Genomic DNA, 144,179 nt, shown 5'->3' on the forward strand with positions numbered 1-144,179 from the left:
AAAATTGCATTTATATATTGTTTCATGTCAGGAGGACATCCCAAGGCACCCGACAGTGAAGAGTTTGCACTAAGTTGCGGGCTGGAGCCAAGAGGGTAGGTAGGGTGGCAAGTGGAGTGGAGATGGGAAGATGATCGAACATGGTTAAAGAGGATGGTCTTGAGATGGGTCTAAAGGAGGCAAGAGAAGGGGTGAGGTGCAGGGGGTTCCGGGATGAAGTTTCAGAAGGTGGGGGCAGAAAGGTTGAAAGCTCAACCTCCAATGGTGGACCAGGCAGAACAGGAGCAGGCCAATGCCTGCCGAGGGAGCAGACAAGCTGGTAAGGTTTTAGGAGGTCACAGGGTTAGGGAGGAGCAAGACCATGGAGGGCATTAAAGGCGAGGACGAGGATCTTGAATTCGAGCCTCTGGGGGATGTGGAGCCAGTGGAGCTAGCGGTGATGGGGGTGAATGCCTCGCGGAGCTTAGTGTGGGAGTGGACACGAGCTGCAGAGTTTTGAATAATCTGCATCTTGTGGAGGGAAGTTGGGAAGTCCATGCCTCGGGTGGTCTCTACTTAATAACAAATTATTGGCTTCCTACTTTGTCCACGTAAGTCAAGATAGATAATGATTTGTATTCAGCACTTTTAGTTAAAATAACAAGAGTGATCTTTAAAAGGAAAGCGTGCCAAGTCTTTCTTTGGCCACAATACATTGGCAGCGGTGTACATCATGTGGATTAGTCAAGAGCTTTAGCTGAGAATTTGGTTCAACATTCTGACTCCGTTTTATGGTTTTATGTCAGCAATTAACGACCTGAGTTACAGAGAGGCCGTGGAATGGGACGTGAATATTTCTGGGGTTGGAGACTGCTCGTGAAGCTCGAATATTCCTTGCATTTGATAGTCAGGAGGAGATCTCTAAGCACTTCAAAGGATTTTACTGTGAAGTTCAGTGACTGTGTATGTTGGAGGCAAATGAGGCAGCCAATTTGTACACAGCAACGTACCACAAACAGCCATGAAATGAATGAGAGATTTTATCTGGGGGATCATTGTCCATGACATGGGCGAGAGATACTCCCTGTTCTTTTCAAATAATGCCATGAGATTAAACAACATTACCTTTGTATAGCGCCTTTCACATTGGAAGAATGTCCCAAGGTGCTGCAACAGTTCAGGGTTTGCACCTGATCTGGGGGTTGGAATCGAGAGGGGTTGAGGGCAAGGGGAGTGGGGTGGTAGTGTGGGTGAAGGTGCGGTCAAAGAGGAAGATCTTGAGACGGGCCTTGGAGGAGGCGAGGTGGTTGGGCGTGTGTGGGGGGATTGAGGTGGAGGGATTCAGGAATGGAGTTCACCTGAACAGGCACAAATGGGGCCTCAGTTTAACGTCTCATCCGAAATTCAATCTATGTTTGGCTCAGCACAGCAAGGAGCACCTTCAGTCAGTCAATCCAGCCCAGTGACGGTGAGAGCCTCTACTCTTCGACCCCTTTGGCTTCTGCTATGTGAATGGTATTGCTGAGAAGTGCCTATCAGAACCCAATCAAGTATGAAAGTCGCAGCCGAGTGAGAGGGAGGGCGTGGAGAATAACGTAACAAAGTAAGTTACAGAAGATTAGATAGCTTTTACTGCATGACCGTGGAAACTAGATTAGCAATTGCTTCATCGGGGAAAGCATGAGATTGAGTATTTTACTGAGACACACACACACCAGCTCTCACTGGTAAGTAGCTTGGGCCCAATGCCAGGCAATATTCAAGCCTAAAGCATTTACCCACAAATGTAGCAACACTGCGCCATATCACATGCTGTTGCTGATGTCATCTTGGCCTCTGATTTTGTATAATGACTCCTTTTCCCACCGTGATTATTTACTGTTGCACAAGCAGGTTACGGACAGAGTTATCAAAGTTACCTCTTTACATATTCCCCCTCCCTCCCCCTGTAGTCTAAGTAGTTGCTGGAAGTGAAAACATGACGTATAATATTATATAAAAGTGTTAAAAATAGGTATTATATCAAAGCCTTTTTTGTACATGTAACTCTGTTATGAAGTGGATAGTATTGTATGGCTAAGACATAGAAGGACTTCTAGAACACAGTTCATTTAATATATATATATATAGATGTGCCACCTCTTAAATTATTATACCTGCCTTTAGACGGATGTTAAAGGCCCCATGGCACTATTTAATAACAGAAGTGGATTTCTCCTGGTGTCCTGTCCAACAGATCCCCCAGATAAAATCACTCATGGCTGTTTGTGGGACATAGCGGTGTGTTGTGTTGCCCACAAAATACAGTCACTGCACATAAAAGCAAATCCTGTGAAGCGCTGAGATGTTCAGTGACATGACAAGGTGCTGTATCAAATGCAAGGATTATTATGCGTAATATTGTTTACATAATGGAGACTCTTCCCTTCTTGGCCACGATCAGTAATTTTTAAAGCAACTTTCCTGCCTTAGATCAGGGCTCTGTTTGAACCGGTTGATTTGGTTCAGGGTTCAGACTCTGTTATTCTCTCTGTAAAGCCTGCCACATGGATGCAATGAATGATTCCCTTTTTTATCTGGGTCTGACTCAACAGGGCTGCTTTCAGCTGATGTGCGCACAGCTGGTTTGAGATCATTAGTGACTACCCTGGACAAAAACCAGTCCCCCTTGGGAATTCATTTAAAACTGCAGCAACAATTAAATGCCCGTAAATGGACAGCACTTGTAGAGTTGCCGGCTGATGCAGATAATTGGGCTTCCACATTAATTTATTAAGCGTTAATATGACAGTTCCTGTGTAATGTAAGCCTTTACCAGACTGTGTTTTCCCAAATTTTAGGGGAGTTGGTGACTAGAGGACATAATAATAATAATCATCTTTGCATTCCATATAGCATCTTATCATGTCTTCGAGATGTCTCAAAAAAAAAACCAAAACAATAATAAAAAAATTGGTCATTTTCAAACTACGACTGTTTGTGGGACATTGCTGTGCGCAATTGGCTGCCGCGTTCGCCCACAAATATACAGTCAATTCACTTTACAGTGTGTTCTGTGAAGCGCTTTGGGACGTCCTCCCGACGTGAAAAGCGCTATATCAAATGCAAGGATTATTATTATTATTATAAAGTCCTTCACAGAAGTGAATTGACTGTGTATTTTGTGGGTGAGGCAGAGGCAGAGTCCATTGTGAGTTTCAAGAGAGAAGTAAACTGATACAAAAAAGTCTTGAAGGGTTGTGGGGATCATTCAGTCAGAGCAGTGAGATTGAATGAACACTTTGCTCTGATCTGGTGAGGATTAGATGATAATTAATTAATAATAATAGTAACGCTTACATTTGATATAGTGCCGTGTCAGTTCATCAGATTAAAAATATATAATTATATATAAATGTAATTTTCACACAGCGAGTCGTTCGGATCTGGAATGAATTGCCTTAAATGGTGGTAGAAGCTGATTCGATAACAACATTTAAGAGAGAAGTAGATAATTATTTTGGGAGGACAGGTTTTCAGGGCCATGGGAGAGCGCGAGGGAGTGGGATTGATTTGGATAGCTCTTTTAAAAGAATCGGCACAGTCACGATGGGTCGAATGGCCTCCATCTCTTCTGTATAATTCTATGATAGATGGGCTGAGTGCCCTCCTTCTACATTGTAAATTGCTATGATTCTATGAGCTGAGTCAATCAACAATCTTGCTTTAATTGAGGTATGGCCCCATCTGGTCAGTGTTGTGAATGGAATGAGTTTGCAGATTCAATGTTGCTTTATAAGGTCAAGCATGAATGATGCACAGAGCATCAGTCAGTGCCACGCACTTAGCATCAACCAGAAATAGGGGCAGGTCATTGTCATAAATATGCTACTGAACTTCAATCACTATATCCTAGTAACTAGAATCCTAGTAACTGGCTCAGTTGCTAGCGTTCTCGTGTCTGAGTCAGCTACAAACAACCATTAACTGAGTGACTACTTTATCTGGGAGATTGTTATCCAGGACATCAGATTAAACTCTATTCGAGTAGTAACATGGGATGTTTAATGTCCACCTGAACAGTCAGACCAGACCTCAGTTTAACGTCTCATCTGAAGGGCGGCTCTTATGACAATGTAGCACTGACTTGTAGCATCAGTCTAGATAGACTGAGTTCACAGTCTCCAAAGTGGAGCTTGAACCCACAATGTTCCGTCTCAGAGGTTAGAGTGCGACTGACTACTATTTTGGACGCCAGGGACCAAGGCTTTGTGTTCATTGGAAATCATATGTTTGAGGGGAAATGAATGGAGTGAGGATGATTGAACTGAACTGAGGGAGGTGAGCAGAGGATTTACAGTACACTCGCATAATTAATAATGATTCTTCATAATAATAACATAATAACAATAATAATTAACAATCAATATTCATTGCATTTGATAATAGGCTTTATCACGTTGTCAAAACATCTCAAAACACTTCCCAAGATTTTATTGTGCAGTGACTGTATTTTTGTAAGCTAACGCGGCAGTCAATTTTCGCACAGCAGTGTCCCACAAACACCCATGCAGTAAATAGGCTCTGGCTGTGCTCCAGCCCTCGTTCCTCTCTCTATAAAGTGATCGAGCCTGATCACTGAAAGTTAGGTGAAGGAATTAACAGCGTAAACGGAAGGGAATAAAAAGCATTGCGTCTCGTCGAGGGCGTTTAACACGTCCACCCGGTACTGCGGCTCTCTGTGGGGGTGCGGTGTGGGCAGGACATAGAGCACTCGGCGAGGACTGAGCAGTGCAAAGTAAAGTTTTATCCGGTTTATCCGAATATTCTTTCCATTCCAGTTCTGTTATAATATTCTTGTACACTTAAATACACATACACGCGCACACATACACCACAGACACACATACACACACACTACAGACACACACACAAATCCACGATCAGTCCTCTTGAGTTGTTGCCCTGCTCAGATGTGAAGCTGCTAGAGACAATGCTCACATTATACTCAGCCGGCGGTGGGCTGCGGTGGAATTTGGTGCTTTCTGTGATTATTTGAACGTGCTGTGTGATCCTCCCCGCAGCTCGAGCTGGTCTGAAAGTGGGTAGCGAGCAGAGCCAGACAGAAGCTCAGAACCCCGTGGCTGTTTATATCCTGCCGTGTTTCAGGGTAAGCAAATCCTATTCATTTCGCTTCACAGCCCAGATGTATGTTGCCGGTGCTGCTTTCCAACCTTTCTCTTTATCTTTTTAACTTGTGAGCAAACAAAACAGCTGAGCCAAGTGTCTGCGCTTTTTCTTTCCTGACGATTAAATGTTCTTTCACGGTCAGTTAGAGAGCGAGCACTCACTCTGCACTGAACGCCAAGGAGATACTCTTGTGCTAGATTTCTTTTGGAAAAATAAACATTTTGCTTTTTTTTCCAAAAAAAACTCCAGGCTGCAGTTTGCGAATGAAACACTTTGGAGGGGATTAAAAACCATCAAGATAATCGATTGCTGTGGTCTGTTCCTTGGAATATATATAATAATGATAATAATAATCCTTGCATTTGATAGAGCACCTTATCACATTGTTGAGACGTCTCAAAGTGCTTCACAGGATATATTGTAAAGTGAATTGAATTGACGATGTATTTTGTGGGCAAAACTCCGAATGGAGGATTAACATAAAACCTCAGAATAAGGTAACACACGATAGTTAGTTTCTGATGAGGCTTAAAGGAAGCATTGGGGGTTGGGAGGGAGAAAGGAAGGTGAGAGGTTTTTGCATGTTGCGTGACTTATTGTTCCTTTGTCGAGCAGACCTGCGCAAAATGATGGCGACTTCTCTGAGGAGCTCTTCTGGACATCTATGAAATCATAATCCTTTCATTTGATATAGCGATTTATCATGTTGTTGATTTCCTCTCCAGTATATTGACTGCTTATCTGCAGGCAAAATTGCAGCAGCTAATTTGCACACAGCAACGTCCCACAAACAGCCATGAAGTTATCGAACAGTTTTTTCTATTGAGGTTCAAAAAGTAAAAAGTGAATCTTGGGCAATAATTTTTGGATACAGTAAGGCAGCAAAACAAGAGGACACACGTTTAGAGTCGCAAAGGGCAATTTCAGGATAGACATCAGGAAGTATTTCTTTACCCAAAGCATAATTAATGACTGGAACAGGTTGCCAGGAAGAAGGGTGGTTGAGGCCAGGACACTGGGACTCATTTAAAAAACAGCTTGACTCTGTGATGGGAGGATGGAGGGGAAGAGTGGGGGAAGGGGAAGGATGAGATCAGATGGGTTCAAGGACAATTATGTCATGTCTATATTCAATCTATATCCTTGAGCTAAAGATGCTGTATTCATTCAGAATGCAGTGCTCTGACTGGGAGAGCACTTTTAAGGAGGTCAAACCTTTCTTGAATAAAAAAAATTCTCGGCCTTTAGATAGAAAAAGGGAAATCTGCAACGCTGTCCATCGCTAGAGCAAACACACAGACGATCTGCAAGTAAAAGAGAAAATTGCATTAAAATTTATCAGACACCCGGTGGCATTAACCTGTCGTTGACTTTCACATTATTATTAATAATTAGATTACTTACATTTGATATACAGTGAACACCTGATAACTCATTACTCCGAGGGAAAAGGGCTCACTGATGAGTTGTATGGAGTGGCAAGTTGGGTAAATGTATACAGTAAAACTCGCCTTATAAAAGTCTTATATTTATAAATTGTATAATTGCCTAAATCGTACATGTACCCGAGTCCCGTTCAGTTTCCTATCAACAACACCTAGATTTCTTTGCGCTACTCGTATTTTCTAAGCAAATCATCTCCTAACTCGTAACGTGGCTCCCCTATCCTCCATTACTCCCGCACTTACCGGCTGCATTGAATCGCGAGAAACGTAATCTTGATTCGTCGCCGCATTCGCAGAAGAACTTGATCCCCGTGATTGAATGCGATGCCAATGCTTGCAGTAAGTGTACATGTGACAACGGGTCAGGATACATTGAATCATTGGAAACGTAGTCTTGACCCGTCACCGCATGCACACTTACCGCATGCTCAGTGTAGATTATTGATTCAATCAGACTTTATACGACTTGGATAAATTTGCAGTAACTGGGACTTCATGTAAATCTTATTAAGTGTCCCGACTGATATGACTTGTGGTGAGTTTTACTGTAAATGCATAAATAAATGCAGCCTAGGTATTGACAGCATGATGACTTATGTGGTAGCAACAAGTTAAGCCACGGTCGAATTATCAGGAGTTTACTGTATTGCCTTACGCTGACACTTCTCTAAGTTCTTAGAGAACTTAAGCCAATTTGCAAACAGCAATGGGGTGAACCATCAATTTTGGGGGATTGTTGGCCATTATAATGGGAGCAACGCCTTCGTTTTTCCATAGTGCTGTGGCATATTTAATGCCCACTTGATCGGGGTTTAAAGAGCTTTACCAAGGCTTTGCCTGGCATCGGTTAGGGACAGATTTGCAAATAGAAGTGATCTTTCTTCCCCACATTATCTCTCACATGACTCGAAGGGATGAATGGCCTCCTTCTGTGCTGCACATTCCAGTGATTCTATGATCCTATGACTCACCTGTTTTTAAGCTCCTGGCTCTTATCCACAGACTATTTTAAATGAATGAGGTTGGATTTGTGGATCATGTACCAAAGCACCTGATTCATTCAGGTGGACGTGTGACTCTATTCGAAAAGTTTCTCTTTCCCGGTGTCCTGGTCAACAATAGCTCAAATAAAATTAACCATTCGCTTCTTGGCTATTTGTGGGGACATTGCTGTGTGCAAACCAGCTGCTGTATTTGCCTGCAAAATACAGTCACTACACTTTATCATATGTCCTGTGAAGCGCTTTGAGATGTCCCTCAACATGAAAACTGTTGTATCGGGCGCTGTGTTGCTGTGTGTGGGTTAGGATGCTGTGTGCTTCTCGGGTGAGGTGTTGAATTCCGGTGTCCGGACGCGAGCTGGTGCGTTGTGTCAGACGTGCTGTTTGACCTTTCTCTGTCTCCTCAATCGTTCTGTGTTGTTCTGAGCTGAGCTCGAGGCACAGGACATTCCTGCCATTTACAATCGCTTTAAACACATATCTGGAAAAGTCAAACTGCTTATATAACCTGGGGGAGAGGGAGAAAGAGAGTGAGTTAGTGAGAGAGCGAAAGAGGGAGAGAGGGAAAGGGGACTGGAGTCGGGGGTGGGGGGCGGGGGGGAGAGGAGGAGGGGGAAACAGGGGAGAGAAAGAGTCAGAAAGGGCGAGAGAGTGAAAGGAGGGAGAGAGAGAGCGATAGGGAAAGGGAACCGCTGAGAGATTGAAGCGTTTGCAGACAAGGTCAGAATGTGTATTCAAGTACCGGCAAACATGCCATTTCTTGCAACTTGTTAACTCCCACAGTTTGACCCTGGCGGTTAAACACTTCGTAACGATTGTTTCAGACTGAACAAGAACTGAGAGTGAATCCAGATCCCTGCAGCCTGGGAGGAAAGACACCTCGTGTAGCAGCCTGGAGCAGAAGCCAACACCCACCGGTACGCCACTGCACTCAGCAATGAGTAAATACATTGACGCATTATTTTCATAGGATCATAAAAACCTTACAGCCCAGAAGGAGGCCATTCAGCCCATCGCGTCTGTGCCGGCTCTTTGAAAGAGCTATCCAACGCGTCCCACTTCCCCTCTCTTTTCCCTATAGCCTTGCAAATTTTTCCTTTTCATGTATGTCAATGGATCCAGACAGGCTCTGGGAGGCAGAGGGCAATATCAGGATAGACACCGGGAAGTATTTCTTTGCACAGAGGGTAATTAATGCCTGGAAGGGAGTGACCAGAAATGGTTGGTTGAGGCCAGGACACTGGGATACATTTGAGAAATGGTTTAATTCTGTGATGGATGGTCTGATGGGCATTCCGGGAGGTGTTAAAGTCCCGGCCAACAATCCCCCAAATAACCTTGGTCGCTCACTCCATGGCTCTCTGTGCGGCATTGCCTTTTGAGATGTTAACTCTTCTGATCTCGAAGGTTTGAGGATGTGACCTCACCCTGTGTGGATTGAGTAAAACAGTTCAGCACATATCAGGATTGTCCAAATCTCTGATGTTTTTATTATCCTGCAGGATATCAGCACAGAGCAAATTCTGGACATATTCCAAGGCATCACTGGCAGAGAGGGACTCATTCCTTTTTTCTATGGAAAAGTGCTTTTAACTGATTTTCAACGTCAGCCAAAATTCTCCCCTCCCACCAGCCCCCACCCCCACCCCATCCCTGTAACAATCTGTCCTGTGCCGAACAATTGAAAGCTATGTTTACTGTACGTGGCAAATTTGCCTGTAACCACCAATTCTTCAAATGGTCTTGAATAAGCCCTTCCAGATGGATTAACCATTACCAAATCCATCGGCATTTGAAGTGATCCCTGTTATTAATCCGTTTGTGGAGTATCTGAAGGAAAATAAATAATCCTTCACAGAGTATCCAGCAATGTAGTGTTGGCCACACACATGGAGCAATGTGTGTCTCACTTTAAATTTTCAATTGAATCTCAACATATCATGTGGCCACCAAATGTTATTTTGTGCGAAGCAAGTGCTACCAAGTTATTCGTAACTTCTTAGGTTACGAATAACTTTACGAATAAAGGCACGCTCCTGACTAGATATTCCAATGTAACTAAACAATAACGTATTTTTTGGAGGGGGGGAGCCGGTGTCTGGCACATGCAGCAACCCATCATCATATTTAAGAGTATCCAAATCAGATTGAGAGTGCCGCATATGTACGCCACCTACACAATTTACCTGTGTCTGAAATAGAATGTGCACTCTCTCCCGGAGGGATGAACCCCGTTTACTTAATCCCAGAGAGTATTCGGTGCAGGTTGGTGAGAGCCAAGGTTTGAGGACCCCAGAGTGTGCAATGGGATGACTGCCAGATTTTAACCAGCTGAAACAGCATAGCTTGCCATTGGCATGCCCTGGCAAGCTTACAGTTGCTTGTCCAGTGAGTTAGCAATAACCAAGGGGAAGAATCCCTGCTCCGAATGACTGGGCTGCTTCTCTAAGTCCTGCCAACAAGCCAGGCTGGCTGGTCTGTCATCAGCATTGCCCTGGAGTACTGTGGACCCACCTGGCCCAGGAACCGACTGAGACCGCCACAGAGGATTGGCTTGAATCTGACATTCTGTTGACTCGCACCGCAACTTACAGCCTTAGAGCTCAGCTCCGAGGAGACCTCGCTTACCACACCCCCAAGGGAGACCTTGCTATAGTGATAGTATTGAGCTGGGAATGCTGCTCTGGTTTAGAGATTCCATTATAAATTGTGCCACAAGTAAATCACATTCAGAATGGGCACCGCAGGGCATCTAACAGCAGCTACCTCAATGCCCTGAAATTGGACCTGGGTTAGCACGTCGACCATTTTGTGGTACAATTTCAGATCGCACAGAATTGTGAAAAATTCTTAAATCTAGTTTTAATTTGAAAGCCCGTTTTCCGTAAGACATTGAAGAGGACCCGCCTTCATTTGTGCTCTGTCACGGATATAGTCCCTCAAAGCTGCACTGTGTGATGTTGTAATCGGGAGAAATGGGACAAGAGGGAGTAGGTGTGTGGGCCTGTGGCTGTGGGTTATTTATAGGCATTGGGTGAGACTGTCTAATGCTGGTCAGAGTGATGCAACCAGGAAAGATAGAATCTGAAAGCATTATTAGGGCTGAGTGTCATTTAACACAGAGTCTATAATAATCTTTGCATTTCATACAGCGTCTTATCACATCGTCAAGACACCTCAAAGTGTTTCACAGAATATACTGTAAAGTTTTTTTTTGACTGTTTGTTTTCACTGACTTGCTCGTTCGATCTCTTTGGCCAAGTATTGATGTCTGTATTTGCACGAGAGTGAAGGGAATCGAACGGTACAGGTGAAGGGAACAGGAAGGGTGGAAGCTCATGTGGGCTATAAACATTTGCACAGACTTGTTGAGCTGAATGGTCTATTTCTGTGCAGTAATGTTCTGTTGTTGCATGATTGTTGATGTTAGCTGAAGTTATGTTTCTGACTGCCCTGAGTCGGCTGATCTTCATTTTGATTGACATTCTTGACCCTTTTGGAGTTAATGGGCTTTGTTCTGTCTGAGGTCCTGCCCTTTAAGTTTAGGTGACCAAATAAAAGCTCGAGGATACAATCTGTGTTTTGTAAATTCCTCTTGTCAATTGTCGCAATAAACAGCAATTTATTCCTGAAGCAGTTGGGTCAAGTGGCTGTACACCTGCGACCCCTGGTCACTGGGTCTGCACGGTCAAGGAAATCTGCACCTGCATTATTTCATCTGTCAACGAAAAACCCCTAGGCCTCAGGTCACCCAAACCCTTAGACCTCAGGCTCCATGGTGGAACACTTCACTTGCTCACTGTCCAGCTTGGTCAACAACAAAACCAAGGCTTTCACCACTTAACACACATTTCAGCTTCACTCAAGATTTTGTTCTGTGCTTTTGTGTAAACTACTACATTATGATTTACATTTATACAATAACTAGCTGTAACCTGTTGTAGCTTCACTTGCAACCAAAGGATCCAATGTGGAATGTAGATTGACACACAGACAGACGCACGGACAGACATTTTGTCTTTATCTATACTCAGCTGGGAGGACTCCTGTAGAGGACTCCCTTTGGAAGGCCTCTTGTGGGAGGACTCCTTGTTGGAGTCCATACATGTGTGATGAGCTTGTTTAGGTCACAATAGAAGATCCCTGAAAAAAATATGCCCATGACGCTCCCCCATACAAGATATTTCCGATGAGGTATAAACTGTGTTAGTGTAGATGTATCTCTCTAAAAGGGTATGTGACCTCTGTCACTACTTTGTTGCAGAATACCATACATAGCAGCTGTTTCAAAAAACGGCTTTTTATGAGTTCAATTCAAAGTTAATATTATCAACGGTTGCGAGGATCATTTAAAGTGTCATTGCAATGTCGATATCAGCATAACCGTTAGGGCCAGACGTGCAGCTGCCACACCCTGTGTTTTATAGGAGGAAAGGAAAAATTATTAATATGCTGTGGTGAGAGCCACTTGCTGTGTGTGCTATATATAAATGTTTGTGTTGGCCAGTCTTTTTAAAGCTTGTTTAAAGCAATGCAGTTTTAGCTGGTTAAACTCCACCAGTTATCCCAACTCACACTGTGAGGTCCCCAAGCCTCGGCTCTTGTCAGCCTGCACCGAATACTCTCCGGGATTCAGTGAGCAGGGTCTGACCCTCCAGGGGGAGAGAGAGGGTGCGTTTCATTTCCAGACTTGAGGACATTTCCATGTTTTGGTGCTATTCATATGTGGAATTCTCACTCTGGTTCAGATACTCATAAGCACGATGATGGGTTTCTGTGTGTGTCAGACATCCGGCTAACCAAAGAGAAGATGATTTCTTTTAAAAAGAAAAAGTTGATCTTTTCACCTCCAGGAATGCGAAGAACCTTTTAACCTGACCATTTTGGTGCCAATGAGGGGAGAGAGGGAAAACTGACATACCGGCTCTCAACAGCTCAAATAATGGATGTTCTGCCATCGCCCTGAAGGAGGTCATTTGCCATTCATTCCTCAGTAAACTGGAATCTCTCAAAAGATTTTCTCAAACAGGTTGGCAGGTAAGGAATGCACGTTTATAACCCGGCCAATATGATGTATTGTGCACTGTCTGTGGTTGACTGATTAGCTTTGGAACCTGTTTAACTTAAGAATGTTAACGGGGGGAGGAGGAGAGGGGTGTTGGTCATGTGAAATATACACTTGTCTTCTTCACTTTGGCTTTCGAAAATTATGTTTCTTTCTAAATTGAAAGCCCTTTTATTTTTGAAATCGAAATGTGGAGATCTTTTTCAAGCTTATTCATACATGTAGAGTTGCATAGAGGGATATGGCACGGACACAGGCCATTTGGCCCAACTAGTCCATGCTGATGTTTATAATCCACCATTCCTAATTTCCTCAACTACACCACTCTAATTCCCTCACGTATGCATCAAGTTTCCTCCTATATACGTTGATGATTTTTGCTTCCAACTACAGCTTCCAGCAGTGAGTTCCACACTGTGTGAAGAAGTTCCTCCTAAACTCACTATTAGGTGTGTTACTGGCTAGTGTATATTTATACCCTCTAGTTTTTGACTCACCAACAAGTGGAAACAGTCTGTCAGCATCTACTTTATGAAATTCTTTCATAACCTGAAACACCTCAATCAGGTCTCTTCTCATTCATTTCAAATCCAGAGAGAAAAGTTCAAACTTTTTTGGAAGGTGGACCCACCCATGACTGGTACTTTCCTCTACATTGTCCTCTCTCTAAGTACAGGTCAGGTCCAAGTTGTTGTTGGGTTGCCGTTCCTTCACCTTTTGGATCCAGGTTCCAGGGCTGATCAAACTGAGAGAATTAAATCCTCTTGCTCTCTTTCTCTCTAAAGGATTCTATGTATTTGATTAGACTCTGCTTATCCCACTACAGTCCGGAGGAAATCTGGAAGAACTTCACAATGTGAAGGAAACACTGCAAAGTGTAGTGACTGTAAACACGACAGCCAATTTGAGCACAAGCAGCCATGAAGTGATAGACTGATTTTATTTGGGGAATTATTGGCCAACACGTCGGACAAAACTCTTTTTGAAAAGAGTCATAGGATCTTTAAAATTCACCTCAACAGGCACAGATAGGTTCTCAGTTTAACATCACATCCAAAATACAGAACTTCCAACAATGTAGCATATACCATTGAAGTGTCAGCTTAGACTATATGAGTTCAAAGGCCTGATGTGAGGCTTGAACCCAAAACCTTCTGACTCGGGGGAAGGAGTGGTACCGACTGAGCCAAGCTGACACATAACTCCCCTCTACACTGTTTCTAAGCCTCTTAAGTCACAGTGACCAGAATGTGCACGGCGCTGTGATAAATGAGCAGCTGCAGTTTAAAGAAACTAGGGCTTTATATATTAGATAGTGTCGCATGTGAGGCACCTTTCTGCATGTATAAAGCGTGCAGTGTTTTGGAGTGCCTGTAGTCAGTGATCTTATTGACAACCAAACCTTTTACACTCCCTTTGACACGCTCTCATACATCGCCTCCCACTCAGTTACATCTCATCTTCCTGAGTTGCGTTGACTTTTGGGAGGGGGGGGGGGTTCAGTTGGGTATCTGACACATGCGGAAACTCATCATCATGCTAAGATGTCTCAAATCACTTCACAGAATACACTGTAAAGTGAATTGACTGTATATTTTGTGGGTGAAACTCAGCAGCCAATTACCCATAGCAGTGTCCCACAAACAGTCATGGATTGAGTGACAAAATTAAGTGCTGTAACAAAGAACTAAAATTGGCTGATCTGCTTCACTTGAGTTTTAACATGTGTTGGAGATAAGGCATCACAGAGGGTTTCAATAAAAGTTCGGGATCTGCTGTTCTCCTGTGTCGAGTCCAGTTCATTTCCATTCACTCCATCACTCTTTGTAGTCTTTCCACCAGAGTTCATAGAACGTTTACAGCACAGAAGGCAGCTGCTCATCCCGTTGTGTCTGTGCTCTTGCCTGCTGGAACCATCCACTTTAATCCCTCTCTCCAAACTTGTTTCTCTATACCCTTCACAATTACTTCTCCAAGTTCTGTGTTTTGTCACTGGAGAAAACAACTGTACCGAGCTCAGCAGCCAACCTTCTTTAGTTTTGTGGGGGTCAGGGACTGGGGGAAATGTCTAGACTCAAGTCAGTTCCTGATACAATTCAGTCAAACTGGAAATCAACAATATTGGTTTGGATAAAGAAGAGTCATTGGCCCATCTGATCTCATCCTTCCAGAACACCCACTTTACTGTCCTCCTCACAGCATCGAGATGGGTTAGAAGTGAGTCTCAGTGTTTTGGTCTCAACCACTTTTCCCGGTGCCCCTTTCCAATTGTTAATTGCCCTCTGGGTAAAGAAAAGCTTTACTCAGGTGGTGTCTGTTCTGAAATTGCCCTTTACAACTCTAAACCTGTGTCCTCTTGTTCTGCTGACTTGGTGCATCCTAAACTATTGTTCTGGGTTTATTTTTTCACTCCTATTTAGAATGTTACAAAAGGTCCCCTCTGAGACGTCTTCTCTCAAAACTGAATTGCGACACCTTGTCTAATTGTTGCTTATAGCTCATTCCTCTAATACTGGGGATCAGCTTTCTTGCTCTCCTCTGTACTACCTCTGGGGACCGGGCAGCTTCCTCCCCAAAGAGCCCCAGCTTGTCTCACCATGGCTTATAGCTCATTTTCAGGATCTGTATATGTCCAGGCAGGAATCCTTCTGTCACCATGTCGTTCAGGCTCCCAGTGAGTTGCTGAATTGCTTTGAGAGATCCTCCCGAGGTGAAAAGCTCTGTATAAATGTAGATTGTCCTAGCTGGACAAGTAGCGAGAAAACTTTGCAGATAGTGCTATCAATTGCAAGCTGTGTGGTTTTAGCTGGTTATACTCCAGCAGTTACCCCAACTCACACTCTGGGTCCCGCTCTTGCCCATCTGTTCCTAGTAACGTTTCTCCCACAATATATATTATCAATTCACTTTACAGTATATTCTGTGAAGCACTTTGAGACGTCTCAACATCACAATAAGGCGCTATATCAAATGCTATTATTGTTATTAATATTTTCCGGAATTAAGGATTTCCATGTGTAGGTGGGATGCATGGAACTCTTAGTTTTCTTTGGATACTTTTAAGCATGGTCATGGGTTTCCTCATGTGGCAGACATCCAGCGTGAGTGTCTGTGTGAGTGTGTACAAAGGAGCTGACATTGAAATGTCTGACAGATCTAGCTGGTAGCGTCCCTGGTACGCTCTGCACACAGTGTTCCTGTTGGCTGATACTAACTTGTTTTATTTGGGTCTTGAGAGCTGCTCCTTGCTTTCTCTCTGTATTTCGATTGACTTCCGTATTTTGACCGAGCGGGAATGTCAATGGGAAAATGAGAGTAACAGGGCACAGAGAAACTTGCCGACGGAGTGAAGGGGCTAGGGATTAAATTATTCCAGGATTTGACAGGCCACAAAACCTTTCGGTCCAGTTGAGATACAGCAGGAAAATAACTCGGGAACAGGAGAGCGTGCTGTGTGATTTCAATTAGAGGACCAAATATGCCCTATAACAATCAGCCTATACAGGCATGTCAGTCTGGAATCTGAGGGATTATTTCTGAGCAAAACAGTTCTGGTTCAGATCATATTATATGTGCTAGCAGCCGTTACTTTTTTCTATATATATATGATGTCAGACTGGCTCAGTCAATCTCACTCTTACCTCTGAGTCAGAAGATCGGGGGTTCGAGCCCCATGCCAGGACTTTGAGCTCATCGTCTAGTCGAGACTTTTTCTCTGAGAGCCTGTGCATACTTGATAGGCAGAATGGCCTCCTTTTGTGCCAGAGATTTCTCTGCATTGTCAGAGGCATCGTCCTTCAGATGTGATGTTAAATCATCCCTTGCAGCCTTACTATTTAAAACCATTATAACTATTACGTTTAGCACATTTTGCCCAGAAAATACATAGTCAATCCACTTTACAATATATTCTGGGAAACTCTTTGAGACATGATAAAATCTGTATCAAATGCAAGGATTATTATCTTACTATTAATAAATAATCATCTTGACATTTGCTATCTCGCCTTTCACATCGGAAGGATATCTTGAAGGACTTCACGGGATACATTGTAGTATGTACTGACTGTATTTTCGGGTGAACAAACCAGCAAGTGTCCCACAAACAACCTTGAAATGGAGGACCAGTGACCAGGAAATAAAGCATGGAAATGTCAAAACAAAATTCCTCCCAACTATTTAATTCTTAAAAGCATTCCTGGTTCTGAAGCGGGAAGGTTCAGGGTTCAGATACACAAAGCACACTTAAAGCAACAGCTTAATGGTCCTCAGTTGCTTCTTTCTACTGCTAAATGTGTGTGTGAGTGAGTGTGAATACTTTACACTCTAAGAAAACCTGGAATATGAAAAGATGAGATTGAGATGAGGGGTAAAGGAGGGCAGCAAATAGTATGAGGAGTGAGGGTGTGCGTGAGAAGGAAATAGATGAGTGCACAGAGGGATGGGAGGAGGTAAAACAATGTGCAACTACTGTCATTGCTTTACCCAGCAGGTGATTAACAACTTGGTCAGGGTTATTACAAAGGCAAAGTATAGCGTGGTTCAGGCTCATACACTGGAATCCATTCAAGAAACAGCTTGATGTTGTAATGGGAAGCTGGTAGGAGGAGATCAAATGAGTTGAAGGGCCTTCTTCATCCGAACCTCTCTAGAGTTCTAACCCATTTCCTTTCTCTCCGCCTCCCCTCCTCCCCCCCCCACCCAATCTCAAAACAATGTTAGATATTTTCCGAAAATTTTGTGGGTTGTAAAACCATGTGAACACCATTCACTGTAAAACTGTTACCATATGACATCTCTGAGGTTACACTCAAACTGTTGCCACTATAACAGGTCAGTTGCTGTAATATCCTCAGTTACAATCCAGCTCCCAATATCATAACAGTGTTTATACTCCCTCGATGATAGTGAAATTCTATAATGCATCGTTCAGCTCAATATGCTGTTTGCTCGGATCCCAAAGGCCAAGCAAAGAGGACCTTTATTTTGCTTATGAATCCATTCCCCAGTGAAATAAGAGATGTTCTGTGTAATCACAACACCCATTGAGGGAGATGAACAGCTCAGCATTATTCCTTAGACATCAAAACTGTTGCCACTGGAACCAGCCATCAAAAGGAAGGTTATAAAGGGTAAAGGGTAATGGGTCAGCGGAGTTGGTATCCTACAAGGAGGAGATCAAATGGGCCGAAGGGCTTTCTTCGTCTGAACCACTCTTGTGATCTTGTATTTCTGGTATTGGGACGTTTGGAAATTGTAATCCTTTAAGCTGCATACTGATAAGACCAAGAGATAACACTACATCTGTACAAGTCAGCGTTGATGATACAAGGGAGGCTGACCCAATAACCAAGAAGGAAATGAATACCGTTTGCTGTTTGTCCAGCAGATTGGGGAGCCCAGGTGAGAGATGGTTTGAGTGAAGATGACTAGCTTTTAATAGTAATACTAATACTTGCATTTTATACAGCACTTTCACATTCCAAAGCTCTTCACAGGATTTACTGTGAAGGGGAGTGACTTGACTATGTGTTTGTAGGATGTGATTTGGTGGCTGTGAGGAGAATCTGTGTTCATCATCAGTGCAGGAATGAGGGTAACTCCATCCCCAACATCAATCCTCTCATTTCTCTGCCTAAAGACTGATTTTCTGTATGTTTCTAATTACTTTACATCATTAAGTGTCAGCGTGGCTCAGTTGCAAGTCAGAAGGTCAGAAGATTGTGTGTTAAGCCTCATGTTGGGGACTATGAGCTCACAATCCAGGCTGACACTGTAATAAGTTGGAAGTGATGCCCTATGGACATTAAATATCCCATGATAGTATTCAAAAGTATTGAATACAAAAGTATTTAAGCGCTCTGGAACGCTACCTTGTGTGAGGGGCGCTATATAAATGCACATTGTTGTTATTGGCCAGTGTACTGGGCAATAACCTCCAGATAAAATTGATCATTCACTTCATGGCTGTTTGTGGGACACTACTGTGTGCAAATTGGCTGCCGCTTCGCCTATAACACACATTACATACAATACAATATCCCAGTGCCTTGGGATGTCCTCCCGTCATGAAAGGTGCTATACAAATGTAATTTTGTTGTTATTCACACCAAAAACTGTGAAGCTCTTTGAGATGTTTGGATGTGATGAGGTGTTGCATCAAAGGCAAGAATTATTTTTGTATCAATTAAAAATGAAATTATTGCCTTTTATATAGCACATATAATGTTGCGATGTCTCAAAGCAGAATTTTTTGTGAAGCATATTCACTGTATTTTGTAGGCAGACAATTTGCACAGCAATGTCCCACAACCAGTGAATGATCAATTTTATCTGAAGGACTGTCAACAACAACAACTTGCAACCATATAGCGCCCTTCACCCAGGGTAGCATTCCAGATATATCAGCGCTTGATATATCAGCCAGGACATGGGGAGAAACTCCTGCTGCTTTTGACTAGTATCAACCGGTCTTTAACGTTCACCTGGATAGGCAGACAGGACCTCGGTTTAAAGTATAAATCCAAAAGCTGGCATTTCCAACAATGCAAGGCTCCCAAGCTTTGCACTGGAATGTGGACCTAGACTGAGAACTCAAAGCCCTGATGTTGACTGTACAACCCTTTAACCCACAGACAAAAGTGCTGATGGCTGAGATTATGGTGACACTTATGGCGAAATAAATGGGATAAACAGTTGCATAAAATTAATAGTGGAGCAGGCGAAATGGATGGAAAGGGTACTTCTGTTTGTATGACTTGTAGATTGTAGCCAGTTTTGACCCCAATAATGGGATTGAGTTTCGCCCCTAAATGTGTTTCATTTGCAGGTTCTTATATTTGGTATCAACCTGGTATCAACGCTAGCCTGGTCACTGTACGTTTCTACTTTACCATTAGGTGTCAGCCTGACTCAGTCATAAGAACATAAGAACATAAGAATTAGGAGCAGGAGTAGGCCATTCGGCCCCTCGAGCCTGTGCCCCGCCATTTGATAAGATCATGGCTGATCTTCTGACCTAACTCTAATTACCTGCCCTATCCCCATATACCCTAATCCCTCAGTTTTTAAAAAATCTATCAGTCTCAGCCTTGAAGATGTTCAAGGACTGAGCATCTACAGCCTTCTGGGGTAGTGAATTCCATAAATTCACTGCCCTTTGAGTGAAGAACTGTTTCCTCAACTCTGTTCTAAAAGGCTGACCCTTAATTTTAAGACTGTGACCCCTGGTTATAGATTCTCCTACCAGGGGAAACAGTCCCTCTGTGTCTACTTTATCAGCCCTTTAAGAATCTTATATGTTTCAATAAGATCTCCCCTAATTCTTCTGTACTCTAGAGAATATAGCCCCAGTTTATTCAGCCTATCCTCATAGGTCAGTCCCCTCATCCCAGGAACTAACCGAGTGAATCTACGCTGCACCCCCTCTAGGGCAAGTATGTCCTTTTTTAAATAAGGAGACCAAAACTGCACACAATACTCTAGGTGCGGTCTCACCAAGGCCCTATACAGTTGCAGCAAGACTTCCCTACTCTTGTACTCTAAACCTTTTGCAATGAACGCTAACATGCCGTTCGCCTTCTTAGTTGCTGCTGCACCTGCAAACTAACTTTTTGAGACTGGTGTACAAGGACACCCAAATCCCTCTGCACACTAACACTATCTAATCTCTCCCCCTCTAGAAAATAATCTGTTTTTCTATTTTTTCTACCTAGGTGAATAACTTCACACTTCCCCACATTAAATTCCATCTGCCACCTACTCGCCCACTCCCCTGGCCTATCTATATCCCGTTGCAATCTTTTTGCATCATCCTCAGAGCTTACTCTCCCACCGAGTTTAGTGTCATCCGCGAATTTAGATACGTTACATTCAATGTCCTCGTCTAGATCATTGATGTAAATTGTAAATAGCTGAGGCCCAAGCACTGATCCTTGTGGCACTCCACTAGTCACATCCTGCCAATTCGAGAATGACCCGTTTATTCCTACTTTCTGTTTTCTACCCGTTAGCCACTCTTCAATCCATGCTAATATGTTCCCATTAATCCCGTGGGCCTTAACCTTGTGCAATAGCCTTTTGTGCAGCACTTTGTCAAATGCCTTTTTAAAATCTAAATACTACATCTACTGGTTCCCCCCTATCTAACCTGCAAGATACATCTTCAAAAAACTAAAAGATTAGTTAAGACGACTTCCCTTTTGTAAAGCCATGTTGACTCTGCCTAATCTTGTTATGGTCTTCCAGGAATCCCATAACGACATCCTTAATTAAGGACTCAAGAATTTTCCCTACCACTGATGTCAGACTAACTGGTCTATAGTTCCCCATCTTTTCTCTCCCACCCTTCTTAAATAGTGGTGTTACGTTTGCAATCTTCCAATCAATGGGAACCGTTCCAGAATCCAGAGAATTTTGGAAGATCAAAGACAAGCCATCCACTATCTCAGTAGCCACCTGTTTTGAAACCCTAGGATGTAGGCCATCAGGTCCAGGAGATTTATCAGTTTTAAGACCTCATAATTTACCTAAAACCATTTCTTTACTAATATTAATTCCTCCAAGTTGCTCACTAACATTTTCTTCTTGGTTCCCCTCTATTCTTGGTAGGTTTCAGTGTCTTCTAAGATGAAGACAGTAGCAAAGTACTTGTTTAATGACTCTATCACGTCTTTATCCTCTACTATAATTCCCCCCGTCTCTGCCTGTAGCAGACCCACATTTACCCTTGAGAGCCTCTTCCTCTTTATATATTTCTAAAAACTCTTGCAGTCTGTCATTATGTTCCTCGCTAGTTTGCCCTCATATTCCATTTTCTCCCTCTTAATCACTTTTTTGGTTCTCCTTTGTTGATCCCTAAAGTTCTCCCAATCCTCGGGTTTACTACTCATCTTAGCTGTTTTATAGGCTTCTTCCTTTAACTTTATACTTTCCCTAACTGCTCTAGTTAGCCACGGTTGGGCCACCTTTCCTGTAGCATTCTTATTCCTCAAAGGAATACGTGCTCGCTGGGAATTTTGCACTATCTCCTTAAACGTCTGCCATTGCTGGTCTACTGTCAAATCCTTAAGTCTAATTTCCCGGTTTATTTTGGCTAAATCCTCTCTCATTCCAGCAAAATTGGCTCTACTTAAATTTAAAACCTTTGCTTCAGACTTAACTACTTCTTTCTCTAACTTAATGCTAAATTCCATCATATTATGATCACTTTGCCCTCGAGGAGCCCTAAGTTCCAGTTTGCTGATCAGCCCTGCTTCATTACACAAAACAAGGTCTAATATGGTGTGTTCCCTGGTTGGCTCCTCGGCATACTGATCTGGATAATTATCCCTAATACATTCTATAAACTCTTCCTCTATTATACTTTTCCCAATTTGGTTGTCCCAATCTATGTGCAGATTAAAATCACCTACAATTAATGTTTTTCCTTTACTACATGCTCTGCTAATTTCCATTAGAGTTTTCTTGTTGTTACGTACCTCTACCCATACTGACTCTACTTCCTGCTTTTCTGATTTAAAATCTTTCTTCTCTACTGTTTTTATCCCATCCTTTATTAGCAGGGCCAACCCCCTCCTCGTTTACCACATTGCCTGTCTTTTCTATACACCACGTACCCTGGAATATTTAGCTCCCACCCTTGATCTCCCTGTAACCATGGCTCGGTGATGGCTACCAGATCATACCCGTTTGTTTCTATTTCAGTCGGTTAACGTTAATGTTAAGGTAGCTCTGCAGACAAATAAAGCAAAAGCCACCCAGCGTCATTTGACCCAACGATAACCAGAAGATCCAATGAGCTGGTGAAACGGGGACAAATAACTCTCAATTCTTCCCAACTTCTTTTTGTTTGTGAATAAAATGCAGTGGTACAGCAAGCTAGGGGTCTCCACAAGACTGCACATGCCCAAAACCATTTGGCAGAACACTGTGTTTGGGGAAAGAGCATTAACATTGCTGATTATTCAGCTCTTCAACATGTCCAGTGTCCTGGCTTCAACCATCCTTTCCTGGTAACCTGTTTCAGTCACGAATTACCTCCTAGATGAAGAAATTCTTGTTGGTGTCTGTCCTGAAATTGCCCTTTGCAACTCTAAACATGTGTCCTCTTGTTCTACTATCTTGATACATCCTAAAGCATTGATCGGGGTTTACTTTCTAAAATGTTATCTACCTCTCTAAGGTCCCATCTGAGACATCTTTTCCAAAGACAGGAGAGCCCTAGTTTGTCTAATTGCAACTCGTAACTCAATGCTCTAACATTGTTTTTCTCTGCAATGCCTGTGGAGCCTGGGCAGCCCCCTATGTCACTTTGTGCCAAGGCCAATAAGGGAAATTGAGCAAATCTCTGCTTGGCCGGGTTTTGTGATTCTGCTAGTTGTTAGTTTTCAGATTCAGCAAATCTAGAGCTATACAATAATAGAAAGCCTCAAGGTGCTTCACAGTATGTACTGTAGTACTGTAGTATTTTATAGGCAAACACGGCAGCTAATTTGCACATAGCAACATCCCACAAATAGCCATTAAGTGAATGATCAATTTTTTCTGAGAGATTTTTGGCCAAGACACCGGAAGAGAGAAACTCGCTTCTTTTTTCGAGTTGTACCACAGTATCTTTATCGTCTACCCGAACAGACACAGACGGTTTAACATCTAATCCGAAGGATTGTACCTCCCTGGAGTGTCAGCCTGGACTGTGAGCTCGAGTTGCTTGTATCAGTGTCAGTTAGCAATGCCCAGTGTGTTGTTCACAACATCTGGACAGATTGATGCAGCATGTGTGCTGAGTTGGACAGAAATGAGCCAGATTGACATTGTTCAAAGTACCTTGAGCCGTAACTGAGGAATGTTGCAATCCAAACACCAGCCGTAACTATACACCAAGTGTTTGACTGTGGTTTCGGAGCTGGTCTCTCAATACACAGCAAAGCAAAGCTTATGGGTAGAAGTGTCAGGTAATATCTTATAATAATATAATAGTCTTTGGATTTGATATACAGAATATTTCATGCAGTTGTAAGTCTCAAAAAATTTGACGGTGACTGACTGGGAACCTGAGCAGCAGGATAGGGATTTGAGCGGCAGATGACCGAAGGAATAGTCAAAGAGGAAGGTTTTCAGATGGGTTTTGAAGGTGGGAGGGAGGGTGTGAGGGGAAGGGAATTAGTAGGGAGCAGAAGGCAAAATGGCTGAAGGCTTGTCGGCCGATTGCTAAAGGGGCAGGGGACAGTGGGGTATGGTGGGATAGGAGGATGTGGTGAAGGGGAGTTGGCAGGGAGAAGGACTGCAGAGTGCAGTGTAATACACTGCAACTTACATTTGTACAAGTGCCTTTCATGTCAGGAGGATATCTTAAATCGCTTTAATAGATAATATTTGGCGAGGACAGGGTTGCAGGGCTATGGGGAAAGCGTGGGGGAGTGGGATTGATTTGAAAAAGCTTTTTTCAAAGAGCCAGCAAAAACACGATGGGCCGAATGGCCTCCTTCTGTGCTGTATAATTCTATTGTTCTATGGTTTACACAGCTGGTTCGGGACTCGAGCCTGGAGGAAGGGGGAGCATAGGATGATGGGGAGGGGGAAGATGACTGAAAGTGCGGTCAAAGTTTTAAGATCTAAGTGGGGAAAGAAGGGGTGAGACAGAGTGACTCTGGGATGGCATTCCGGAGAGCGGGGTGAAGTTTTCTCACTGGTGTTGGGGTGGGTTGAGCGGGAGGATGTGAAGCAGGTCGGTGTTCACTGAGCAGATGGAGTGGTCGGGGAGGTAGGGTTGCAGAAGGTCACAGGGTAGAGTGGGGTGAGGCCATGGGGGGGAATTGAATGTGAGGACAGCAGCGTGTGCGAATCGCAGAGTCAGGATGTTGCAAGGGAGGTGGCGGCATTCGAGAGTTAGGAGTTAAACAGCAGATATATAATAATAATAAATAATAATGATGCTTCCATTTGATATAGCACCTTATCACGTTGATGAGATGTCTCAAAGCGCTTCACAGAATATATTGTAAGATGAATTGACTGTGTATTTTATGGGCAAATATTGAAATGGGAAACTACATCATACAAAGCCCAGGGACCAGATTGGCTTGTGTTGCTTCAGATCTATTCATGCATCGAGCAGGAACTGGGTTGAGGGGAACACAATACAGTGCCCTAGAGCATGGAGATCTTTCTTCCGACAAGCGAAGTCAATCACAAGATGGGTTACCATGAAGAAGACCCTTCAGCCCATCCGATCCCATTCTCCAGAATGCTTACCATCCTCCCATCACAGTATCAAGCTGCTTCTTAAATGTATCCAGTGTCCTGGCCTCATCCCCACTTCCTGTTCCAGTTGTTAATTACAATACAATACAATATTACATTTGTAAAGTGCCTTTCACGTCGGGAGGACGTCCCAAGGTGCTGGACAGTCAGGGATTTGGATCTGAGCAGCAGGAGGTTGGGATCAGGGAGGGCGGAGGGCAAGGTGGATAGGAGAGTGACCGAAGCCGCAGTCGAAGAGGAAGGTTTTGAGACGTGCCTTGAAGAAGGCAAGAGAGGGAGCGAGGTGAAGGGAATGTGGGATGGTGTTCCAAAGGGTGGGTCAGAAAGGCTGAAGGCCCGACCCCCGATGGTGGGACGGGCTGGACAGGGGACATGGAGCAGGCCGGAGCTTGTTGAGTGGAGGGAGCGGACAGGTGGATATGGGATTAGTCTCTGGGTAAAGAAATATTTCCTGGTGTCTGTCCTGAAATTGTCCTTTGCAATTCTGATCTTGTTTCCTGTTGTCCTGCTCTCTCATTGGATCCTGAACTATTGCTCTGGATTTACTTTTTCAATTCCATGTAAAATGTTGTACATCTCTCAATCTTCGGAGACACATTTAATCTCCCCTTTTGCCGTCCCTTTTGGAGTTAACGCGAGTGGATGTGTTTTGTTTGCTTTAAAGACACTTGGTGACTGCATCACCACAGCGCCCCAAGCATATTCTCAGAAACTCCCAGAACTTTCCTCAGAACTGTCGATCACCTCACACTGTGCAGGAAGCCCGTCCAATTATAGATACTTGCTTATGTAACAATCCTGGATGACTTCCAGCTGAACATTCTGCTGCCATAAAAAACTCAAAGGGACGTCCCCTTTCCGTGTTTCAGTAATTGACATTGGTTGCATGTCAGATTTAAGGTCTCTTTAACATCTTCAATAATGCAGCGCCCCCCACCCCCCACCCAAAAACTATATTGGAGCTTCAGGCTGAACTGAGTTCCCATTGTGGGGCTTGAACCCACAACCTCGTGGCTCAGAGGCGAGAGTGTGACCGACTGAGCCAAGCTGACACACAAGTGCAGGGTGTTGCGGTCAGACCTTGGTTGTAGATGTCCTCCTTGGCTCTTATGTGCAGGAGATGGCACTGGTAAAGCAGGGCTTTCTGCTTTCAGAAGCTCTGAAATGTGCAGGGTCCCAAATGGAGCAATTTCAGGACAGGCACCAGGAAGTATTTCTTTACTTGGAGGGTAATAAGCAACTGTAACAGGAGATATGGTTCAAGTCAGGACCTTGGTGTTTGAGAACAAGATCCTTGTGTCCTCCTGAGATCTTGCCTGAGTTAGACAGGAACAATAGAAGCAATTTCGCCCACAAAAATAAAAAGTCAATTCACTTTACAGTATATACTGTGAAGCGCTTTGAGTAGTCTCGAAGACATGATAAGGCGCTAAATCAAATGCAAGGATTATTATTATTGTTATTAACTTGTGAATTTTAGCCCTGAACAGTTTAGCACAGGACTAACCATGAAGTACGGTGATTGTGTATTTGTAGTTGAACGTGGCAGCCAAATTACACACAGCAGCGTCCCACAAACAGTCATGAAGTGAGTGATCAATTTTATTTGGGGGATTGTTAGCCAGGACGCCTGGAGAAACTTTATTGGATTTTTTTAATATAGTGCTGTGGGATCTTTTGACATACACCTGGACAGACAATTGGGACCTTGGATTTGAAGGATGCCATCTGAAGGATGGCATCTATCAGGTATCATCCCTAGTCAAGGAGGGGGAAGGGAGGCCATTGGCTTGCTCGTTCGTCTAACTTTTTCCATGATGCCCTTGGGCATTGGGCAGCCACAGCACAGCCCTGGTTTGAACTTCAGCCTAACTGGAGAGGGAAATGTTTTGAAAGCTTGGAACACGCCAAGCAGAAAGAGCTCCAATAGGCCAACACTCCAGTTCCTGCACAACTTTATTTGCTAAATATTTTCGCATGTGGCGAATCTGGCAGATAAACCTCCCCCTGCGTTCTCTATGCACTAATCGCTCCATTAAGTGAGCAGCACAACAAACAAAGTGCCAATTGACACGTGGACAGCCAAATTGTGCAATGTCAATGGGCGCCATAGACTGTGGAGAACCATTCTTGTCATTAATCGCCACCAAGTTCCTATTATTTGCCTTTTTTTGCAATAATATGTTACAGAGAATTACAGTTGTGTATCAGCCTGGCTCATTTGGTAGAGTTCTCGCCTCTGAGATTGAAGGATATGAGTTCAAGGCCCACGTTAGGACTTTCAACTCGCATAGTCTATGTAGACACTGCAGTACAGTGCTTCATTGTTGAAGGAACTGTCCTTCAGATGAGATATTAAACCAAGGACATGTCTATCTGTTTAGGTGGACTTTAACGATCCCAAAAAGGGAAGTGTCCTGGCTGACAATCCCCCAGATGAAATGAGTCATATTGGCAAACGCACGGATTATTATAATTCTCTGAATCTTTATTGATTTCTGGTATTTCAGAAATTTCCTTCAAGAAACGAGCACTGATATCTTCATGGGGTGAATGACATAGGGCCTAACCCAAGCTCTATCATCCACAAAGTCCAGCTCATCCAAAACTCTGCCTCCTGCATCCTCATCCACACCATCATCCCAGGTCTTGCCACGCTCCCGTACTGTCTGTCTCCCAATAGTTAGACTTCAAGGTCCTCGCCTTCACCTGTAAATCCCTTCACACTCCAGTACCTCCTGTCTTCTATTACCCCAATCCTCTGCTCAACTAATTTGGCTTGTTGCTTGCCCCCTCCTTTGGTCAAGACTTCAACTACCTAGCCCTACCCTAACCCCTGGAATTCCTTCTCTCTGTCCCTCTGTCTTGCCCCCTTTGTATTTGTCATTAAATCCCACCTTTAAAACCTACCTCATTGACAACACTTACATTTACCTTCCCTCATTCCCCCTCTCCCTTCTCCTTGGCGTCCCCATCATTGTGAAGAGCTCTGAGAAGTTATCCTGTGAGATGGGTTGAAATGGGTGCTATATATATATATCTTATATATATATACTCTATATGCAAGTTCTTGTTTTTAAGTCCAGCAATATCTGTGAAGTTAACAGTAACAACATCGCACTACATAGCACCCTTTTTTTTAACAGCACCTGATCAAGTCAAACGTTCCAAAGCAGTTAAGTTACCACTGTGTAGGGTTGTGGATTTTTTGGTGGAAACAAACAGGCATGAGGTGAAGAACTGATTAACCTGGAGAATTACTGGCCAAGGTACTGGGGAGAAACTACATTCTCTTTCTCACAGGGTCACTGAATCCTTAACAAACAGAACTTGGGTTTAACAGCTCACCCAAAGCACAGTGCCTCTGACATTTGCAGTGTCAGGAATAGACCGAGGGAAATTTGGTTTGAAGCACAAACATCTTAGACAAAAAGAGAAACACAAAAAGGATGTTAAATTGAACCACCTCTTGATTCCTGAAAGAGACGCTGATGCCATGTCTCATGTGTATGTGTTGCTGCTCTGATGTGGATTATTAATGTTGACTGCCACTATTGACATCCTGCACCCATTGTTGACCCTGTTGCTGAACAATATGGTCACTCGAGCTGGTTACTATGGTGTGTCACAGCTGCTCTTCGGAGTTCCCAGCAGGGTCTCAACAAAAAGATCCCATTAAAAATTGATTGGCTTCGCTCTCCAGCTATACTGCTCCTGGCCCCTGTGCAAACAAGCCCTGTTTCATCGTAGAATGTTACAGCATCAGTCTGTCAAATAAACCCTTATATTTGTCTCCATCTGAGTCACTTTATCTAATCCCACTGTCATACTTGCTCTCTGTACCTAAACTTTCATCCTCTATTTTTCAAGGAATAGGTGTCAACCTGGCTCACTCGGTAGCACTCTAACCTCTGAGTCAGAAGGTTGTGGGTTCAAGTCCCATGTCAGGACTTTGAACTCAGTCCAAACTGACACTCCAGTGTAGTGGTGGGAGTGTTAATTGTCGGAGATGTGGTCCTATTGGATGAGTAGTTAAACTGAGGTCCCGTCTGCCTGTTGAGGTGGACTTTGAGGAACCCATGGTGTAATTGGAAAAGAGAAAGGATTTACTCTTGCCCCAGATAAGATTAGTCATTCAAAAGTTTGGGATTTGAACCCAGAACCTCCTGACTCCGAGGTGAGAGTGCTACCCACTGAGCTGAGCTGCCGCAGGCTTGGATTTCTCACCATGAGTTTGAAGGGGGCTGGAGATTGCAGGGAGTGTGTGCTGGTGGCCTGTTAATCATTAACTTTCCACACACCTCAGGGACTTGCAATCCCAGGCCAAGGAAAACACAGACGTGTGCCATTACAATGCAGTAAAGTGCGAGGCACTCGCCCTCATAGTCCCCGGCCCTCCCTGGGGCACAATCCAATTAAGTTGCTTTCATTTCTGCAGGATAGGGGTTTGGACATGAATTAGATGTACTGCCTGCAGTAGCACACTATAATAATATAATCCTAGCATTTCATATAGTGCCTTATCACGTCATGAAGATGTCTCTCTGGATTTTACTGTAAAGTGAAGTGACTGTGTATTTTGTAGGCAAACAAGGCACCACAATTGTGTTCAACAATGTCCCACAAAGAGCCATGAAGTGAATGACCATTTTTTTAAATCTTGGGGATTGTTTACCTGGGCGCCAGGGGAAACTCTTCTCTCTTCGAATAGCGCCATGGGATCTTTGACGTCCACCCGAACAGGCAGATGGGGCCCCTGGATTTTAATGTCTCATCTGAGAACGCAACCCTGACACAGCACTGCACGGGAGTGTCAGCCTAGACTGTGTCCAAAGTAATTATGTGTTAGATAATTATTTGAGGAGGGCAAGTTTGCAGGGCCATGGGGGAGAGCGGGGAAGTGGGATTGATTTGGATAGGACTTTTCAAAGAGCTGCCACAGATACGATGGGCCGAATGGCCTCCTTCTGTGCTGTATAATTATATGATTCTAATTCCCAACATAGGGCTTAAACTCACAACCTTCTGACTCAGAGGTGAAAGAGAATGCTACTGACTGAAGAGTTCTCTGTAATAAGTATAGGTTGCAAAACTCTGTAATGACTTGGGACTTTGAATTCACATTCTAGGCTGACACTCCAATATAGTGCTGGAGAACCATTGCATTGTTGGAGGTGCTGTGTATGGGATGAGATGTTAACCTGAGGTCACAGATAAAATGAGCCATTCCCTTTCTGGCCTTGGGGTGTGACAGCCATAACAACCAACGTTGGGCATGTTTTCTTACTCCACACGTCTCTGCACAGTGATATCTCACAAACAGCCTTGAAGTGATAACTAATTTTTTTTGAGAGATTTGTATGCAAATTGTTTGGAGTGTTTGACGAGCAAATACACAGTCACTACACTTTGCAGTAAATCCTAAGAAGCTCTTTGAGATGTCCTCCTACGTAAAAGCTGCTTCTGCCAAACTTAAGGATTATAATTATTAATAATTACAGGATGTAATAAGACAATAAGAGGGATTGTCTTATTGTAAGATGTGGAGTCCTGTAGCTCAGTGGTTAGAACACTCGCCTTGCTAGCGAGAGACGTGGGATTGATTCCCAGCAGGGCAAAACTCTGGGCACGCTTTCTTACTCCACACATCTCTGTTTACCCAGCAGTAAGTAGGAACCCGGTTGTTAGTTTCATTGGCGGATTGCTTTTCCCGGGGTTAATAATTCCTTTTAAAAAACAAATTGGTCACTCAATCCACGACTGTTTGTGGGACACGACTGTGTGTAATTGGCTGCCGCGTTTATCCACAAAATTCACTTTACAGAATATTCTGTGAAGCGCTTTGAGATGTCTTGAAGACGTGATAAGGCACTATATCAAATGCAAGGATGATTATTATTATTATACTAGGCACAGAGGCGGATGATGTAGAAAGTTTGTCACCTATCAGACTGAAACACTGGGCATCGCGTATAATACTCTGCATTTCAGCCTTGTGATAGAGCAGAGGTGTCCCCCACAGTACAGGGAGCTCAGCATTGTGAGGCTGGACTGACTGAGTATGTACATAATTCATTGTTGTGGCTGTTTGGAAATTCAATGGTGTTTCTTCCCCCCCCCCCCCCACACCCCCACAAGTTAATGAATGCTGGCCAGAGACTTCAGTTCACATTGTAAGTCTGGGACTCATATATTTAACAATGTGTCATTGTGGCTAAACAGAAACATAGAAAAAAGGAAATGACTGTTTAGCATTACAAAGCAATGGCTGGATTTTCTAATGAATTGCATCAGGGTGAAGGGCAGTTTTGCCCCTTTGTACTTTTTTTAAGACAAATTACAATGAATGGCACGCACAGTGGTGCTCTGTGTTGTGGATTCTCTGAGCCAGCGGAACACTTTGGGATCGTACACTTGGTCAGGGTTCTGATCTCACCCACGGAGCCATGAGGAGGTAGCTCATCGGTAGGCAAGAAAGTCGCTTTTCCCATATGGAAGTGAGAGTTCGAAAAATCTGATCCTGAGTCCCTCCCTACCTCTGCAATACTTCCCACGTCCTGGTCAAGCAAACAGTATTGACAAGACGCAAGGGAGGTTCTACTTGAAGGAGGCCCATCAGCCCATATGATCTCATCCATCTTCAATCCATGCCTTCCAACCTCCCCACTGCTGCATCTTGGGCTCAACGCTGCTTCCTGATAGTCGTTCGTGCCTTTGATTGCCCTCTGCATAAAGAAATCTTTCTTTTACAGCACCTTCCCTTATCGCATCAGAATACTTCAAAGCGTTTTGCAGGAATTATTGTCAATTGTAGTGACTGTTTTGCTGGTAAATGTGCCAATCATTCTGGATCTTGCACACAGCTCAATGTTGTGATATTTGTTGCCAGGAAACCAGGAGATACTGGCTTCTCTTTTCTAGTAACAGGTCTAGATGGCAAATTAGTTTTGATTTCATCTGGAGGATGGAAACTCCGACAACGTAAAGCTTCCCTCAGTACTGCACTGGAGTATCAGTCTAAACTAGGAAGATACTTCCAGGTGTCTATCTTAGACAAATCCTTCACAACCCAGAACCTGTTGTGAGCTCTTGGCCTTGGTGTCTGTGAATTTCCAGTGGTCCAAACAGAGCTGGTCACCTTTCCTCTCCCAGATCTGAGATCCAGCTATCAAGAAAGATTGAACAGGTTAGAGCTTTTTTCTCTGGAGGTGAGGTGTTTCAGAGGGGGAACTGATAGAGGTGTTTAAGATTATGAAAGTATTTGATAAGGTGGACGTTGATGAGTCCAAAACAAAAGGTTATATATATATAAGATAGCTAGAAGCAGATCCAATAGTGGTTTAGGAGGATTAGTTGGGTTGAATGGCCCAGTTTCCGTGCTGTAATGTTTTATCTAATTCTATGTAATTTTGTATGCAAATTCTGTGCCATTTACAGATTGAGTTACTGTTGCAATGATTTGATGTTGACTCACTAAGTTACTCTAGGTTGGGCACAGCCACAGGAGTTATGTGTTATGTCCTGTGATTTGGTGACTAACTGACTTTCAACACTTTGCTTAAATGTCTCATATCTCCCTGCTTCTTTTAAACACCTAAATCCTTGCTTTGCTTAGATCCACAGCCTTGTGTTTGAACAGACCATGCAGCCTTGTTATAATGCCCTTTAGGCTACTTATGACACAGATACAATGCTCTGGTCGTCTTCTTTCCGTCTGGCCAGATGGCTGGCAATAGGGATGTTTAGAAGAGAGATAGGCAGCTATTTAGGTAGGAAAGGTATAAAGAGATATTGGGAAACAGAGTGGCGTTGGGATTAAAAGATCTGCCATGATCTAATAAAAAGGTGAAACAGGCTCAGTGGGCTGAATGGTCTCCTCCTGTTCCTGTTTTCTTATGCTCCTTATGTTTGGGCAGTGCTTCATTATTGGAAGTCCTCAAATTGGTTGCCGCATTCATTTACGAAGCCACAGTCACTACACTTTATGGAAAACTTTAAGACGTTTGGCTGTTATAGACCCTGCATAGACCGCTTCTCCCTTGCTCTGTGTCCCAACGCAATCACTGAGGTGCTCTGGCATGCTATCTTGTGCGAGGTCTGCTGTACTGTATAATGCAAATTGTTGTTGTATCAATGAAAGGATCACTATTACGATGATGATTCATTTTTATGTAACAATCGTCACAATGTGATCATCCTCAATTTCTCTTTATCAATCAAGTGATTGTGCCATTTAACCAATTTACATTTATTGAGCTAAGAATAGGAACGTTCTGCCCTATTGAACTGTGTGATTCAATGTAATAAAGACACATTAGGATTTGAGCCAGTGAAGGATTGCACTTCAGTGCAGTGTTGGGGGCAACACCGCTTTGTCAGAGATGCGGTCCTTTTGATGAGACATTACGGGTTCCCGACTCCATGTTCAGGTAGTGTTAAAGATCCTGTGGCTATATGAAAAGAGAAGGCCAACAATCTCCTAGATTAAAAAAAGAGGTCATTCACTTCATGGTTGTTTGTAGGATACTGCGGTGCGCAAAGTAACTTCTGCATTTGCCTACAAATACACAGTCACTACACTTTACAGTAAATAATGTATAGATACTTTGAGATAACTTTCTGATTTAAAAGGTGCTCTACCAAGTGTAAGGATTATTTTTCTCACTACGTGGATGGACTTTGAATGGTAGCACAGACTCCCACATCATAAACGGAATGAAATAGAGTCTCTATCATCCTAGTAGTCATTGACTTGCTGGTATCTAAAGATAATATAATTTTTACTAAAGGCTCTCCCCTGGTTTAACCCTGAATTCTTGGGGCTTTCCCCAAGCAGACTAGCTATAATACTCAGTGCGAGAGGATATCCAGAGGCAACAATACAATTCACATTTATAATAATAATAATCCTTGCATTTGAAATAGCGCCTTATCACTTCGTTGAGAAGTGTCAAAGCGCTTCACAGAATATACTGTAAAGTGAATTGGCTATATGGAGTCCTGTAGCTCAGTGGTTAGAGCACTCGCCTTGCAAGCGAGACAATTCCAGGCAGGACGAAACCTTGGGCAAGTTTCCTTACTCCACACGCCTAATAATCCCTCCAAAACAAAATAATACTAAATTGGTCATTTTCAATCCAAAATGTGGGACACTGCTGTGCACAATTGGCTGCTGCATTTCGCCCACAAATATACAGTCAATTCACTTTACAGTCTATTCTGTGAAGCGCTTTGAGACGTCGAGAAGACGTGAAAAGTGCTATATCAAATGCAAGGATTATTATTATTTATTATATTATATATTTTGTGGGTGGGATTTGTCAGCCAATTGTGCACAGTCCTGTAGTTTAGTGATTAGGGTATTCGCCTCACAAGCGAGAGGATCTAAGTTTGATTCCCGGGCAGGACAAAATGTTGTGCAAGTTTCCTTACTCCATATGCGTCTGTTTACCTAGCAGTAAGTGGGAACCTGGTTGTTAGTTGATTGGCGGATCAGTTTTCCGGGGTAATAAGCCCTTCAAAAACTAAAAAAAATGATAATAGTGATCTGGTATTCAATCCCTGACTGTTTGTGGGACACTGCTGTGCACAATTGGCTGCCGTGTTTCACCCACAAAATATAAAGTCAATTCACTTTATAGTATATTCTGTGCTTTGAGACGTCTCAAAGACGTGATAAACCGTGTGAAAACAGAAGGAAATAACATCCTCTAACAGTGGATATCAAGTCTCCATTAATCTTTAATCCAGGTGAGAAGAATCAAATGGATGGATGAGCGAATTCCATGCTATTTATTACTTATCTCGATTGTCAGTGTTTATGACCTCACTTAATATAAAGCAGTTAACTCCTAATTACTTGATTTGCCCTCGACCACATCTTCCCAACTTTAACTTCAAACAAATATAATTTCCTTTTGATACATCCCCTTGTTATGTCGTTAAAACATCTCAAAGTGCTCCACAGGATTTAGTGCTGATGATGCATTTTGCGTGCAGATACCGCAGCTAATTTATGCACGTCATTATCCCACAAAACAGCCATGAAGTGAATCATCAATTTATTTGGGGGATTTTTGGCCACGGCACAGGGAGAAACTCCCTTCTCTTTTCAAACAGTGGTCTGGGATCTTTAACAACAACAACAACTTGCATTTATATTGCACCCTTCATGCCAGACGGTTTCTTGCCATGTCTAACATCCACTTGAACAGAAGGGACCTCAGATTAATGTCTTCCCCTTGCGGAAAATGCAGTCCTCCCCGCAATACAGCACTGTATCGTTGTGGCAGCCTGGGCTATGAGCTCAAAGCCTGACGTGGGGCTTGAACCCACAACTTTCTGACCCAACACAGACATGACCGAAAATGGGCAGGGGGATGGGATTAGATTAGAGGTCTCTTGAGGGGGAGTGAGCACTGTAGGGAGAGAGTAGAGGAATGGCATTACAGTAGAGAGCTCCAGTGAGGGAGCGAGCACCAGCACAGACACGATGGACCAAATAGCTTCCTTCTGGCCATTTTCCAAGATGCTGTGACCAACTGAGACGACTTGAATGACCTTTCCACATAGATTTCCTGTGTGTTGGTGTAATTGAAACTCAGGCCAGAGGGTGGACCATCAATTTATTTAGCATGCAATAGTTTGCAGCTATAAAACTTCAGCTGTAAAATAAGAACTCCTGTGACTACATAAAACCCAAGCCACATTACACAATGGCTGAAATGTCAAATTGGATTAATATTGTTCTGAGAAGGCTCCAGGACTGAATAGGAACTTGAAACACAAGTTCCTGGCAGTTACACTGCGTTGATCTTCCGGTCCAGGTTGAGTTAATAGCTGTGTTTAATGATGGGCTTGGTGCAGAAGCTATGAGACATCTTTATTTCTTAGTAATACATTAACAGGAGGTTGCTGAGTCTAAATGGATTCTTTCACTGCTTGGAATTAGGTGAACAATAAGAACTAGGCTGTTTCTGCTTCTCAGCCTTGAGGTCAAGAACATGATTATATTATTAGTGGGAAATATGAACAATAATTCTTGCAATTGATATAATGCCTTACCATAAGAACATAAGAATTTGCTAGGCAAAAGAAGACCAAGGTCCATCCAGTTTTTCTTCCACATCCTAGCCGTCGCATGAAATGTCATGTCCCATACTACATATTGTATATGTTGTGACATTGCAAAGTGCTTCATGGAGTTTTACTTTAAAATGTAGTGACTGTGTATTTTTGGCAGCCACTTTGCGAACTACAGTGTCCCACAAGCAGCCAGGAGTGAACAACCAGTTTCATCTGGGGAATTACGGCCAGCACACTGGGAGAAACTCCACTCTCTTTTCCAATAGCACCAAGGGATCTTTAATATCCACCTTAACAGGCAGACAGGAGCTCGGTTTATTGTCTAATCCGATGGACAACACCTCTGACAATGCAGCGCTCCCCCAGCACTGCACTGGAGCATTAACCTAGACTATGAGTTGAAAGGCCTGACTTGGGGCTTGAACCCACGATCCTCTGATCCAGAGGTGAGAGCTCTGCCAACTGAGGCTGAGATCTAAACCTGTCTCCTCTGATTAAATATCCTCAAGATGCGTCTGGTTAAAGATCTTTCCAAATAGGGCCTCACTGTAGAGCTATGGAGCTAAAATATAAGCTTTAAACATAGTCACCTTTTTGGTATGTCTACTTAGCAAGCAGCTAATCAAAGCTGGGATGTATCTTGAGGGCATTGAGTTGCCAATGGAAAGATTATGTGAGGGGTTATGAGGGGTTAAATGGGTTATGCAGGCACCGCCATAGGTGATCGAATACTGAATGGACCACAGCTGCCAGGAAACTGTTAATGTCATCTGTGGAATGTAATCAGTCAGGTCTGAGTGAAGTGGCTGGCAATGCGAGGCTGCCACCCTGCAGATACCTGCAGAGAGAGCATCTCTCCTGCTCCATTTTCTGAGTGGAATAAATTCCATGGGACACACTTAGGGCTGATATTCCCCTTATCTCATCTTGTGAGACAATTGGTGTCCTCAGTTATAATATGACCACCACTAATAATATAATAATAATAATCCTTGCATTTATTGTTGTGCCTTTTCACGTCATTAAAATGTCTTGAAGCGCTTCATAGATTTCACTCTGTATTTGCAGGCAAATGCGGTAGTCAATTTATAATAATAATAATATTTTGTTGAGACATCTCAAAGCGCATTACAGAATAAATTGTAAAGTGAATTAATTCTTTATTTTGTGGGCGAAACACGTCAGCCAATTGTGCATAGGAGTGTCACACAAACAGTCGTGGATTGAGTGACCAAATTATTATTCTGATTTTTTTTGAAGGATTAGTACCCACGGAATGCGATCCACCAATTGACTAACAACTGGGTTTCTGCTTACTGTTAGGAAAACAGAGGCGTGTGGAGTAAGGAAACTTGCCTAAGGTTTCACCCCGCCCGGGAATCGAACCCGGGTACTCTCTCTTGCGAGGCGAATGCTCTAACGAGTATGCTACAGGAGTCCACTAACTGAGGTATTAGCTTGTCCTCAGTTATACTACTACTAATAATAATACAATAATACTAACCCTTGCATTTAATGTAGCGTTTTAATACGTCATCGAGACGTCTCGAAGCGCTTCATAGGATTTTGCTGTGGGTTTGTAGGCGAATGCGGTAGCCAAGTTGCACACACCAGTGACTCAGTTTGCTGCATTATGATTATGTGTCAGTTGATATGGAGTTAATGAAAGACAGAGAGGAAACTGAAACTGTTTTACAGCACTCACCTCACACCAGATTTACAGAGAACTAAAGAGAGTGTTACAGCACAGAAGCAAGCTATTCGGCCGAACATATTTGGCAGTCCATGCCAGTGTTTAAACTCCACGCAAGTCTCCACACTGCGTATAGAATTATAATCCATAGAGTTATAACTCTAGTGAAGCACATTATAACTGTTATAAATGAAGCGTGTGTTTTTGTGATCAGCTGGGTGTCTGACACATGCTGAAACCCAGCATGTTGTAACTATTACAATGAAGCATGTAATAAACTTTTTTTAAAACATTTTTGGTCATTCAATTCATGACTGTTTGTGGGACACTGCTGTGTGCAATTAGCTGCCACGTTTCACCCACAAAATATACATTTGATATAGCACCTTATCACGTCTTCGAGAAATCTTAAAGCGCTTCACAGAATTTACTGTAAACTAAATTGACTGTATAGTTTGTGGATTGTCAGGCAGTTTGGGCATCAGTTTAATGTGTTATCCAAAGATCAGCACCTATGACAACGCACCGCTCCCCAGCTCTGTTTCTGGGGCCTCAGCCTAGACTGGGGGCTGAAAGTCCTGACGTGGGGCTTGAACCCACAACCCTTTGATCCAGAGGTGAGAGCTTTAGTAACTGTGCCAGGCAGAGACCTGAAGTACGGAGACCTAGAATGAAGTCTCTAGCAATGAGGGCGGGTGAGGTGAGATGCTGGGAAAATCTCTGGTGAGTACAGTACTCTTATCATAGGGGTCAGCCAGTCACCTATGATTAGGAGAATTCAGATATCCAGTATCTACTAAACTGGCAAACGTTGGTAGCAATTGCCAAATAGTCTTTTATGAACCTTTGTTTTACAGCCTAGCCTCTTTGGTTCAGAGTGGTCAGCACATTTTCCCCAGTGCTGTAAAAGTGATTGCACTCGAAAGCCTTTTCATCTTCTGATCTATGTTCTCTACAGGGTGTTCACAGAGTCCTGTTTTTTTTCCCCATGTTTTTTTTCTGCAATGCATGGATCGACAACAGAAACATGTGGCAGAATGATGATAATTGTATTTAGAAGTACTTAATTCAATTCAGTATAAGTGTTTAACTGTATTTAGATGTCCAGAGGATCGGTGTGCGAGTGCCATCATTTTCACTGGAGTGCCATCAGATAATGATCCGTCGCCATGTTGGGCGCCACATCTTCTGTAACATGACGGAGTGAGGAGGCAAAATCTATCTCTGACGCTTGTTTCAGTTACTCTTTAGTCTCATATCGCTGATTTGTACCGGGGTGGGTGGGTGCGTGGGTGGGAGGGGGGGGAAGATAGCAGGACTTTGTGGACACCCTGTGAAGTGTTGGAGTGAGATAGTATTGCTCGGTTGGATACATGAGATGAATAGCTATGAAGGGAGATTTTGACAGTGCTGAGTGCTGAATGGTATGGCTGCTTGCATGATCTTTGACCTGCACTCAGTCAGTCACTCAGTTGGAAGCGAGTACGTCCTATGTCCCAGGGATCTTCATAGAATCTTACAGCACAGAAGGAGGCCATTCAGCCCATCGTGCCTGTGCCAACTCTTTGAAAGAGCTATTCAACTAGTCCTACTCCCCCACTCTTACCCCCTGTACTGTTTTCCTTTTCAAATATCTATCCAGTTTCCTTTTGAAAACTACTAACGAATCTGCTCTCACCTCCCTTTCAGGCAGTGCTTTCCAGATGGTAACAACTCTCATGGTAAAAAAAAATCAATCTTGAAATGTGTCAGGGACTTTATACAGGTGTATAAAATTTTAATTGGGATTGAGAAAATAAACTGAGAACAGAACATTAAGATATGTTGAGAGGACACAGCTTTAGAGATGCACAGGTACAATTTCAGGACAAATCCCAAGAAGTATTTCTTTACCCAGAGGGTAATTAATGGTTGAACGGTGTTACCAGGAAGGATGTTTGAGACTTGAGACTCGTTTAAAAAAGATGCCACGATGGGAAGAGTATGTAGAGTGGGTATTCTGAAAGCATGAGATCAGATAGGCCAAAGGGCTTTCTTCAGCCAAACCTCTCCTGATCTTGTGAATATTTATAGCTTACAATGAGACGTTAGGCTGCCTTACCCTGTGACCCCGGCATTACTTTGCCTGTATTTGGTGGCAGATGTGATTTTAGCCCTGAGGACATGCAACTCCTGTTTTACATTTGAAATGGAGTCATTCCTTACAATCTCTTATTTAAAGAGATGGAATGTATCTTTGCGGGCTCCCTCCGGGGGTGATTAGTCCTCGGATTACTCCTGGATTCTCTTTAACCTGTTACACTGATGATCATCTTGCCCAGATCCTTCTTCATGACATTTTTATTGGAGTTTGGTTCCTGCTTAGAATAGCGTTCCATTCCTTTACACGGCTTGTCCAATCCCCAGTAATAGCATTTCAAAGCAGCTCAACATATCAATTGGTTTGAGAAAGCCTCTTTGCTGGTTCTAATGACGATCTAGAACAAGGTGCCTTTTGTAACTCTAGAGAGATGGAAGGACTGATCACATGGATCAAGAGCTAGTTTATTAACAGCTGACAACTATTAATAAATGAAATGCACATCCTGGGCTTTATTTGGTATTGCCTCTGGTCGACCTATATTAATAATAATTTGATAAGGTGCCTTTCATGTTGGAAGGCCGTCACAAAGCACTGTACTGTGAAGTGTGGTGACAGTGTATTTTGAAGGCAAACACGGCAGCCAATTTGCACACAGCAACATCCCACAAACAGCCACAAGGCGAATAACCGATTTAATTTGGGGGATTGTTGGGCAGGACACTGGGAGAGAGAAATTCCCTTCTCTTTTCCAATAGTGCCACGGGATGTTTAACGTCCACCTGAACGGGCAATCAGGAACCAGAATCTCAGTTTAACTTCTCGTCTGTAGAAGGGCATCTCTGACAGTGCAACGCTTCTCCCTGAGTCAGCTAAATCCTGACATGGGGCTTGAACCCATGACCTTCTGACTGGAAGGCGAGCGGGGACTGGCTGAGCCAGGCGGACACCTGAGTGTAAAGAACCTCCTAGACTGAGCAGAGCCACTGCTCTGCTGTTCACATGCCAATGAGTTACAGAATTGCTTTCCCCTCCCCCGCTTATCTCTGAGGTATGTCAAATAATTGTCTCGTAGAAGATAATTGTTCAAGATGTTTCCACAGTATCACACACCCACAACAAAAGCCCCAGGGCAGCGAAGGGTTTTGAGTGATGTTTTGTAAGTCAATGCACAATGTGGCCTATCTTTTATTGTATCTTAACTGTCTTTTATCAATGGATCAATTAATCACCAATAGCTGAGGGCCCTCTATGAGGTGAGGTGAGGGTCTTCCCCCGTATTACCCATAGCTGTCAGGAACCTACAATTCACCATATTAGAATACAATAATAATCCTTGCATTTGATAGAGTGCCTTATCACATCTTCTAGACGTCTCAAAGCGCTTCACAGAATATACTGCGGAGTGAATTGACTGAATGTTTTGTGGACGAAACGCGGCAGCCAATTGTGCACAGCAGTGTCCCCCAAGCAATCGTGGATTGAACACGATTTACATTGTACAGCGTTTTTCATGTCAAGAGGACATCTCGAAGTGCCTGAATGCGGCTGGCTGGACACCCGAGTGTAAGAATAATGTGTATGTTAAGGTACTTTGAAAGAGTATTTCTTGAATTACAGGGTTATGGAACAATGTAAGATTGGAGATAACAGCAATAAAGGTCATCGCTCACCTGCCAGAACACACGTATGTCCCTCCCTCTCTTCTTGTCCTTCTGATGAGACGTTAAATTGAGGTCCCGTCTGCCTATTCAGGTGGATGTTAAAGATCACGTGGCACTACTAGAGAAGAGAAGGGAGTTTTTCCACCAGTGTCCTGGACAACAATCTCCCAAATAATAAAATTGGTTGCTCACTACAAGGCTGTTTGTGGGACATTACTGGGTGCAATAGGCTGCCGCATTTTGCCCACAAAATACACAGTCATTCCACTCTACAGTATATCTTGTAAAGCGCTTTAAGACGTCTAAACGAGGTGATAACGCGCTACATCAATGCAATATTAACCTTGTTATTAACCCCTGTGTGTGGGCACTGAAGAGGGTGGAATGGGGAGGGGAAAGATGACAAGTCAATGAGGTAGATTCTCCTATTGAAGCCACTGAAGGAAGTAAATCGGTCTCAGCCTGGCTCAGTCTGTAACATTTCACCTCTGAGTCCGAATGTAGTGGATTTGGAGCTCACAGACCGGCTGATATTCCAGTGCAGTGCTGGGGGGGAGTGCTGCTTTGTCGATGGTGCTACCCTTTGGATGAGACGTTAAACCAAGGTCATGTCTGCCTGTTCAGATGGATGTTAATGATCCCGTGGCCCTGTTTCAAAAGAGAAGGGAGTTTTCCTCTCCCGGTGTCCTGGCCAACAGTCCTCCAGATAAAAGTGGTCACTCATTCACTTCATGGCTGTTTGTGGGACATTGGTGTTTGCAAATTGGCTGCCATATTTGCCTACAACATACAGTCACTTGACATTACTTTACTGCGAAGTGCTTTGAAGTGTTTCAACAATATAAGGCACTGTTTCAAATGCAAGGATAATTATTTGCTGTCCTAACTGGAACACAGAATAAGATGATAAGGAATTTCTTTGCTCAAACGGTTGCTAGGGTTTTTAGTTCATTAGCTTTTGATGGCAGGTCAATAGGGAGCTGGATGAGCACCTGAGCAGTAAAAACATTAAGGGACGTGAGGAGAGAGCTGGAAAGTGAGTTTTAGAGTGAAAGGTAACTTTGAAGAGCAGATAACAGTGGCTCGGTCACAATGGGCCAAATGGCCTCCTTCTCTGCTGAAAGTAATAATAATAATACTTGCACTTGATATAGCAGATTATCACATCGTTGAGACATCTCAAAGCACTACATCGAGTATATTGTAAAGTGGATTGACTGTGTATTTTGTGGGTGAAAGTAACTGTTTCTAGATATATTTACCTAGATAATAATAATTCTTACATTTATACAGTGCCTTTCATGTTAGGAGGATATCTCAAAGAGCTTCACAAGATTTTACTGTAAATTGTAGTGATACTGTTTTTATAGTGAGCGCTGCATTCAATTTTGCACCATAGCAGTGTCCTGCCATGAAGTGAATGACCATTTTTGTCTGGGAGATTGTTGGCCAGGATACTGTGAAAAAACTTCCTTCACTTTGTGAAAAGTGCCGTGGCATTTGAACCAACAACCTTCTGACTCAGTGAATGCTACTGACTGAACCAGGCTGATACCTGTTTCTGTGGGCCTGATGTGATAGAGTATATTTGGTGTTTACAGATGAATATCTACATGAAGGGGCTTGCCCACTCAACAGGTTCTTTGTAAGAATGATGTGTGTACACAGGCCACTTTGAGAGAATACTGTACTGCTTGAATTACTGGGTTGCGTAATGATATAAGATTGGAGATGACAAGGATAAAAGCATCACTCACTCGCCATAACATGCATACATACATATCCTCCTTCTCTCCAGATCAGCCAAACCAGTGTTACTGAAGGCTGATTTACTATCGTTTTGGGTGAATTCTTTGACATCATTAAAGTGAAGGATGAAGTGAAAAATATTTCCACTCTCTACATCCATTGTCATTATCAATGACTTTACCTAGTTCAGGCTGAACCACCAGCGCAGAGCTGGGAAGAGTAGTGTGTTGTCTGAAGTGCCGTCCTTCAAATGAGATGTTAATCCCATCTGTGGGATTAGATATTAGATTTTTAAAAACTAAAGGGATTAAGAGATATGGGCATAAGGCAGGTAAATGGAATTAGGTTAGTAGATCAGCCATGATTTTATTAAATGGTGGGGCAGGCTTGAGGGGCCGAATGCCCTACTCCTGCTCCTATTTCTTATGTTCTTATGTGCCGTGCCTGTTCAGATGGACGATAAAGGTCCTTAATCGAAAAGAGAAGGGAGTTTCTCCTGATGTCCTGGGCAGCAATCCTCCAGATAAAATTCGCCATTCACTTCATGGCTGTTTGTAGTATATTGTTGTGTCCCATTGCTGTGCACAAGGCCCGATCTATCTGAAAGGAGGAAGAAGGAGGGGGCGTCTGGAAAATTGACAGAAGCTGAAACTATGGTGGTTAATTGTCCTCTTGTCTCATTCAGTCCTGAGGTCAGTTGAAGTGCCCACAACTGCTGCCCTGGTGAGCTATTCAAAGCTGCGTTCTCCTGTCTGTTTAGCCTAGTAATCAGTGGGTCTTTGCTCACAAGGCAGTTGGAGAAGTTAACAGTCAGTTGAATGAACAGCTAGAGATTATCAGGTTAGTGCTGAAATCTGGACTCTAATAATCATAGAATTTGATAAATAACGTTTCAACATCTCAAAGCCCATCACACAGTTTGTTTTTCTGTAAAGTGAATTTGTAAGCGAACGCAGTAACTAATTTGTGCACAGCAAACAACCGTATGATAAACGACCCTGTGGGATTAAATGGGTCGTTTTAAAATTTAAGACGTGAGAAGCGCTATAAAATGCAAGGGATTGCTGGCCTGGAACTCTGAAAGAAACCCCCTTTTCTTCTCAAATTGTGTCATGGGTATCTTTAACGTCCACCTGAACAGGCACAGACAGGACCTCAGTGTGATGTTTCATCCAAAGGATGGCACTCTGACAATGCAGCGCTCCCTCATCACTGCATCGGAGTGTCAGCCTGGACTGTGAGCTCAAAGCCCCTGATATGGGGCTTGAACCTTCAACCTTTGGACTCTGAGGCAGGAGTGCTACCGACTGAGCCCGGCTGACATGTGTCCCGTAAACTCAGCTGGACGCAGACTGAAACTGCTCCCATTTCACCCCACTTGCTGAGAGAAGGTACTTTCGCCCCAGTATTTTGTTTCAACTTTGACCCTGGTTACAGAGGCCAAAAGGCGGCGTGCCAATAAATTGAGCGCCAGTCTCCTACAGATTACGGTCTCTTAAACCTCTCCCTGGTGCCTGTCTGGATTTATTTTATGAATAATAAAATACCCCTTGAGATGCAGGGTTTGCAATTATTTTTTCCCCTAGTTTTCTGCAGCTCAAAGGAACATTTCAGAGTGGGTCACTTATGACTCTGATTTTGTTCGCTTGTGATCTTCCAATCCAGGAATTAAGGAAAGAGAGATTTCTGCTCTTTCCCACCAAAGCAACTTAATTACTTTGTCACCGACTTTACAATATAATTACTGCTTTAGCTTAATCCTTCTTACTTCCACACGTGCATAGATTTACAGAAACATTACAGCACGGAAACAGGCCATTTGGCCCAGCTAGTCTAGGCCAGTGTTTATACGCCACACAAGCTCCCACCCCTCCATTCCCTCCTCCCTCATATATGCATCAAGTTTCCTCTTAAATATGTTGATGCTTTCTGCTTCAACCAAAGCTTCTGGCAGTGAGTTTCACATTCTTACTGTCCTCTGTGAGAAGAAGATCCTCCTAAACGTTCTATTAGAATCTGTTACTGACGAGCTTATATATATACCTTCTAGTGTTGGACGCACCAACAAGTGGAAACAGCCTGTCAACATCCACCTTATCGAATCCTTTCATAACCCTAAATCCCTCGATCGGGTCCCTCCCAATTGTCTCAATTATTTAGAGAAAACCTTCCATTCATTCTTGATAGCCTTAGCCAATCTTTCCTGGTAACACGTGAGGAAATCTGTTTGTTACGAAATTCACTTGTCCCTGAACCCACAGTGAGATAGATACAGTAACACGGATTTCTTTGTTGAGCGAATGCCTCCTGGCCTTCGAAACAAGGCACCATTTAATAAAACTGTCTGATAATCCATCTGGACTTTTCTGATGTTTGGCAGGTTTGTATGAATAATGAAAGTTCACATTTTTTTCTCTTTACACACCTTAGTTGTCAGCCTAGCTCAGTCTAGCACGCTCGTCTTGACAGAAAGTTGAGCTCACAGTCCAAGCTGATGCTCTACTGACAGTGTTGGGGGCAGTGTTGCATTGTCAGAGGTGCCGTCCTTCAGATGAAACATTAAATCAAGGCCCCGTCTGTGCCTATTCAGGTGAACGTTACTGTTGTAAAAGAGAAGGGAGTTTCTCCCAGGGTCCTGGCCAACAGAACCCGAGATAAAATTGGCCATTCATTTAATGACTGTCAAATTATTATTATTATATTATTACGGCTGTTTGTTGGACATTGCTGTGTGTAAATTGGCTGCCATGTTCGCCTTTAAAATAGCTACACTTTACAGTAAAACCTTTGAAGCACTTTGAGATGTCCTGACATAAAGCTTTCTCTCGGTGATCTGCTGAAAGTGCTCCTTATGCCATGCCTCCTGCCAACAGCCTTGTGCAAACTCATTATTGAACCTGACTCATCACTCTGAGGTTTGAGGGAAGCAAATGTTCTTTCCTGTGCTCTGTTTGCCTACATATACTTTCCGTAGTATGCTAATGATAAACACTTCAACTTCCAACCCGTTGACCTGGTGTTGTTGTCCACCTAGTCTGAAGGGCACGATATCAAAATCCTTTTCACTCCCTTGTGTCAATGCTGTGGAGGCCACCATTTTGTAGAGGATGGTGCTTGCTGCTGTTGTGTACCTATAGGCTGAGAAGTGAAGTGAAGAAAGGGGTTCTGTGCTTCTTTGAAGTTCGGCATCAAATGGAGAGACGGGAATGGACTGGTGTGGGGAGAGAGAATTAGGCGGGGTTGAGGCTTTGTGGAGTATAAACACTGGCATGGACTTGTTGGATAGAATGGTCTGTTTTTGTGCTGTAACATTTTATGTAATTGTGTCTCCCATTACTTAAAAACAAATGTAACAAGATTACATTTGTATAGCACCTTTCACATCAGGAGGATGTCCCACGATGCTGGACAATGTACAGCATTTCAAACCCGAGCTGGGGTCAGGGGGGGACAAGGGAGGGGAGGGGAAGGGAGGTGGCCGATGGCATGGTCGAAGAGAAGGATTTTGAGGTGGGACTTGAAGGAGGCTAAGGAGGGAGCGAGGCGGAGTGATTGGGGGATGGAATTCCAGAGGTTGGGGGCAGAGTGGCTGAAGGCTCTCCCGCCAATGGTGGGGCGGGTGGGTTGGGGGGTGTGGAGCAGACCGGAGCCGGCTGAGCGGAGGGAGCGGACGGATTGGTAGTTTCAGTGGCCTGAGGCGTGAGGTAGTGGTGGAGTCGGCGATGTTACGGAGGTGAGGGACGGCAGAGCGGGTCATGGCTTGGATCTAGGGAAGAAAAGACAGTTGAGGGTCAAACAAGACACCTGGGTTCCTGACTGGCTGGTGAGTTGACGTGCGCAACCATGGAGGTTGATGCTGCCAGAGCCTGAGGTGCTGAGGCGCTGGCACAAACCAATCAGGAGGGCCTCAATCTTGTTCACATTCAATTGTAGGAAATTTGCCCTCATCCAGGACGTACTGTCCATTTTTAATAGAAAGTCTTACAAAACATCTAAAAATGGCTCCTACTAGAATATTCTGTGAGCTGTAATAATGACAATAATCCTTGCATTTGATATAATGCCTTTTACAGCATGACATCTCAAAGGGCTTCAGAGGATTATACTGTAAAGTGTAGTGACTGTATATTTTGTAGGCAAATGTGGCAGCCAATTTGCACACAGTAGTGTCCCACAAATAGCCACGAAGTGAAGAACCAGATTTTATCTGGGGGATTGTTGGAGGAGAAGCCCCTTTGTCTTTTCAAGTGGCGGCGTGGGATCCTTGTCATCCACCGGAACAGACAGAAATTCAATTTAATATCTCAGCTGGTGGACAGTACCTCAAACAATGCAGCGCTTCCTCCCCAAACACTGCACTGGAGTGCTCAGAATAAATTACAACAAGAATGTCAAACTTACTATTAAGGGCTGAAACAGGCCAATCTCATGACTGATGTTAATAGCACGTTTGCACTGCACAAATATAGATCCTTTGAGAAAGAAACCATTCATGGTAGTAAAACGAGGGATCTGTGGATAAGTTCCTACGTAACAAGACAGGGATCTCCTGGTGAGTGTATAGTCTAATCTCAGTTGGTATTAAGTCACAAGGTTAATCTTTTTGTAATAAAAACATTTCTCAATTTCAGACTAAATGATAGATATCTCAGCCCCAGTGCGAATTACAGCCCAGCTTTACAGTTGACCACCATTACTGCTCACGACTAGGCTGACACTTCAGTGCAGTACTGGGGGAGCACGAATTATTGGAGGTGCATTTTTCGGGTGAGACGTTAAAAAAAAGCACCTGTATACCTGTTCCGGTGGATGTTAAAGATCTGGTGGCAGAAGGGAGTTTCTCCTGTTGGTTTGGCTAACAGTGCTCCAGGTAAATTAATGAGTCACTTCATGGATGTTTGTGGGTCATTGCTGAGTGCAAATTGGCTGTCATGTTTGCCTGCAAAATGTACAGGCGCTACACTTTACAGAAAAAACTGTGAAGTGCTTTGACATGTCTTGATGTTATCGATTGCATCAAATGCAAATGTAATTATTATTGTCAATAATATTAAAATTGCTGACATTTGTAAGGTGATACATTGAAGACTGAATCAGGCTATCATAGCATTAATGATCAGGACATTGTTCAGAAATACTGCAGTTCCTACCCTACTCCTCTGCTCATCCCCTCTGCTGGGAAAACTCTGGCTTACTGTGTGTAATCTGCCTTCTCTGTACAACCATCTGTGACTAAATGTTCAGATCATACATCTACCCCTCTGTCTCGTACCCCTCAGTTTGTGTTTAAGTCCTGCCTTATGGCCATCTACCCCTTCCCCTTCCCCCCCTCTCCTCTCTCTCTCGAATGGTGTCTGACCCCCGTCCTTGTAAAACACTCCAAGACATTACCCTACGTTGGCAAGTTGTTAATAGCAAGAGTTAATAAGTTAGTGATGTTTATTGCATTGGCTTCCATTGTGTTTCAGGGTGAGGAATGAGCAATTACTGGCTCCTTAACTTGTTATAATCTATTAGCGATTAACCAGAATTTGATGATGAGCTGCCTTACATCTTATCTTATGAACAGCAACTTTGGGACCCTCCGGCCTGTTGCCCACTGGTGGGGTAGACGTGGAACTCTCAGGAGGCCTGATGGCCTCTTTTTAGGTCCCTGGGGCTAACGCTCACACTAATTCACAACATGGTTCTTTGTCCAGACATTCCTGCTACAAAACACAAGTCGCCTTAACTGATTGTGTCGTCAAATCTGATCGTCTCGAGGCAGGCTCATAAAGTGACTGGGGGCGAAAGCATTAAGACCAGGTCAGAAATTCCAAAGGTGTTATCTGCTTAAACCTTAATAATAATAATAATGGTAATCCTTATATTTGTTACCAGCACCTTATCACATCATTGAGCTGTATCAAAGCGCTTTGCAGGATATAGTGTAAAGTGGATTGACTGTGTGTTTTGTGGGCAAAACGCGGCAACCAGTTTTTGTCCATACAATGTCCCACAAACAAACATGGAGTGAGTGACCAATTTTATTTGGGGGATTGCTGGCCAGGACATCAGGAGAAACTCCCTTCTCTTTGTGAATAGAGCCATGGGATCCTTAACATCCACCTGAACAGACAGACGGGACCTCGGTTTAACGTCTCATCTGAAGGACGGATGAGAAGTTAAACTGAGGTCCCGTCTGCTTGTAGTAGGTGCCAAATTAAATACATGAGTTACTAAGATTGTGACTGTGGGGGGAACGGATGCACAGGGGACAAGGCTATAACAGAATGCTACAGCTTAAGCTGGCACCAGGCAAAGGCCAGCCTTGGCTGCATCCCGCCACCTGCGCTTGATACTCTGCCTTATCACCTGGAAAAATCTAAAAGCACTTCACACAATTAGTTACTTTGAAGTATTGTGATTCTTGTTGTGTAAACTCTGCAGCTAATCTGTGCCAGCAGCGAACCACAGAGAGCGATGAGCTCAGGAGACTAATGGATGTTGGATTTGTTTAATTTGGATAAAGGGTGATGGTGAGTTTATTGGATATAGTAATAATAAAACTTTTGTTTGTTATTGCACCTTATCACATTTTCGAAACAGGATTTACTGTAAAATGCAGTAGGTGAACGTGGCAGCCAACTTGGACAGCAATGTCCCGGAAACATCCATTTTATCTGGGAGATTGTTGGTCAGAACACCAGGAGAAACTCCCTCTAGTTTCAAACAGTGCTGGGGGTAGTTAACGTCCACCTGGAAGACAGGACCTGAAGGACGGCACCTCTGAAATTGCAGTGCACCTCCAGCATTGTATCGGAGTGTCTGCCTGGTCGGTGAGATGAAAGTCCCCAACAGGGGCTTGAGCCCACAACCTTCTGGGGTGCGGAGTCGAGCTGTCTTGGGAGAGTGAGTGGGCGAGAAAGGAGGGTACAAGCAGGAAGCAAACAGGGGAAACAAGAGGGGGGGAGATGGGGAACAATTGCGAAAGGGATGTTCTATTGGATTTTCCCCCAAAATTCTCAGTCACTGCATTTTACATGAAACCCTGTGAAGCACTTTGAGACGTTGGCGTGACGTGAAAGGCGCTATAACAAAAGCAATCTTTTATTACAGAAGCGATGGAAATTTTAGTGAGATGTTGGGGAAAAGGGGGAGAGTACAGGAAACTTCAGTCAGAGGAGAGGCAGACAAAAGAGGCAGTTGACAAAAAGACTGGTTAAACAGCGTCCTGGGAGGTGTTGGGGGGAGAATGGGCAAAAGACAAGCTAGTTCTAAAGAGCCGTGAGGAACGAGGGGACGGGCAACAACCAAACCCATCCCACACAAAGTGCACTGTCATCATCTCTAAAAAAAATCTGATCAAACGTTTTACCATAATAATAATAATGATTCCTTTCATTTGATATAATGCCTACAATGTTGAAACATCTCAAAGCGATGAAAGGTAAATCGCTCATGAGTGTAGTGACCATATTTTGCAAATGCCTACAAACAGTCTTGAGGTGAACAGGTAATTTTATCTGGTGGGGAATTGGGGATTGTTCTTCTGAATTTCAATAGAGTCAATAATTTAATAATTTCAATAAATTAAATCTTTAATGTCCACCTGAACAGGCTGAGATGGGATCTCTGTGAAAGACGCTGTATAAAACACAAGGATCATGATTATGTGTTTATTACTACTCAGAATCTGAAGAAGTAAATCAAAGGGATTCTAATAATAATGATCCCTGCATTTGATATAGCGGCTTATCACATTGTTGAGACATATTAAAGTGCTTCATGGCAAAAAAAACAATGACAAAATGCGACAGCCAATTGCTCACATCAATGCCCCACAAACAATGGTGAATTGAATAACCAAATTATCATTTTTTATTAGGGATTATTACCCCAGGAATGCGATCCGCCAATCGACTAACAACTGGTTCCTACTTACTGCCAGGTAAATAGAGTAGCGTAAGAAAACTTGTCTAAGGTTTTGCCCCGACTGGGAATCAAACCCGAGATCTGGACCCCACTAAAGAGTTAATCTGTAGAAATCTCCTGGCCTTTATGTGCTGGTGAGATCGCAGGTGATTTCAAAATAAACCAGTCAAACAGAAGCATTGCTTCACCTCTGCTCCTTTTCCCCCCACCTTCCCCCACCCCCTCTCTCGGCACTCCCTCTCTGCTCAGTTTATGATCATTCTTCACTCACTCAGTCAGTCTAACACTCCCCAGCCTCGCTGCCACTACAACCTCTGGTATTTACAGCTTAGCGAACGCTGCCGGAATTGAACCCTGGCACCTGCTTTATTATGGATAAGAGCGGGGAGCTTGGGTGGATCCACACACACACAAACATAAAAATTCCCTGAAGCATCTTTCCTGACCTCCCACCCTCCCTCCCTCCCTCCCTGCTGTACGGACTCGAAAGGCGAGCTGACTTGAAGAAAGGACTTGTGCTTGTGTTGAGGCTCCCTTCACAGTCAAGTGAAGGGGCTCTTTTTGCTACCGGGATCAAACGTTGTCGGAGAAGTTGCTAAGAACGGGCGACAGGGTTGGAGGCTGGCGGCTGTGCTGCGCTGCGCTGCGCTGTCGGGCTGAGTGTCCTGTCTTCATCTCGGCTCAGAAGCAAGACGTTCGTTCCTGTGAAGTGAGTCTTTAAAAGTCCTGCGAAGCCGGTTTGAAATGTGCTTGTTTTTCGTTGGTTGTCTAGCATTTCAGAATGAAACGATATGGGGGTGGGGGCGGGACTGGTCTGTGTGTGAGGGACTAACTCACGTGAGTTAGTGCCGTCTGCTCTGTCCCTACCGCACTGCCCAGCGCTGACAAGCTCAGTGACTGTGCGTCCCCACAAAAGCAACGTGTGGCACAAGACTCCGTCTCTGTCTGCACCTCATTGAAGCCTTCGCTGACAGATGGCACCTGCCTTAAAATAACAAGCCTTTATTTACACAGCGGTAAAGCACTTTGTGCTTGAAACCATATCTGAATTTGCTTTGATGCGATGCTTTCAGAAGCATCATTGAGGGATATTTTGTACGTTTGTTGCAGTCTTGGTATTTAGGTGCTAGGCTGGGGTGCGGAGGGATGAACGGTGCTTTGAGAACATGAATGTTGTCTTACAACTGCACACTCTCTGCATTCCCCTGGCTTAGTTTCTTGTTTTCTCTGGAGCAAAAGGGGATCCGGGCGGTTTGATTTGATTGTTTGGTGGAGAGATCTGTGCACCTCTTAACCTCTCTCACACACACACACACACACATACACGTGCACACAGCAAAAGATGAAATGTTAGAATCTGAACATGAATTTCAGGTAGTAAATAACTAATCAAGCCCTTTTGTGTGGAATCACCACTTTTTGCTCCCTTTTCGGTATTTTCTGTCTAAGCACGAAGGCGCTTTATAAATACAAAATGTTGTTTAGGTTTTCCTGTGCTGGGAAACGCTGAGAGGGTGGACGATCCACTTTTACTTGTAATTTTACTTTGAACGGGTCGGTTTCAGGATCTTCACACGAACCTCCAAATCTCGTTGTGCCCCAGCACCTCCCTATCTCCCAGCCTTCTCACACCTCACTCTTCTACTCGGCCCCTTTGCTCAGCCAGTTCAGGCCCTCTGCACGTCCCTTGACCCCACCATCAGCAGCCGTGCTTTCAGCCACGACTCCCAGAACCTCTGGAACTCTCTGCCTCATCTTTACCCCTCTTCGTATCACATACATGAAGACCTTCCTCTTTGACCGAGCCTGCAGTCACCTCCCCTCACTCCCCGGCTCAATGTCAAACTCCGCCATTATTCACCTCTCCAAGACACTGCCTTGCCTGAAGGGCACTGTATACATACAAGTCCTTGCATTGTGTGTCTAGTCGGCTGGAAACAGCCTTTCTTTCAAAGAAAGTGCAGACCAGGCACTGGGGGCATGGAATCATCCCACTCAGCTCCTGTTAACCTTGCAAGCTAAAGCCCTAACAGGTAGGGTGGTCCTAGCTGGACAAGCAGCGGAAAAACTTTTTGGACAGCAATATCCATGGCAAGCTACGTGGTTTTAGCTGTTAGACTTCAGCATTACCCCAACGCACACTCTGCGGTCCCCAAGCCTTGGCTCTTGCCAACCTGCACAAGCAGGATGTGCCCTCCAGGGAGAGAGTGTACGTTCCATTCCAACAAGCTATCTCTGGGGTTTCCATGTTTAGGTGGATTTGGATACTCTTAAGTATGGTGATGGGTTTCTACATGTGCCAGACACTTGACAGGATCAGCAACAACAATATGCATTTACATGGTGCTCCTCATGCAGGGTAGAGTCTCAAAGCACTTATCAGTGGCGGATCCTGATGCTAAGCCAAGGGGAGGTGACGGTAGACACTGTTGTAGAGGAAGATTTTGAGGTGTGATGTGAACATGGAGAACGAGGGGGCAAGACGGAAGTATTGAGAGAGAATTCCAGAGTTTCAGGACGTAATGGCCTAAAGCTTGAGGATTAGGTTTGGCTGTGATGTTGCCTATCTCCTCCATTTCCCCCACCTCCTCCCCCACCACCTGGTGTCAAATAATCACCATTCAATGGGGAAGCTCTGGAGGGCTGGAGGATGTCTGGCTTGTGAAGCTGAACCCTGAGGGAAACGAGAAAGGAATCACAAGAGGAACACAAGGGGAATGAGAGAGTGTGAGAGCCATGGGTTACATCCCTGTGTGTTGAATGATGTGTTGCCCAGCGGAGAGCTGGCACACAACCACTTGGACCTTGGTTGGTAATGAAGAAAGCTCATTTCCCCCAGAGAGAGGATATTTTTCTGGTTTTACTAGTTCCACATTTCAGAGTTTCAGCTTCCCATCCTGCTGGATGTATTCAGGCTCTGTGAGAATATTTTTCATTTTTCTCTCTCTGGCAATTCTCTATCCCTTCTCCTTCCTCTCCACGCCTCAGCCTCTCTTCCCTCTGTTTTTTTTCCCCTTCCCGCCCTCCTTCCCTCTTTGTGTGTCAGCCTGGCTCAGTCGATAGCAGAGTCAGAAGGTTGTGCCCCATGTCAGGATGTTGAACTCGTAGTCTGGGCTGACAAGCCAGTATGGTGTTGGGGGGAACACTGCGTCGTGGAAGGTGCAGTCCTTTGGATGAGACATCAAACGGAGGTTGTTAAAGATGTTAAAGTTCCCATATCCCTCGGCAATGTTCTCTCCTGGCCGATAAGCCTGAGATAAATTGTTTATTCACACATGGCTGTGCGCAAATTGCCTGCTGTTTTTTTTTAGCCTACTTAACGATCACTGGGAAGCACTTTGTTTCTCAAGGGACAAAGAGCAGTAAAAATGCAGGTTCCTGGAGACTCCACAGGTTAAACAACCTCTCTTTATATTCTCCTTAATTTTCTTTCCTCAGCTAGAAGCCTCGCATTTTAGCACAACTCCCCGTTATTTACACAGGCCAACACCGCTGCTCCCCATTTCATTATTCCCCCACAATGTAGATGAGCTGTGCATTGGGATGAATGGACTGAATGTGACCTACACATTCATAAAAGTCCACAGCAGGACTCACTGCTACAGGTGACTGTGTGCCAGGACCCACACGCTGGCTGTCTTGATAGGCCAAGCTGTTATTACTGCAGGAATGTGTACCCTTGGGCGAAACTCTTATGTTGTCTAAAGTGAAGTATTCAGAGCTTTTGGAAGAATAGGCAACTTTAAAAGGTCCCCTTTGTCACTGTTTTGACAGCTTCAATGTAACTGTTTATCATTTTGGTACAAGTGAGAAACATGCCTTTCGGGGGAGCGGGGGTGGGCGGAAGGAGAGACAAGCACAGTTTAACTTCCAAATCTATCTGCTGAGCGGTAAATGTCGCTGTTCCTGGTTTATGATGTGCATTAATTTAAGGAATGATATATCTCAGGAGCCATTTTGCAAACAGTAAAAGACCACAAACAGCCATAAGGCAAGTGGCCGATTTTATCTGGGGGATTGTTGGCCAGGACACCAGGAGAGAGAAACTCCCTTCTCTATTCCAATCAATGCCCGAGATCTTTAACATCCAGCTGAACAGAGAGGATCTCGGATTAACGTTTCATCCGATGGACGGCACCTCCGACAATACAGCACCCACCACCCTCCCCCCAGCACTGCAGTGGAGGGTCAGCCCAGACTGTGAGCTCAAAGTCTCAATACGAGGCTTGAACATCTTGACCTTGAGGCCAGAATGCTACCAACTGAGTCAAGCTGATTGTGCGAATCCGTCCATGTCTTGATTTCTTTGCAGCTCCTATAGGAGGACATCAAGATGTGCATCGCAACCGCCCACTCGTGGGAGTTAACGGTGCCAGTAACTCCAAAATGCGAGGGGCGTGGGAGGTTCAAAATGCACCATCTTCTCTCGATCATCAGCGGATCGGGAGTTGAGTGTAACAAGCGGATTGAGAAGGGTGCCCTAACGATGGGACCTGGGTGTGGGAAGTTCGTCTCTCTAGTGTTCCCTCTGCCAACTCTTCAACCAACCAAAAAAAAAGGCAAAGGAAACACGAACATGTTAAAGGGCCGTTCAGTGCCCGATACACACAGCAGCAGCCCAGAGTGTTCAAGGCTGCTTTCAAACTTCTCCAGACCTTCTGATCTCAGAGTATTTGATCTCTGATCTAGTTCTTTAATCGAATTACAGCCTTGCAACTCCCTGCCAACCGGCTATTGTTGTCTGACAGACCGTAGCTGACAGACGCTGGACAATCATGTTATCTTTGTGATTCATGGCATTAGGATATGGAGTCATTGTCAAGACAGCTGTCATAGAGAGGTGTCTCGAGCCACTTCCAACCCGAATGTCTGATCTTCTGGTTGGACATCACAGGAACGATCAATGGTGTCGAGTTGGACAAAGCAATCAGTCTATCTTTGGTGCTTTGCCTCTAAATGTCACCAGCACGTTTTATACTCTTTTTTCATAATAATAACAATCCTTTGATTTGTGCCTAGATGTCAAAACGTTTCAAGTGCTTCACAAGTAACTGGTGTAGAGTGAAGTGCTTTATTATGTAGGCGAACACGGCAAACAATTTACGCACAGCAAATGCCCCACAAACAGCTATGAAGTGAATGACCAATTCTATTTGAGGGATTGTTGACGAGAAAACATCACAAACACCACTCTGACGTTTGCTTTGCCAAAACACTGATACTTTGGCTCACAAAGAACATAGTCACTGCACTTTACGGGAAATCCTGTGAAGCGCTTTAGGACATCCTCCCAACTGACGTGAAAGGAGCTATACCAAATGTGAGCATTATTATTATTCGCCCATGAAACACAGTCCATATATGAAACTATATATACACAGATACACTTTACAGTATATTCTTTATATATATCCATATACATATACCCTCCCTTGCGACATTCAAGACCCATCTCAAGACCCTCCTCTTCGACCATGCTTTCGATCTCCCTGCATCCCCCCCTGCCCTCCACCCTCCCCGACCCCGAGCTCAGGTCCGTAACTCTGTTTGTCCAGCGCCTTGGGACGTCCTCCCGACATGAAAGGTGCTATACAAATGTAATTTTGTTGTTATAATTCTGTGAAGCGCTTTGAGATGTCTTAACAACGTGATAAGGAGTTATATCAAATACAAGTATTATTATTATTGTCTCTTGACATTATTGCAATGCTTAAGTGTCTCGCTAGGATCGAGGCACATATGGAGAGGGTCGTGTGGTGGAAGACGGATTTACTCTTCAGCTCCCCCACCCCCACCTCTCAGTCAGGCTCCCGAGAACCACAATACAAAACAGCGTTAGTCGTGGGACCCCAGTGGCAGCTGAAGCCGTGTCCGTAACGGTGTTTAAAAGGGAATTGGATAAATCTGTGAGGAGAAATCACATTAAATAGAAGGGGAACGGGATCAGAGAAGATGTTACAGTTGGAGAAGTTGCTGCCCACACACATACAATGGACCAAAGGGTTAGCACAGTGTCCTTTAGTGATCGACAACACCAACAACTTGCATTTATGCAGTGACCTTCAACCAGAATAGGGTCTTGGAGTGCTTCATAGTGGCTAGGTTCAGATGGCGAGCAGGAGAGAGGGCAAGGGGGGAGGTGACCATAGGTGGGATGAAGAGGTAGGCCTTAAGATAGGAAAGGCTGAAGGCAGATAGAGAGGGGGTGGGGGTGAGACAGAGGGGTGGAGGGAGGGAGTTCAGGAGTTTAAGGGGCATAGAAATGTCAAGCTCGGCCTCTGATGGTAGTGTGGGGCACATGCACTAGGCACAAGTTTAGACGAGCGGCGTGGGGTGGGGGCGCGCGGAGGTTGAGCAGAGGAGTGGGGCCTGAGGAGATCAGAGAGGTAAGGAAGCTGGTGTGTGAAGGAATTCGTAGGTGAAGGAGCTTGAAATTGATCTGCTGAGAGATGGGGAGCCAGTGGAGACTGGCGAGCACTGGGGTGATGGACTTGCAATGCTGGACAGCAAGGTGCACAGCTGCAGGCCTGCTCGAGTCAGAGATGTATGAGTCGTTGGGGGGGTGGGGGTGCAGTAACGGAATACCATTGTTCTGATGTTATTGTAGAGCCGTGTGATTGTATCGCCAACACGATTGAGATTTACATGCAACCAACCCACTTCTAACAGTGCTATAAATTCTGAAACCAGGGATTGACATTGTGCACTGTGTAACTCATGTCTGTTCCAACGAATACAATGGATCTGTTGTGAAGTTATTGCGGGCTATAGTCTTGAACAGTCTCTAAACGTAATTTGTCTAATCCACTTAAATGCATGCCTAACGTGAACGGATTCTTGGCATTTTCCTCATTGTAAGATCGCCTTTGAATTACCTCCCAATTAGTTTCATGATTTACTCATTACTGGCACAGGATTTCTGGACAATGCAGAGCTGTAAAATTGCAACCTGTTACATATCACCAGTGGCCTAAGGCGTTTCATAACCAATACAGTCTGAGTTTGAGTGAGAGCATAAGTCATTTTGGGGGAGTAAAGTGCCAGGTTTGTTCAGTGGTAGCCCTCTCGCCTCTGAGTCAGAAGGCTGTAGGTTCAAACCTCACTTTGGAGACTTTGAACTCACGGTCTAGATTGATGCTCCAATATAGCACTGGGGGGAGCACCGTTGGGTTAGATCATTAAACTGAGGTCCCATCTGTGCCCTTTCTGGTGGATGCAAAAGATCCCATGGCAGTTTCTCTCGATTTCCTGGCCAACAATCTCCCAAATAAAATCGATGATTCACTTCATGACCCTTTGTGGGATATTACTATGCGCATTTTGACTGTAGGGTTTGTCTTCACAATATATATCATGATATTTTACAGTAAAATCCTATCAAAGCAAGGATTGTAATAATCAATAATAAAAGGAGGGAGGTTCAAAAAGCTTCTCCTCCCAGAGGGTTGTTGTCAGCATTTGTTGGGGAGGTGTTGATTGGGGGCTGTCAGAGAGGTGTTGATTGGGGGCTGTTGGATAAACATGTGGAGAGGCAGGGATTAGAGAGGAAGCAACAAGGAATTAGGATTAGGATGGACGGCTTTTGGAGGAGCAAAGATCAACACCTAAACATATCCTGCTCCTGTATGTTTGCATGGTTTGATGCTAGATCAATTGATATAACCAGTGGTTACTGTACTTTTCCATCACGCAATGTGCTATCTTTTATCATTGAATGTTCATTGATCAAAACCCATGCTTCTCTGTCTTTTGATTCCTGATGAGATTTTTTTCAAGTTTTTATCAATGTTAAGGAATTTAGGATTGTACCCACTGGGCAGTTTTATCTGAATTATGTATTATCTGTTTATGTCGCTCTCCCCCGCCCTTTCCACTCCACTACTGGTGGCCGAGTTTTAAAATTCTACGGGCCTAATATCCCTCCCTCTACCCCTCTGTCTAACTCCCCCTCTATTTACCTTTAAATACCACCTTAAAACCTATCTATTGACTGCTCCCATAGTCACCTCCCCCTCTGCGCTCTCCCTTGCTCGGCATCCAACATCGTCCTTGTAAAGTAATCTGAGATGTTACCCTGCATAAAGGGCGCTATATCAATGCATAATTGTTGACGTGTGTGTCTGCGTATAATACAGATGAAGGAAGAGAGAAATAATTATTCTGTTTGAATATTTACAGGAGCGTTCCAGCAAACCCTAAACCAAGGATTTGTGGAATTTCTAACAACATTCTGTCTTAAAGGATCCTGTTGAGAAATAGCAAGTATTTCACCCAATTGTGGATGGTGGATCAGCTGTTTGGCTCCATCAATTGGACACATAGACATATCCTCAACTTTGTGAAATCTATTGGGTAGGATAGAACTAGCAAGATACGTCAGCCTGGCTCAGTTGGTAGCACTCTGGCCTCCGAATCTGGAATTTCCCACTTCAGGACTTTGAGCTCATCATCTGAGCTGACCTTCTGATGCAGTGCTGGGAGTGTGCTGCATTGCCGGTTGCGATATGTTAAACCAAGGTCCCGTCTACCTGTTGAGGTGGATGTTAAATATTTCACAGCTGAATTCAGAAAGATACAGAAATTTCTCCCGGTGTCCTAACCCCCAGATAAAATCAAATCATTCACTTTGAGGCTGTTTGTGGGACACTGCCGTGTACAAATTGGTTGCCTCGTTTGACTGCAAAATACAGTCACTACAGTTTACAGTAAAAAATTGGTGAACCTGTTTTAAGACATTAAATTATGTGGTTAGATGCCAGATCAAATGCAAGGATTATATTTTATCCTCACTATTTGACCTTGGCTACTTTCCCTCCGTGGCGTTCCTCACTTCGGTTCATAACGTACGTTACAGTAGCGCTTACAATTGTGAAACCGTCCGAGGCTCTCGATGTCTCACCCTTTTTAACAACCAGTTTATTAGATATTTAACTGACGTCGAGGCCTTTATCCCTCTGTCACACATAAACTCATGTAAGTGATGCCTGGCTTTGTTCGAGGCGTGTCAAACATTGCACTAACCCTCGATGCTACAGCACTCGGTGACCCTGACCCGCTCCTCGCTGTCCATCTTCCTCCCTCATCACCGGGTCATAGACAGTAGAATCATAGACAGTAATAGCCCAGAAACATCCAGTCAGTCCATCCTCTGGTGACCATGTGACCCGGTCCCCTCTGGTGACCACGTGACCCGGTCCCCTCTGGTGACCATGTGACCCCTGTCCCCATTGGTGACCCTTGTCCCCTCTGGTGACCATGTGACCCGGTCCCCTCTGGTGACCATGTGACCCCTGTCCCCATTGGTGACCCTTGTCCCCTCTGGTGACCATGTGACCCTGTCCCCTCTGGTGACCATGTGACCCCTTCCCCTCTAGTGACCATGTGACCCCTTCCCCTCTGGTGACCATGTGATCCCATCCCCTCTGGTGACCATGTGACCCGGTCCCCTCTAGTGACCATGTGACCCGGTCCCCTCTAGTGACCATGTGATCCCATCCCCTCTAGTGACCATGTGACCCCTTCCCCTCTAGTGACCATGTGACCCAGTCCCCTCTAGTGACCATGTGACCCCTTCCCCTCTAGTGACCATGTGACCCCGTCCCCTCTAGTGAGACCATGTGACCCCGTCTCCTCTAGTGAGACCATGTGATCCCATCCCCTCTAGTGACCATGTGACCCAGTCCCCTCTAGTGACCATGTGACCCCTTCCCCTCTAGTGACCATGTGACCCCGTCCCCTCTAGTGAGACCATGTGACCCCGTCTCCTCTAGTGAGACCATGTGATCCCATCCCCTCTAGTGACCATGTGACCCCGTCCCCTCTAGTGACCATGTGACCCCTTCCCCTCTAGTGACCATGTGACCCCTTCCCCTCTAGTGACCATGTAACCCGGTCCCCTCTAGTGACCATGTGACCCGGTCCCCTCTAGTGACCATGTGACCCGGTCCCCTCTAGTGACCATGTGACCCTGTCCCCTCTAGTGACCATGTGCAAGTTTCCTTACTCCACACAGAGCCTAATAATAAACCCGGTCCCCTCTAGTGACCATGTGACCCCTTCCCCTCTAGTGACCATGTGACCCCTTCCCCTCTAGTGACCATGTGATCCAGTCCCCTGAGTGACCATGTGACCCCTTCCCCTCTGGTGACCATGTGATCCCATCCCCTCTGGTGACCTTGTGATCTCTTCCTCTCTAGTGACCATGTGACCTGGTCCCCTCTGGTGACCATGTGACCCCGTCCCCTCTAGTGACCATGTGGCCCCGTCCCCTTTAGTGACCATGTGATCCCGTCCCCTCTAGTGAGACCATGTGACCCCGTCCCCTCTAGTGAGACCATGTGATCCCATCCCCTCTAGTGACCATGTGACCCGGTCCCCTCTAGTGACCATGTGACCCGGTCCCCTCTAGTGACCATGTGACCCGGTCCCCTCTAGTGACCATGTGACCCGGTCCCCTCTAGTGACCATGTGACCCGGTCCCCTCTAGTGACCATGTAACCCGGTCCCCTCTAGTGACCATGTGACGCCTTCCCCTCTAGTGACCATGTGACCCGGTCCCCTCTAGTGACCATGTAACCCGGTCCCCTCTAGTGACCATGTGACGCCTTCCCCTCTAGTGACCATGTGGCCCCGTCCCCTCTAGTAGCCATGTGACCCCGTCCCCTCTAGCGACCATCTGACCTATCCTTAAGTCCGGTTCTATCTCCCATTTCCATGACCCTTCGCCCGCCCTCATACCCCCTGCTGACTCTCTCACCTGGCTGATCTTTGGGTGGCAGGTATCATCTGCTGACTGGTGCTGCTCATTGCGTGTGAATGATTGACAGCTGGCGGGTGATATCTGGTCTTGCAATTGGGTTATTTTATTGACCTGCTCGCTACATAATAAAGCTGCGGATTACCGGAAGATATAAAACCTTCTGTCATCCAGTAATAAAGATCTCCATCCATTCTTGTAGGGACCACACCCAAGCAGATTTGAGGTACAGATCAGCCACGATCTAATAGAATGACGGAACAGGCTCGAGGGGCTGAATGGCCTACTCCTGTTCTTATGTTCCTACGATCGCAAGTAAAGAAGCATTCTTCAGGTCCAGAGCAACCATTTGACCTCCATCCCCTCTTGCGATCATGTGACCACCGTTCCTACTAGTGACCACGTGACCCCCATCTTCGTTATTGAGTGCATAGACTGCTTGAAAAGAATTAGATGCTTGAAAAATACAGAATATGTCCTGCAGCTTAGTGGTTAGAGCACTCGCCTCGCAAGCAAGAGGTCCTGGGTTTGATTCCTGGGCAGGGCTAAACATTGGGCAAGTTTCCTCACTCCACCTGCCTGTGTTTACCTAGAAGTAAGTAGGAACCCGGTTGTTAGTCGATTGGCGGATCGCTTTTCTGGCCGTAATAATCCCTTCAAAGAAATTAAAATAATAATAATTTAGTCAATCAATCCACTCCTGTATGTGGGACACTGCTGTATACAATTGGCTGCCGTGTTTCACCCACAAAAGATAGAGTCAATTCACTTTACAGTATATTCTGTGAAGCGCTTTGGGACATCCTCCCGACGTGAAAAGCGCTATATCAAATGCAAAGATTATTATTATTATCTCAACCAACAACAACAAAATTACATTTGTATAGCGCCTTTCACGTCGGGAGGACATCCCAAGGCGCTGGACAGAGTACAGCATTTCAGACCCGAGCCGGGGTTGGGTGAGTAAGGGAGGGGCGGGGAAGTGGGATGGCCGATGGCATGGTCGAAGAGGAGGGTCTTGATGCAGGATTTGAAGGAGGCTAAGGAGGGGGCGAGGCAGAGTGACTGGGAGATGGAATTCCAGAGGTTGGGGGCAGAGTAGCTGAAGGCTCTCCCGCCAATGGTGGGGCAGGTGGGTCAGGGGACGTGGAGCAGGTCAGAGCCGGGTGAGTGGACAGAGCAGGCGGGTTGGTAGGGGGTTAGGATGTCACAGAGGTAGGGTGGGGTGAGGCCATGGAGGGCTTCGTATGTGAGGACCAGGATCTTGAACTGGATCCTCTGAAGGATAGGGAGCCAGTGGAGTCGGGCGATAACGGGGGAGATGGAGTCACGGAATTTGGTGCGGGAGAGGACACGGGCTGCAGAGTTCTGGATTATCTGCAGCCTGTGGAGGGAGGAGTTGGGAAGGCCGACAAGTTTGCATAGTGTGAGCCTGGAGGTGATGAAGGCATGAACAAGAGTCTCAGCGGCCTGAGGAATGAGATAGTGGCGGAGTCGGGCGATGTTACGGAGGTGAGGGAAGGCAGAGCGGGTCATGGCTTGAATGTGGGGGAGAAAAGACAGTTGAGGGTCGAACAAGACACCTCGGTTCCTGACTGACTGGTGAGTTGTAGTGTGCAACCATGGAGGTTGATGCTGCCAGAGCCTGAGGTGCTGAGATGCTGGTGTGAGACAATCAGGAGGGCCTCAGTCTTGTTCACATTCAACCATAGGAAATTTGCCCTCATCCAGGACTTGATGTCCGACAGCAGTCTGTCAGGACAGCAGTGGTAAAAAACACAAAGACGTGATAAAGTGTTATATCAAATGCAAGGAGTCTTATTAATTATTATTAGAATATTAAAGGTTATGGGGAGTGAGCAGGAGAACAGTATGAAAAAAATTCTAGCGCGTCAGCCTAGATGGTGAGCTGAAAGTCCCCAATGTGGAGCTCGAAACCCACAACTTTCTGACTTAGAGATGAGCTCGCTAGCGACTGAGCCAGGATGAAACCCTAATCCATCACAGTGAACACGACTGAGCTTGTTACTGTGGGAAACGGAAAACTATTCTTCTCAGGATGGGGATTGAGGCCCATTGTGGAATGTGTAGCGAGAGCTTTACTCTACACAACGTTGTGTTACACCTGACTTGGGAATGTTTGATGCTGGGCACCAAAAAGGGGGGACTTTCCGCTCGCTTGCGAAGCACAAAAAGGATCTGGCTTGGAATGTTGTTGGCAAAATTCTTTAAAGTTCCTTTGGTTTCAACGGAGACGGAAATGTAACTTTGTGGTTGAGAAACGATACGTTGGCAATATTGTGGCTCTCGGAAAGTTCAGTGTTAGTTTAACAAAATAAAACCTGTCTGAGACTTGCATAAATCTTGTCTAATTGCAAAAGGTTTTGGATCTGGATCAAGCACTGTTAATGTGAACGCTTGTCACTCTCTCTCTCTCTCCACCAGTTGTCTGCCACCAGTTGTCCCTCTCTCATTCCCCGTCATTACCAAACACACTCAGCACCTTTCATTTTTTCGAACCAGAATAACAAAACGTTTCCTCTTATTAAATTGCTTAGGAAATACAGCGATTTAGACCCCCATCATGTGGAGTTCTGTAGCGTAGTGGTTAGTGTGATCGCCTCGCAAGCAAGTGGACCCGGGATCCATTCCCGAGTGGGGGGCAAACCTAGACAAGTTTCCTTACTTCACATGCCTCTGTTTACCTAGCAGTAGGTAGGAAATCGGTTGTTAGTCAATTGGCAGATCACTTTCCGGGGGTAATAATCCCTCAAAAAAAATCACTCAATCCATGACTGTAAGACACTGCTGTGCGCAATTGGCTGCTGCGTTTCGCCCACAAAATATACACTCTACTTTACAGTAAATCCTGTGAAGCACTGTGAGACGTCAACGACGCTATATCAAATGCAAGGATTATTATTATTAATAAGGAATACGAGCTGGTTGGTGGCAGCTCCCGATGGCGGGGCTGAGACTGGGGCCTGAGAGGCTGGATTTTTCTGCACATTTTCTTGGCGTGAGCTGGCGGAAAATCGAGAACGACACTGCAGTCTGCAGCCAGCCCTAATAGAAGACATCTGAGGACAGTGAGGAAGGGAAGGAGGTGACTCATATCTGCTTCACGTCTTATTGATGCTATTTGAACAACGCAAAGATTTTCAACCAAATCAATTCGCCCGCTCGGACCTGCTGCCTGTTAAGTTCGAGGCTGCAGTAAATCCTTTGCAGGGGATCAGGCAGAGCTAGGTCACTACACTGTATGTACGAGCCTTGCTGCAGTTTTATACAATCCACCTACTCAGCTCTATTCCCACACAGGACTGACACTCACACGGGTGAGTCCAACTGTTCATAATATAATAATCCTTTTATTTGATATGGTACCTTCTCACATTGCCAAGGTGTCTTAAAGTGCTTCACAAGATACACCGTAAAGTTCAGTCACTGTGCATTTGTAGATGACGCAGCAGCCACTTACCACACAGCAAGGTCCCCAAAACCAGCCATGAGGTGAGTGACAAATTTTATCTGGGAGCTTGTTGGCCGGGCCACCCGGAGAAACTCCATTCTCTTTTCCAATAGTGCCATGGGATATTTAACGTGAACTGAACAAGCACAGACGGGACCTTGGTTTGACGTCTCAGTTCAAGGACGGTGCTTCTGACAATCCAGTGCTCTCCTCCGCCCTGCACCGGAGTGTGACCAAGGCTGTGAGTTCAAGGTCCTGGGGTTTGAATCCACAATTTTCTGACTCAGAGATGAGAGTGTTACTGAATGAGCCAAACTGGCACACTGCAATGAAGTATGTTCACATTTTCCCGGAAAAGAGAAGAGAGTTTTTTCTGGTGTCCTACTCATCAGTCCCCCAAATCCACATCAGTTGGCAGCTCATAGCTCTCTGTGGGACATTGCTGTGCGTCTATTGGTTGCTGCATTCACCTACAAATTCGCTTGACAGTAAATCCTTTGACGTACTTTAAGATGTTTATAAGATCTTTGCAATTGATAGGTTATAGTGATATTAAATGCAAGAATTATAATTACATATGCAATCATTTTGAGGGAGTAATTCATTGAATCAGGGATCTGTATTGGAGGTGTGGGTTGGTCTGGGACTGTGTGGGCAAGAAAGGATTAAAAGGCCTTTCTGTGCTGAACCCCTCTCTCCCCCACTCAACACCCCCCCCCCCAAACCACCTGGAATAATCTTGAATCTTGCCAAAGGAAAAGTCACTGTATTTGTGCAGTAATGACTTCACACTGGACTTTACCTCCCCCCTGAATGTTGTAAAGCGAATGATTTAGATTTTCTGCTGTCACCTGGTGTCTGTGGTGTGCTCGCATCCCATCCCCACTGGAACTCTCTGATCTAATCGCTCTCCACTGCTCTTTTCCCCCCCCTCGCCTCCTTCGTGCCCTTCACATCTGCATTCTCCGAATGTCTGTTTAATTCAGGGCTCGCTGCCTGCGACTGCGAAATCTTTGATTTCAAGTTCACATCTGTGCCGAGCCCTTCCAACATCTGGAGTGTAGCAAGCCATTTCTGCTGGGATTCTCTTTGGGTGAGGCATGGGTCATCTCGGTTTTGTAGCTTTTTAAGCTACAACCCCTTTTTTCTAAGCTGCCATTTAACGACCGTGTTTCATTTAAGGGTATTTCACTTGCAGTTCCCAGGATATTCCCAGTCTAATTCCAATGGAAAAATCTGAAGAATCATTGTATCTCTCACCCAAGGTGTCAGCCTGGCTCGGTCGATAGCACTCTCGCCTCTGAGTCAGAATGTTGCGGGTTCGATCCCCACGTCAGGGACTTTGAGCTAACAATCTAGACAGACACTCCAGTGCTGGGGAGTGCTGCATTGTCAGAGGCACAGTCATTCACAAAAAAAACACACAGTCACTACACCTTGCATTATATTCTGTGAAGCGCTTTGAAACGTCTCAACGACATGATAAGGCGCTATATCAAATGCAAGATTTATTATTATTAGATTCGCTGAGATGTTAAACCGAGGTCCCGACTGCCTGAGTTTCTCACGCTGTCCTAGCCCACAATCCCCCGGGGAAAAAACAATCGGTCATTCACTTCATGGCTGTTTGGGGGCTTTGCCGTGTGCTTTGTTTTTTTAATTGCAAAATACACAATCGGTGCATTTTACAGTACATCCTGTGAAGCACTTTGGGACGCTCTAAAGACTCGTAAGGTGCTGTAAAAATGATTATCTTAAAGTGAACTTTCCAGTGCAGGGGAGGGTGTGGGGGGCACTGGCTCACAATCCTGTGACCCCCTCCTGTGACACAGCTCCTATTTCTTTTCTTCTCGCACTATTGAAAGCAATTGTAGTACTCCTTACTGATAGCTGGATGTGATCAGCAGGCTCAATAATACTAATGATAATAAGAATGATAAATAATCCACACATTTGGTATAACACCTTATCACGTTGGAAGGAAGTCTCAAAGCGCTTCACAGGAATTACTGTGAAATGAAATGATTTGTAGGCAAATGCTCACAACAGTGTCCCACAAACAGCCATGAAGTTAATGACCAATTGCTTTTTCTCTGGGGGATTGTTGGCCAGGACACCAGGAGAAACTCCCTTCTCTTTTCGAATAGTGCCATGGATTCTTTAACCTCCGCCTGAACAGACAGATGGGACCTCAGTTTAACATCTCATCTGCAGGATGATACCTCTGACAGTGCAACCACCCCCCCCGCCCCCCCCCCCCCACCTCGTAAGGGACAGGAGTATGGGTGGTGGGAATGGGATGGGTGTTGCTGGGGCCAGGCACAGATCAGGTGCTCATCTGTTGAGATTTATTCAGTCATCCTTACGGAGCTGGGAGGGGAGTCCTATAGCTCAATGGTTAGAGCACTTGCCTCGCAAGCAAGAGGAACTGGGTTTGATTCCCGGCGGGGCGAAACCTTAGGCAAGTTTCCTTACTCCACACGCCTCTGCTTACTTAGCAGTGAGTAGGAATCGGATTGTTTGTCAATTGGCGGATTGCTTTCCTGGGGTAATAATCCCTCCCAAAACAAACAAAAAATTAGGTCACTCAATCCACAACTTTTGTGGATTACCGGCGTGAGCAATTGGCAGCTGCGTTTTACCCACAAAATACACAGTCAATTCACTTTACAGTATCTTCTGCGAAGTGCTTTGTGAAAGCGCTATAATCAAACACAAGGATTATTATTATTATTCCTGCCTCATGACTGCGAACGGTCACCAGATAAGATTGCGGCAAAACAGTTTCACGCCATCGTGCCAGATTGCGTGCCTTGTTTTGAGAAGCCACTTCATGGAAAAACTGTGCCTTAGTTTGAATATTTGCCGTTCGTGCTTGCGCGCAGGGGAGGAGATTAGACAGGTTGGCAGCAGAGCTTTTGAGAGTTGAAAAGCTTTTCTGTTTAATTAAGCCCATTCTTCTACTCCCTTCCCTTTCTCTTTTTCTCTCTCTTTCTCCCGCTCCCCCCTCCCCACTCCCCTCCTTTCTCTGGCTGTCAGCTCTGGCATGACCTAAGCGTCAACAGCAATGCTCAGCACTTGCACTGAGCGGAGTCTGTGTGCAGCCGAGCCAAGAAAGTGCAGAGCAGCGAAGGGAAGAGAGTGAGTTAAACAGAGACTCGCAAACAGACTGCAGCTCAGTGCGAGGTAACAGGACACCCACAGCCCAAACTGACCTCTGCCTCTCTCTCATTACCTGTCCCATTGATGGGATGAGCCCCCAAAACGTGCTGGTGAGAGGGGGAAACGGGGGACTGGAGGGAAAGGGAGCTGGAGAATTGGAAACGTTAAGTACATTCCTGGAACTCTTTCCATGTGGAAAGTGGATTAGGTTTGCGAAGCCAAGTGTTTTGTTGTGTGGTGCAGGAGGGGGAGGGGCGGAGGGGGATGGAGGGAGGAAGGGTTCAAGGAGGGGAGGAATGGGGAGAGAAAGAAGGGAGACATGGGATGGGGGCGGGGGGGGGGGTGGGGTGGGGAGAAGGAAGAAATATTTAGGTCTCTGTGAAAACGGAGCAGGTTGGATTCTTGGTTTGGTTGCACGCTCTCAAGCTCTGGCTCTGACTGTCTGATTCCGTGTTCTGTTGCCACCCCAGTACCTGCCGGCCCGCAGTCTGGGGTGTGATAGGGACAAGTGGAATGGGACATTGTGTGGCTGGGGGTTGTGGGCTGGGGTGAGGGTGGGGGAAGGAGATTATTTTCATCGTCCAAGTCGTTGACTGTCCAGCGCCTTGGGCCGACGTGAAAGGCGCTGTACAAATGTAATTTGTTATTGTCGTCTCCGCTGTCCAATGGAGAGAGTGGACCTAATGATGTCTCCCTTCCACTTTTCAGGAATCGGATCCGGCTGCCGAGAGGACGAGATTGTAACGTAAGGGAGGGTCTCGCTTGTTGCCGTGGGAACCATGGCTCTCCTGTGGAACTGGGTCCTGATCCAGCTCGTGGCTGTGAATGCCTTTCATGGGAAAACTAAAGGACTCAACCCAAGGCTAAAGATGTCTTATAACGGTGAGTAACTGTACACAAAGCGACGACCGTCAGCAGTTCCTGGGCACAGGGTGTTCAGTGATGTGCCTCGGGGAGTTTCTGAGCAACTAGGATAGATTTTGCTCAAGTGGGATAAAGAACGACACCTCCCACGATGCAGAGGTCCCCCAGCACTGCACTGGAGCGTCAGTCTGCACTGTGAGCTCAAAGTCCCCAACGAGAAACTTCTCCATCGTTTTTGTCAGCCTGGCACAGTCAGTAACACTCTCCGTCGCTGAGTAAGAAGGCCATGGGTTTGAGCTCACACTTGAAGTCATTCCTCCTACTTCATTACTGCACTGACGGTGACATAATTTGCTCTGATGTGAACAGAGCTGTGTTGTTTCACGTCTCTTGCCCAGGCTGGCTCTGTACCCTTTTGCAATAGGAACTTAAGACCGATCTCCAAACTGATACCGATGCCCTTCTCCCTACGAAATCCCTGAACTGAATGATGATTTGGAGTGAACATTTACCACAATGAACTCAATGTCATCATTCACACATTGTCCTTAGCTGGGAAGGCAACATAAGGGCAACTGGGGATGAAAGGTCAACATATGCCAGGAATGAGGTACTTCAGTTACGAGGAGAAACTAGAGAAACTAGCTTTGTTCTCCTTGGAGCAGAAAAGTTTAAGGAGAGATTTAAAAGAGGTGTACAAAATGATGAGGGGATTCGATAGGGTGAAACAGTTTTCACTGGCGGGTGGGTCGGTAACCAGAGGACACAGATTTAAGATAGTTGTTAAAAGAAACGCTAAAAGAAACAGAGCAGCGGTGAGGAGAAAGGTTTTCACACAGTGAGTTGTTTGGATCTGGAATGCATTGCCTGAAAGGGTGGTGGAGGTCAATTCAATAACAACTTTCAAGAGAGAAGTGGATAGATATTTTGGCCAGGACAAACTTGCAAGGCTATGGGGAGAGAGCGGGGGAGTGAGATTAATTTGGATAGCTCCTTCAAAGAGCCGGCTCAGGTACAATGGGCCGAATGGCCTCTTCCGGTGCTGTATAATTCTATGATTCTGTATGTATGTTTGCCTGGCTCTTGCCTTGAGCTAGTGTTGGGGGTTCAAGCCTCACATTGGGACTTTGAGCTGAAAGTCTGGGTGGACAAGGGTTATAATAATAAATAAAAATAATCTTTGAATTTGATAAAGCGCTTTTCAGGTCTAGACGTCTCAAAGCACTTCACAGAATATACTGTAAAGTGAATTGACTGCATTTTTGTGGGCGAAACGTGGCAGCCAATTGCACACAGCAGTGTCCCACAAACAGTCGTGGATTGAAGTGACCAAATTGTTATTGTTTTTTTTTCTTGAGGGATTATTATCAGGCATGTGGAGTAACGAAATTTGCCCAAGGTTTCGCCCTGCCGGGAATCGAACCCAGGTCTCTCGCTTGTGAGGCAAGTGCTCTAACCACTGAGCTACAAGACCCCACAATGCATTGTCCCAGGCGGCAGCTTTCACATGAGACACTAAACCGAGGTCCCACCTGCGCCTGTTTCGGTCTACATTAAGAATCCTACGGCAGTATTAGAAACGTATCCTGGCCAACAAACCCCAAGATAAAATTGGTTGTTCGCTTCATGCTTGTTTGTGGGATATTCCCGCGTGTGTATTGGTGCTGTGTATTGCCGACAAACTACACAGTTACTACAGTTTACAATAAAATCCGGTGAAGCACTTTGAGTCATCCTCCTGACACGTAAGGCGCGATATAAATTTGTTGCTTCTAAACTTGACATTACTCAAACTGAGAGCCCAACCTATTGAATTCTTTCAACTTGGCTCCCGCCAAGCCAAATCCCTAAAGGGATGGGTGGTCTGATCTTGACACGCAGCAGAAAATTTGCCAGATAGCATTTGCAATAGCAAGCAATGCGGTTAGACTCCCAACAGTTACGCCCAACACACATTCTGGGGTCCCCCACCCCTTATCTCCCTCCACTCCCCTCCCCCGACCCGCGCCCGATACTTTCCTGGATTAGGTGCGGCCCTCCACGCAGCGAGTTTTTTTTTAAAAAGCAGAGAGGGAAAGTGCGTGCAAGAAGTGATGTCAGTGGCACTTCCTGCGTATGGTGTACATGCGCGTACCGTACAGGACGTCGGCCAGACAGCACTATAAATGGGCAACGGCCGCAGTAAGACTTTGTTACGCCATTGCTACAGTCAGTGCAGCACATTATAGTATAACGGCCGTCCTCTTACTGCACATTAACTTCCATCAATTCTACACCTGGCACTGGAGAGCTAATGGGTGCATTGGTCTCTCACTGTGAAACGCAGTCAGTCTGGCCTGAATTAAATGCTATTTGATACCAGCTTAAACATCTCTGATCGCAGACGTGGGAGTGCGGAGAAAGGGGGGGGGGAGGGGGGGTGGGGTTGGGGGTGGTATTGAGTTACTGTCAGCACGGTGACATCAATGCTGCCTGAGGGTTTGTGCGAAATTGATGCTGTGGAGCTGCTATTGTTCTGGACGTCCCGAGAGCCGTGTTCAGAAACTTTGTTATAGACGCAGTGCCTCTTCCCTCCCCAGCATCGCGCTGAACTTTCTACTTTGAATGTGTGAGGCTTTACAAAGAAGCCCCTCTCTCAGAATAGGCCAATACACTCACTCGCCACCCCCCCCCGGCCACTGTCCCATTATAATGTGGGGGTTTGGGAGCCCATAAATGCAGACCTTATGTTAGAACATAATCTGAAAACAATGGCCACCAATAAACACTTCCCAGATGCCATACACAGGAAGCGCTGCTGATGTCACCTGCAAGAGGAGGTGAATGACCAATTGATCTACCGTCTCAGTCTATAGCGCTCTCGTTTCTGACTCAGTAGGTTGTGGGTTCAAGCCCCACATTAGGAACTTGAAACTCATATACTCTAAGCTGCCATTCCAATGTGGTGTTGGGGGAGTCCTGCATTGTTGGAGGCAACGTCCTTTGGTTGAGACCTTAGCCCATCTGCCTGTTCAGGCGGCCGTTAAATATCCCATGGCACTATTCGAAAAGCGAAGTGAGTTTCTCTCTGCTGGTGTCCTGGGCAACAAACCTCCAAATAAAATTGATCAAATAAAAGGATCTGTGAGTATTATTATTATTATTGGCCTACCTCTGCACTTTTAATGCCAGTGAGCCAAGTGGGAAGCTGGTGATTGGCAGAATGGGTTCTCAGCTTCAGCAAACAATGCGTACACAAGCCCAAGAGGAGACTCAGAGAGCCAGCTGTTGACGGCAGCTGTTGAGAAGGTTTTGATGTGTGTGTGTGTGTGACCGGAGATTCTCATTCCTATGAAATTCCAATAACCGATCCCAGCCGTCACCATCAGGACGATAGTTTAGTGTGAAAGTCTCCATCAGAAGCCTTGTCAGTAAAGCAGGAACAATAATAACAGTAATCCTTGTGCCTGATACAACTCCTTTCATGTCGGGAGGATGTCTCAAAATGCTTCATAGGATATACTGTAAAGTGTAGTGACCTTATTTTGTAGGCCAACATGGCAATTAATATGTGCACAGCAATGCCCAACTAGCAGCCATGAAGCACATGACCAATTTTATCTGGGGGCTTGTTGGCCAGGAAACTGGGAGAAGAACTGTTCTCTTGATGAATAGTATCAAGGAATCTTGAAAGTCCACTGAACAGACAGACAGGTTTTACATCACATCTGAAAGACGGCATCTCTGACTATGCAGCACTGCCCCAGCACCGCACCGGAGCGTCAGTCTAGAAAGTTAGTTAAAAGTTCTGTCTTGGGGCGTGAATCCACAACCTTCTGACTCAGAGATAAGGTGCGACCGCAAGGCAGCTCAGTTACAGATGGTTTGGGTGCTGGAGGCAAGTGGAGCGCTTCCAGCTACTCTCTCTGTCCCCTCCCTTGTCATAAACCCATTGGAGTTGTGGCGGAAACAATAAATTACTGGATCGAAATCATCACATTGTGGATTATGGTGCAGAGCAGGAACATTTTACTCCGATCTCACTATCCCAATCCTGATCGTAATAACACAGATGTCATTCAATAATAATAATAATCCTTGCATTTGACATAATCACGTCTTTGAGACATCATAAAGCGCTTCACAGAATATACTGTAAAGTAAATTTACTCTATATTTGTGGATGAAACTATTTACACACCTTTCATGTCGGGAGGACATCTCAAAGTGCTTCCCAGGATTTAGTGTAAATTGTAGTGACAATGTGTTTGTAGGCGAGTGCTGAGTGAAGAGTAAATTGCAAGCCCGTGTTATAGAATCTCTACACATTATAAGCCCTGTAACTCTCTGTGCCCTGCCAACTCACTAAGCTTGTGGTGAGCTAAGATTTAATCGTATCATAGTTGAATTGTTCTGTAAGCAAGTGAATATGAAATGTTTAAGAGGCCCTGAGGTGCCGTTTAATGCACAGTTTTGGAGCCTTTTCTGTCACAGGTTTCTTTTTCTGTGCCTCGTAACTCTGAGCACTTCAGCTTTGAACAGCTCCGAGCTCCCGTAAACTCTCGATTTGCTCTCACACAGGGTACAGGATGTTTCACAACTGTTCCCACACTTCAAGGCTTGTGTTTGTGTGTATTTCTACATATGTGTGCATATCCATGCTTGCATATCTGTATGTGTGTGGGTGTATCCATTTGTCTCACAAACCCTTGTGTGTGTGTGGCTGTGTATGTGTGTGTATACATATTTCTGGATGCATGTGCGTATCTAAATGTACATGTGTGTGTATCTGTGTGTGTGTATGTGTGTGTGTGAGACAACTAGATACGCCCACACACAGACACACATGCACACACACTCACATGCATACACACAACCCAGACACTCAGTGTGTAGTTACATGGCTACAGTAGGGCCTGCTGGTTTTGCTGTTGTGAGTGTGTGCGTGTGTGTGAGTGGATGTTCCTCCGTCTGTACTCTGCTAGATATGGAATATCATTTACGTACTGAGCTCAGGAGCGTTCAGCCTTGTATTTATTTTATTAGCTGAAACGTTAACCTTGTGACGCTGGTTAAGACTTTATTTTTATCTCGATTGGGTTCCATTAAGTGAGCTTGAGGATAATGTAAACCGTTTATTATTTTGCTCAATTCCAGTTAAGTTAGTATTTGCTCAGTGCAATCAGCACTTGGAGGGGAGACCAGTTACTGGGGTCAGGGATTCTTCCCACTCAGCTCCTGTTAACCCTTCAAGCTAATGATGTGTTGCCCACCAGAAAGTTCGCAGGGAGTTCCTTGTCATTCCTCAAGTAACTGAATGAAAGGTGGGACGAAAAGTGTGGTTATCGATAGTTATTCCACATCTTTGAATTTTCTGCCCACATGTACACAACGAAGCACCCAGAGAAAGAAAGAAAACATGGGGTAAACAGGGAATGATATGAACAGGATGGGTGATGATCAGGTTGGGGGGGAAATCAGGATGAGGGTTTGGGAGGTGGGCAGTAAGTGGTTGTACAGGAATCTGAATGCAGTGATCTCACTGTTGGAAGTTTGGAAATGTGCTGAAGTCCCACAGTCAATGAGAAGCATTTAGCATTTATTGGCCACATTCATTTCAGTGCCTTTGCCTCACGCTGCACTAATCTATTTAAATCACAGGAGGAGACACTTTGTGAACAGCTTTCATTTTCACCAGGGCCCCCAATTAGTCGAGTTCAGCTGGACCGTGTGTTAATATCAGTGGCTGTGACTGTGGTACATGATGGAGTGGTACATGTGTAGCAGAGCTTATATACATGAGTTAAAGAGATTAAATAAAAGTGTAAGTGTAGCTGTATTTGGTGTGCTTTGTGTGAATCGTTTTGTGTTGTTGAATGGAGTGTCCCTCAACTCTACTCTCACCGAATTACATCAGTCTTAATTGGCCCTTTTTGCTGCTTAATTAGATTAACAACATGCTAATGACTGGGTGCGGTGGGTGTGGTGTCTGCAGCAAGACAGCTGTGGGCTGGAAATCCTCTTGTGATGGGAGCAATATAAAACATCTCAAACATTGAGGGGCTAGCCCTCACTCGCTCGCTCTTTGTCTGTCTTGCCCACTGTGCAAATATGAAAGGTTTACAAGGTTAATGTAGCAATTAGAAGTAAAGTCTTTCACTGCAGATCTAATGAGGGGCATAGATTGATTTCCTGCCTCTGTGACCTGGAATCCACATGTGTAACAAACAGGAATAGGGTTCAAGGGTTTTGTCCTCTTGTGTTGAAGGGGCTAAATTGGCTCTGATCTTTCTAGGGTCAGGGAGGGGAAAACCAGCCAGGCTTCTTGCTCCTGGAGCGCCCTCTATTGTTTGTGTGCGTGGTAGCCGGGTGGGGAGAGGTCAGGCTTGGTTGTGATGTCCTCAACAGTAGGTCACCTGCTAGTACTCACTGCCAAGGCTCACACATGGACAACAACAATAATAATAATACATGCATTTGATATAGTGCCATATCAAGTCGTTGAGATGCCTCAAAGTGCTTAACAGGACATACTGTAAAGTGGAGTGACTGTGTTCTGTGGGCTATTTTGGATGGGAGTAGGGGCACAAAAGGCTAACCAGCATCTGATGAACCCCAAGTTAGAGGAGGCCAGAGCAGTGTGGAGAGGCGCACGGCAAAGGAAAACAAATAATGGGACACTAAATTTAAAAAACCCCGCTGACTGGGCTCCAGGTCCCGAGATTAAACAGTAAGAATCTCATAAACATTGCTTCGAAGTTAAGAGACTGATTGTGTAACTCAGGAATTCATGGGATGGATTACCTCAGTACTTATTGAGTTAGAAAAGATCTCGTCTGTTGATAAGGGCAGAGGAAACATTCTTTCTGTTAAATATTTCTGACATTTAGCACGTTCAGTGTTGTAGCAACCATGTGGTAATATGCCAAAACATAGGAACAGGAGTTGATCATTCAATTTGTCAATCTGCTGGACTATTTTGTTACACCAAAACTGATCTGCAGCTTAATCCAATTTTCCTGCCCTTTCACCATAAGCCTTCATAGGCCTGCTTGCCAAATGCAAAATAATAATAATTATTACGAAGAAACATTGATCCAAAATGTTGAATATGTCATCAGACACCAGACAAAGTAGATCACATATTGTTAACATGTCCAGCCCTAGTACAATCAGAGTATCTGATTAGACATAATAGCATAGCTAAATTATTCACTGGACAATTTGCAAACACTTTGATATTGATGTAAAGGTCAACTGGTATGAACATCAACCAACAAAAGTGATATTGAAAAATAACACCACTGAAACTCACAAGTACATACAGACAAGACAATCCCTGTAACAGATCAGGTATTATCATAAAGGACCAAATAGATTGTACATATAGTATTATTGATGTCGCTATCCCAAGTGATTACACTTAAAAAAAAAGGAACTAGAGAAGATGAGGAAATATATTGATCTACAAATTGAATGCGGACGTTTGTGGCAGTATATAGGAAACATATAATCATCGGTGCAACTGGGATTTTATTCAAAGATGACTTGACAAAATACCTGGTGAACATAATATCAACCTCCTGCAATAGTAGCTAAGAAAAGTAACATACATTAATATGTAAAGTGGCAGTGTTATTGGTCTGGCTGACCCATCACTGAAAACTATTTAGTAATTACCTCCACAGAGTGTTTTAAACTGTAACAACAAAAATAATAATAATTTTTGCATTTGGTATTGCACCTTTCATGTTGGGAGGAAATCCCAAAGCGCTTCACAGGACATACTGCCCATATAAGCCTATCCCTAGTGTATGTTTTGTAGGTGAACATGACAGCCCAATTTGTGGACAGCAATGTGCCATAAGCAACCATGAAATGAATTGCATAAAATAAAATGGGTCAGAAGGGAGTTTCTCTTGGTGTCCTGGATGGTTCCTCAATAATGCTGTGCTCCACTAGCACTGTAATGGAGTATCATCTTAGACTAAGTATTCCAAATCCCAACATGGGGCTAGAACTCACAACCTTCTGACTCCGAGGCGAGAGTGCTACCAACTGTGCTGGATTCCATAGCACTTACATAGCACCGTTCATGCCAGGAGGACATCTCAAAGCATCTGACTGGGCTCCCTACACTTTAGAGTAAGATCAAGTGATGTGGTCTGAGACATTTTAATGTGCAATGGAGTCCTGTAGCTCAGTGGTTAGAGCACTTGCTTTGAAAGTGAGAGACCTGGGTTCGATTCCCAGCAGGGCGAAACGTTGAGCAAGTTTCCTTCTTTCACACGCCTGATAATAATCTCTCAACTAAAAACAATAATAAATTGGTCATTTCAATCCACGACTGTTTGTGGGACATTGCTTTGCGCAATTGGCTGCCGCGTTCGCCCAGAAATGTACAGTCAATTCACTTTGCAGTCTATTCTGTGAAGTGCTTTGAGACGTCTAGAAGACGTGAAAAGCGCTATATCAAATGCAAGGATTATCATTATTATTTATCAGGATTTGTTTTGGTCAGCCGGGTGTCTGGCACGTGCAGAAACCCTTCACCGTGCTTAAGAGTATCCAAACCAAACAGAATTCCAGGCATCTCACCTATACATGGAAATTCCAGAGATAGATTGTTGGAATGGAATGCGCTCTCTCTCCCTGGAGAAACGCATTAATAATAATAATAATATAATAATCCTTGCATTTGATATAGCGCTTTTCACGTTGGGAGGACGTCCCAAAGCGCTTCACAGAACACACTGTAAAGTGAATTGACTGTATATTTGTGGGCGAACGCGGCAGCCAATTGCGCACAGCAATGTCCCACAAACAGTCGTAGATTGAAAATGACCAATTTTTTTTATTACTGTTTTTTTTTTGGAGGGATTATTATTAGGCTCTGTGTGGAGTAAGGAAACTTGCCCAAGGTTTCGCCCTCTGCCTGGAATTGAACTCAGGTCTCTCACTTGCAAAGCGAGTGCTCTAACCACTGCTTACGTAATTCCGGAAAGTATTAGGCACAGGTTGGCAAGACTAGGAGACCTCAAAGTATGTGTTGGGGTACTGCTGGAATCTAACCAGCTAAAACCCCATAACTTGCCACTGAGTGCAATGGCTGACAAGCTCTTTAACTCCTGATCAAAACATCTCAACTGGTGAGGGTGTATTTTGTTGGTGGCAGGCAATTTGCACACAGCAAATGCCCCACAAACAGCCATGAAGTGAGTGAGCGATCTGATTTGGGAGATTATTGGCCAGGATACCAGGATACCGCGGTGGAGATACTCGCTTCTCTTTATGAATAGTGTCGCGGAATCTCTCCGGGAATCCTGACAGTGCAGGTACATTTGGCAGCTGAGGATTTCTCTTTTGAGTGATGATGCATTGACAGAAAACTTGCTATTTGCAGATCTGACCTCCCGAGGACTTGTTACCTACCAACTAAACCATTCGTGCTGCTACAATACCCTGTTAATGGACGAGGAACGGGGACGCTTATTTGTTGGGGCAAAGGATTACCTCATCTCTCTCAGTCTGGATAACATCAACAATCAGGAGAGAAAGGTGAGCAAACAGTCACATACAACACAGAATCATATTCACATTTACTACTAATAATAATCCTTGAAATCACGCCTTATCGTGCTATCGAAGATAAAGGGGGAGGAAATGTAATAATAATAATATTAATCTTTGCATTTGATCCAATGCCTTTCCCATCAGGAGGACATCTCGAAGCGCTTCACATGTTTTACTGTAAAGTCGAGTGACTGGGTGTTTTGTAAGGGAACGCAACTCCTTTCTCTTTTTGAGTTGCGTAATGGGATCTTTAATGTTCACCTGAACAGGCAGAGAAGGACCTCACGTCTAACAATGCAACTCTCCCCAGCACTGCACTGGAGTGTCAGCCTTGACACACTGAGCTCAAAGTCCCAATGTGGGGCTTGAACCCACAATTTATACGCGCCTTTCATACCAGGAGGACAGCTGACTGGGTACCCCGATCTTGGGAGAATGGAGGTGTGGGGGAGATGATTAAAAGCATGGTCAAAGAAAAGTCTTAAGGTGGGTTTTAAAGGTGAGGAGTAGGGGGTGAGTCGGGGGACTCAAATGGAGTTCCAGAGAGTGGGGGAGAGTGGCTGATTTCTGGCCCGCTGATGGTGGGCTGGATTGGGCGGTAGACATGAAGCAGGCCGGTGTTCGATGAGCGGAGAGAGCCGGGTGTTAGAGATTAATTGCAGACTTCAATTCGTCACGGGGTCAGTGGGAGCTGAATGCATTATTGCTCTTTCAGAGACAGACACGGTGCCTGAATGACCTTCTGTGTGCTGTAAATTTCTATGGGAGTGAGGGAGACGTTGAGATTTCCAAGGAGGGGACAGGTATTTAATGGGATTTGATTGATGATGTGCGCTGTCTGGCAAGCTTCCCGCTGCTTGTCCAGCTCAGACCACCCTACCCGTTAGGGCTTAGACTAGCAGGGTTAACGGGAGCCGAGTGGGAAGAATCCCTGCCCCCAGTGTCTCAGATGTAAAGGAGGGAAGTTGTACTGAAATAACACGTGTTGACATTCTCTGTTCTGTAACACTCCTGAATGTATTGGAAACTCATTACTGGGGTACCCGTAAGGCGAGTTTCCATTACACACTCGCCTTAACATTTACACAGAGAGGCAGAGAGATCAGGGGTGAATGGGAGAAAAGAGATTGAGGTAGAGAGAGTGCAAGACAAAGAGATGGAGAGAAAAAGAAAGGGACAGAACAACAACAACCACCAAATTACATTTGTAAAGCGCCTTTCACATCGGGAGGATGTCCCAAGGCGCTGGACAGACAGAGTTACGGACCCGAGCTGGGGGTCGGGGTTGGGAAAGGTAGAGGGCAGGGGGGGATGCAGGGAGATCGAAAGCATAGTCGAAATGGAGGGTCTTGAGATGGGTATTGAAGGTGGCAAGGGAGGGGACGAGGTGGAGGGACTGTGGGCTGGAGTTCCAGAGGATGGGGGCAGAGTGGCGGAAGGCCCACTCACCAATAGAGGGGCGAGCGAAGTGGGGAACGTGAAGCAGGCCGGAGCCTCCTGAGCAGAGGGAGTGGGCAGGATGGTAGGGGGTTAGGAGGTCACAAAGGTAGGGGGAGCAAGACCATGGAGGGCTTTGAAGTGTATCCTCTGTGTGATGGGAAGCTAATGGAGGCGAGAGAGGATGGGGGTGATTGAGTCGCGGAGCTTAGTGCGGGAGAAGACACGGGCTGCAGAGTTCTGGATGATCTGCAGCCTGTGGAGGGAGGAGTTGGAGAGGCTGACAAGCAATGAGTTTACATAGTCGAGCCTCGATGTAATGAAAGCATGTATGAGGGTTTCAGCAGCCTGCGGCGTGAGAGAAAGAAGAGGAGAAAGAGAGAGAGGTAGAGAAGGGGAGAAAAAGAGGAAGACAAGGAGATGGAGAGAGGTAGAGACAAGAGCGGTAACAACAACAACTTTGGTGTTCATTTGGTGATCTTCACACAGGATAATGTCTCACACACTTTACAGTGACCTGGTTTGATAAGAGGCAAAGCAGAGGGAGAAGAGGTAAGTGATTGTAGATGCATCAAAGTGGCAAGTTTTTAGGCAGGATTTAAAGACGGATAGGCAGGGGGCGAAACAGAACAGGAGAGACAGAAATAAAGCCAGAGGGTGTGACTGACATGACCAGAACATCGTAGGTATTGAGCCAGCAAACATTTCCTTCAAGGTAACGTGTGGTATTGTCCGCAACACTAACCCACATCCATTTAAAAACGTGTGTTTGAACTTTGAGCTCATTACACTGAAGAGTTTTCAAATGACTATTCAAATGCCCTCCTCACCGGTCTCCCCTCCACTCCCATTCATAAAATCCAAGTCATCCGGAATTCTGCCGCCCGCATTCTTACTCGCACCAAACTCTGCTCCCGATTACCCCAGTCCCTGCCAGACTGCACTGGCTGCCTGTCCCAGAGAGGATCAATTTCAAGATCCTCACTCTTGTGTTCAAATCCCTCCACTCCTCTGCACCCCCCCACCTCTCTGACCTCCTCTCTCCTCACCACAGTACCCGTTGCCTTCGCTCCACCAGGTCTGGCCTCTTCCTTGTCCCCCAAATCACCCCGAGGTTCTGGAACTCCCTTCCTCACTTCCTTCGCCTTGCCCTCTCTCTTCCTATTTTCAGGTCTTGGCTAAAGATCTTTCTTTTCAACCGCGCCTTTGGTCACCTTCCTCCCCCTCCCCCGGCTCGGCCCCGGGATCCATTACTGTGAAGCGCTCTAAGATGCCATCCGGCGTGGAGGGCGTTATATAAATCCAAGTTGTTGTTGCTGTTTTTCCCTGAGATGGTAGCCAAGTCCTTCTTCCTGGGATAAGGAACCAGCTCCTGTATCAGTCAATTAACCCATAGAAAATCATTGCACGGAGGACTCCCAGTGTATATCAGCCGCCCTCCCTCAGAGACTGCGAGACTCCCCCTGCTCTTGGAGTGGAGTTGTGACACAGTCTGCTGTTGTGTGGATAAAATAAAGACACCAGCATTTTTCAAATATTTTTCTGATTAACTGTTCCCAAAACACTCTGGTGTTAATATGAATTGTGGACATGGGCACCACTTTGAATAAAACATCTGCCGGCCAGGGTGGGGAGGATATTGTTTGCGGAGTTGCTGTACAGTTGAGTGTAAACCAGACCTTGGCGTTTAGGCTACATTTCAACATGTTTACGATGCAATTTTCAACTCTCCACCCAGCCCCCCCCCCCCACCCACCACCACCTCGTCCCCTGTCTCGTCGTCACGTCGATTTTTGTGGGATTGAAGTAGAGAGTCCAGTGGGGGAGCGAGCACCAACTCGGGCCCAACACGGCCAAACCAACCGTTCAATGATTGCAATTCTCTTTCCCTTTCTTTTTCTTGTTCATTTTTCTTTATTTCTCTCTCTCCCTTTGGCCCCCCCTCTCTCTCTCTCAGTTTCTTTTTTTCTTCTCTGTCTGCTTCTCTCCTACTCCCTCTACCTCCTCTCTCCCTGCTCTTCTCTTCCTCTCCGCCTCTCTCTTTCTCCTTTCTCACTCCTCTCTTTCTCTTTCTCGTTCTCTTTTTCTGCTCCCCTCTCCCGCTTTCTTCCCCCCATCTCTCTTTCCCTTTTGCTATATCTTGCTCTCTCTGTTTTTCCCTCTCCTTCTGCCTCCCCCTCTCTCTCTTTTTCTCTCCCCTTTCTCTCTTTATGTCTCTCTCTATATTTTTCGCTCTCTGCCCTTCTTTCTCTCCACCTTTCTCTCTCTCACTCTTTTCTCACGCATATTCTGCGCTCTCTGTTTGCTGTCTGCCTGTGACTGAACCCCTCTTTTCACAAGAGAGACGGATATAACTGGGAAAATTCCAGAGGAATGATGTTAACTGCTGACGTGTTTTCCTCATTGGAATCATGGAACGGGAATGTGGGAGTCCCAATGGAATCTGGAATTTTATTAGGGACAGCCCTGTTAGAATTCTGCACGTGCTAACTTTAACATCTCAAGTCACGAGCGACTATAAAAATAATAATAATAATTATAATAATAATCCTTGCATTTGATATAGCGCTTATCACATTGTTGAGACGTCTCTAAGTGCTTCGTAGAATATACTGCAAAGTGAATTGATGATATTTTGGTGGCGAAACTCGGCAGCCAATTGCGCACAGCCGTCCACAAGCAGTCGGGGATTGAATGAACACATTTTTTTTTCTTGTTGGAAGGATTACTACCCCCAGAAACAGATCCGATAATCGGCTAACAACCAGGTTCCTACTTACGGCTGGGTAAACAGAGATGTGTGGAGTAAGGAAACATGTCTTAAGTTTTCTCCCTGCTCGGGAATTGATCCCGGGTCCTCTCGCTTGCGAGGCGAGTGCTCTTAACCACTACATTACAGGACTATTAGTACAGAGTGAGACGTACAACCAGCCGCGTTGTAAAGCTGGGATTTGGCTCCAAAGACACAAATTCATGTTATAACGGTTTGTGCTCTAAAAATGCTGCCAATGATCGTGTAGTTTGCAGGCAAATGCGGCAGCCAGTTTGCACACAGTGCTGCTGCTCAAACAGCCATGAACTGAACGACCAATTTTATCTGGAGGATTGTCGGTCTGGACATGGAGAGAGAAACTCTCCTCTCTTTTTCCAGTAGCGCCATGGGTTCTTTAACATCCACCCAAATAGGCAGAAATGGGACCTTGGTTTAACATCTCATCCAAAGGACGGCACCTCCGACACTGCAGTGCTCCCCCCAACATTGAATTGAAGGGTCAGCCTGGATTGTGATCTTAAAGTCCTGATAGGGTCTTTGAACGCAGAAGGATTTGAGGCAGAGTGCTACCAGCTGAGCCAGGCTGTCACCATTCTCTACCCTTTAATCTATTTTTCAACCACTGTTAACAATAATTAATGTAAGCACAAAAAACACTCAAACTGAGACCTGACAACTGAGGCAGATAGGACATTCTGAGGCAGGCTCTGTGTACAAAGGGTTAGTTTGTTGATTCAGTGAGTGACAGCGGTGGAATTTACACTTGACTTGCCCATTTAAGAAATTATGACTTTATGAACAAGTGCCAGCTAATCCCGAATTTGAGCCGGTTGCTGACACTCCCCAGCACCAAGGAATCTGTGGTTTGGCTGACGTTTTGGGTGTAAATATGCTAGTTGCTCTCCAAAATATCCCAAAGGGCTTCGTAGGGAGTTTATAAAGTTCTGATATGGTCCTGAAACGTGCCCTGCCTCGCCTGCACCACCATTGACGGGCTGGCCTTCTGCCACTCTGCCCCCACCCTCTGGAATTCCATCCCATAGTCCCTCCACCTTGCCCCCTCGCTTGCCTCCTTCAAGACCCATCTCAAGACCCTCCTCTTCGTCCGTGCTTTTGATCCCTTCTTCCCCCACCCCCGCCCTCCACCCTCCCCAATCCCGACCCCCGAAATACTGACTCTCAGGCGCCCGATATGAAATACGCTATACAAGTGTAATTTTGTTGTTGTTGCCGTTGCTGGTGTTGTTCTTCTTATGGAGTGAGTGTGTAGCATAGTGTGGTGTGTCCAATTATTTTTTCTGATGTTCTCCTTACTCTGCTCTATTCTGGCCTTCTCATTCTTGAGGTATGGTTCCACCAGTGCTCATTGCCCTCTGTTGCCCCCTCCCACTGCCCCAAGTGGCTGTTGTTCATGTTTGGAGCCATGGCTGTGAGTGCCGACAGGTCAGTCTATTGTAGAGGGTGTCAGAGATGAGCCTGACCTCTCCCCACCCGACTGCCACACACACACACACGCACAACCGGTAGAGGGTGCTAGAGAAGGACTAGGAGCAGGAATCCTGACTGGTTATTCCCTCCCTACGCAACTGTAACTAAGACCAGCTTAACTCAGCACGGGTTTGTAAACTGCAGCCATATCCATCCATTACACCGTGTATACCAAATGACTGTGTATTTCTAGCTGAATCTTGAAAAGCCTTTCTGCAAAGTCTGCACCAGTCCTATGGTTTTAATTTATTTGTTCAAAGTCTGTCTCTATGAAATTCTGTGTGTCAAATGGTGGAATATTGGAGGTGTCCGCCTGGCACAGTGTTAGCACTCTCGCCTCTGAGTCAAAAGGTTGTGGGTTCAAGCCCCATGTTGGGACTTGGAATCACAATGTCTAAGTTGACACTGCAATGCCATGCTGGGTGGGGGTGGGGGTGTTGTATTGTCGGAGCTGCCGTCCATCAGGTGAGACGTTAAATCGAGGTCCCATCTGCCTGAAAGATCCTACGGTGCTATTCGAACAGAGAAGGGAGCTTCTCTCTCCTGGTGTCCTGGCCAACAATCCCCAAATAAACTCCCCAAATCACTCCATGGCTGTTTGTAGGACACCACTGTGTGCAACTGGCTGCCCTGATTGCCTACAACTACATTCAATCCACTTTACAGTATATCCTGTGATGCGCATTGAGGTGTCTCGAAGACGTGATGAGGCGCTATATCAAATGCAAGGATTATTTATTTTCCTGTTGTTTGTTCGATAAACATTGATTTAATTTTTGTTGGATTCGGGGGAGAGGGGTTGTTTGTGGGATGAATCAGAAAATCAGAAGCCTTAATGGCAAAACATCACGTCTCCCAACCCCCAGCCCAGCTCTCCTGCTTGTTTTCTACCCCAGGCAGCTGCTGTGGCATCATTTGTTATGACAGAAAATATTATCATCACATCGATATCTTGACACAAGGCGTTGCTGCCAAATCTGCTTCATGCCAATAGTTGTGTGGGGAGAAACACAAGGTTGCCAATTGGCCTTGAACCAAGACAGAATATTAGCTAGGTTAATATGTGCAAGTGTAGGACGTATGGTCCACATTAACGTGGCTCTCAGTGTGAAACAGCGTCTTATTATGTAATGTGTGGGGTTCAATGGCATGTTAACCCCTTTGCTGTGTGAATGTTTTTTTACTCCGACACTTTACTGGGGATTGTGTGTGCGTGCGTGTCAGCTTGGCTCAGTGGGTAGCACGCTCGACTCTTGAGTCAGAAGGTTGCTGGTTCAAGCCCTGCGTCGGAGACTCTTGAGTTTGTGTAGGCTAAGCTAATGCTCCAATACAGTGCTGTGGGGTGGTGGTGGGGCTGAGCTTCTGCATTGTTGGAGGTGCCTTCGTTCAGGTGAGACATTGGAAACCGAGGTCCTGTTTGTGCCTGTTCAGGTGGACAATAAAGATCCTGTTGCGCCATTTGAAAAGAGAAGGGAGTTCTCATGATGTCCTCGTCAACAATCTCACAGCTAAAATCGGTCCTAACTTCATGGCTGTTTGTAGGACATTGTAATGCGCAAACTAGCTGCTTTTGCCTAGAAACACACGGCTTGGCAGCAAATCCCTTTGAAATGCTTTGAGCGTTTTATTATCATACATAATTCCGTTTTAAACGCGGTTATGAACTCAACCTCAAGAACAATTTGTGGTAAGGCATTATGGAGCATAACAACCCTCTATTTAAAAAAAATGTCAATCTCTTATTTTATTTCGCTGGTGACAAGTCTCCTGTTTCTGACTCATGATTCATGTAAATTCTCCGTCTCTCTAATCTCTTGACAGTTTTTAAAGCAACATGAAAGTTTGCACTGCAGGAAGTTTTGAACTGTTATTCGAAAACTTGTGCCTTTCAATGATTGTGTTTCATTTAAGGGTATTTTGCTTTCAGATCCCAGTGTATTCCCAATCTAATTTCAGTGGAAACATCTTAAGGACCGCATTGTCTTTCTAGATGTCAGCTTGGCTCAGTCTGTTGCACTCTCACCCCTGAGTCAGAAGGTTGTGGGTTCAAGCCCCATGTCAGAACTTTGAGCTCACAGTCCAGGCTGACACTTCAGTGCAGTGCTGGAGGGAGCATTACATTGTTGGAGGTGCTCCAGATGAGACTTTAAGCAAAGGTCCTGTGTGTGCTTGTCCAAGTGGACATTAAAGATTCCATGGCACTACTCGAAAATAGATGGGAGTTTCTCTCTGCGTCCTTTCCGACATTCCCCCAAATAAAATTGATCACTCACTTCGTAGTTGTTTGTGAGGAAATCGCTGTGTGCAAATTAGTTGCAGTGTTTGCCAACAAAATACAGTCACTACACTTTACAGAAATTTAGTGAAACGCTTTGAGATGTTTCTTAACATTGTAGGTGCTGTATCAAATGTGAGGATTAAGGTTATCATTAAAATATTATTAATAGTGTTATGATTATTCTCATAATGACTAGCATTGAAATCAAGGGTTAATCTTGAGGTATCTTGATGCTCACAATTTAACGCGTTTGTGTTTTGCAGATAAACTGGCCAGCTCCTGTTGAGTGGAGAGAAGAATGCAACTGGGCAGGAAAAGACCTTCATGTGAGTCACACTCCGTCTAATTGTCTCAAATTCTCATTTGATTGACAGCCTGAAATCATTCAGATTTCTTGGTGTCTAAGTTGAAAATGAATGGATTCCCACCCAACAGCTGTGCAGCTGAGCAAGCAAGACTCTGTGTTTAGGATTGAGAGGAGAGGTAAGGAGCAAAGGAGAGAGAAAACGAGGGAGAGAGGAAGGAAACGAGAGCTAGAGTGAGCAAGTGAGAGAGTTGGAGTGAGAGAGAGTCAGAATGAGAGCGGGCGGGGAGTCCTGTTTAATCTTGGTCACTGATCTCATCATCCATTAATCACCTTCCAACTATGTGTAAAGTGACTGTGAGAGATTGCCTGGGGGGAAACACAGAAAGATTGATGGAATTTAATAATTCAGTGAACTTCAAGCTTTGGCTCTGAATAATGCACAGCCTGGGTTGGTTTTAATAACATGCGTTCGGGGGCTGTTTTCTAGAGATTCTCTCTTAAACACACCCGTCACAGTGGTAAATGGAGGGGGAGGAGAGGTGTCAATTTTTTGATCAATTTTCTCATTTATTCAAAAAAGACATTCGTGTCAAAACAGATCATGACAAAGTTTGTACGGTTGTATTACATTGGGATATGAGGATATTACAAACTCAAACCTCTATGTCAATATAAACCGAGAAATCGTTGTAACATGTTAGACAGAGAGCGAGAAGGAGACTGAGCCAAGGAAGGAGAGAGAGTGAAGGAAAGGTATCAACGTAGCTCAACTTGGTAGCACTCTGTACTGCATTGTCAGAGGTGAAGTCCTTTCGATGAGACGTTAAACCGAGGCCCATCCGTGCCTGTTCATGTAGATGTTAAAGATCCTATTGGAATAGAGAAGGGAGTTTCTCCTGGTGTCCTGACTAAGAATCCCCCAGATAAAATCGACCATTCTCTTCATGTCTGTTTGTAGGACGCAAATTGGCTGCTGCGTTTGCCTGCAAAATAAACAGTCACTACACTTTACTATAAAATACTGTGAAGCCCTTTAAGACATCCTCCCAACATGAAAGGCACAATGTGAGGCAAGGCTTGGTATATTTTAAAATTCAGATGAAGGGAATTTATAGAAAAATCCTAAGATTGGATAAGGTTGGAATTGGGTTTCGCACGTGGTGGGGGTGGGGGGGAGAGGTTAAGTTTTGAACTTGTTGGCTAGTTTGAAAGTTTGGAATGTCGGTCATGATGGGTTTGTGTAACAGGATGGTTGGCTTGACAAGCAGTGAGAGTTCTTCGTCTAACACTGTGAGGTAATTGATGATATGGTGCTTTGGCAACCAGCTGAATAGGCAGCTTTTATCAACTTGTTTGCCTACAGACAGCTGCTATACATATTACACTGTTTGAGGGAGGAGGGAATGTGTGGGTGAGGCCAGGACACTGGGACTCATTGAAAAAACAGCTTGATGTCGTGATGGGCGAAATGCCGTTTCCATCTCAACCGATTTTGTGACATTTGGAAGGGGTGGAGTGAAGCTGCAGATCATTCCAAACTTCCGCAGTCGATATCCCACACCAAGGCTCCACACTCTTTATCAAGAGACTCGCTCAGCTTTGCCACAAATTAATGTCCTGAGTCAGCTGTGAGAGGTAAAATCAGGAGGTGAATTTCTAATTCACACAAAGCAAATTGTGACGATGGGGATTGAATCACACCTCTCCTAAGCCCCTTTCCGATACCCCTCTATTCCTCCCTCATGTAATCATCAAGTTGCCTCTCCAGACAAATGAAAACCACACATATTTGGATCTCCCAATCAGGTTTAGAGACTCTTAAACAGGGTGATGGGTTTCCATTTATGTCAGGCAACCGGCTGAGCCAAGATAATTCAGGGAAATCTCATTATAGCGCCCTTCAGTACAGGCTAACTGTATGGCACACAGGAAGTGATGTTAGCAGTGCTGTCCTTGCATGTGCCCAGGAAATGGCATCATCCTGCGTCCCGGTGACCCACAAGTCAGACATGTTTCTGCGTCTTGCTTGTAACGTGATTGGTGAGATATTGGACCTGGCGACTGTGTTAGAATGCTGTCTGCCTATGAAAACAAAGGCTGATGGCTTTCAGGCCTGTTTTTTGATGACTCAGCCTGAGGACGAAGCCAGCTCTAATAACATTCTCCAAATTCTGCAGATTTCTGAGCCATAAGCCACAAGGTAGGTGGTGTGGAGGGGGAGCAGGGACATTGGCAAGCTGTGTCTCTGGTATTTCCTTTAATAAAACAATGAATAAGTGGGAGCGCTGGCAATGTTAGTGGAATGCAATGGAGGCATTGGACTAGACTGCTCCAGAGGAGCAGCGATCAAAGTCACGCACAGGCTCGATGAGAAAAATCACAGGGGAAATGGACAGGTTTGGTGGGATGCTGGACACCTTTAATAATAATAATAGTCGTTGCATTTGACATAGCACCTTATCACATCATTGAGACATCTCAAAGCGCTTCACAGAAGATATTGTAAAGTGGATTGACTGTGTATTTTGTGGGCGAAACGCGGCAGCCAATTGCACACAGCAGTATCACACAAACAGTCGTGGGTTGAGTGACCATTTTTTTTGGAGGGATTATTACCTCTGGAAAGCGATCCACCAATCGACTAACAACCAGGTTCCAACTAACTGCTAGGTAAACATAGCCGTGCGGAGTAAGGAAACTTGCCTTAGGTTTCACCCTGTTTGGGAATCAAACTCAAAATACTCTCGCTTGCGGGGCAAGCACTTTAACACTATGCTACAGAACTTTCACCAACCCTGGGCAACACACCACCAACGTCCACACCCAGATAGTTGCTGTTAGCTGGGAAGTAGTTAGGGCTAACTGTTGACCCTCTGTGAGGCATCGCCAAGTGGATAGTCAATGGTGGGGGTGATTAACCCAGGTTTCCTGGGTTAATCAAAAAAAAAATTTCTTCCAGGAAACCTGAGTGACCTGCCAAACGACCCCTACACCAGAGACCACCCTTGGCACATTTGTTTCTTTGGCAAAACTAACACAGAGACAATTGTTCTGAGACACAAGCCCAATATTCCTGTCTCAAACCCCTGCTTTCAATCTAGTCCAGCATCTCGGAGCCACTCTGTCATTGTATTGAGAAATCCTTCCCATTCAACAACAAATTGGATTTATGTAGCGTCTTTCATTTGGGAGGATGTCCCAAGGCACTAGACAATGGAGGGCAGGAGTATTTGATACGGCGCCTGTCACGTCAGGAGGATGTCTCAAAGCGTTTGGCAGGATTTTACTGTAAAGTGTAGTGACTGTATTTTTAAAGCAAATGTTTTATTAAAAAAATGTTATGACTGTATTTTGGTTAACCCTTGGCTCCTGTTAACCCTGCAAGCTAAAGCCCTAATGGGTAGAGTGGTCTGAGCTGGTCAAGTAGCAGGAAGCTTGGTTTTGGCAGGTTAATCTCCAGCAGTTAATAACCTGCCCCCTCCACACAAACTCCCACAAACCTTGGCTCTCGCCAACCAGCGCCTCGGCTCTTCGGGAATAGGTGAGTAGAGTGCGTACCTCAGGGGAAGAGAGAGGGAGAGAGAGAGAGAGCGCGCACACTCCAAACAAAAACTTGCATTTGTAAAGCACCCTTCACATTGGATAGAGTGAAGGATAAATGGAAGTCATACCTGTGCAGAGGTGAGAGGTGCGATTTGGAGATGTGGTTGACCCTGAGAAAAGCAGCCACCACTTAGTCCAGGGGAGTGGAAATCTGGAACCCTCTCTCTTTGGATGCTTGTGAGATGATAGATTTTTGTTAGCTAAAGGTACCATGGGATATGGAGCAAATACAGGTAAACAGAGTTGAGGTACAGATCAGCCATGATCTAATAGAATGGCGGAATAGGCTCGAGGGGTTGAATGGCTTACTCCTGTTCCAATGCTCCATCAGCCGAGACAGACTGACTACGCAGCACACATTAAGAGCATCTCTTTACTGGTGAAGTTGTCTCCTGCAGAAGATGAGATTTATCCTCGTTTTCAACAAACAACTACCTGAGAGTGATCGCCAGCCTTTCAGCCTCCTGTTGACTGTTCCCCCTCCTCCGCGCCCCCCCCCCCGTTTCCCTTGCTCCACACCCCTTCCCAAAAAATTCTTTCCAAAGTCTAGAAACCTGAGCCGTGCAACGATTGCTAACAAAGTCTTGTCAGTCTGGCAATGGGCTGTCAGTCAGCAGAGTGCACAGTGAAACCTGCTGGGGAAGGCTGATTGACTAGCACCAGCCAAGCGCGGCGAGAGCAAACAAGCAGTCTGATGGGATTGTTATCTTGGCCTTTGGCAGCCTGTCAAGCTTAAACATACAGTCTGCTGTGGGCACGCTGGCCTTTTTATCCCGACTCAGGGCTGAGAGATAGATATTGAGGAGTCTTCACTGCTGGCATTGAGACATGAACTCTGATATGAAGGACTCGGAGGGGGGAAACATCTCGAGCTGTACCTGTGCTCAGCATTAATTCAGCAATAATGTTCTGATTAATAATGATAATAATAATAATAACCCTTGCAATTGTTATAGCACCTTATCGCGTCTTCGAGACATATCAAAGCGCCTCACAGAATACACTGTAAAGGAATTGACTGTAGATTTTGTGGGAGAAACTTAATCCTTACATCTCATACAGTGCCTTTCTGGCATTTTGTCCACAAATATTCAGTCAATTCACTTTACAGTCTGTTCTGTGAAGCGCTTTGAGACGTCTAGAAGACGTGAAAAGCGCTATATCAAATGCAAGGATTATTATTTCTCATTGGGAGGATGTCTCAAAGCGCTTCACAGGATTTTACGATCAGGTGTAGTGACTCGATTTTGTAGGCGAACATGGCAGATGATTTGCACACACAAACAGCCAAGAAGTGAATGATCATTTATTTTTATCTCTAAGGGAATTGTCGGCCAGGACACTGGGAGAAATTCCCTTCTCTTTTCGAATAGTGCCATGGGATCTTTAACGTCCAACGATCCGCCAATCGACTAACAACCGGGTTCCTACTTGCTGCTTGGTAAATGGAGGCCTTGCCAAAGGTTTCGCCCTGTCCTGGGTCCTCTCGCTTTGCAAGGGGAGTCCTCTAACCAATACCCGACTGGACTCCACAACTAACTTAAACTAGTTGTGTCCCAGGTTTATTTCAAGGCTGTTTGACGAGGGAAATGGGAAGCCCACGCTCTCCCCCCAGAGCTCAGTTTAAGACCAGGCCGGGCCAGTGGGGAAATGGGCAGCCTTGAGAGCAAAGGCTTCTGAGTCTCACGCTGGCAGGAAATGAAGGGTTAATGTCTCCCACAGAGAGCTCTGCTGACTGAATGACAAAGCGTTGGCAGTCGAGGCCTATCAGTTAGAAACCCTCTCAATGGACCTATTGACCAACGCAGTCCCAATGAGCTTTTTCAATGTCCTGTCTTCCGTTTGTTCCAACATTCCGATCGCTCTCCCATGCTTATTAGTTTACACTCTCAGCGACTCGCTCGCTCGCTCTCCTCTCCTCCTCACTGCCGTCAGGCCAGCCTGCAACATTCCTGTCTGGTAAATGATTCAGAGGTGTCAGTGTCAGACTGTCCACAGTGTTGCTGAGCAATGACCAGCCCACTCGTGCCCAACCCTCTTCCACTCCACCAGCCCCCTTTCATTCCTTTTCTTCATTCTCCCCTCTCCTCTTTCCCAATTCCCCTCTCTCCCCCACCCCGTCTCTTCCTCCACCCCCTCTCTTCCATGTTAGACAATGAAAGATAGCTTTGCTACCAGACAAAGTGCACTAATAGAGGTGCTATCTGTGTGCCAGCCTGGCTTAGTTGGTAGCACTCTCGCCTCTGATTCTCACCTCTGGTTGTGGGTTCAAGTCTTGAATTATCAAAGATGCCGACCTTCAACAACAACAGATTACATTTGTATGGAGCCTTTCACATCAGGAGGATGTCCCAAGGTGCTGGACATTCTGTGAAGAGTCAAGTTTCCAAATCTTTTCTTTCAACGCATTCACTTGCAAATTCTCTTCCACTCCCCCTCCCTCCCCTCAACAACCGGGGCTCAATGGCTCTCTTGTTTACGTTTTCCACTTGAAAAGGGTTACAATGAATTTCTCCCTTAATCTTCTGCATCTTAACAAAGCCGCAAGGAAATAGGCTCATTTGCACATAGCTCTGGCATGCCCACAAACCCGAATCACCAACCTCGGGTTTGTTGGATTAATTTGGAACATGGTCCTAATCTGTGCTGGCTCAGATCCTTTACATTTGAATGTGTTGTCCCTTTAAAACAAACTGCAGTGCAGTGGGAGTTTTTAATTTCCCACACAGATAGGAAGATGTCTTGTATGCTTTGAGATGTCTCAACCAAGTGATAAGGTGCCATATGAAATGTTAGGATTATTGTTATGTGTCTTGCCCCCAAAATACACAGTCACTGCACTTACAGTATATCCCGAGAAGCACTCAGAGATATCTCAGCGATGTGATAAGGCACTATATCAAATACAATGATTGTTATTATTATTATTGTGCTCAAACTGTTGTGCATCACCTCCGAGGCTCAATTATCCCAGTGCCCAGTTCCCCAGCTTCTTCCCTACACAAGCTGCAGACCATCCAGTCCCTGTCCTCTCCCACAACAGGCTCCAATGAGCACATCACGTCTATCCTTACTCAGCGCCCCTGGCTCTCCATCTCTCCATTCTTCCTCCCCACCAGGAGTTCAAGATCCTCGTTCCCCTTCGCATTCCTCCACGGTCTCACTCCCCCCCACCCCCGCCCCCCCACCCCTTACCTCTTTCACAGACCTCTGCGTCTATGTGTCACTCACATCCACCTGGACAGGCACAGAGATGACCTTGGTTTAACATCTTGTCCGAAGGATGGCACCTTCGACAATTCAAGGCTTGAACGCACAATCAGGGGTGAGAATTAGAAGCGAGAGGTGAGGGTGCTACTAACTGAGCCAGGCTGGCACAAAGATGGTACCACATTAGTGCCCTCTATAATAACACATCGACTCCCTAGCACCCCCTGTATAACAAGCTAACTCACTAATGCACCCGATGTAACAGACAGACTCACTTGCTGCGCATTTCGATGATTATAATAAAAATAATAATCCTTGCATTTGATATATAAGACACGGTGTCAGTTTTGAACAGGATTATTCCCTGGGGAAGACATTCTCTCTGGATGTGGATATTTGAGGTTGTGTTTTGATGCGTGTTGCCTGGCTGGCTGCGTATCAATATGCGTTCTTCATTAAGCTGTCACCGTGGCCAGGCCTGTGCAGTGGCCAGCTTGTGCAGACTGGTCTCTGTTGCACAATCTTGTGGTCTTTCTGATATCTTTGGCTACATCAGTCGGACTTGGCAGCAAACCTGAGCAGTAATTAGTGAAAATCAAACCAACAAAGCGGTGAAAACAAATAAAGATTCTCCTTCTCACCTCATGTTGAATTATGCAAGTTGGAGCAAAGCTCTCTCGCTGAGTCCTCTCTCACTCTACCTCTCTCTCAAAGCCCCCTCTCTACCAATCTCTCTCACTTTCTATCTCTGTATGCCTTTGCGTGTCTCTGTCTATCTCCCTCCTTCTTTTACACTCGCTATCTCACTCTCCCTACCTCTCACTCTGTGGGTGTCTGTATCTGTCACTCTCACTCTATTCGTCTTCACTCTCTCGTTCTGTGCGTGTCTGCTCTCTGTCTATCTCTGTCTTTTTCTCTCTCTTACTCTCTATCATTCCCTAACTCGCTCTCTTTCTCGCTCTCTTTAATTCCCTTCTTTCTGTGACATCAAAGAGTCAGGCTGAAAGCCCCTCCATCACCAAGTTATGCTATCAGAGCACTTAGCGAATGAGTAGTGATTGGCAGGCATCCATCCTGTGTACAAATCTTTCCCCCTTTTCTTTGATGCCTTCCACTTACCTGTCTTCAAAGAGCAAGGTTCCTGTTACCCAGTGATCATAGCAGCTGCGGTTACACCTATAGCATATAATGTAGCACAGGAAATACTGTGCATCTTTTACCAATGGAGGTGGGGCGTTGGGTAGACGGGGCTGGAGTGGGGAATGGATGAATAGATAGTGTGTTTGTGTTGTTCCTTCGTGAGAGATACGCATATACTGTAGTTGTATTTACTGTTCCCAGCATTGCCTCCGCTCTTGCTTTATGCTCCCCTTTATAATAATCCTTCCGGTTGCAACAGTGCCCTTCACGTCACAAGGACATCTCAAAGCGCTTCACGGGGTTTTACTGCGCAGTGTAGTAACAATGTTTTTTGCAGGTGAATGCGGCAGACAGTTTGCGCACAGCAATGTCCCACAAGCAGCCAAGTCGTGATCGACTGATTTTATCTGCGGAATTGTTGGCCAGCACACCAGGAGAGAGCGAAAAATTCTCTTCTCCTTTCTATTGGGGGCACAGGATCTTGGACATAAACCTGACATGCAAGGAAGGGACCTTGGTTTAATGCCTCATCCGAAGAATGGCACCTTCGACAGTGCAGCGCTCCCCCAGCACTGCACTGGAATGTCAGCCTAGACTGTCAAAGTCTCGATGAGGGGGTTGAACACACAACCTTCTGAGCTACCCACAGCCAGACTGGCACCAAATACAGCGATTATTATTATAGCACTTTATGCGGTTGAAAAGTCTCAAAAGTGCTTCAAAGGATTAACATAAAGTGTAGTCACTGTGTATTCCGTGAACTACAAAAAGATTCTGTCTCTTTTAACATGAGACAAAGAAGTCAAATTGATGGGAAATCCACTGAACTAAAGCCAATGCACAGCTAGTGTTGCAGGGGTTGGCGTGCAGTCCAGTCTCTGTGTCACGGCGCTGTGTGGGCTGCCTAGCTTTAGCTAATCTCCTGGCCACCCCTGGCGTAAAGCTTTCAACTCTTAAAAGGGTAACAGATTGCAGGGTTCGGCAACAGATAATTGCTGCTCTTTGGAGCGTATGATTTATTAATCCATGGTGACCCACTCTAGCAGATGTCAACAGTAAGGAAACATTGTAAAGTAGCTTCAAACAGGTTTGTGGCTAATGACAATTGCTCTTTACGCTCAGTTAAGTGCGTGGAGCTAGCTGATGATTGCCACATTAGGCAGGAGTTCAGCCCCAGGTATTATACTTTGCGTCCCGTGTGATTACGGGATAAGATTACATGTCTCTTTCAACTTGACCTCTCTATTGCACATCGGAACGGACAGTACCTCAAAGGGCAATAATAGCCCATCTGCCCACCTCCAAGGATTAGAGATTAACCTGCCCTTTGATCTCCATCACAACATAGAATTATTAAGAATGTTACAGCAAGGAAACAGGCTACTCGGCCCAACTAGTCCATGCTGTTTTTTATACTCCACACGAGCCTCCATCCCTCCTAATCCTTTCTATTGCCTTCCCCATTACACAGAGTCCTCTTAAATACAATGTTAGTTTCTGCTTCAATCACAAAGTGGCTAACACAGTGACTACACAGTGACACAGTGACTGACATGGTAATGGTGAGGGCTGTCAGGGTTCAGGTGGTATAAGCAGTGACCCTGCTTGTCTCTTCCCTCTGCCATTGGTTTGCTTTGTGTCACTGCTCAGAAAATGTAGGTAAAGAGATCTCATGCATCTTTAGATCACAAAATGGGTTCAGATGAAGAAAGCCCTTTGGTCCATTTGATCTCATCCTTCCTGAATCCCCACCCTATCATACTCCCATCACAGTATTGAGCTGTTTCTTAAATAAGACAGCGTCCTGTAACCTGCTTGGGTTATTAATTACCCTTTGGGTAAAAATTTTTTTTCCTGTTGTCTGTCCTGAAATTGTCCTTTGCCAGTCTAAACCTGTGACCTCTTGTTCTGCTGCTGTGGCATATGTGAACTGGTTGTTCTGGGTTTACTTTCGCAATTCCATTTACAATCTTGTATAATATATATAATGTCTGTAATGTTGCTCTCCTCTGCACTGCATGTAAAGCCTGGGAGCCCCTTATGTTGTGGTGACGAGAACTATATGCAGTATTCAAAGTGAGGGGGGGTCTGACCAGATCACCATACAGCTAGAGTTTGATGTTTGGGGATCTAAACTCAACTGATTTGACAATATAGCCCAGCATCCTGTTTGCCTTGTTTATCACTCCCTTGCTTTGTTTTAACTTGGTGGGCAATGAGTCAACTGACATCCTGAGGTCTCTGTCTCTCAGCTTTCCCCTTGCCAAGTTCATTCCCATCTGTGTGCCTCCTGTGCTTCACATTCTCTATGCAGTACTTTGCATTTATCTGCATTGAAAGTCATATGATGGTCATCAGCCCAAGTGCATACCTGAGCTCCCTTTATAAGACCTGTGCTGCCGCCTCTGATTCGGTATGTCAACAATATGCTGTGTAAGTGTGGCTGGATAACATAAAGCGTGGCATATCTGGCCAGAACCTGATCACTTCACTTCACTGCTAAACACGGACTCGATGCTCCAGCAACAGTGATGACTTGTTGTCACTCGCCGGCTCCTGGCTTCTGATCAGAGTCTGTTTAGCAAACTTGCTTTGCTTTGGTGCCATTTCCTCTCTTCCAAACGCCCTTTAATTCCCTGTCTCTTACATCAGCCTGAGAGATCAGTGAGATTCTTATGATGTGCTCCTTTGTACCATTGACTCCATTATAAGGCATTCACTCTAGCCCGCTTTCTTCTGAGCATCGCCTGCCTCTCAGGCTAAAATGGACGAATTCCAGGTCGGGTTGCTGCCGACATCACTTCTTGTGTTTTCTTTCACAGCGCACAGGAAGTGACGCAGTTTACTGTTTCGTATAGTGACTGTGCATTTTGAAAGGAAACTGAATGAGGCTCGGGTGGATTATACGATTGATAAAGATAAAAATCATACGAGTTTGACTGTCTAAATGCAAGTTGTTGTTGTCTTCCCGAACCTACACCAATTGTTTTGAGATGTTCTCTGATGTGAAAGACGCTGTATCAGAACAGGTTATTGTCATGTGTTTGACTCCAAGCAAAATAATTGCAAGAGCCGTATTCCTGTTGTCTGCATTTATGGACTGAGCTTTTCTCTCTTCTCTCTTGCAGGCCGAGTGCGCCAACTTTGTCAAAGTGCTGCATTTGTTCAACAGGACCCATCTGTACACCTGTGGCACAGGAGCCTTTCACCCCACCTGTGCCTATTTGGAAGTGGGCAACAGAATTAATGTGAGTGATGCCCTCTGCTGACTCTTAACGGCACTGGGGAAGGTGGGAGTTGGTTTAAGTTATTGATGACTTGAGCGAGTGAGTGACAGACATGTTGGTTTATTGAGACTTCAAGCATTCCTTGGCTGGTTACCCAAGTCAGGCAGGGAGGAGAAGGTGGAAAACTGAGGGAGAATCAGGAACCTTATCCAATCTTTGTTATATGAGAATTGAGGCTGCTCTGAATCCTCATGAGAATTACACAATAGATTAGGGTGTAAAGGGAACCAAACAGACAAGCAAAGCTCTTAATGGACTATCCTGTGTGTTTGAGTGTGTGAGTGTACACAGTGCATGTGTAAGAGTATACACTGTATGGGGGGGTGTTTGTGGCTGTGAATATACACTGCTTGTGTGTATGTGCGCGTGAGTACATAGCATACATGTGTGTGTATGTGTATGCGTGTGAGGACACACCTGTGTGTATTTCTGTGTATGTGAGTATGTGATTGCATGTGAGTATACATCATGTGTGAGTGAGTGTATACCATGTGTGGGCATACACGTACACCTCTGTGTGTGTTTGAGTGTACACCTGTGTGTATGTGTGAGCTCTATATCAATGCAATTTGTTGTTTTGCATATGTCTGAGTGTGTGTATGAGTGAGTATACACCTTTGGGTTTGTGTGTGTTTTAGTGGATGTGTGAGTGATCGTGTGTGTTGAGAGTGTGCGAGCGGACTCCTGTGTGTCAAGAGTATATGATGCCTTCAATTCTAACCCACACATGACAGCTCTGTGTTTAGATAAAGCCTCTGATGTATGACCCTGGCGCTGCTTCGGGTTCTCCTCTGTGTAAATAATGAGCTGCTGCTGGCTGGACCCTCTATTTACACATGCAGTTTGCAGTCACTTGACTCAGTGGAAACACTGGATTTATGGTTTTGGAGTGCTATCAGGCCCGCCTGCGTGTATAAATATGGTGTTGTGGTTTACACGAGCAGGCTGGAGATCAGAGGCCTCGGACGTTTGTTGTTGCAGATGTGAGGTGCTCGGTCGGTATGTTTGGTTTTGGGAGCTCTTCACTTTGAAGGTTTCTCCCGACTCCTCACCCAACTCCCTCTGCTCCGGGCTCCCCCTAGTGGCCCCTCAGTGGATCTACTGGAGTCCGCGCTCCTGACAGTATCATTGTGGAGAGGAAGGGGGGTACGGGGGACGTGTGGCCGTCTCTGAAGTCTGTTTACTGAGAGCCACTGTCAGCCGAGCCTGAGCTCAAAGGCCCATCGTGGGGCTTGAACCCACAATCTTTTGACTCGGAGGCGAGAGCGCTAGCGACTGAGAAGGCTGTTTGTGGAACATCGCTGTGTGCAAAGTGCACAGTCGCTACGGTTTACACAGTCTACTGTGCTCTTCGGGATATGTGGCGATACCGTGTGATAAGGAACTGTATCAAATGCACGGATTGGTATTGTTAATAGATTTATATCTGGAATTTGATAGTTACATCTCTGAGGGGAGGTCAACATCTGCAGGAAAGAATCAATCTTCACGAGGTGTGGGGCGCGGGGAAAGAAAGAAGAAAATGAGGAGTTTGGAAAAACTTTGGTTGAACTCTTTCTAACTACCAGCCACCGCCCCCTCCCCTCCAACCTTAAAAAACGTCCCAAGCAGAATTTAAAGTGCTGAGAGTTGGAGGCTTGTGATTTCTGGTATGGCCCATAGGCTTTGGCTGCTGCTCATCAACCCTGTGGTGAATGAAGCCATGGAGAGGAATGCAGAAAGTGAGGAAGGAGCCAAAGCCCAGCAGAACAACGTGCATTGTTTATGGTGCGGAATCGACCTACTTAGAGGATCAGAGCAAGTCAGAGGGCACTGGATACAACAACTCAACTCACCCTCTCCCCTCCCTCCCCACCCACACAACAGAGGTCAACAACAAAAACTTGCACTTATATAGCGCCACTCACACAGGGTAGTGCCAGAGCACTTGACAGTGACGGAGCACGACCCCGAGCTGAGGGGAGGTGACTGTAGACACGGTCAAAGAGAAAGGTCTTCAGTGGGACCTGAAGATTAGGAAAGAGGGAGCATGGTGCAGGGATAAGAGGAAAAGTGTTTCTGGAAGCAGTGGTTGAAAACGCAGCCACCGACGGTGGAACGGAGAGCACGAGGGAGAAGCAGGAGGCTGGAGCCAGTCGAGGGGAGGCAGCAGGTTGTGGGTTGGGGAGTGAGCAACTGAGAGTTGTCCTCCCGATGTGTCAGCCTGGCGCAGTCGGTAGCACTCTCGCCTCTGAGTCAGAAGGTTGTGGGTTCAAGCCCCCACGTCAGGACTTTGAGCTCACAGTCCAGGATGACACTCCTGTCCATTGCTGTATTGTCGGAGGTGCTGTCATTTGGATCAGATGATAAACTGTGATCCCGTCTTTGTTCAGGTAGATGTTAAAAGATCTTATCACACTACTCGAAAAGAGAAGGTAGTTCACTGTGTTTGACATCTCTCTGTGTCCTCATTGTAGGAACATTTGTTCAGGATTGACCAGATTGAGGACGGCAAAGGCAGAAGTCCCTACGATGCCAAACATCTGTCAACCTCTATTCTGATCGGTGGGTGTCTGAGGGTTGGGAGGATTGGGGTCAAGGGTCGAGAGGGCTGGGGTTGGAGGAGCTGGGGTCAGAAATTGGAAGATTGTGCCAGATGACCCTCTGGTGTTGTGTGTGCAGGTGAGGAGCTGTACTCGGGCGTTGCCACAGATTTAATGGGCCGAGATTTCACCATCTTCCGTAGCCTGGGCCATCGGCATTCCATCAGAACCGAGCAGCACGACTCCCGCTGGCTGAACGGTGAGTTCCCATCCCATCACCATGCTTCAGAGTCTCCAAACCACACTGAGAGTTCATGTACATACCCCACCTACACCTGGACATTTCCCTAGAACTGGAGTGGTATGCTCACTCTCTCCCTGGAGGGGCACATCCTGCCTACCCAATTCGGGAAATTTTAGGCCCAGGTTGTAAGATACAAGGCTTGGGGACCCCAGAATGTGCATTGGGGTACTACTGGAGTCTAACCAGCTAAAACTGCATAGCTTGCCATTGAGAGCACTGTCCGGCAAGCTTTCTTGCTTCTTGTCCAGCTAGGACAACCTACCCATTAGGACTTTGGCTTGCAGGCTTAACAGGAGCTGAGTGGAGGATTCCCTGTTCCCAATGACTCACTGCCCCTCTAAGTCCTGCCAATGAACCAGACTAGAGACTGCCACAGAAGTTGGACTCAATCCTGACATGTCACTTGGCTGACACTCCAATGCAGTATTAGGGGTATGCTATATTTTCGGAGGTGTCATGTATCAAATGCGAGGATTATTATTAATATAAAGAATCCATTGGGTGGATTTCTTTTCTTACAGACCCCAAGTTCATCGGAGCTTTCTGGATTCCCGAGAGCGACAATCCCGACGATGACAAGATCTATTTCTTCTTCCGAGAGACGGCGGTGGAAGGGCAGAACTTTGGGAAATCGACCTTCTCTCGTGTTGGTCAGATATGTCGGGTGGGTAGCTATCATCACCTCCCTTGGTGACTCTGTGTCTGACCTCTGATAACCCCATTGGAGTTCGAAACTTGGAGACCAATTCTATTTGGGCAATTGTTGCCCTGGTGACACTAGGAGTGTTACCAGGGCATGTCAGCCTGGCTTAGTTGGTAGCACTCTCGCCCCTGTGACAGAAGATTATGGGTCTAAGCCCCGCAGTCTAGGCTGATGCTGCAGAACAACTTACATTGTTTGATGCAGCGATCTTTACATAAGGCAATATCTTGGAACGATTCACAATGAAGGAGTTGGACATTGAGCAAGGGAGAGGGGAGGTCATCTTAGACACGATTGCAGAGGTGGATTTTCAGGAGGGATTTAAAGACAGGGTAGAGATAGCGTGGGACGGAAGGGTAGAGGGAGGGAGTTACGGAGCTTAGGACATAGCGTCTGAGGTCTCAACCATCGATGTTAGCACAGAGCGTAGAAGTGGCTTAGGAGATCACAGAGATAGAGAAGTGCTAGGGCTGAAGGGATGTATGGTGAGGATCAATCAAGATTTTGAAGTCAATCCGCTGAGCGACAGGTAGTCAGTAAAGCCTGGCGAGGACCAGGGTGATGGGCGTGTGGTGTTTAGTACCGGTAAGGATATGGGCAACAGAGTTCTGAGTGCAGTTCTTGGGGAAAGCCTATAGTTGAGACGTTAAACTGAGGTCCCGGGCCAGGCCTGTTCAGGCGAACGTTAAAAAAACCCCAAAACGTGGCATTGTTCAGCCAATAATCCCTCAGATCAAATTGGGTCATTCACTATATTGGTGTGTCAGCCTGGACCGTGAACTCAAAGTCTCAACCCTGTGTCTCAGAGGCAAGAAATAGACAGAAAAGAATGAAAGAACAAATGTACCTTTTTGTATCGTCTCATTGAGTTGAAATATCTCAAAAAATGCTTTGCAGTAATTACTGTCAGGTGTAGTGACTGTTTCTCTTTATCTTGTTCAGAATGACTATGGAGGCCAGAGGAGTCTGGTCAATAAATGGACCACCTTTCTGAAGGCCCGTTTAATCTGTTCCGTGCCGGGGAATGAAGGCATTGACACACACTTTGACGAGCTGAGTAAGTTACTTTGCTGTTGTTTCTCTCTCTTTCCCCTCGTGGTGCAACCGCACCTCGTTCGCTCCTTACCCGTGTAAGGGCAGCGGCTCTGAGCAACAACAGCCCTGGGCCCTTCAGACTTGCCCGTTCAGAGGAGACCTTATAGACTTGTGTCACATTTTACATGGGATTGAAAAAGTAAACGCAGAAGAATATTCTCAGATAAGGTCACTGCAACAGGGCTCGGTGTTAGTAAATGAAGCTTCAATTGAGTTAATCGGTCAGATATGTCTCTGTCCCCCGCCAGCCTCCCATGGCTGGCAAATCGCTGGCAAATTCACTTTCTGTGCCATTTATTCCTCCGTTAAAGCAGCGATGTCCAGTGTACAGGTGCAGTTGCACATTCCTCCTGACCATGAGAGGGAGCAGTGAGACCAAACCCGAAAGTCAGGGTGGGGGGGGCAGCGAATGTAATAATAATAATAATAAAATAACTCTTGCATTTGATACCGTGCCTTTCAGGTCAGGAGGAAATCGCAAAACGATTCACAGGATTTACTGTAATGTGTAGTTACTGCGTATTTTATAGGTGAATGTGGCAGCCAATTTGTGTATACCAATGTCCCACAAACAGCCATAAAGTAAATGACCAAATTTATCTGCGGGATTGTTGGCCAGGACACTGGGACCAACTCCCTTCTCTTTGGGAATAGCACCATAAATAGCACTTTAATATCCACCTGAAAAAACACAGACAAAACATCAGTTTAAACTCACTTCCAAAGGATGGCACCGCCAACATTGCAGTGCTCTTCCCAGCACTGAACTGGAGCATCAGCTTAGCTGTGAGAACACGGGACTCATTGAAAGGAAATTGCTTGGTGCTGTGAATGGATGAGATCAAAGGGCCACATCCTGCTCTTGGGGCAACTCAATATTGGGCAAATACAGTCTCTACACTTTACTGTAAATCCTGTCAAACACTTTGAGAAGTTTTGATGATGCGGGAAGGCACTGTATCAACGATACAAGGATTATTATTTATCATTCTAACTATCGACAAGAAATTTGAATGACCGCAGAAGCCTCTGTGCATTGACTTGTCTTGAGCTTGGTTTGTTATTTCTTTCCAGGGGATGTCTTTTTGCTCCAGACAAGAGACCCCAGGAACCCTCTTGTCTACACAGTCTTCGGCACTTCGAGGTGAGTCGCTTCCCCCCTGTGGTCAATCCACACCCCAGGGGAAGGCGGGACTGTGGGATGGGGAAAACACTTGACTTCTTCAATACTTGCACTTTGTGAGTCATCCAACCAATTGGGTAGAATCCCGATGGACTTGGAGCTAAATATGGAGATTTTCCCATTCTATAGTACACTACAAATTGATATAGTGCCTTTCACTGTGTTTTTAATCCCCTTATATTTTGGTCAGCCGGGGGAATCCCATCACCGTGCTTAAGAGCATCCAAACTAGACTGAGAGTTCCATGTACGCCACCTACACATGGAAACTCCAGTGTCTGGGATAGAATGCACACACTCTCTCTCTCTCTCTGGAGGATCACGTACCGTCTACCTAATCCCAATGAGTATTAGTCGCAGGAACTACAGATTGTGTGTGTGGGGGGGCGGGGGACATGCTGGTGCTGGAAAATTAACCAGCTCAGAATGCACAGAATTAATGGTGTAACTCCAGTGACTAAATCTTCAGTTTTCTCGAGCAGAATCATATAACAATGAAGAATAATTCCTCTGTTGGTTTCAGTAATGTGTTCAGGGGCTCGGCTGTGTGTGTGTACAGCATCAATGATATTCGCAGAGCTTTCCTGGGACCTTTCGCACACAAAGAGGGGCCAAATTACCAGTGGATTCCATACCAAGGAAAAGTTCCCTATCCTCGACCAGGAATGGTAGGTACTGACTGTTGTTGCGTTGACTAACTGGTGATTCTCCTCCATTGGGGTGTTGCGGGAGGGGAGGTCGGTGCTGAGCTGCCTACAACAGGCATGGCATTGGAATATCAGAATCAGGTCAACCCTCTATGGTGGTCTGGATAGGGCAGTACCTCGTGCCGATGCAGCAATACCCTCAGCACTGCATTGGAGACTCACCTTTGCACTAAGAGGTCACAGTCTTTTGGAAGAGCTGAAAGTTCTTAAGGTAATGGAGAGAAACAGCAATGCCAATAAAACTAGCCATTCGCTACATGGCCATTGTGGGCCATTGCTATGCGCAACTTGTCTGTGCTGCGTTGGCTTACAAAATACACACTCACTACACTTTACAGAAATTTTGTGAAGTGCCATGAGATGCTATATCAAATAACAATAATAGTAATAATCCTTACATTTGAGAGAGACGTAACACATCGCTGAGACGTCTCAAAGCACTTTACAGAATATACTGTAAAGTGGATTGACTGTATACTTAGGTAAGTGCCTTTGTTCCTTTGAAGATTGAGGCACATAAACTCTCTCTCTCTCTGTCCTTTTCCAGTGTCCGAGTAAGACCTTTGGAAACTTCCAGTCGACGAAGGAGTTTCCTGATGACGTGGTGCTGTTTGCTCGTAACCATCCTCTGATGTACAATCCCATCTACCCCATTAACACCAGGCCACTCCTGATAAAGACCAACGTCGACTACAGCTTCACTCAGATAGTAGTAGACAGAGTGGATGCCAGCGATGGACGCTACGATGTTATGTTTATCGGCACTGGTACGGCTTTATTACCGGACGGCACACTGCTTATGGCCCACTCGGGTTCCCGTAGACATCCACATGCCAGCCTGGCTCAATCAGTAGAACTCTTGCCTCTGAGTCAGAAGATTCGGGGTTCAAACCCCACATCAGGGACTTGGAACTCACAACCTAGGCTGATACTCCCAAGTGCAATGCTGGAGGAGTGCTGCATTGTTAAGAGATGCCATCCTTCGGATGAGATGTTAAACCAAATTCCCATTTGCCTCATCAGATGGACATCTAAGATCCTGTGGTACTTCTTGCAAAGAGAAGGAAGTTTCCTGACTGACAATCCCCCAAATAAAATTGCCGTTCACTTCATGGCTGTTTGTGGGACGTTGCTGTGTTCAAATTGGTTGCTGGGTTTCGCCTGCAAATACACAGTAAAATCCTGTGAAGTGCTTTGAGATGTCTCGGCGACGTGATCAGGCGCGATATCAAATGCAAGGATTATTATGCGGAGTGCTCACTCAATCTGTTTTCTCCATCGGCAGATGTTGGAACAGTTTGGAAAGTGATCTCGGTGCCCAAAGAGAGCTGGCAGAACATGGAGGAGCTTCTTTTGGAAGAGCTGCAAGTCTTTAAGGTAACAGAGAAACAGCATTTTATTGTTTTTGGTCGACCGTGTGTCTGACTCACGTGGAAACCCATAGTTGTGCTTAAGATTTTCCAAACCAGAGTTCCACATATGTATGGAAATTTCCATTTGTCTTGGATGGAACGCACACTCTTTCCCTGAAGTCAAGTCTAATCCTGGAAAATATTCGGTGCTGGTTAGCAAGAGCCAAGGCTTGAGGGTCATATAGTGCACATTGGGGCGAGAGTCTAACCAACTAAAACAGTCCCATTTCTATTACAAACACTGGCAAGCTTCCTGCTGCTTGTCCAGCTAGGACACCGTATTCATTAGGGCTTTGGCTTGCAGTGTTGAAAGAAGAGTTGATGGGTGGGAAGAATCCAAGTCCCCCAGTGACTGCTCTGCTCCATCAAGTCCTGTCTTATTAGCCAGGCAAGATGGCTGACAAGGCAGGTCTTGATGGAGCAGAGATACAAGTAAGGATTGATTCTGGGACCAACGTAACATGACTGAATTTCTACCCAATTTGCTAAGATTCTTTTTCAACAGAAAGTGGTCTAAGCAATAGAGATGATCACAGAAAGGAATCTCCATTGGAAAATAGTCAGTGACAGCCTGACTCATTTGGAAGTATTTTGAGCACACAACTTTCTGACTCACGTCAGAGTCAGAAGTTTGTGGGTTCAAGTCCCATGTCGGGGCTTGAACTCAATGGTGCCTTGAAGTACCTTTAAATGTCTTTCCAACATGAAAGGCCCTGTACCAAATGTAAGGATTATTATTAGAATAAGTGTGAGCTGGTTTTGTGGTTTCTAGTGTTATGGTAACACCCCAAAGACATTCACTGTGCCTTTACGATTTCTGATGTACACTAACTGGATTCCTCTTCTCTTCCAGGACTCAGCCCCAATCACGAACATGGAGCTCTCCTCAAAAAGAGTAAGTGCAGCATTTTATTGTGGTTCCTGCTTATGATTTGTTAGTTAAGTAACGTTAGAGACTAATGCAGGTCAACCTCTGACCTGGCGACAAGCTTGATGAACCTTGTAACTAATAACTGATCCCTTGTTACAGTGTTCATACTCTGATCTTTGAAATCCTCAATGTTATTATATATTCACTATCACAACCCATTTACCGCAATGAGGATTTTGTGCATCGAACCTTAACTGCGCTCTTAATGTTAGCATTGTTTTATAATAACGTAGCCACAGGGAAATGGTCAGAGATTGTGTCCCATAGCAAGAGGCACAGAGCTGAGATTCTGGAGATTACGGAATGCAGAGCAGCCCCGTTATAATGTGCTTCTTTCTAGCGCTGTTTTGTTTGTAATGTGAGTTGGGTGTGGATGCCATTCCCTGCACCTGTGCACAGTTGGCTCACGCGCTCGCTTCCTGCAAAGGGTTAAAAATGGCCAACGTCCAGGTCATTAGGTCGGCGCCAATGTCACTTCCTTTCGGTGGTGCAAATTACACAGGAAGTGAATTCGCCGGCGACCGAATGAGCTAGAAATCGGCCATTTTGGAACAGTACGCAGGAAGTGGTGTGGGCAGTGGTGTGAATTGACAACTCAGACGTCAGCCGTTGTCTTTCACTGCGTGAACTGCGGTTAGTGTGCGAAAGGAGCGCAGAGTGTGTGGGCTAAATCGTGTTTAATCCAGGGCCTGCGGTCAGGGATTAGAGTTGCAATGGACAGAACTGATATTGGGGGCTTGTACCCACAACCCGCTGGGTTGTGCCTCTCCCACGACTCACACCTCTCTCCTGTGTTTTACAGCAACAGTTGTACATTGGCTCGGACACAGCGATATCCCAGCTGCCTCTACAGCGTTGCAGCATCTATGGGAAGGCCTGCGCCGAGTGCTGTCTGGCCAGGGATCCGTACTGCGCCTGGGATGGCAACACGTGCACCAGATACCTGGCAAACACCAAAAGGTACTGCGGCTCTTTTCAAACCGGGACCGATTTGTACGTTCTTTCTCCCAGGAACAGGCTGATTTCTCTTAACTCTGCCCCCACTTCAGACTTGCCCGTTCAGAGGAGACCTTATAGACGTGTGTCACATTTTACATGGGATTGAAAACGTAAACGCAGAAGAATATTCTCAGATAAGGTCACTGCAACAGGGCTCGGTGTTAGTAAATGAAGCTTCAGTTGAGTTAATCGGTCAGATATGTCTCTGTCCCCCGCCAGCCTCCCATGGCTGACAAATCGCTGGCAAATTCACTTTCTGTGCCAGTTATTCCTCTCTTAAAGCAGCGATGTCCAGTGTACGGGTGCAGCTGCAGCATTCCTCCTGACCACGAGAGGGAGCAGTGAGACCAAACCCGAAAGTCAGGGTGTGGGGGGGGCAGCGAATGTAATAATAATAATAATAATAATTTGGTCAGTCAATCTACGACTGTTTGTGGGACGCTGCTGTGTGCAATTGACTGTCGCTTTTCGCCCACAAAATATGCAGTCAATTCACTTTACAGTATAATCTGCGAAGCGCTTTGAGACGTCTCAACGACCTGATAAGGCGTTTTAATCAAATGAAAGGATTATAATTATTATTATCATCCCACGCTTTTCATCCAATCCCGTTGCATTTGGTACCAAGAATCGAATGCAAGATGGACTGATGGGTGAAAGAAAATATAGAAGCAGAAGCCATTTTGCCCATCAAGCCCCTGAATCCCGTAGATTACAGAAAACCTGCTCTGTTTTAGATTCCGTACTGCTCTTTCCTCCTCCTCCTCCTCCTCCTCCTCCTCCTCCTCCTCCCCCCTGGTACCTCCCGACCTCTCTAAACTCCTTTATCCCCAGTGACTGTGTATTTTGTGGATGATTTGTGCTCCCATTATTGATGTTGAGGCCTAATCCTGAGCCCTTTTCCCCTCTTCCCAGGCGGTTCCGACGTCAAGACGTGCGCAATGGGGACCCTAACACACTATGCTCTGGAGGTACGGTGCTCAAGGATCTTATCTGAGAAGCTAATCTGCTCAGATCTCTGGTTATTTGGTTTAAGTTATCGACTGACAGCAGAATGTCCACAGACATGGACGAATTTAGTGGAGAGATTTTGAGTTGGGGTGAGATCTCCTTGGGGAGAGCACTCACCATTGCAAGGTGACACGATTGACAACAGACAGTCAGAATCCAATCAGCCCTCGGCCTGAACCAATACATTTGCTGAACAATAATTTGCATTTATATAGTTCCCATCGGATAACGTGTCTGAGCAATTCACAAAGATGGGATTGGACGCAGAGCAAGAGGGAGGACGAGGGGGAAGGGAGAGAGGGGAGGGAGAGGGTGGAAGGAGAGGGAGGAAGGGGAGGTGCCGATAGCTGGGGGATGGTGATGCCAAGCATGTTCCAAGTTTAAGACCTTACTTTTCGACTTTGCCTGAGCTCATCTTCACTCCTCCACGCACACCCCTCCACCCCCTTGCCCTCCACCCCTCTCTGATCCCAACCCACAGCTCGGGTCCAAATCCCCTCATTGTCCCAGGGTCTTGTGATGTCTTCCCGACGTGAAAGGCGCTGTATAAATGCAATGTGTTGTTGCTGTTGTTGTTGTTACCCGAACTTCACTCCAGCCTCCGTTCATTCCCAGATCGTCACCGACAGAACACGATTGAGAAGCATCAGTACGGGGTGGAGGGGAGCAGTACCTTCCTGGAGTGTGTTCCCAAGTCCCTGCAGGCCCAGGTCACCTGGACCCACCAGAGACATTCCAACGCTCGGAGAGACGAGGTACAAATCGCACGGATTGCTCCTGTTGTCCATCATCCCTCCCTGCCTGTTTGTCCGCATCCATATTACACAGAAGATTTAGTTGGTTTGCTGTCAAGTCACCCGGACTTTGAGATGCATTGTCAGAAGTGCCGTCCTTTGGATGAGACGTTAAACCAAGGTCTCTTCTGCCTTTTCGGGTGGATGTTAAAGATCCCATGGCACTATTCAAAAAGAGGGAGAGGGGATGAGGGAGAGTTTCTCCCGGCATCCTGGCGAATAATCCTAAAAATTAGTCATTCACCTCCTGATTTTTTGCGGGACATTGTTGTGCGTAAATTGACTGGCGCGATCACCTACAAATACGCTGTCACTACACTTTGTAGTGGTCTCGGTGGTCCGATTCCTGAGCTAGGCTGGTCTGCAATTCTCCAGGGCACTGCTGATGACTGACCAACCTGCCTGGCTCATCGACAGTCCTTGGAGGAGTGGATCAATCTCTGGGAGAAGGCATATTTCCCACTTGGTTTGTGTTAACCCTGCAAAGCCAAAGCCCCAGTGGGAATGGTGGTCCTAATTGGACAAGCAGCAGGAAAGCTTTCTATTCTTTTCAATGGCAACATAAGTGATTTTAGCTAATTAAACTCCAACCATTATCCTAATGTACACTCTGGGGTCCCCAAAGCCTTGGCTTTCGCCAATATGTGTCCAGTACTCGCACGGCTTAGGCGGGGGGGAGTGGGGGAAATACATCTCTTTGGTGTGGGGGTGGGGTGAGGGGGAAAGGAGGGAAGACATTGTGCATAGATACCATAGTTTGGGGTTGGGAGATCCTTAAGCACAGGGACGGGTTGTTTCCTGTGGCTGAAAGAGAACCAAATAGATGCCAACTGTCGCCAGCCCAGCTCTGATGCTTGTGCCCTTGTTGCTAGGTTCACACAGACAATCAGGTCATTAAGACGCAGCGGGGTTTGCTCCTGAGGAACGTTCAACGCAGGAACGCGGGCGTGTACCTGTGCCACACGGTGGAGCACGGCTTCAGCCAGACCCTTATGAGCTTCTCCCTGGAGGTGATCGGCCTGGAGCAGGCAGACGAGCTGGTGCGGAGGGAGGGGCCCGGGCCAGGTCCCCGAGGAAACCCCTCGTCATCCAGCCAGAAGGTCTGGTATCGTGACTTCCTCCAGCTGATTGACCACCCCAACCTCAGGAAGGTGGACGAGGTCTGCGAGCAGGTGTGGCAACGGCGCGCGGGCAAGGTCAAGCACAGGCGGGCCCCAGCCCGCAAACTCCACACCAAGTGGAAACACCCGCAGGAGGTGCGGAGAGGGAGGAACCGACGGACGCATGACGTGGCACGAGCCGATCGAGCCCCGCGCAGCGCCGTCGTGTAGTCGACGAGCCCCGGGAGACGCAAAAAAAAAAAAACAACAACCTTTTTATAAGTAACAAAACCCGCTCCTGGGAGTGACGTCACGGACTTGAGCGATGCCGGTAGGAAAAAGCATTGCGCCCTCTTTCTCCCACACACACTTTCTTAAGTTTACATCAAACCACTGGGTGACAAGACACTTCTCTCTATCGGAACCACTTTGACATTAACATCCGGCTCTTCGTGTTCTAGTGTGTAGTATTTCCTCCTCGTACTCCAACTCTGCTATGGAGTGAAATGATGACAGGTCTAGAGTGCCAGCGATGGCTGGGAGCCTTTGCCCTCATTTCCCATTCTGACTGACCACTTGACTGTGTCTGACGCTGAATGAATCTCTCCCGGCTTCCGTCCTCCCACACGGACGCAGCTCGCAAACGGAGCCTTGTTGGGGGAGGCAATGCAGGGATGGAGGTGGATTTGAGGGATTGCTGTTTTAATCCATTCTGCTCCGAGCAATCCCAAATCTTGCTCCTCGCCAAACCCCAAGACTTTGGGTCTCAGCAGCGTAAGCAAGGAGATTGGCATTGCCTCTCAGGACTGAAGCCCTTGCATTGAGAATTCCCTCCCACCCTTCCTCTTTCCCTCCCTCCCTGCCTCCCTCTCTCCAACCCTTCGTAGAGCGCAGCTCTGTTAAAACCCTCAACGCAGTTTGAGTTACACTCCAGACAGCAGATGGAGCCATCTTCAGACGGTTTGATGTTGAAGATCTACACGTGGACGAATTGAAGATCTCCTGATTCCCTCTGACCCCGATGCCTGGAGGTTTATGGAGCTGGGAGCCCGTCGCTCACTGTAACCAAGGAATTCACCGTGCAGGAGATGTTGCCACCAGACCGAGCCTCTCCAGTCCAGGAATTGGGGTATCAACAAATACAAAGGACCAAAGCCTCACAAGTTGCCTCCATTTGAACACTGACCTGAATGATAGTTGACTTAAGGTCTCCGACACGCTACCCCGTGCGAATGGTGCTACATAAATGCAAGTTGTTGTTGTTTTAAGCGAAAGGGATTGCGCCGAGAACTGCTGATCAAAGCGTATGTATGGGTGAGTACGAGTGTGAACGGTGAGAAGGTCAGAGCCTGTTCAAGCACAGTTTGGGGCCTGGGTCCATCAGCCTGAGTGAGAGGTCAGAGGTTAGCTGTGTCTTATTTATAACCTGGTGGCCTTTCCTCCCCCATAACACCCCCTCTCCCCCCCCATTCCCTACTCCTTGTTGCAAACGGTGTGGCAGTTTCTTTAGAACTCAGGATGGTTCAACCTTTTGTGCTGCTGAGGGCCGGATGCCGGATTTGAGAAAAGTCCTTGGGCCACATAAGTAATATTTTATCCTGATTGTCCAGTCCCATAGCTGGGCAGAGCCTGAGCCCCCGGTGACCGTCTCCTGATCGGGGGCCTGCGTGTCGCCTATATTTGCTCGTTGGACACCAAGTTGGAAATGGTTCCCGGCCAGATGAAATCATCCCTGGGGCCAGATGCGGCCCGTGTGCCGCCAGTTAGACCACCCCCGCATTAGGTCATGCGCTGTATAAATCAATCCCATGGTGAGCAAGCGAGTAAGGTGCCGCCCGGTGAGACACTGAAACTGTCGCCAGCTTTAGTAATACATTTCCAATGAACGGATTGAACAAGTTTTCCAGCCCTGACCGCAAAGCTTTGACAGGAACATTCCACTCCGTACATGAATTCAGCACCAGTTTGGTGTGCGGCTGAGAGACAGACGCGTGGAAAGTCAGGTTGAGCTGTTGGCATTTGTGCCCCTGAACTGACCATAGTCCGGGGGGGGGAGAAAGGCTGGGTTTACCCCGGGAGATGGGACTGGCTAGGATCCTCTGTCTAAATGTGACCCCAAGAGTGAGGTGGGGTGGGCTTGGGGTGGGGGGAGTTAGTATTGAGGGGAGTGGGTGGGTGGGGGAGTTTAAGCGAGAGGGTGTGTGAAGGGAAGACGAGACTGGATTGGGAAGGCTAGAGTGGGGGAGAGGGAGGTGCGACACTATCAGAGAGTCGGTCAGGGCTGCTGTGTCGTCTGTGGGGCCAGTGGTTTATGGGGGTGAGCGGCTGGAGAGAGGAGTCACAGGTCTGCCGGTGAGCGAGCAAGGGGGCGGAATCACTGGCAAATGACAATAAGATGGGAGTTTTTTTTTTCACTCACTAACTCATTCACTCACTCATTAATTCGTTCACTCACTCGTTCGTTCATTCACTCACTCGCTCATTCACTCGTTCAATCACTCACCTATTCATTGATTCATTGAAACACACTAATAATAATCCCTCCAAAACAAAACAGTAATAAATTGGTTATTTTCAATCCACGACTGTTTGTGGGACGCTGCTGTGCGCAATTGGCTGCCGCGTTTCGCCCACAAATATACAGTCAATTCACTTTACAGTCTATTCTGTGAAGCACTTTGAAACATTGAGAAGACGTGAAAAGCGCTATATTAAATGCAAGGATTATTATTATTATTAATAACAGACAATCAGATGTCGATGTGTGATATACATTGACCTGACACTGTAACTCCTCCCCTACACCGGGTGTGGCTAGGAGGCAGGTGATAGCGGGCTTGGTAAGATTTATAAGAAAAAATCTATGGCTAAATTGTATTTAATGATGATTTTGGGGATGAGGTTTGTACGTTAGGATGGAATAGGGAGAGGAAGGGCTTGATTGATCCGTGTCCATTGGGGCTGTGATGATTGGAGGTAAATGGCTTTGGTTGGAGGTGATTGTATTTGCTGATAGAGTGAAGGGTGGGGGTATCTCCAGGAACAGGAGATTCAGAAACAGTGTCTGCGACTGGACTACATTCCTAAGTTGTTTATTTGGAGTTAGTTAAGCGGTGTCTCCTCTGATCTGAACTGGCTCCAAGGTGACATGCTTGGCAACAGAAAGTTGGAATCGAGCCAGCCGTCTGTGGTGGTCTTGCTAGTCCGGTTCCTGAGCCAGTCGGGTCTGCAGTATTCCAGGGTACAGCTGACGACAGCCCAGCCCAGCCCAGCCTGGCAGATCGGCAGGACCTGGAAGGACAGAACCAGTCACTGAGGGCAGAGAATCTTCCAACTCAACTCTTGGCAACCCTTAAGCCATAACCCTAATGAGGAGGGTAGTCCCAGCTGAACAAGCAGCGGGAAAGCTTGCCAGACAGCGCTCGCATTGGCAAGCAATGCAAGGCTTATTTGGAGTTTGCTTTGAATGAAATTGATGATGGAAAGTGGGGTTCAGGATCAGTTCTCCTGAAAGTGTGACAGGTTTGTGTGGCTTGAAACCATCATTACTGAAAGACGTTTCAAAATGTGCTGAGGGCAAAGAGGTTAGAGTTCAGTCGCCCCCACCTCTGCCCCCTGTTAGCGGGTAGTAAGAACTGCAGCAATCTCACCAGCTCCGTATTAACATTTATACAGAGTTAATAGAAACGGGCCATTCGGCCCAACTAGTCTGTATTTCTGTTTATACTCTACACGAGGCCCCCAACCTCCTGTTCCGCTCACCTACACCTACACCCCTCGATTCCTTTCTTCCTCATGTGCCCATGAAGCCTTCTCTGAAATGCATTGTTGCTGTTTGCTTCAACCAAATTAAGAAGCGTGTCTGAAATTAATGAACAGATAAATTAATTAATAACAGACAATCTAGTTGCCCACTGCTATGCTCAATCCACAATCTGGAGCCCCCGTACCCTCTCCGATTCCCCCCCACCCACCCTCCACCCCGTCTCCTCTGCCTGGGCTAGTGTTAGCAGCGGATTAACCCAAACATTCCCGCTTCCCCGACGGGTCACAACTCTGAGCAATCCCGGCTCCTTCAGTCCCTCCATTTAGTGTTAACCACAGACGCTCTGAGGCCGACATTGCAGGATGCTGACGTTTCAACGGTAGGTTTCTCGGACAGAGAAACATTTAGTCGACAACCAAAGAATATCCTGTGTAAACTGACAGCCTGAAACCATAAGTCCTGGAGTTTCATTATCCGCGTCTTATGTTGTCTCTCGGAACGCACAAGCCTTTAAACACTGTGCGGACGTGCTGCGCTCTCACAGGGACGGCACCCGCTTTTATTGGTTACATATAAATGTCTAAAGTTTCTGTTAATAAAGTTTTTAGATGTATTACTGAGCATAATGGCTTTGACTGTTCTCCGCTTGTTTATGATCTTCACCGCGACGTTGAGAATGTGAGTCTCTGGCCTGTAGGGAGGCTGTGCACATACACACACACACACACACCAGACACCCACAAACACACCACACATGCACAACACACACCACACACACATACGCCACACACACCACACACACCACACACACACACCACATACGCACACACACCACACACCATACACACACACCATACACACACCACTCACACATACATCACATACCACACCATGTACACACCACACACTACGTTTAAGCTCTGTACGATGCAAGTTGTTGTACATACACACACACATTACGCTACACACATATATACACACCCACTATATAATCACACACACTACACATACTATAGATACACTCACACACTATATATACACACAATATATATATATACAGACTCTATACACACACATTACACCAACACACTACACTATATTCACACACGATACCCATACGCTAAACAGTCACCCTACACAACCATTATACCTATTATATATATAGACACACATCTATACACACGCACCCACTATATGCACAAAACAAACTATATATGTATATACACACACATTGTATATATGCACGAACATTGTCCGTACACCCTGGTATCTGAGTTTCCAGCACAGGTTTTCCCATCATTGAAAGCTCCCAATAAACAAAACCCTTTCCCACAGTAACGAGCAGCTCCAATCAGAAACTTGTTCAGTTTCATATCCAGAACAGACTGAAGTCCATTCTGTACTGTACGGTCGTACTATGGTTCCCAGTCTCTGTCCTGAATGTTGTGCGTTTCAATGTACCTTTGGACACGGAACAATTAACATCCACCCCCTCCTGACCACCAGCTCCCCTCAGGCCCTGGCTGTGTGTCTGGCTGGGACATCACTGTGTCTAACTTGGACGCCTATAAAACACGCAGTCACTCCACTTTACACTGTGAAGAGCTTTGAGACGTCTTGATGTGATAAGGCTCGATACAATACAAACTTAGATTCCTATAGCGCCTTTCACATCGGGGGGGGGGGAGGGCGGTGGGGAAGGGAATGACTGGAGGTGGGAATCGAGGACGTGGGGAGGGGGACCATGACAGAAGGCGATATCAACTTCAAGGATTATTATATGGTGAGGAATAAGAAATAGTGTATGTGGTGTAATTCCCACCTGTTGGTTGTTGTGTGACAACATGACCACAAGAGGACACCAAAACCATGTGTCTAAAGTTCCACTGACATTAAAGATCCCATTGTAAAAGAAAAGGGAGTTTCTCCCGGTGTTCCTCAATGTCCCACAAACAGCCACCAAGTAAATGAGTGACCAATATGATCTGTGGGGATTCTTGTCCAGGACATCGCAAAAAAACTCCTTTCTCTTTTCCAAGAGCGTCACATCCAAAGGACGGCACCTCCGACAATGAATCACTCCCCCCAGCGCTGTACTGGACCATCAACCGAGACCGTGAGCCTCCCAGTAAGTAATCTCTCATCGAAGGAAAGTATTTCCCAGGTCTGGCTTGGGCACACACACGTCATCCACGAAAGCATTATTGGAGTGTGAAAAAGACCGTCACAGTTTTACACTGTGAAAAGGTCCCGGAGAGAGGAATAAAATAAGGCTTTGACTTTAATGCTTTTCTCCCTCTCCCCCTGTCCACACACCCCCCCCTCCACCCCACCTGCCCCCTCACACCCCTCAAATAAGCCACCATTGAGTAGTTGCCATCTGGAAGTGATTTAATTCACACTTGATGCCTGGGGACTGAGCAGAGACTGAACCCCTGAAATCTCTGTGATATAGGCCAGCCACAGCAAAGGCTTTAAATCCCTATGCTGCGCTCAGCAAAGCAAATGTTTTCTTTACACCTTTTTGTGGCCTTTCATGAGGTATTCCTACAGGGTGTTCACAAAGTACTGTTAACCTCATGTGTTTTTTCGACAGTGCACTGACCAACAACTGAAACATGTGGAAGAATGATGATAATTGTATTTAGAAGTACTTAATTGTATTCAGTACAAGTATTTAACTGTATTGGGTCATCAAGAGGATCGGGGTGTGTGTGTGAGAGCCATCATTTTCATGGCAGATAATGATCTGTCGCCATGTTCGGTGCTATATCGCCTGTAACATGGATGGAGTGAGGAGCAAGTCACTGGGATCAGACACTGTTACACTCAACTCATCTGCAACAGAAAATAAAAATTCACTGTAAGAAAAAAAGGGGTAACAGGACTTTGTGAACACCCTGTACAATTACAGGGGAAAACACAATCTTGTCAGACCCACTGCTGGTTAGATCCAGATAGATTTGAGGTGAGGTGGGGATTCCTATGTTTTATATTTCCTCTTTTAACTAACGTTGCTGAATTGGAGAGTGTGGGGAGAGCCGCACCCTCCAATTCAGCAACGTTAGGTGAAGTGTGAGGAATAGTGAGAAAATTGTTCATTCACTTTGTGGCTGTTTGTGGGATATTAATTCAAAACGCTTCACGGGATTTACTGTAAAGCGTAGTGACTGAGTACTTTGTGCGGCCAATTTGCGCAGAGCAACTTCTCACAAACAGCCACAAAGTGAGTGACCAATTTTATCTGGGGGTTTATTGTCCAGTACGCGGAAGAGACAGAAACTCCCTTCTCACTTTGGAACAGAGAGATGGGTTATTTAATGTCCACCCACAAAGACAGACGGGGCCTCGGTTTAACGTCTCCTCTGAGGGACGGCACCTCTGACACTGCAGCTCCCCAGCTCTGCACTGGAGAGTCAGCCTGGAATGCTCAAAGCCTCCAGCGTAGGGTTTGAACCTATAACCTTCTGACTCAGAGGCAAGAGTGCTACCCACTGAGCCAGGCTAACACACTAAATAGCTGTATGTGTTGCAGCTGTTAACGCTTGTCGTGTCCAATACTTTCCCAACTCTCCACGGTGTGAGTGATGTGGGTGCTTTGCTCTATGCTCAGATCAAAGATCGGAACCAGTGGTTAAAATGCCTGTGGCACGATTTGCAAATCGTCTCCTTTCATCTTGTGGAGGCTTGTAGCGAGGTGGTTAGCTCACTCGTTCGCAAGCGAGAGGACCTGGGTTCAATTCCCGGGTGGGGCAAAACCTGAGACAAGTTTCCTTACTCTACACACCTCTGTTTACCAGGCAGTAAATTATTAGATTATTAATTAGATTGGTGCTAATAATCCCTCAAATTTTTTTAATTCGGTCTCTCAATCCACGACTGTATGTGGGAAACTGCTATGCACAATTGGCTGTTGTTCTGCCCACAAAATCCACAGTCAATCCACTTTGCAGTATCTCTGTCTCAAAGTGGTTCTGTGAACCACTTGAGAAAACTCAACAATGTGATAAGACGCTATATCAAATGCAAGGATTATTATGATTAGTATTATTATTATTATCTCAGATCTGTGGAAATCTCAGAATCCAGTCCATCCTGGCTAAGCCATTGCCTGTATCAGAGCAGATCACTGTATTACCTTACTAATTAACTAATGGGATTTGCTGCACTTGATGAATGGACCCTCAGATCAGGAAGGCAAGTAGCAGAGCGATGCTATTAAATCTAATTGCTGGGCGTTTAAGCACTTCCTGCTTGTCAGCCTGTGGTTAAATCCTCAGAGTTTCTGGATACAGATTATTTCCTACCGTGTTTACATCTCCTCCCGGGAGGCTGTGCTTTTGACAACCCAAAGCAGGTCGTGATGGATGTGAGAGCGACGAGCTGAGAAAAGTATTGCTTTTGATGTATTTTTTTGCCCCTTTTCTCTTCTCCGCTGCTTAAATTGTAATCCTTGGGATTTGATACAGCGCCTCATCAAGACATCTCACAGGATACACTGGAACGTGAGTGGTGTGATTGTGTGCAATGCTCCACAAACAGCCATGAAGTAAATAACTAATTTTATCAGGGGGATTGTTGGCCAGGACATCACGAGAGAGAAACTCCCTTTGCTTTTCTGACAGTACGACGGGATCTTTAATGTCCACCTGGACGGACAGATGTGACCTCAGTTTAATGTGTTATGTGAAGCACACCACCTCTGACAATGCCTCGCTCCCCCAGCACTGCACTGGGAGTGTCAGCCTGGACTTTATGGATTCCACATTCTCTGCCGACCTGGTGTTCGAACCCATATAAGCTTCTGACTCCCGAGACAAGAGTGTTACCGATTGAGCCAGGCTGACACACTGCTTTCAAGTGTCAGCGTAGTTGCACACAGCAATGTCCTATAAATGTTCGTGGATTGAGTCACCACTTTTTTTTCTTGAAGGATTATTACTCCTAGAAAGCGATCTGCCAGTCGATCAATAACCAGGTTCCTGCTTACTGCTAGGTAAGCAGAGGTGTGTGGAGTAACAAAACTTGCCTAAGGTTTTGCTCTGATGGGGAATGGAACCCGGGACCTCTCGCTTGCGAAGTGAGTGCACTAACTAATACGCTACAGGACTCCACGGTGTAAAGGATTTCCGAGTGTGCTGAGGAGACCAGATCTTCACTTCTCTCAATGAACACCTCGGTTAACCTCCTGACCCCTGTAACACTGTGATTGATGCTCAGTTGATGCAAGGATGGGATCAATGCCGCTAATTGAGCTGACAGACACAATTACAGCAGCACGGCCTAGATTCAGACATCGATGGGAGTGCCCACAGCTTCCTAACCTCTGCACCGGACAAATTAGACTCTGGGTCTTTTCCGGATATGGATTTTCGGACAATGATTGGAATGTCTGTCACTTAAATGGGGAACAGCCCTTGTCTGTGCTGTGTACAAGCTTCTAAAACCATCGAAGAGACGACAGACTGATATTGATTGGCTTTCCTGGGGCTGTAAAACGTGCATTAAGAGGCCACACACAACGTGCGTACTGAACCTCGCTCTGTCTTCCCTGGGCTTGTTCATGACTATTTTCTCCCCACCCCCCACCACACACTGGGCAGAAATCATAATTTAATAAATAATAATAATAATCTTTGCATTTGATCATGTCACCTCATCGAGACGTCTCAAAGCACTTCACAAGAAACACTGTAGATTAGCTTTGACTATGTGTTTTGTGGTTGAAACACGGCAGTCAATTTGCATACAGCAATGTCCCACAAACAGCCATGGAGTGAGTGAACCTTTTTGAACAGCGCCATGGGATCTATAAGGTCCACCTGAACAGGCAGACGGGACCTCGATTTAATGCATCATCCAAAGGATGGCACCTCCGACAAAGCAACAGACTCCCAGCGCTGCATTGGAGTGTCAGCTTAGACTATGTGATTCCAAATCCCGACGTGGGGCTTGAACCCACAACCTTCTGACTCAAGAGAATTATGGGTTGAAGCCCTCCATCGGGGACTTTGAGCTCACTGTCTAGGCTGATACTTTGACAGAATGCTAGGGAGAGCTCTGCATTGTTGGAGGCACTATCCTTCGGGTGAGACTTTAAACCGAGGTCGGGTCTGCCTGCTCAGGTGGACTTTATGGATCCCACGGCACGATTTGAAAAGAGAAGGAAGTTTCTCTCAGTGTCCGGGCCGACAATCCAGCAGATAAAATTAGTCATTCGCTTCACAGCTGTTGCTCTGTGCAACTTGGCTGCTGTGTTTAGCGACAAATACCAAATCACTCCATTTTATAGTAAATCATGCAAACACTTTGAGACGTACTCTCAGTGTGTAAGGAGCTGTATGAAATATACAACACAGAAGGAGGCCATTCGGCCCACCATGTCTAGTACTGGCTCTTTGAAAAGAGCTACCCAGATCAGTCCCACTCACCAGCTCTCTCACCATAGCCCTGCAAACTTGTCCTCCCCAAATAATTACCTACTCTCTTAAAAGTTGTTATCGAATCGGCTTCCACCAGCCTTTCAGGCAATGCATTCCATTATTTTATTGCAATAATGCAAGGATTATTTTATTGATTTCAATTCCAAAAATAGTGATGCTCAAGTTTGGTTTACAATCTTATTGTTGGGATATGTTAAAGTGCTTCACAAATTCCAGTAAGTTGCTTGTCAGTCTGCACAGAGAACGAGGGAGCGAGCGAGTGAGGGAGGGAGGGAATAAGGACCAAATGAGTGAAGAGCGAGTGAACAAAGAGCGAGGGAGCGAAGAGTGAGGGAGCAAGGGAATGAAGAGCAAAGAATGAGGTTTGGTGGGAGTAGAGTGTGATGCCGGCATTGGCAGGATGGGGGTGGGCGGTGGGGGTGAGAGAGTGCCCCAGGAGGTGATCTCTGAGCCCGAGGTGACGTTGGTGCTGGGTTTATGTGGAGCCTGGCGTTCACTGCCTATTACATCACCACAGCTGCTGAGAGCTGATGGGGAATCCTGGCTGAACCACACTCTTTTACAGGTTCCGGTCTGACCGGCTGTAAATCACTGTGGGAGATGGAGAGAATGGGTCAGTTCCTCTGGAAACGCCAACACATTGGCTGCAGGTCTAATGGCTGTGTTCAGTGAGATCTCAAACCGTTCGGTGACAGAAGTAACAGGAGTAAATATTAGTAAGATTTGGGCAGAGACTGGCATTGTGTGTCAGCCTGGCTCAGTCTGTCACGCTCTCAGCTCTGAGTCAGAAGGTTGTGGATTCAAGCCCCACATTGGGACTTGGAATCACATCGTCTAAGCCGACACTCCAATGCAGTGCTGGGGGGTGTTGCATTGTCGAAGTGCCAAGCTTCGGATGAGATGTTAAACCGAGGTCCCGTCTGCCTTTCGGGTGGGTGTTAAAGACCCCATGTTGCTATTCAAATAGAGAAGAGAGTTTCTCTCTCTCCAGGGATCCTGGCCGACAATTCCCCAGATAAAACTGGTCTTTGCAGGATGTCGATATGTGCAAATTATGTTGCACACAGACCCCCCCTCTCTTCTCCCCCTCCCCTTTCTCTGTTCACTGCCCTCCACCCCCCACAGTTTAATAAACCCAATCCGACATAGGGCAGTGAGCAGGCAGATCACAATAACTATGACCCACCCTGAAGTTTTGAAAAGGGACACCTCCTGAGTGAAGCAAACACTTTATTTGACTCTCAATCATTCGGTACATTCACACCCAGTCCCCAGATGCAGCAAGGATCAGTGATAAAGTAAATTGGAAGCAGATGGAGGCTGCTTCACCAGATTTGTTCCTCATTTCATTCATCAAATTATTTTCTATTTATTTTTCGTTAGCTATTCTAACGGTTTTTGGGTTACCTCCTGGGCAATGCTCATTCTTCCCATCTGTACCTGTGCTGATGTTTGCTCCTATTTCTCCGCCAGTCGTGGATTTATTCACCTGGAGACCTGCTTATTTTGTAAATTATTACGAATAATAATTGTGTTTGGGTGAGGTGTTAAACCGAGCTGCTCAGGTAGTTCTTAAAGATCCCATAGCGCTATTCAAAAAGAGAAGGGAGTTTCTCTCTCTCAGTGTCCTGGCCAACAACCACACAAATAAAATTGATGATTCACTTTATCATTATCATCATAATAACAATCCTTGCATTTGATATAGCACCTTATCACGTTGAGACGTCTCAAAGTGCTTCACAGTATATATTGTAAAGTGTAGTGACTTTTGTGGGCGAGGTACTGCATTTGCTTACAAATTGCACACTCACTGCACTTTACAGTGAATCCTGTGAAGCGCTTTGAGACATTTCGACGACGTGATGAGGCACGATATCAAATGCAAAAGTTGTTATTATGGATGTTTGAATTATCTCAACTGCTCTCCTACTTGTTTCAACCTTGATTTACTCCTAGATTTTGTCTATCTACCTTTGTTCCTGATTTAAATAAATGGCCATTCTGGCCGTGCAGTGGAGAGCAGCAAGGCTACTAGAGGAATGAGCTATGAGCATCAGTTGGACAAGCTGGGGCTCTTCAGACTTGAAATGAGGCGTCTCAGAGTGGATCTTATAGACGTGTTAATATTCTAAATGGGATTGGAAAAGTAAATACCGAACAATACTTTAGGATGTACTGAGATAAGAGAACAAGAGGACACAGGTTTAGAGGTGCAAAGAGCAATTGAAGACAGATACCCGGAAATATTGCTATACCCCGAGAGTTATTAACAATTGGAATGGGGTTGCCAGGAAGGGTGGTTGAGAGGACACTGGATTTATTTAAGAAACAGCTCGATGTTGCAATGGGAAGATGATAGGGTGGGGATTCTGGAAGATGGGATCAGATGGACTGAAGGGTCTTCTTCGTCCAAACCTGTTGTGTTGATTTATGGCCATGTGTTACCAAATCATAGGCAGGTTTAACCCTGGAACCTGGGATCCCTGGGCTGAGCTTCTCAAACACATTCTCAATTCCCATTGCGTTCGGAGACAGGAGACCTTTGTCCCATCAATCTGGTCTGGATTCAAACCTCAGTCTCTGAGGTACAGGAGCGATATATAACCCAGGTTACTTATTGTCTGTAATTTCAAACTTATATTTACAGCCCCTCCAGAGACACTGGCTTTGGTACCTCTCCCCCACCACCCCCCTCCCCCTATTCCACAGATGTGGGTGAGGATCTCTCAGTCAATATTGCTAGGTTTTATTTTGTCCGTGTGCAATGATGAGAAATGTTGGCTATATTTCTGTTACACAACATTGATGTGAAAGGTGCTATATTAATGCCATTTGTTGTTCTTCTTACTATTTATTAGGAGACAAATCTCACACTAGAAATGACAAGACTGAGTCATCAATCCCATCATTATAGAAAAAAAAATCCTCGCATTTGATACAGATTTGTGCACAGCAACGTCCCACAAGCATCCATAGTGTGAATGACCATTTTTTATCTGGGGGATTGTTGGACAGGTCACCAGGAGAGAGAAACGTTCGGCATGTGCCAGACACCCGGCTGACCGGAAAACAAATAAATACCATGTTGATAGCAGCGTGATTTGAACATGATCATTACATCAAGAGGGATGACACTGCGGGAGATTAGAAGATGAAAGATTCTATTACTAATAACATCCATCCTGTGATTTTCTCTCCCGATCCCCTACCCCTCCTCCAAACATAAGGCATTGACCTTGTGTCACCCCCTCTGCGCTACAGCATGTTGCTATCACTTTCAGACGCACTGGGAAGAAATGAGACTGAACAGCAATACTATAATTACAGGGAAACTAATAATCCTCGGATTTGTGGAATCCTGTAGCACAGTGGTTAGATCAGTCGCTTCGCAAGTGAGAGGACCCGGGTTCAATTTCCTGGCAGGGCAAAACCTTGCATTTCGCTCACAAAACTTAGTCAGTTCACTTAATAGTATATTCTGTGAAGCGCTTTGAGACATCGAGAAGATGTGATAAGGCGCCATATCAAATCGAAGGCTTATTATTAGGCAAGTTTCTTTACTGCACACGCCTCTGTTTACCTAGCAATAAGTAGGAACCCAGTTGTTAGTTAATTGACGGATCGCTTTCTGGGGGTTAATAATCCCTCCAAAAAAATTGTAATCACTCAATCCACAACTGTTTGTAGGATGCTGCTGTGTGCAATTGGCTGCACGTCTTGTCCACACAATGCACAGTCAATCCACTTTACAATATATTCTCTGAAATGCTTTGAGACGGCTCCACAAAATGTTAAAGCGCTATATCAGATGCAAGGATTAATATTATTATGTATCATTATGTTGTTGAGACGTCTCAAAGCTCTTCGCAGAACATATTGTAAAGTGTGGTGACTGTATATTTTGTATGAGAACGCGACAGCCAATTTGCGCACAGAAGTGAGACCGAACCAGCGATCCTACAAACAGCCGTGAAGTGACCATTTTTTATCTGGGGGATTGTTGGCCAGGACACCGGGAGAAACTCCCTTCTCTTTTTGAATAGTGCAGTGGGTTGTGAAGTGGTGCAGTGGGCAACTGTTCCCCCTGAAAATACGCTTAAGCTTAGTTTGAGAAAGCAGCTTATAATTATAATTCTTGCATTTGATATACAGTTATAATTCTTGCATTTGATATACAGCGCCTTTCAAGTCAGGAGGACATCTCAAAGCACTTGACAGAATATATTGCAAAGTGAATTGACGGTATATTTTGTGGGCGAAACGGAATATCGGGATCGTGGAAATAAGTTGCAGCGAGTCACGCAATATTTATAGCCGCAGCGTTCCAGGTTGCAACAGCGCATTTTCAACCCTGATAGGGAGGTTCAAACACGCTTTGGAAAATATACCCACTTGAGAAAGGTTTTGCTATGAAAGGGACCTGTTTGTAACGAACAGACCTATTGTGGTCTTATGCTTTTGGGACTTGCCCCTGTTGTCTGTAGCATATCGGTGATGGCTCCTTGTGTGGTCAGGCCTTCGGCACTCTGCAGCCATCTCTCCTGGAGCAGACCCGCAGAGAGCAATGTCACGATAGAAATATTTCAGCTGGTAATAATCCTGGCCCCAAGCTTCCATCTCCTCACTCCCCCTCCCCGATGATTGTTGACATACAGCTAATAGCGGATCTGACCAAGACAGTCAGTTCCATCTGTCCACTTCCCAGACAGTCAGTTCCATCTGTGCGTTCTGCCTGTTCACTTCCGTGGGATTAAATCTCTCCCCTCAACACAAACTTAGTCACTCAATCCACGACTGTTTGTTGGCATTGCTGTGCACAATTGACTGCCATGTTTCGCCACAAAATACGCAGTCAATTCAATTTACAATATATGCCGTGAAGACGTCTTTGAGACGTGATAAGGTGCAATATCAAATACAAGCATTATTATTATATGAAAGGTAAAGAGAGGGAGCAGAGGACAGGAAGGCCCATGCTGGATGGGCCAAATGGTCCATTATCTGGGGAGGAATTTGAGTATATAATGTGATAATTATCACTGGGAATAGTATCTGTACTCCTCTCTGCCACACTCTACCTTCGATGGCTGTGCATAAGATATGTGACTTCCTTTGCAATGTGTCAGCAGTGCCGCTTCCTGCAGTTAGCCCAAGTGTGATGTGTGCAGGAAGTGACATCAGTATGCCTCCTCTACACAGCATGACTGCGATGCATGCAGGAAGTGACATCAACGATGCTTCCTGCACATAGCGTGTATAAAGGGAGTCCTGTTGTGGAGTCCTGCGGCTCAGTGGTTAGAGCACTCGCTTTGCAAGTGAGAGACCTGAGTTCAATTCCAGGCAGAGGGCGAAACCTTTGGCAAGTTTCCTTACTCCACACAGAGCCTAATAATAATCCCTCCAAAACCCAAAACAATAATAAATTGGTCATTTTCAATCTACAACTGTTTGTGGGACATTGCTGTGCGCAATTGAACGCCGCGTTCGCCCACAAATATACAGTCAATTCACTTTACAGTGTGTTCTGTGAAGCGCTTTGGGACGTCCTCCCGACGTGAAAATGCAAGGATTATTATTATTATTATAAATGCCACATACAGGAAATGGTGTCAGTGATGATCTGGAAGTCGGCTATTTTGTGGCACGGGAAGCCAGTTGGGCCAGTGTCAGAAACGAGGTCCATAGGAGGCCAACGTTGTGAACGAGGAAGTGCTATACTGGGGTGGGGGGTGGATGGTTATATATTCCTGAGGTCTTTGATCATGATGATTTCCTTCCGCTGTTGATAAGGACTTCAGGTCAATTGAGCCGAGGAATCAGGCGTTTAATTATCCGTCAACTCTGAACTGTTCAATCATAAATAGAGAACGTCAATAATTTCACCACATGAGGATTTTACAGTTAATTCTGCTGAGATTCCTTTTTCTAACACATGTATTGAATTGGTGGATGAGATACGGTCAATAAAACTGGTGGGGAGAGAAGGGTTATGCTCAGGGGTTAGTGGGTATGGTATGGTTTACACAAGAAGATAATTCTGTTGACAGTGCAATTTCCTAGATGGTAGAAGAGTATCGAAGAAACTGTCAAAACTTCTCAAGGGAGAACAAGTTTCTAGTCAGGAAAGGACTGACTGTGCTGAGTATTCATCTACGCTATACTACACTCCCTGATTAACTGCGAGAGTGGGGCCCAGCTCCATGGTGAGTTTGGAGTTAAATTGACTTGTGTTGAGATACTTATTCCCTCATCTCTGCAGCTGTATCCTGCTCGCTCTTCTTCTCACGTGGGACCTCATTAAATGCCTCATTTATACTGCTGGGGCAGCCCGTCATCACTTCACGCAGGAGAGAGATTAGGAGCAGGAAATAGGATTTATATTTGCCGCTCAGAGTGACTCCTGCCAGGGGTGGAGAGGGGAGGCGGTGCTGCACACATGAGAAATCAATGCCTCCACCGTGGAGCAGAGCAAAGCTAAACAGCGAATGCCACATTGTTGTCTAGACTATTTGTCAGCCTGGCTCCAGCCTGCTCCATGTCCCCCTCCCTGCCTGGCCACCGTCTGTGGTCGGGCCTTTAGCCGTACTGCCCCCACACTTTCTGAACTCCATCCCATAGTCCCTTTGCCTCGCTCCCTCCCTTGCCTCCTCCAAGGCCCGTCTCAAGACCCTCTGCTTCTGTTTGTGGAAAATTGGGGAAATCCGTCGCCATACTTAAAAGTATCCAAACCAGACTGAGAATTCCACATAGTTATTGTCACCTATGCATAGAAATTCCCTGTATCTGGAATGGAATACGTACTCTCCCTGGCAGGAAACACCCGGCTTTCTAATATCAGTTGGCAAAAGTACCACAGAGTGTGGGTTGGGGTGACTGCTGCAGTCTAACCAGCTAAACCTGCATAGCTTGCCATTGATAGCACTGCCTGGCAAATTTTCGAGAAGTCCTGTAGCTCAGTGGTTAGAGCACTCACCTCTCAAGCGAGAGACCTCTCAAGTTCGATTCCCGGCAGGGCGAAACCTTAGGCAAGTTTCCTTATTCCACACGCCTGATAATAATCCCTCAAGAAAAAAAAATAATAAATTGGTCACTTCAATCCACGACTGTTTGTGGGACACTGCTGTGTGCAATTTGGCTGCCGCATTTCGCCCACAAATATACAGTCAATTCACTTTACAGTATATTCTGTGAAGTGCTTTGAAATGTCTAGAAGACGTGAAAAGCGCTATATCAAATGCAAGGATTATTATTATTATTGTTTTCGGCTGCTTGTACAGCTAGAACCACTCTACCCGTTAGGGCAGGGTTAATAGGAGCTGAGCAGAAAGGATCTCTACTCCCAGGGCACAGCCTGCCCTCGTTAATTCTGCGATCAGCCAGGATGACTGGTCTGTGGATTACTGCCCTCCCATCTGGTTCAGGAACCGGATTACCAAGATGGGCACAGACTCGATTCCGACATTCGGTTGCCAAGTATGTCACCTTCAAGTCAGCTCAGCTCCGAGGAGACCCAGCTTACCTCCCTGCCACCCACCCCGGAGGAGTCGTAGAGTCGGGAACAAGAATAACACTCCCACATTAAACGCTGTGCCCTTTTAACCTCAACTTTCCCAAAGGAAAAACATAGCTTAAAAATAAGACAGAATTGAATCCTCAGAAGCCAACCTTAAAACACAATTAGAAAACAGACGTTTTTCCTTTATTTACTTCCAAACTGCGATTAAGATGTTGTTCTTGAGTTGGGATCTGATTGATACTAGTCCAGGTCTCCACATTGTTCAAACTATAACAGTCCAGCCCTGTCTTCTCAACTCAAACTTTGACCCATAACTTCCTGTCACCCCAATTCTCGGGCATCCTCTCAACCAACTTTTTTGTTTGGATGAATGGAAATATCCTGTCTCTTCTACAATAATAATCCTTGCATTTGGTATCATTCCAGGCCGCTCCCATTTAGTCTTTTCTTTCTCTCTCTTTGCCAGATCAGCATTTGTTTTTATGACCTGTTTTTGTGTGGTCAGAAGTGCTGTCCTTCAGCTGAGGCGTTAACAACAACAACAACAAGAAAATTACATTTGTATAGCGCCTTTCACATCGGGTTCTAGACAGACAGAGTTACGGACCCGAGCTGGAGTGTGGGGGGCAGGGGTGGAAGCAGGGAGATCGAAAGCACGGTCGAAGAGGAAGGTCTTGAGATGGGTCTTGAAGGAGGCAAGGGAGGGGGCGAGGTGGAGGGACTGCGGCATGGAGTTCAATAGAGTGGGGGCAGAGTGGCAGAAGGCCCACTTGCCAAAAGTAGGGCGAGCGAGGTGGGGGGTCTAGAGAACGTTGAGTGGAGGGAGTGGGCAGGATGATAGGGGATTAGGAGGTCGCAGAGGTAGGGAGGAGCAAGGCCATGGAGGGCTTTGAAGATGAGGACCAGGATCTTGAACTGTATCCTCTGTGTGATGGGAAGCCAGTGAAGTCGGGCGAGGATGGGGGTGATAGGGTCACGGAGTCTGGTGTGGGAGAGGACACGAGCTGCAGAGTTCTGGATGATCTGCAACCTATGGAGGGAGGAGTTTGGGAGGCCGACAAGCAATTAGTTTGCAGAGTCGAGCCTCGATGTAATGAAAACATGTATGAGGGTTTCGGCCTGTGATGTGAGACAGTGGCGGAGCCGGGCGATGTTGCGGAGGTGGGGGAAGGCAGAGCAGGTCATGGCACAGATATGGGGGAGAAAGGATAGTTGAGAGTCAAACACGAGCCAAGGTTGCAGACTGGCTTAGTGAGGTGGAGTGTGCACCCATGGATGGTGATGCTGTCAGTGCCTGAGGTGTGAAGACGCTGACGGGGGCCAATCAGGAGAGCCTCGGTCTTGTTGACGTTCAACTGAAGAAAATTTGCTCTCATCCAAGACTTGAGGTCTGACAGACATTCTATCAGGACAGCAGTGGTCCTCGAGTCAAAGGTGGAGGCAGAGAGATAGAGTTGGGTGTCATCCGTATACATGTGGAAGTTGACCCCATATCTGCGGATGATGTCACCAAGAGGGAGCATATAGATATTGAAAAGGAGGGAACCAAGGACGGAGCCTTGAGGAACGCCACACGAGACGGTGCGGGGGATAGAGGAGAAACTGTTTGTGGAGATGAAGTGGAGGCAGTGTGAGAGGTACAATCTGAACCAGTCGAGGACAGAGCCGTGAAGGTTGAGGTGAGAGGGGAGGCGGTGGATGAGGAGGGATCAAGTACAAAGATTATTAAAACGCAGCATCCTGAAATTGTTAGCAGGAAATGAACTTCAAGACATAAAAATGATTGCTAATAGAATACAGGGAGAGCATACATCACATCAGGGACTCACTGTATGTGTATATCTGACTGCTCTGCTCTTACATGTTTTTACTATTTGTTTTACAAATGTTTTCTGTATGATTTTTAGAGAACTCATCCGTCTTTGCTGACAGACCGTTTCTGAGACATTGGGGCGGAACGTGGAGGTCAAGAGAAGTCCCACATGCAAAAGAGAGTGAGCTCCCAGTGGAACAAATGTCATCTTTAATCTTGTGCCAGGAGGACAAAATTGGAAAAGTATCAAGTTAGGAGGGTAAACAGTGATTGTAACAAATGATTTGTTCGGGGGGCAAGGACCTTACTTAGAATAAAACTTGTTTTCCTTTGTTTATTAGTTATATCAACTTGTTTTTTTTTAGATGTCTCTGCTCTTTGCTCCAACCCTCAGCCAGGAGAACTTTAGGATGTTTGGAATTGTGGCTCTTAAGTTATGGAGAGAAATGTAAAGATTTAAACCATCCCATCCATTCACCCGCTCAAGCGTTGATAATAATAGCAATAATAATAACAATATGATCCTTGCATTTGGCATAGCGCCTTGTTACATCATTGAGATGTCAAAAAGAACTTCACAGAATATACTGTGAAGCGGATTGACTATATTTTGTGGGCGAAACGCGTCTAAGGTTTACCTAAGGTTACGCCCTGCCCAGGAATGGAACCTGGGTCCTCTCGCCTGTGAGGCGAGTGGTCTAAATCATTACACTACAGGACTCCCCCATTTCATTCTATCCTTGGAATCCCAGAAAAAATTATTCACTCACTTCACAGCTGTGGGAGAGACACTGCTGTGTGGGAATTGGCATACGTCAAATATGCAATCACTACACAGCAATGTCGTAATGGTGTGATATCAAATGCAAGGATTATTATTATTATTGATAATAAGCCAATGCTCTAACTACCACGGTGGTCTACGCTGGAGCCTTACCAGCACATAGTGAACCAGTTTACTGCAAAATCTGAACAACACAAGCATATGCCAAGGTATTACTTGCAAACTGGGGTCTTTCTGGCAATGAACCAGTGGACTGGGATTCGACCCAGTGAGCTGCTGGTCTGTAATCCATCCACTACACCATCGGGATGGGCCCTTGCTCAGCAGAAATTAACTGGTTCATTTCCAGAAAGACCCCAGTTTGCATGTAATACCTTGGCATTTGCTTGTGATATTCAGAGTTTGCAATAAACTGGTGCAACACAGGTGTTAAAACCGTTAGGCAGGAGATCTTACGACCTTAGTTTTATTGGAGACACAAAATGGGAGCTGGGAAAAGAAACATGATCCACATATTTAAACTGCTAAGCAGAATTTACTTCAACCTCTCCCCATACGGCTGCCATGTACACGCTACCTGTAGAGGTTTGCTCAGCGAGAAAACTTGGCTGCTTTTAGCCTCCCTGACCCTGGGAACTTCAGGGCCAACATAGCCTCCCTACTCAGCTCTGGGTGAGACAGAAAACTCTGCACAGACCGGAATTCGCCCCATTGAGCTCCTGGTCTGTGATCTATCCACTACACCATCAGGGCTGGCTCTTGCTAAGCAGAAATTAACTAAGCTATATTTCTGAGCTGTACTGTGAGCCCACAACTGGAGCTGACAGGTCTGGCTGGGATGGTGGAAGGGATTCAGACGGGATGTTAAAGGTCCCCTCTGTGCCTCTTCAGGTGGTCGTCAATGATCCTGAGTAATCATTTTTACGTCTTGAAGTTCATTTCCTGCTAACAATTCAACAATTTCAGGATGCTGCGTTTCAATAATCCTTGCACTCGATCCAACGCCTAGAATGTCTCAACGTCTTTCACAGGAAATTGCTATGCTTGTTGTGACGGTATTCTGTAGGTGAAGCATTGTCGCAACAAACAGCTATGAAGCGAATGACCAATTTTATCAGGCGGATTGTTGGCCAGGACATTGGGAGAAACTCCCTTTTCTTTTTGAACAGCATTGCATTGCTGCATTGTCAGAGGCACCGTCCTTTAAACCCAAATCCAGTCTGCTTCTGTTCAGGTGGACATTAAAGATCCTGTGGTACTATTGGAAAAGAGGATTCTGCCGGTGTCATGGCCAATTGGTTGCCGCAATCACCTACAATTTATACAGTCAGAACGCATTGCAGTAAATCCTGTGAAGCGCTTTGAGACATCCTCCCAATGGGAAAGGCGCTGGAACAAATGCAAGAATTATTAATATTATTATGGAATTACATAGAATCTCCAGGCCCAAAAAGTCCACGCCAGTGTTTTTATTCCACAGCCCTCCTAATCCCCACCCCCATCCCCACACCGGTACCTCTCTATTCCCTTCTCCCTCATATATGGGCTGAGTTTCCTTTTTAATGGCTTTCTCAAAGCAGCTTTTTTTTTTGCTGCATAAAAATGCTTCCCCATTTCTGTCAGTAATGACTGTCCAAGAGCAAAGGTAATAGATCACAGACTTGGAGATGGTAAAGGAACGGGTTAAATCTCCACTACTTTGTTGAATTGTCAATCTGTTTCTCAGTGACATTTGTGAATCAGCGAAAATCCTTCTGCTTTTATGAACCATTTGTAACAATGTTTGTGCCAAATATTCTGTGTTATGTGGGTGGGAAGTGCTCAGATCTTAAGTTATTTCCTCCTAAGAGATGAAGTGAAGCCGTATAATTTTTAAATATTTCTCTTAAAACCAAAGGCTGGGCTTCTAAGACTTTGCCAAGAGAAATGCCTTTTTTTTAATCAAAAAGCTTTTGCTTCTGGTCAGAGGTAAAGGACAGGACACAGGACAGCAGGGTCTGTGAATAAACATCTGGAAGGGAAAATGAGGCCGTCGAGAAGGAACTGTGTTACGTTTGCAAAGGGTCAGCGTTGGGTTTTCAACTGAAAGCTGTCCCCACCCATCCTCATTCTAGTCTTCAAAGTCAATAGTCTGTCCTTCTTCCAAGGACCTGAACTGTGGAGTCCCGTAGCATAGTGTTCAGCGCATTCGCCTCACAAGCAAGCGGATCCGGGTTCAATTCCAGGGCAGGGCGAAACCTTAAGCAGGTTTCCTTACTCCACACGGCTCTGTTTACCTAGCAGTAAGAAGGAACTCGGTTGGCAGATTGCTTCCTGGGGGTAATAATCCCTTCAAAAGAAAATAATAATAATAATTTGGACACTTTTGGACTGTTTGTGGGACACTGCTGTATGCAACTGGCTGCTGCCTTTTGCCCACAAAAAAATATTTTACAGTATATTCTGTGAAGCGTTTGAGACAGCTCAGTGATAAGGGCGATATCAAATGCAAGGATTATTATTATTAATTGGTTCCAATGTGGCATACTTAGCAACAGAATGTCGGTATAGAATCAGCCCTCTCTCTCAGTCTTGGTAGTGTGGTTCCTGAGCCAGGTGGGACCGCAGTGCTCCAGGGCATTCCTCTGCTGATGAGACCTGAGCCAGCCTCAATCATCAGCAAGACTTGAAAAGGCAGTCAGGGAACATGGATCCCTCCCACTCATCTCCTGCAAAGCCCTAGATTGATCCTAGCTGGACAAGCAGGGGGAACGCTTGCTGGACAGTGCTCTCAATGGCAAGCTATGTGGTTTTAACTGGTCAAACTCCAGCAGTACTCCAATACTGGGGTCCCTTAGTATTGCTTCACACGAGCCTGTGCCTAATAATAATATAATAATAATCCTTATGTTTGATATACAACAACAAGATTTCATTTATAGAGCGTCTTTCACATCGGGAGGACGTCCCAAGGCGCTGGACAGTTGGGTATAGCATCTTACCGTGTCTTTGGGATGTCCCAAAGTATATCACGGAGTATATTATAAAGTGAATTGACTTTATACTAATAGGTAAGCATTAGTATAAAGTTAATTCACCCAGAGAGTGCGCATTCCATTTCAGACACAGGGACATTTTCATGTATAGGTGGCATACATGTGGGAAACTGTGACTGGTTTGAATACTCTTAAGCATGGAGATGGGTTTCTGCAGGTGATAGACACCCGTCTGAATGGTCCACAGCCGTTAAGTGCCTCAGTCAATGGTTCCAGTGAGTCTCCATCCTCCGTTCACCAGAAGGAGAATGGATACTCGCTGTACACAATTGAGCAATTGGTCAGTCCCTGACAGCATTTATACAGTGTTGATCACATTGCTAAAAGTTTCAATGTGCTTCACAGTGACAGAGTGGGAGCCTGAGCAGGGTGGGAAATGGTGGGATGGAGGGGTAGATAGGTCATCGAAGGTGCAGTCAAAGAAAGAGTTTTTTTAGCTGAGAGGGAGAGAATGAGTGAGACGCAGGAGAGTTCCCGAGGTCCGGCACACGGTTGATAGCAAGGTGAATCAGGCCTGAGATGGCAGAGCGGAGGGAGCAGTTAATTTCCTTACTCCACACACCTAGGAGTAAGTAAGAACCCGGTTGTTAGATGATTGGCGGATCACATCTCGGGGGTAACAATTTGCCCCACCCCCACCAAATAAAATTGGTCACTCGGTCCACAATCTGTGCTCAATTGGCTGCTGGATTTCGCCCACAAAATCCACTTTACAATGTATTCTGTGAAGCGCTTTGAGACTTCTCAACGACGTAATTAGGTGCTATATCAAATGCAAGATTTATTATTATATTATTATTATGGGTGTGTGAAGCCTACCGAGACACAAGATACAGGCTGTGGATGATTTGGAGCTTGTGGAGGGTTGAGCTGGGAGGTCGGCAAGGCAAGTATTGAAGGAATCTAATCTGGAGGGTAAAGCCATGGGCAGTTACTGCTTGACAGACCTCCTTGAAGTTTCTGCTCTGTGAGACGTCTCAAAGCACTTCACAGCTATTTACTGCCAAGTGTGCTGGATTTGTAGGCGAGCAAAGCAGCCAGTAAACAGCCATAAAATGAACGATCAATTTATCTGGAGGATTGTTAGCTTTGACCACCAGTGTGCAACCAGCCGCTCAGAGGATCAAGGCTCGAGTTGTTAAACCGTTTAATTTGCTTAACGTCTTGTTATCCTCCATTAGCCGAGCAATATATGACCATTTTATACATGTACACAGGAGCGATCGTTCAAAGGGGTCCTGTTGCTATGGGATTTTGCAGTTGCTATGATATTTTGCTGTTCCTGTCTTGCAGATGACCTTGGTTTCCAGCACGGAAACTGCCCATGAAATCCTCAAGAAAGTCTTACATTTACATATTTTATTAATAATAATAGTCCTTGCATTTGATATAGCGCCTCATCACGTTGTCGAGATGTCTCAAAGCGCTTCACAGAATATATTGTAAAGTATTTTACAGACTGTTTATTTTGTGGGCGAATCGCGGCAGTCAATTGTACGCAGAGGTATCTCACAAACAGTCGTGGATTGAGTGACCAAATTTATTTATTTAGTCATTTATTTTGAAGGAATTATAAACCCCAGAAAGTGATCCGCCAATCAGCTATTTTTATTAATAACAACTGACCGACTGACCGCCCAACCAACCAACGGACCCTCTCACGCCTCGCCCATCCTCACCTCCAATGCCAAATGCTGGGCAATGCTGGACTTCCTCAAATCCAAGATCCTCCTCGACACCCCCAGGGCCTCCCTCTGCTCCTCCCTTCACATTCTCCGTTGTGCCCACCGTGGCATACGCCATCGGTTGTCCTACAGCACCCACCCTGACTGCCCCTTCCCCCACTCTCGCCCACCGGCCCTCACCCTCAGGAGCCAACCTTTCCTCCCTCACTCACATCCCCATCCAACCCATGTGGAGTCCTGTAGCTTAGTGGTTAGAGCACTCGCTTTGCAAGCGAGAGACCTGAGTTCAATTCCAGACAGAGGGTGAAACCGTGGGCAAGTTTCCTTACTCCACACAGAGCCTAATAATAATCCCTCCAAAACCAAAAACAATAATAAATTGGTAATTTTCAATCTACGACTGTTTGTGGGACATTGCTGTGCGCAATTGGCTGCCGCATTTGCCCACAAATATACAGTCAATTCACTTTACAGTGTGTTCTGTGAAACGCTTTGGGACGTCCTCCCGACGTGAAAAGCGCTATATCAAATGCAAGGATTATTATTATTATTATCTCCACACCACCCCCACCCCACCACTAACTGTCCCCTCCCCGCATCGGTCTGCAGAACGTCCGCTCATTAACCAACAAGTCCCTCACAATCCATGACCTCACCATCAAGGAAAATATCGACATCCTCGCCCTCACCGAAACCTGAGTCACCCCAGGCGACACCTTCCCACTAGTTGAGGCCAAACCTCACGGCCTAATCACTGTGATGGTGGTGTGGCTCTCATCTCCCGGTCCCCCCTCGGCCTTTCCCCTTACTCCTCCGGAACCTTCCCCTCCTTTGAACACCTTACTCTCTACCACCCCTCCAGGCTCTCACTCAAAGTCCTCTTTGTCTACCGTCTCCCCCAAACCTCCCCTACCTTCCTCTGGGACATCTCCACCCTCCTATCTTCCCTCTCCCTCTGCTCTGAACTCCTCCTATTCCTAGGTGACTTCAACTCCACTTCACCCCCTCCTCTCTACCTCTGCCGACTTCTCCTCTCTCCTCTCTTCCGTTAACCTCTCCCTCCTCATCCACTCCCCCACCCACATCACGATCACCAAGGATAGGCTGACCAATTTGGGCCTATATTCTCTAGAATATAGAAGAATTAGAGGGGATCTTATCGAAACCTATAAGATCATCAAAGGGCATGATAGAGTAGATAGTGGGAGATTGTTTCCCCTGGTTGGAGAAACTAAAACCAGGGGTCACAACCTTAAAATCAGAGGCAGCCCTTTCGCACTGAGTTGAGGAAGAACTTCTTCACTCAAAGGGTAGTGACTGTATGGAACTCGCTACCCCAAAGCGCTGTTGACGCTCAGTCCTTGAACATATTCAAGACTGAGATAGATAGATTTCTTATTGCAAAAGGGATTAACATGCTCCTACATGTTATGTTATGCTATGTTATCTGTGGCCACCCCCTTGACCTGGTGATCACCCGGGGCATCACCATCTCGGAGATCACCATCGGCGAAATAGCCATCTTGGACCATCACTTCATCATCCTCAACACCTCCGTATCCCTCCCCTTTTCTCAACCCTCCACCATCACATACTGTCCGTGGAAAAAAATTTCCTCCCTCTCCCTCTCCACTGCCCTGGAGTCATCTGAACTCCTACACCTCTGACCCTCCCTGACCGATCTCTCCTCCTCACTCTCTTTTCTCCACAACTCCCTCTCCTCCATTCTGGACTCCCTTGCCCCCCTCACTTCCCGAACTGCCTCATACTCCTGTAAATCCCCCTGGTACACCAGTCATCTCCGTTCCCTGAAGGCACAAGTGCGAGCTGCTGAATGCCCCTGGACCAATTCCAAACTAAAGGTCCATCAGCAGATCTGGCTTCACCATGCCAAGATCTACAGCTGTGCTCTTGCCTCCGCCAAATCCTCCTTCTACTCCAAGGTTTCTTGGAGGCAAAGGACAACCCCCGGCTTCTCTTTTCCACCACAAACTGTCTCCTTCGTCCACCTTGCCACGCCTCGCCCATCCTCTCCTCAAACTCCAACTGTGAGGAGATGCTGGATTTCCTCAAAACCAAAATCGAGGGGATACGTTCAGCCATCTCAGCCCCGTCCACAGCCACCCCCACATCATCTCTCCCTCATGACCCACCCCCACCCATCCCTCCCTATACTCCTTGGACCCTATTTCTCCCACCTCCCTCTCCGCGATTGTTCGCAAATTCAAACCCACCACCTGCTCATTTTCATTTTCTTCTTATTTACAGGTCTCTGCTGAAGACCTTTCTTTTCGACCACGCCTTTAGTCACCTTCCTCTCCCTTCCCCCGACTCGGTCCCGGGATCCGTGACTGTAAGGCGCTCTGAGACTCCGTCCGGCGTGGAGGGCACTATATAAATCCAAGTTGTTGTTGTTGTTGCTTCCTCGATCCCATCCCCATCTCTCTCCTCATCTCCCAGCTCCACCTTCTGGCCCCTTTCCTGTCCGATGTCATCAACCTCTCCTTGTTCACCGGTTCAGTTCCAACCCCCCTAAAAACAGCCGTCATCACCACCATCCTGAAAAAACCTTCCCTGAATTCATCCCTTCTCTCCAGCTTCCGCCCCATCTCTAACCTCCCATTCCTGAAGCGAGTAGTCACGTCCCAGCTCCAATCCTTTCTCTCTCGTCATTCCCTCTTTGAACCCCTCCAATCCGGCTTCCGCGCTGCCCACAGCAAAGAAACAGCCCTGATCAAAGTCACTAATGACATTCTGCACATCTGTGATCAGGACTCCCTCTGCTTCCTTGTCCTCCTCGACCTCTCTGCTGCCTTCGACACTGTCGACCACTCCATCCTCATACACCGCATCTCCTCCTTACTTAATCTCCGCGGACCTGCCCTTGCCTGGTTCGATTCCTATTTCTCTAACGGTTTCTCATCCAGCCCCCGCACTGTCACATCTGGTGTCCCCCAGGGCTCTGTCCTTGGCTCTCTCCTCTTTAATATCTATATGCTCCCCCTTGGTGACATCATCCGAAGACATGGGGTCAACTTCCAGATGACACCCAACTCTATCTTTCTGCCTCCACCCTCAACTCCAGGACCACTGCTGACCTGACAGACTGCCTGTTGGACATCAAGTCCTGGATGAGGGCAAATTTCCCACAGTTGAATGTGAGGGCCCCACAAGACTGAGGCCCTCCTGATGGGCTCACGCCAGAGCCTCAGCATCTCAAGCAGCATCAACCTCCATGATTGCACACTTCAGCTCACCAAGCCAGTCAGGATGTTTTTTCGACCCTCAATTGTCTTTTCGTCTCCACATCCAAGCCATGACCCACTCTGCCTTCCCTCACCTCTGTAACATCGCCCGACTCCGCCGCTACCTCACCCCTCAGGCCACTGAAACTCTTGTTCATGCTTTTATCGCCTCAAGGCTCGAGTATGCAAACGTCCTGCTTGTCGACCTTCCCAACTCCTCCCTCCACAGGCTGCAGATAGTCCAGAACTCTGCAGCCCGGTCCTCTCCCACACCAAACTCCGTGACCCCATCTCCCCCATTCTCGCCCGACTCCATTGGCTCCCTATCCTTCAGAGGATCCAGTTCAAAATCCTGGTCCTCACCTACAAAGCCCTCAATGGCCTCGCCTCACCCTACCTCTGTGACCTTCTAACCCCCTACCAACCCGCCTGCTCCCTCCGCTCACCCGGCTCTGCCCTGCTCCACATCCTCCGACTCACCGCCCCACCATTAGCGGGAGAGCCTTCAGCCACTTTGCCCCCAACCTCTGGAATTCCATCCCCCAATCACTCCGCCTCGCTCCCTCCTTAGCCTCCTTCAAGTCCCGCCTCAAAATCCTCCTCTTCGACCATGCCATTGGTCAACCCCTCTCCCCCTCCCCTCCCTTCTCCCCCCTGACCCCAGCTCGGGTCTGAAATGCTGTACACTGTCCAGCGCCTTGGGATGTCCTCCTTACGTGAAAGGCGCAATACAAATGTAATCTTGTTGTTGTTGATGTTGTTGTATCCTTCTCCACTCTCATCACCACTATAACCCACATAAAACCGACCACCTGCTCCCTCGACCCCATCCCTACCCCTCTCCTTACCTCCCAGCTCCACCTCCTTGCCCCTCTACTCACAGTCATCATAAACCTCTCCCTATCCTGTGGTACCATTCTCACACCTTTAAAAATGGCCGTCATCACTCCTATCCTTAAAAAACCCTCCCTGGACCATTCCTGTTCTCAAACTACCGCCCCATCTCCAACCTCCCTTTTCTTTCCAAGGTCCTGGAAGGAGTTGTTACTTCCCAGTTTCACTCTTCATCTCTCGCCACTCCCTTCACAAACCCTTCCAATCGGGTTTCTGTGCCGCCCACAGCACAAAAATAGCCCTGATCAAAGTGACAAATGAGATTCTCTCCATCTGCGACCAGGACTCCCTCTACCTCCTCATCCTCCTTGACCTCTCTGCTGCCTTCGACACCGTTGATCACTCTATCCTCATCTGTCGCCTCTCCTCTCACCTCAACCTTCACAGTTCGGTCCTTGAATGGTTCAGATCGTACCTCTCACACTGCCTCCACTTCATCTCCACAAACGGTTTCTCCTCTATCCCCTGCATCGTCTTATGCAGTGTTTCTCAGGTCCTTGTTCCCCTCCTCTTCAACATCTATATGCTCCCTCTTGGTGATATCATCCACACACATGGGTCAACTTTCACATGCATGCGGATGACACCCAACTCTATCTCTCTGCCTCCACCCTTGACTGTAGGACCACTCTGTAGGACTGTCAGACATCAAGTCTTGGATGAGAGCTAACTTTCTTCAGTTGAACGTCAACAAGACCAAGGCTCTCCTGATTGGCTCCCGTCAGGGCCTTCACACCTCAGGTTCTGACAGTATCAACATCCACGGATGCATACTCCACCTTATCAAGCGAGTCCGGAACCTTGGCTCATGTTTGACCCTCAACCATCCTTTCTACCCCACATCCATGCCATGACCCATTCTGCCTTCCCCCACCTCCACAACATCTCCCGCCTCCTCCACTATCTCACACCATAGTCTGCCGAAACCGTCATACATGCATTCATAACATCGAGGCTTGGCTATGCAAACTCCTTGCTTGTCGGCCTCCCCAACTCCTCCGTACACAGGCTGCAGATAATCCAGAACTCTGCAGCCCATGTCCTCTCCCATACCAGGCTCTGTGACCTTATCACCCCCATCCTCGCCTAACTCCACTGACTTCCCATCACACAGAGGATATAGTTCAAGATCCTGGTCCTCACCTTCAAAGCTCTCCATGGTCTTGCTCCCCCTACCTCTGCGACCTCCTAACCCCCTACCATTCTGCCCTCTCCCTCCGCTCAGCGGGCTCTGGCCTGCTTCACGTCTCTAGCCTTGCCCACCCTACCATTGGTAGGTGGGCCTTCTGCCACGCTGCCCTCACCCTCTGGAACTCCATCCTGCAGTCCCTCCACCTCATCCCCTCCCTTGCCTCCTTCAAGACCCATCTCAAGACGACTGTGCTTTCGATCACTCTGCTTCGCCCCCTGCCCTGCACCCTCCCCAATCCCAACCCCCAGCTCAAGTCCGAAACACTGACTGTCCAGTACCTTGGGATGTTCTCCAGACATGAAAGGTGCTATACAAATGTAATTTTGTTGTTGTCATTGAACGATCGCTCTTATGTCCATGTACGTATGTATTTAGGGATTGCACCTAGTAAGGAAGTGGGAGAAAGATTAACTGTGAGTGTGGAACCTGAGATCCAGTCTGGTTTGGATCAGATTTTGGTCCTTTATTTCATCATAAAACATAAGATTTATTCACAATAACATCCAAAGAGGCAGTGACGACTTGCAAGTCATGTTAGTGGTCAAGCTGCAACATATGAGGCAGCCTTGGTGGTTTGGTGGAGAGAGCTGCAGTTTATGGATCAAGGAGTTCACAGGTTCGATTCCCGGTACTTGCTGCGATTGCTGGTCTCAGAGGTTACATTGGGAGGCTACATTGATCCTGTGTTAGGGAGGGGGAAAGCAGCCAGATCCTGCTCCTGGTTCCTCTATAGCAACCTGTACTTGTTTTGTGTGTGTGTGTGTGTGTGTGACAGCCTGGTGGGGAGAGGTCAGGCTTGGCTGTGATGCCCCCTACCGTCGAGTGACCTGCCGACACTCATTGCCAAGGCTTCACACATGGACAATGGCCACTTGGAGCGGGGGCACAGAGGGTAGCCAGTGCCCGTTGGAATCATACCACAACATGCGGAAGTCGGAGATAAAAGCACATGCCACAGTGGGAAAAGATTCGAAAATAAGTGGTCGGTCGGTAAATAACCTTCACATTTGAGGTTACACGTTTCACGTCTGCATTTGTAGGTGAATGCAGCATAGCAATCTCCTCCAACAGCCATGGTTAATTTTATTATGGGAATTTGGCCTGGACACCGAGAGGAAACTCTGTTCACTTTTCAAAAATGCCATGGAAGCTTTAACATCCACCTGAACAGGCAGGCAGAGCCTTGGTTTAACATCTCATTTGGAAGGTGCCTCTGACAATGCAGTAGAGCGCCTCCCAGGAGAGATGAGAGCAATCCTCATTGATCCAGGCTGAATAATGTAATGATTGATGTAGGATTGTGAGGTTCACCAGCAGCGTGAAAGGCACATGACGACTGTTCAGAAGCTTGCCAACCGACATCTCCAATGAACCATTGCGGGCCATCACATGAGGCAACTGAGCAGGTGCAAACAAGGAGAGTCAAAGCGAGACTTTGAAATGAGATACAGATGTTTCTCTGAAAACCCATTTCTCATATTCACAATATCCTGGATATTGCTTTGTGCAGGAGATAACTATAACTGGGACCTCAGCTTTTTCTGGCTGTCAAGAGGCCAAACCAGAGGGATTTGATTACCGCCAGACATTGCAGTTATAGTGGTATGTGGAAGAGCTCTTGTTCTCAGTTACACACTGTTACCCCCTCCTATCATTCAGCATTAGAAGAGCTGATTTCCCAATGAAGTCTACATGGCTCGTTGGAGACTGAAGTCCAGACAAAGGCAGGTGGGGGGGGGAATGTGCAGCTGGTGATAGAAAAGGTCTGATTGAGAAACAAACCTGAGGGTAACTTGACAAATGGATAGCAATGGGATCATATTTCTATGCAGTTTAGCATTGCCATAAATAAGTATGTGCCTCTAGGTATTTGAGGTAGAGCAACATAAATGCCTAGGATCCAATACTGTCAGAATAACCTGGGCTCTTCCCTCTGCTTCTCACGGTGAGCAGTTTGTGGTGAGCTATCTGAATCTAAAATCTGAAGAGATCTCAAAAGTCCACCTTGCGGTAAGGATAGTGCAATTGGATTCGGTGTTACTGGGCTAGAGATGGAAAAAGCAGGGCATCTGATTCTCACTGTTTCTCAGTGCCGAGCACCCCCTTCCCTCTCTCCTCTCCTGTTCTGAAACTACCCATGATGATATCAGGTAAAGACAGAGCTCAGCTGTGAGGTTCCTATGAACTCCCGCACAGTCACTTAATAATAATAATCCTTGCATTTGATATAGAGATTTTCACGTCTTCCAGACTTCTCAAAGCACTTCACAGAATATGCTGTAAAGTGAATAGCGTTCAGCTTCTAAGTGCAGAAGTGGTTGATAAGGTAAAACAATTTACACCATCTTTCAATCGTGAGGACATTTCAAAGTGCTTTACACTGCTGGTTTAGCACCTGAGTCGAACGGGGTGGGGAGCAGGAAGATGACCAAAGTTGAATGAGGGGATAGAGCGAACGAGTTGGAGGGACTCCAAAATGGCAGAATGGCTGAAAGCCCACCTGCCGAAGCGAGGGCGGAAACAAGTTTAACACCTCAGTAGAAGGACGGCACCCTGACAATGCAGTGCTCCTTCAGCTCTGCGCTGAAGCGATAGCCCAATATTAT

The 144,179-nt window shown here is 45.8% G+C and overlaps 1 protein-coding gene and 1 non-coding gene across 4 annotated transcripts; both read left to right on the forward strand.

The window, feature by feature from the left end:
• Positions 1 to 4,697: 4,697 nt before the first annotated feature.
• Positions 4,698 to 113,312, forward strand: sema3b (sema domain, immunoglobulin domain (Ig), short basic domain, secreted, (semaphorin) 3B). 3 transcript variants are annotated; one of them, XM_007890300.2, is made up of 21 exons: positions 4,698 to 4,756; positions 5,043 to 5,128; positions 8,419 to 8,511; positions 12,448 to 12,631; positions 69,207 to 69,380; positions 78,745 to 78,899; positions 87,154 to 87,216; positions 98,279 to 98,398; positions 100,894 to 100,981; positions 101,099 to 101,218; positions 101,785 to 101,927; positions 102,909 to 103,023; positions 104,136 to 104,205; positions 104,767 to 104,911; positions 105,498 to 105,717; positions 106,236 to 106,327; positions 107,216 to 107,257; positions 108,096 to 108,253; positions 109,208 to 109,263; positions 109,919 to 110,058; positions 110,970 to 113,312. In XM_007890300.2, exons 5-21 carry the CDS (start codon positions 69,278 to 69,280, stop codon positions 111,426 to 111,428), a joined length of 2,289 nt encoding a protein of 762 aa, XP_007888491.2. In that variant the 5' UTR covers positions 4,698 to 4,756; positions 5,043 to 5,128; positions 8,419 to 8,511; positions 12,448 to 12,631; positions 69,207 to 69,277; the 3' UTR covers positions 111,429 to 113,312. The 3 variants fall into 3 exon arrangements, with proteins under 3 accessions (XP_007888491.2, XP_007888496.2, XP_007888498.2); XM_007890305.2 differs by lacking the exons at positions 4,698 to 4,756; positions 5,043 to 5,128; positions 8,419 to 8,511; positions 12,448 to 12,631 and adding an exon at positions 51,672 to 51,817; XM_007890307.2 differs by lacking the exons at positions 4,698 to 4,756; positions 5,043 to 5,128; positions 8,419 to 8,511; positions 12,448 to 12,631 and adding an exon at positions 68,462 to 68,661.
• On the forward strand, positions 77,531 to 77,602 carry trnas-uga. Its single transcript has one exon. It is a non-coding gene; the product is annotated as a tRNA-Ser (tRNA).
• Positions 113,313 to 144,179: the final 30,867 nt, after the last annotated feature.

Source organism: Callorhinchus milii, unplaced genomic scaffold, assembly GCF_018977255.1.
Source record: "Callorhinchus milii isolate IMCB2004 unplaced genomic scaffold, IMCB_Cmil_1.0 Scaffold12, whole genome shotgun sequence".
Classification (NCBI taxonomy): domain Eukaryota; kingdom Metazoa; phylum Chordata; class Chondrichthyes; order Chimaeriformes; family Callorhinchidae; genus Callorhinchus; species Callorhinchus milii.

Bases quoted from the DNA above. Each gene is read 5' to 3' on its own strand.
- sema3b (XM_007890300.2), top strand. From the start codon at position 69,278: ATGGCTCTCCTGTGGAACTGGGTCCTGATCCAGCTCGTGGCTGTGAAT. The intron at 104,206-104,766 runs GTGAGTCGCTTC...TGTTGGTTTCAG, and splicing joins ACAGTCTTCGGCACTTCGAG to TAATGTGTTCAGGGGCTCGG. The intron at 108,254-109,207 runs GTACTGCGGCTC...CCCTCTTCCCAG, and splicing joins TACCTGGCAAACACCAAAAG to GCGGTTCCGACGTCAAGACG.